The sequence below is a fragment of the Saccopteryx leptura genome, chromosome 1, assembly GCF_036850995.1.
Source record: "Saccopteryx leptura isolate mSacLep1 chromosome 1, mSacLep1_pri_phased_curated, whole genome shotgun sequence".
Lineage (NCBI taxonomy): Eukaryota > Metazoa > Chordata > Mammalia > Chiroptera > Emballonuridae > Saccopteryx > Saccopteryx leptura.
This window is the reverse complement of record NC_089503.1, coordinates 316565133-316685557: the sequence shown is the minus strand read 5'-3', so window position 1 is coordinate 316685557 and position 120425 is coordinate 316565133. Positions and strand designations below refer to the sequence as shown.

The 120425-nt window shown below is 50.7% G+C and overlaps 1 protein-coding gene and 1 pseudogene across 2 annotated transcripts; both read right to left on the bottom strand.

Moving 5' to 3' along the window:
* Window positions 1-26361: 26361 nt before the first annotated feature.
* On the bottom strand, window positions 26362-106946 carry FBLN1 (fibulin 1). Of its 2 annotated transcripts, XM_066358658.1 has the most exons (17): window positions 106508-106946; window positions 90371-90476; window positions 87343-87475; window positions 85012-85183; window positions 81042-81101; window positions 79591-79692; window positions 78842-78979; window positions 77579-77716; window positions 72743-72886; window positions 71961-72089; window positions 71096-71221; window positions 68140-68259; window positions 66855-66986; window positions 64931-65054; window positions 50175-50317; window positions 46704-46835; window positions 26362-27181 (listed from the first exon to the last, which is right to left on the bottom strand). In XM_066358658.1, exons 1-17 carry the CDS (start codon window positions 106587-106589, stop codon window positions 27042-27044), a joined length of 2121 nt encoding a protein of 706 aa, XP_066214755.1. In that variant the 5' UTR covers window positions 106590-106946; the 3' UTR covers window positions 26362-27041. The 2 variants fall into 2 exon arrangements, with proteins under 2 accessions (XP_066214755.1, XP_066214756.1); XM_066358659.1 differs by lacking the exons at window positions 26362-27181; window positions 46704-46835; window positions 50175-50317 and adding an exon at window positions 58281-58733 and having other exon boundaries at window positions 106508-106935.
* LOC136389469 (ragulator complex protein LAMTOR3-like) lies at window positions 53706-54076 on the bottom strand (annotated as a pseudogene).
* Window positions 106947-120425: the final 13479 nt, after the last annotated feature.

Genomic DNA, 120425 nt, shown 5'->3' with positions numbered 1-120425 from the left:
AACTTGGGATAAAGAAGGAAAATGTAAGTCTCTCCAGATCCCATCACTAATAATATTAATGAATTAATGATTTACTCGAGCAGTATATATCTGTTTGCTTTGCTGTTCATAAGCATACAGCGTTTCCTTAGTAACCCTGACTTCAGACCAAACTGCGTCTCTCTGAGGACGAAGGGGCACCTCTCAAGGAAAGGCCCACAGCTTCTCTGGCTTTTTTCAATGTTTGAGAAAGGGAAAATGATGAATTGATATATTCTAAAGGAGCCATTTTTCTTCTTCCCTTTTCCTTCCCATTACCATTGAAATCTGACATTTGGAACACCTACTGTATCAACACCTAATTCCACCACCTTCCTTCCCAACAATGCCTTTAGTCTTAACCAAATAACATCGCTTTCACCAATGCGTGTCATTTATTTATGGTTGTGTGTGTATGTGCGCACACGCGTGCATACAGATGCCATCACATTCTTATGGACAAACAAAAATGTTGATTTATTTTCTTAGTTGACTTTAAAAACCTTAGTAATCTCCTTGCCTGTGTACAAGACTGTGCCGTAGACTCAATAAGCGCTCACAAAGGGTCTGTCAATGAGGGTGGAAGTTTCTGGATTTGCCGAGTAAAGAGCCCATTTATCCACAATAGCTCAAGTGGCAGCGACTCAGATTTCCTTGGTGCAAATACTTATAAAGGAATCTTGTCAGACAGACGAATGTAGACGGCTAAGAACAGAATTAATATATATTAAGAGTCACGCCTGACTCAATATTTTCTCTGATCTGCCCCTGCTGCTGAGAATGTTCTTGTAAGAGGATTTATAATTTTCCTTTTTGAGGACAGGTTATAAATAGAGGAGAGGGGAAGAACACTGAAAGGGATGGTCAGTGTTTTCTAACAAGCACGGACCTACTCAGTCAGAGCAGTGTCCCCCACATCACTGAATGTCTCGTATGTTTCATTTTCCCTTTTCTGGGGTAGCTGCTCCTTCTGGGGTCTGAGTGGCACTGGTCACAGTCAAGGTGAGGCTGAGTGGAAAGGGCGCGAAGGAGTCATTTGCCTGCACCCAGATGAGGGTGTCATTGGCAGAAAGACACAGCACTTGGCCTTGGGAAGCCCCTGGTCTAGTTGGCTGTCTGTCTAGGCAGCAACGAAACAGGGTGCTGTCATTGAGATGGGAGTGCAAAGGAGTGGGTTCACATGGCCGGAAGAGGTTTGAGGAGGCATTACCTGGACAGAGACTGAGCAAGGCCCTGGCAAGAGCACAGGTGAGGGGAGAAGACACTGTTCTATAGAAAACTAAGGATTCCAAAACTATCATGTCCCTTCCCATGTCAGCAAAATTCACCAGAGCAAACAACGCGCCAGTGTTCATAGCTGCTCACACCGTGCGCTCCTTCCCATCCACAAAGCCGGTGAGGACTTGGCTCTTTATGCGTCGGCCAGCCAGTCGTCAGTATTCGGAGTATAAATAAATACCAGGGAGACAGCACAGGCTTTCACTGCTCAGAAGTCACAGTGGGGAAAAAAAACACAGAACTTGGAAATGGCCCATTTCACAGACTACCAGGGTCCCGGGTTTTCTTAAACTAACTGGTGATCGAAGTTGCAGGTTGCAAATGTTTGAGCTCCCAAGTGGAATCCAGTTGGCCTGGGAAAAACTATGAGAAACCTCAAATATTTTTCAAATATTTTGCACTGTTTTTGCTTTGTTTTACCAAAGTTTGGCTTCCCCTTATCTACAATCTGACCCAGGTTCTGAAGAAGGGAGCCCAGCTTGCTTGCATATCTATAGGGGAAGGTGAGACCGACTTGTCTTGTCACCTGCCCGCTCAGGTTTTCCAGTGAAAATGTGACCCACAATTTTTATAAACGGTTCCTACAACCTGGTCGCCCACCTGCAGCCAGGCTCTGGCAAATGAGCAGGGGATCAGAGTCAGCTAGAGGCAGGGAAGAGCTGTAATACCCTGTGCCTTTACCAATCCTTCCCCAACTTGTCCCCATCAGACCTGCAGGAACTGCAAAGTCTGGGGAAGTCCAGGGGTCACCTACAATCCCAGCTTCTAACCTGACTGAGGCTGTGCAGGACTCTGAAGCACTTATAAAGAACAGTCAGGCACCACCTAAAGTCACTTAGTAAATGAAATATTCCTCGCCTTGCTGCTGTTCATCTGATTGGGTTAAATTCACGTGAAGAGGCGAGCTTAGACATTTCTATATAGCTATAATGACACATGCATGGAGGGGGGGGGTTCCTGCTCCTCTGCCAGGAGCAGGGGCTGTTGCAGCTCACAACTGTGGCTTGTGCCGTCCTCAGAGCCTGCTCGAGACCTACCCTCAGAGTGGTCTTGACAGCCCAGTGGGCATCTGACTGGGGATGTCTGCGTAGCCCCCTGCCAGTCATGTACCTGTGGTTTTCCTTGGGAAACCTTTTTTTCTTACAGACCCAGTTATACAAACTACAACTGGCCTTTTAAAAATGGAAGGGCCCCATGAACCAAAGCTGATGGCTTACCATGTAGTGTCTTAAAGAGAACATATACCTTTAAGTCTCGACAGGCCTTAGAGCACAGGCAGAGTCTGGCCCTGGTCCCACCCCCAGCCCCATGCCCCACCCCGCCCAGGGCAAATTCTAGTGCTGCTGCTACTGGTGTTTGACCTCAGCTCCAATATGCAGCACCTCTGTGCCTCAGTTTCCTCATCAGTGGTGTAGGACTTTGGCTTTCTGCCTAGCTCTTTCTATCTGCACGCCAGTGACCTGGTGTCTACATGTCGGGCCAGGCTGGTGTGACTGTCAGCATTTGTCCGTTGTAGCCTAACTCGGTGGGAGTCAGTGTCCTTGCTCCAGGGAAGCAGTGATAAGCAGGCATTTATCAGCCATCTCCTCAGCCGAGTCTTAGTTTCCATGACTAGTATTTTCTAGGGTCGACCCTGAACTACACACTAAGGTCGCTTCTTGAGACAGAACAATAGAAGTGCATTCCTGCTTGGGTGGTTTGAAGTTGCGTCATCCTCCCAGGCTATCTATCAGTTAGGAAAATAAACACTGGCGCTCCCACCCACCCACCCCCGTTCTACCCCCACAGAGGGGAAGGCAGGCTGTGAACCTGAACACCATGCTTTGCTTTTTCTGTCCTGTTCTGGGGAATAAAGAATCACCTGCAGGGTGGGGTTAGCCAGAAGAAAATTAGACAACTTGCCTCCTAACTCACGGAGAAAGGACAGATGAGGCACTTGTTGGCTAGGGGTGGGGATGAGGCCTGTGAGCTGTTGCTGCATGGTCCTGTTTGGTGGGTGGCCTTGGTCTCCAAGGACCTATAGGCAGCACCCAGAAATACAGGCCTCTGTGCCTGTCTCTGCTTGGAATGTCCTTCTCCTCCTCTTAGCAATATACTTGTTCCTTCATTTCTTGCTGTTGATCACGAACACAGAACCTCCCTCTGCAAGGACAGGACCTCCTTCCTGACCTCGGAGCCCTTTCTCAGTGGATTCCGTTCTTGTTTTGTGCACAATTACCTCCTCCATCACTCTTGATCTTTTGCATGATTTACTCGAGCAGTATATATCTGTTTGCTTTGCTGTTCATAAGCATACAGCGTTTCCTTAGTAACCCTGACTTCAGACCAAACTGCGTCTCTCTGAGGACGCAGTTTGTTTTAGCTCTCCTTCATTACCTCAAATTCCTAGCCAGCTGGCTCAGTGGATAGAGCAACAGCTGGCCTATGGATGTCCCAGGTTTGATTCCCAGTCAGGGCACACAAGAGAAGCAACCGTCTGCTTCTCTCCCCTTCTCTCTTCCCCTTCTCTTCTCTTTCTCTTCCCCTCCCACAGCCGGTGGTTTGATTGGTTGGGGCATCATCCCTGGGTGCTGAGAATGGCTCAGTTGATCTGAGCACATCAGCTTTAGGCGCTAAAAATAGCTCAGTTGATTTGAGCATTGGCCCCAGATGGGGGTTGCTGGGTGGATCCCAGTTGGGGCACTTGTGGGAATCTGTCTATCTCCCTTTCTCTAATTAAAAAAAAAGGGCCCTGGCTGGTTTGCTCAGTGGTAGAGCATCGGCCTGGCGTGCAGGAGTCCCAGGTTCAATTCCCGGCCAGGGCACACAGGAGAAGCACCCATCTGCTTCTCCGCCCCTCCCCCTCTCCTTCCTCTCTGTCTCTCTCTTCCCCTCCCGCAGCCGAGGCTCCATTGGAGCAAAGATGGCCCGGGAGCTGGGGATGGCTCTGTGGCCTCTGCCTTAGGCGCTAGAATGGCTCTGGATGCAGCAGAGCAACGCCCCAGATGGGCAGAGCATCGCTCCCTGGTGGGCATGCCAGGTGGATTCCGGTCGGGCACATATGAGAGTCTGTCTGACTGCCTCCCCATTTCCAGCTTCGGAAAAATGAAAAAAAATAAATAAAAAAAATAAAAATTAAATAAAAATTAAAAGATTTAAAAAAAGATTTTATTGATTGATTTTATAGAGAGGAGAGAGGGAAAGGATGAGAGGTGGAGCAGGAAGCACCAACTTGTAGTAGTTGCTTCTCATATGTGCCTGACCAGGGAAGGCTGGGGTTTTGAACTGGCAACCTCAGAATTTCAGGTAGACACTCTATTCACTGTGCCACCATAGATCAAACTGTTACTTCAGGATTCTTTTTTTCCTGTTTGTTTGCTTTGGTCTTCGACATCAGGTGCTTTTCTCAAAGTCCTTGCTCTTCAGCTGTCCCTCACATTTTCTAGTGTGGCGCACACCAGCTGAATAGGGCCCTGTGCAGGTGGACACAGCTTGGGGTAACCAGGTGGGTAGCGGCTCCTGACATGTCAGGATATGGGAGATAGGTCGTTAGAGAGGAATTTGAGTGGGGGGGGCAGATGCTTCACCACCTGTGGTTCTCAGGAGTGGGTAGATGGCTGTTCTAGAAACCACCTTTTGAGTTTACCTCGAGGGACCGCCTCCAGAAGGACAGAATTCTAGTTGCTGCATTGCTGACCTTGTTCCCTGTGCAGACTAGCAATGACATTGCAGGGGCTGGTGGTCACATGGCCCCACACTGTGATGTGCACTCTTCATCTGACCACCGCCAACAATCAGGGGAGTTGTACCAGGTCTGCAGGACCCAAGGGACCCACGTGCACCCCAGGTTAGGTGTGCCCTTTACCCACAATGCCAAGTTCTTCCTTTGTGGGTTTCATTTTTTGTCTGCTGCACAGATCCCACCCACACCTCCCCCGCCTTCCAGACCAGGAAAGACCAGGTGCATTCCCACTAATTGCAATTTACCTCGTTTGCATGTGGCTTTTTCATTATAATTCCATGAACCTCTGTGGCTGTGTTGCCAGGCAACCAAGAGCCAACTTGCTGGCTCCCCCACTGGCTGGCTGGCTGGGAGACCCTGGCATTTCCTGGTCCAGCTGCCTCTGTGCTGTGAGCCCCCTAAGGAGGTACCTTCTGCCATGTCCTTCTGCGTAGTGTGTCTGCTTCTCCACAGGTGTGGGCAACTTATACTCACATGTGCCCCAGACTCACTGTGTCCGACTAACTTGGGGACTGTAGTCTTTCTCTGACAGTGGTCCCTGTTCCTATTATCCCTGTACCCCCAACCCCTGCGCATGGGGCCCACCTCTGGGGTTCTTGTGATGCTTAATGAGGCTATGCACGAAGCAGAGAGTACTGTGTAGTCCTCAGATGGTTCCAGAATCCTCAGTTGTTACATTCTGCCCATCCCGCACCATCCAGGAACTCAGTGCACATTTGTTGAATCGCTGAGCTCCGTGGGTCCCACCTCCTGTGTCAGCAGTTTCAGCAGGTGCTTCTCCCTCCTGCTCTCCCTCCATTGTGTGCCTGGGGCAGCTGGTGCTTCCTCTCCCTCATGCCTTCCATTTTTAAATTGGAACCTCAGGTGAATTTAATTGAATGTGGCTTGACTACAGTTCTTGGTTCAGGACACTCTCTGCTGAATGAATCAGTGAATTGCACGACCCTGCACCATCTTCACACCCCCACAATGTTTTAGAGGTGTGGATTTTTAAGCTACGTCAGGCTTAACTAGGATAATCAGTGACAAGGACCCAGCACAGCTAACAAACTCATAACTGAACATTGGGCCACTCCAAGCCTCGAATTCCATGCCTTTCCCTACAATGATTAAGAAGCCCAAATGGCTTAACTTTCCCCAGAGACTCCTGACAGGAGGTGTGACTAGGTTATGAAATTAACAGAGTGTGGACAGGGAGGCCATCTCTGAGGATGTAATTCAAGATCAAGTGTATAAACTTTAGCTAACCTGGTGTGGGTGGAAAAGGGGCCAAACTAACCCGATAAGCTCGGGGAAGGCCAGCATGGAGGGATCTACAGAGACAGAAAGTGACCACATACAATTCCTAACTAAAAGAAAGTCATGGCAGGTAGTCACGCCCTAGGCCTACAGCTTCCTTGACAAAAGCCAATCTTTACCTTAAATGAGCCTGTCCACTGTCTTTTTGCATCTAAGATAACACACCTTTGAAATGTCAGAGTTATCCCCTTTTCCAAATCCTCAGGGTACAACCTCCCACCAGAGCAGAGGACCACAGAGCCCCTCGTTATTATCTTGTTCCCACACTGCATCTCTGTGCTGTTAATGTTCATTGTTAACTACCCTGTACCCACCAATAAAAGATATCTCTCTCTGTTTTACTCTTTATCCAATCTCAGAGATTTCCTCTCTTTGCTTTCTCCTGCCCCCTTATAATCTACCTCCAATGAATTTTATGGAACCCCCTTACATCTCCTCCTCTGATTCTAATGTATAAAATAAGCCGTGAAACCGCCATTCTCCGGAGCCTTTTCTCAATCCATTGAGATTTTGCTTACTGGCAATTGTCATCAGTTTGGCTCAAATAAACTACAAGATTTTTTTCTTAGGCTGATGTACTTTCATCAACACTGGCTAGGCCTGACCTGTGGTGGCGCAGTGGATAAAACGTCGACCTGGAAATGCTGAGGTCACCGGTTCGAAACCCTGGGCTTGCCCGGTCAAGGCACATATGGGAGTTGATGCTTCCAGCTCCTCCCCACTTCTCTCTCTTGTCTCTCCTCTCTAAAAATGAATAAATAGCCTGACCTGTGGTGGCGCAGTGGAATAAAGCATCGACCTGGAACACTGAGGTCGCTGGTTCGAAACCTTGGGCTTGCCTGGTCAAGGCACATATGGGAGTTGATGCTTCCTGCTCCTCCCCCTTCTCTCTCTGTCTCTCTCTCTCACTCCTCTCTCTCTAAAAAAATCAATAAATAAAATGTTTAAAAAATAAATAAATAAAAATAAAAATGAATAAATAAATAAAAATTAAAAAAAAAACAAAACAAAAACCAAAAACACTGGCTAGACTAGTTAGATGTGGCCTGTCTGACCACGGTGTAGACATCCCCAGAATTTCTGCACCATCCTGACTGCTGATAGAGAAGGAATGAGAAGGGGGGAAGCAGGAAAGCCCTTATAATCAGTATTCATACAACAAATCGAGGATAAAATGTCCCATCTCAAAAAGCTGAACTCAAACACTGTGTGTGTATGTGTGTGTGGGGGGGAGGTAGGATTTAAACAACAAAGAAAAACTCTGCCTTTTAATTCCAGCTCAGCTTCTCACCAGTTTTGTGACCCTGGTCAAGTCACTTAACCAATCTAAGATGTATTGTCTCACCTCTTGTTCAGACTCCAGTAGATTCTCAGCAAAAATTATGGTTCAGCATCTGCTTCCGTTCACCCTCCCTCCCTTCTCTCTCTCTTCCCTTCCCGAAGCCAGTGGCTCGATTGGTTCAAACATCAGCCCTGGGCACTGAGGACAGCTCCGCTGATTTGATTGTCAGCCTCAGACTGGTTGCCAGGTAGATCCTGGGTGGGGCGCATGTGGGAGTCTGTCTCACTATCTCCCATCTCTCACTTGAAAATAAATAAATAAATAAAATGATTTTTAAAAATTATGGTTGCAATCCATTCCATATCCATGATTTAAATGGAGAGAGCTTATAATAAATGGTGACAATGGTCATGCCTGTACACAAAGATCGCTGGCAAACAGGGAGCCCTGACTGGGTGCCAGGCGAGGCACTCTCACATAACTGCCGCAGTGCATGCCGCGTTATTCCCTCTTTCCTGGGAAGTAGGCTCAGAGAGTTGAGTGGCTTGTCCAGACCCACACAGCTGTTAAGCTAGTAGCTGCCTGAACTCAGGTTCGCCTCACCCCCCGCGTCTCTGTGTTTTCACTCTGGTAGGGTTATCTGCTTGGAGCCATTTTTAAACAACATATGCTGTTATCTCCCTAAAGAAGTGTTGTGATTTTATCCAATATGCACCGAACAGTTATACAAGCATCACAAAATAATAATAATAATAATAATAAAAGGAAAAAGACAGGAAGGGAGGGAAGAAAAGACTCTTTCAAGGATGCAGAAAGATCCACATCATTCAGGGTGTGTCAGGAGTGGAGCTCAGACCAAGCAATGCTGCTGCTGTAACTCATATTATTTCTGTTTTTAATTTCTGCTAAATGCATTACTCTGCCATAAAGTGTGATTACTGAACTTGAAGCAACCACAACACGACGGCCACACATCTGTTTGGCCAAAATGAGTTCATTCACCTGGGACTCTTTCCCGAGTGTTTCTGGAGTCATCTTCAGGTCTGGTGAGGAGAAAATCATAGTAACTGCCGCGAGGACAGTGCGCCCGTCAAGGGGCTCAGGAACCACCCGAGTTTCTGGAGGCATTTCACAGACGTAAACAGGCCTCTCTGCAGTGTTGTTAACGCTTTGGGGTTTGTTCTCCCTCTGTTTATACCTCCACCCTATGCCAGACCTGGGGAAGCAGCTGGAATCCTCTTTTCACTAATGGTGTGTGTGCGGCAAGACCCTGGGCATCAATTTCCTCATCTGTCAAACAGAAAAAATTTTAAAGAGTCCCTTTGTTGTGTGGATGAGGGATTACGTGTGACGTCTGCGATGCCCACTGTTACTCCTCCGAGCATCCTAACAGGTGCTGTGCATGGGATAAAGGCCTGTTCTACTGAGCACTTACTAGGCCCTGTATTGTGTGAGGCAAAGAAAAAAAAGAAAAAAAAAAAAAAAGAAAAAGACACAGAATCCTTACTCTAGAGAAGCCAAAACCAGAGGCAAAGACATGGCTTAACATGAATAAAATAGGACAAATGTTGACAAAAGTCTCCTAATCTCCTAACCTGAGCAGGGTTTGCTCCTTGGCTTCCTGAAAATGAAACCCACTCTACATGAGGCACATCCACTCTTCAACTCTAGTAACCTGCAGACTATTCTCCCAGTGACCACGCCCACCCTCCTGCCAATCTGCCCTGCCCTTGTCTCGCTCAGAGGAGTGGGCATGCCATCCAGGAGGCACTGCTCACACGCATGTTCCATCCTGGGGTCTGACAACCTTTGCCAAAGATGACTCAGGTAAACATGTTATCAGGCCGAGCTGCCAGCCGCCCTGCTGAGATCCAGCCAGTACAGTCACGCCAGGTATCCGCTCTGCTCACCTGCGCGGCTCCCGGAAAATTCCCTGGCTTGTCTCCACTAGAACCACGATGGGCAAGAAGGACAACAGGCTTACTGCCCACCCTCCCCCAGGGAGAACAAAGAGGAGAGTTGGAAAAGAGACAGAGGAGACTCAATCCTGTGAACAAATACCGAGTGCCAAGTACCAGGCTGGGGCTGGGAAGATGCCAGGGACAAATAAGGGATGCCCATTCCATCGAGAGGCTTATGGGCTAAAGGCAGCAATGTCTCCAAATTACAAGAAGACTCATTATAGATCATACAAAGTATGGTAGGTTCTAGAAGGAAAAAAAAAAAAGACAGGGTATGATAAAATGTTATAACGGGGACTTGATTTAAATTGGGAGAGGGGCCAAGATGGACACCTGAAAAGGACCCTTTAAGTGAAGAGTTACAGGAGAGAGAGTTAGCCAGGTACAAAGGGCCAGGACAGGCATATTAACTGAGGAAACAACATGAAGGACTCCCAAGGTGGGAGAGTCTGGATGTCTGAGGACCAACGAGAGTGATATAGCTGGAGTATTGTGAGTAAGTGGAGGTGGGGATGGGCTCAATGTTGTTGCTTGATCCACACAAATTTATAATGTATTCTACTCCATTTAACAAGCCCACCATGGCCCTGGCCAGTTCGCTCAGTGGATACAGCATTGTCCCGGCATGCAGACACCCTGGGTTCAACTCCCGGTCAGGGCACACAAGAGAAGCGACTATCTGCTTCCCTCCCCCACCCTCTTCTCCTTCTCTCCCTCTTCTCCTCCTGCAGCCAGTGGCTCAGTTGGTTCAAGCATCAGCCTCAGGCACTAAAAATAGCTTGGTTGATTTTAGCACTGGTCACAGGTGGGGTTTTTCAGGTGGATTCTAGAAGGAGCGCATGTGAGAGTCTGCTTCACTATCTTCCCTCCTTTTGCTTAAAAAGAAAAAAACAACAACGCCATGCAAGCAGTACAATGTGGGGAACTGAGAACCTATTTCACTTTGAGAAACTTGTTCAGAGTGGCCAGGATTTGAATCTAGGCTTAGCTACTTACAAACCTGGTAGCAACTTGGTTTAATTCTAAGAATTTTGGTCTCCTGTCTGTCAAGTGGAGCTAAGAGCATGCCTCTGAGGATGGGGCTCTGAACAGGTTAAGAAATGTGGGGGACATGCCCAGTGTGGTGTTGGGCTCACAGTGAACTAGTGTCTTTATTTCAAATAGCCCCCTCCACTCTTGACTTGGGAGCCATGGGTCCCAAATAAAAGTAGCTGACCCAGTTTGCTTTGTTTCTTAGCTTCCTCTGAACCTGGGTGAGGGGAAGAGGGTATTAATTAGGGGAGCCCTTTAGGAATCCCCAAAACAACACCCAGGGGATGTGGGGGACTCTATCTGCCCCTCATTCAGAGGAGGGACCTAACAGGGAAGCTGGGAAGAAAGCCTGTTTTTAAAGGGACAGTCGAAATGTTGACAGGCTCATTTTGGTGACACCCCCATAGCAGTTAGAATGATACGTGGAAAATGGTGTGGCCCCCAGGAATGACATGCCAATTATGAAGTATTTCACATTTTTGGAATCCAAGAGATGATGGAATAGCATCTTCAAATGCTGAAAGAACAACAGGAACAAAAAATCCTGCCAAGGTTTTTTTGCAGAAGCTATCCTTTAGAAATAGAGGCTGAACGAAACTGTCTCAAGCAAAACCTACAAGAACTACTCACTAGTAAATTGAGTAGTTTGGTCTACTCATGGGAAGGTCTTTGGGAAAGGGACCCTGGACGGAAGCACTGAATTCTGGAAAGGGTTGAAGAACACTAAAAAGGGTAAATATTGGGCCATATCAACTATTTAAAGCAATAATAAATGACTAAATGCTAAAACGCATACTATCAATGGCACCAGGGCAGGAAAGGGCTATATGGAGCCCTGGAACCTTTCTCAAAACAGACCAGATGCCGGAGCAGGTCTCAACAAAGCGCTGAAATCACAGAGTGTGCTCCCTGACCACAGCTGCAATTAAACAAGAAAATAACAGAAGGATAATTGTTTGGAAATTAAGCAACACATTTCTGAATAACCCATGGGCCAGAGAGGAAAACACAATGGATATTAGAAAATACTTTGAACTGAATGCTAATGAAAATAAACATATTGAAACTTGGGCCAAGTAGCTAACATGCTTCAGTGGAAATTTTTAGTTTTATATGCATAAATTAGAAAATAAGGGTGAAAATCAATAATCTAAGCTCCCGTCTCAAACCAACCTGCCCCCTGGAAAAAAACCCCCAGTAAATTAAACTTAAAGAAAGTGGAAGGAGGAATTGATCAAGAGTATAAATCAATGACCTAGAGAATAGATATACAATGGAAAAACATTACAAAGCCAAGAAATAAAAGGGGGCTATTAACTGCAGGTCCCAATAATATTTTAAGTGTAAAAACAAGATATCAGAAACAACCTTATGTCAATAAGAGTAACAACCTGGATAAAATGGAGCATGTCCTTTAAAAACTTCAATTTAGTAAAACTAATACAAGAAGAAATGGAAAAATCCCAAGAATCCTATAGCGTTAAAAACAATTAACGTTCTCACAAAGAACACTTGAGACTCAGATGGCTTCATGGGTAATTCTGCAAACTTTTAAGGGAGAACTAATACCAATTTTAGACAAACTCCTATAGAGAACAGAGGAAAAGAACACCTCCCAACTTATGAGGCCAGCAAAACCATGGTATTAACATTTGACAAGGACATTACAGTTATCAAGAAATTTACAGGTTTATAGCTTTTGTAAATAGGGGTGACAAACCTTAAACCAAAACATTAGTAAATCCAATGCAGAGATATAGTAAAAGGATAATACTTCATCACCAAGTAGAGTTTATTCCAGAAATGCAAGCTTGGTATAACATTTGAAAATCAATCAGTATAACTTGACACAGTAACCAAATAAAGAAGAAGAAAAAGAAAACATTTGATTATGCCCATTGATGCACAAAACACTTGACACTTGTTGAAAAATTCAGCACTTGTTCATGATAAAAAGAAAACAACTGTCCACCAATTAAGGATAAAAAGTTTCCATAATCTGATAAAGGGTATATATTTAAAACTCTACTGTTGTTAAATGAGACAATGAAGTACTTACCTATTATTGTCCATGATCACCATATCTGTTCAGCATGGTACTAGAAGCCTTAGCCACTGCAATAAGGCAAGAAAAAAAGGATATGAAGATTGGGAGAAAGTAAAACTGTTTCCATTGTCAGATGACATAATTATCTACAAAGAAAACCCCTAAGAATCTATAAACTATTATAATTAATAAATGAATTTACCAAGATGGCTGGATAAACTAATATATAAAATTAAGTTTATTTCTACATACTAACAAAAAATGAGTAGAAAGTGAAATTTAAAACAATTTACAATAACAAACAAATAAAACACTTAGGGATTAATCTTTTGAAAGATGTGCAAGGCCTATACTGAATGCTAGGAAACATTTCTAAGAGAGACTGAAGAAGACCTAAGTAAATGAAGAGATACACCACATTCAGGATTAGAAAATTCAATATTGTTATGATGTCAAGCCTCCCAAATTGGTCTATAAATTCAATGTAATCCAAATAGGAAAATCCCAGCAGTGTTTTTGTAATAGATGTTGACAAGCTGACTTATATGGAATTGTAGAAAACCTAGAACAACAGGACAATGCTGGAGAAGGAGCACAAAGTTAGAAGACTTAATCTAGTAGCTCTTAAGACCTGTTATAGCCCTGGGCTGATAGCTCAGTTGGTTGGAGCATCATCTAGAAGCATAGAGGTTGCAGGTTTGATCCCAGATCAGGGCACATATGAGAACAGATTGATGTTTCTGTCTCTCTAGCTCTCCCTTCTTCTTTCACTGACATCAATAAAAATTTTTTTTTAAAGCCTGTTATAAAGCAACTGTAATTAAGCAACAGTAATTAAGCAGGGTGACATTGCCATTAGAACATAGACCAAAGGAATAAAATACAGAAACAGACCTAGACATACTTGGCCACTTAACTTACAATTAAGCAAGACAGCAGAGGAAAAGATGATTTTTGTCCATAAATGATGCTGAATTGAATATCCATGAGGAAAAAAAAAATCAATCTTGATCCCTACCTTGTAGCCTCCACAAATATGAACTCACGATGAACTATATTCTTAATAAGAAAGGTAAAACAGCTGGCCCTGGCCGGTTGGCTCAGCGGTAGAGCGTCAGCCTGGCGTGCGGGGGACCCGGGTTCGATTCCCGGCCAGGGCACATAGGAGAAGCGCCCATTTGCTTCTCCACCCCCACCCCCTCCTTCCTCTCTGTCTCTCTCTTCCCCTCCCGCAGCCAAGGCTCCATTAGAGCAAGGATGGCCCGGGCACTGGGGATGGCTCCTTGGCCTCTGCCCCAGGCGCTAGAGTGACTCTGGTTGCCGCAGAGCGACGCCCTGGAGGGGCAGAGCATCGCCCCCTGGTGGGCAGAGCGTCGCCCCTGGTAGGCGTGCCGGGTGGATCCTGGTCGGGCGCATGCGGGAGTCTGTCTGACTGTCTCTCCCCATTTCCAGCTTCAGAAAAATACAAAACAAAACAAAACAAAACAAAACAAAAAAAAGGTAAAACAGGCCCTGGCTGGTTGGTTCAGTGGTAGAGCGTTGGCCTGGTGTGCAGGAGTACCGGGTTCGATTCCCGGCCAGGGCACACAGGAGAAGCACCCATCTGCTTCTCCACCACTCCCCCTCTCCTTCCTCTCTGTCTCTCTTCCCCTCCCGCAGCGAGGCTCCATTGGAGCAAAGATGGCCCGGGCACTGAGGATGGCTCCATGGCCTCTGCCTCAGGCGCTAAAATGGCTCTGGATGCAGCAGAGCGACGCCCCAGAGGGGCACAGCATCGCCCCCTGGTGGGCATGCCGGGTGGATCCCGGTCGGGTGCATGCGGGAGTCTGTCTGACTGCCTCCCCATTTCCAGCTTCGGAAAAATGGAAAAAAAAAAAAAAGGTAAACCAATAAAGCTTCCAGGAAAAAAACCACAACAACGTAGGAGAATATCTTTATGACTTTCAGATAAGCACAGATTTCTTAAATGGGACATAAAAGCCATCAGTGTAGAAAAATTAAAAGATTGATAAATTGCACTTCATCAAAATTAAGAACTTCTGTTCATCAAGAGAAACCGGTCAAATGAATAACAATATGGACTTCAGACTGGCTGAAGATGTTTACATTATATCTGTCCAGTAAAGGACCCATCACCAGATAATTAAAAGGACCTTTACAAATCAATAAGAAAAAATGGGTACAAGACTTGAAGAGGCACCTTAGAACACAGGATATCCAAATGACCAGAAAGTATAAATAAAAGGACATCAGCATTATTAGTCATCGAATAAAAAAAAAAAAAGAAATGCAAGTTAAAACCATCATGAGATACAACTCAAAGAGGTTAGGTACTCAAAGTCATGTGGCCAATTAAAACAGCTAAAATGGAAAGGATGGACCATACCAGTGTTGGTGAGATAGGGAAATTTGCATACAGTACTGTATATTCGTACAACTATCTATGCCTACACTAAGAACCAGCAATTCCACTCCTCAATGCACATCCGACAGAAATGGGTACATGTGTCTGTCCAGATAGGTAAACAAGGATGTGCATAGCAGCTTCGAGACAGATTGTAGTTTATTCATTCATGCAATGGAATATTATACAGCAGTAAAAAAGAAAGAAGTTTTGATATACCTGGAAATATGACAAGTTTCACAGACATACTATTGAATAGAGAGGAAGCCAGATACAGAAGAGTACCTACAACATAAATTCTATTTGTATGAAGTTTAAGAACAAGCAAGATCATGACAGGAGTGCCTCTGGGAGGCTTGGCATAGACAAAAGAGGGTCAAGGGGGAGCATTCTGGGTACTGGAAACGTTCTCTATCTGGGTAGTGATTACATGGGTGCAAACAAATATGAACATCCTCTCAGCTGTACACTTACAACTTATGTACTTCACTGTAGGTCCATTATACCTCACCTGAAACAACAACTAAAACCCAAGTGTAGAATCACCTTTTAAAAATATTGTATTTGAAAAAAAAAAACAACATTTCTATGAGACCGATAAAGTATTTTATTAGTAATATTGCTTATATTCTTATAGGAGAATGGCTCCATTCTTGCCCCCGCATGTACCCAACGCAGGTTACATGGTCAAGGCTTTGAACACAGCTCATCTGAGTACTGGGCCCATGGTCCTTCAGGACCGTGGGAGCAAGGAAGACTCGTGAGGAGCTGCTACGATACTGTTCCTCATTCTCTTCTCTGTCTCCCAGGAGGCTGCCCATTGCTGAAGCAATTGGACATCCAGGTTCTCACGTTGTCTGGGTTCTAATGAGGTCTGAGACTTTCTGCCTCACCCCCTCAGGGGATAGCTGCAGACCAGGAAGCCTCTATGCGCAGTCTAGGGTGGGCTCCTCACAGCAGGTGGTCTGTCAATCGTGTTACAGTGACCGGGCCCCCTTTGTTTTGTTGTCACAGGCATCTGTGGCTACTCTTCCTTTTGCTGTCTAATCCAGAAAGGGCTCACCGTGTCTACCACCAACTCTGTCCGGCTGTGGCCCTGCCTGGCCTGGTGCCTGGCAGTTCTTATATACAGAAAGTGGCTCAGTCATGTTCCAGAAGGAAAGATGGGGCTGAGGGAGGGAGCTGGTCCTGCACTGAGCGTTCCGCTCACATATAACTAAACAGAAGTCCTCAGTTATTGTGGCCTACGGTCCTTTCCCCAGTTAACACCAGGCTCATGATGCTATCTCCTGTTGTTTGGGTTGCAGCCTGTCATCGGCTGAGCAGTGAAGGGCAGGGCAGAACAGCCAAGTTCAACCCTTAGGAATTAGCCCTCAGGACTGCAGGATGACGGCCAGAGCAGTGCAGAGAAGGGGCCGGTCATCACTGTCCCTTACTGGCTGCCTTCTCCGTGGGTGAAGTGTGGGAAGGAGCTGAGCACATAGGAGGTGTCTGCAGTCTTGTTACCAGAATAGTTTTCCATGCGTGCTGATGGGAGTGGGGAGGTGGGAAAGGAGACTAGGTATCAGGCACCGTGCTAGCAGCTTTCACGAATAGTATCACACTCCCCATATCAGTCTCAGAGAGGTTTAGGAACTTGTCTATATCTCAGCATGTTGGTGGCAGAGCCAGGATTCAAATCCACGCCATCTGGCTCCACAGTCTGAGCTCTTCACCATCGCACTTTGGCTGTTATTGGTGCCAGTTGCCAAAGAAACTGTGTCCCTAACCAGCCTCAGGGTGGCCATGGTCACCTCCGGCTCAGGAGACAGTCCCTAAGACCACCGAGGCAGGTACAAGAACCGCCAGGCCTCTGAGGGCTCCAGTCAACAGGGTGGCCCTGCCTCTGTCCACCTTTACTAAAAGTGGCTTTGGGGGTCCCTGGAGATGTGTACCCAAGGTCCTGACTAGAGGAAGCCTTTCTCTGCCCCTTCCTCATCTGTCACCAGCCCCAGTTACAGCCCCAGGCATGCATGGTCACCCCCCCATCCTCCTCCTCTCCCGGGAGAGCTCGTTTCTTTTTCTTTCCTCAGCACCCCTCCCCCAACCAGCTGACAAGCAAAATTGTGGATGATGATATAATATGACTAATAACGGGGAAGCAGTGTGAATACCCAGAGGCCAGAGATAAAATAAAACGGTGATGACAGTCCCTGCGGCCGTTGAAAGATCCATTGATGGTATTTCTTTCCAACGTGGCCTGTGGGCTGGAGGCAGGGGGAGGGGCCCCGGTGCTCCAGGGATGGCCTATATGCCCTGCCACTCAACCAACGCTGGCCAGCCCTGGCCAGCCCAGCCCAGCCCGCCTGCTGGGACAGCTCTGCACACTCATCAAATTATGGTAGGCCATGGCGACCGAGGCGGGGAGTTGACATTTGCAGGACAGATGCCTTCATGGAAAGGTCTGAAACACAATTCACTTTGGTAGGAGGGTGAGCAAATCAAATTGGGGAAGCCACTGGGTGACCCCTCTCAGCGGAGCCCAGTACACAACCTCTAACACAAAGTGTCCCAGAGTTCATTTTCAGGCGACTTCTTTTTCTTTTTGACAAACATTTTTTGTGTGTGTGTGGTAAAATATACATAATATAAAATTTAACTGTTGACCATCTTTAAGAGTCCTGATCAATAGCGTTAAGTACACTCATATTGTCATGCAACCACTACCCCTGCTTCCAGAACTTTCTCATCTTCCCAAGTGGAAACTCTGTCCCCATGAAACACTCCTCACTTCCCATTCCCCTCCCTCAGGTCTCCAGTAACCACCACTCTACTTTCTGTCCCTATGAATGTGTCTCCTCTGAGTACTATAGCAAAGGGAAATCACACAGTATTTGTCCTTTTGTGACTGGCTGACTGCTCTGAGCATGATATCTTCAAGGTTCACCCATGTTGTAGCAGGTGTCAGAATTTCCTTCCTTATTAAGGCGGAATCACATTCCATGATATGTACAGACCACATTTTTTTTTCTTTTTGCATTTTTCTGAAGCTGGAAACAGGGAGAGACAGTCAGACAGACTCCCGCATGCGCCCGACCGGGATCCACCCGGCACGCCCACCAGGGGCCACGCTCTGCCCACCAGGGGGCGATGCTCTGCCCCTCCTGGGCATCGCCATGTTGTGACCAGAGCCACTCTAGCGCCTGAGGCAGAGGCCACAGAGCCATCCTCAGCGCCCGGGCCATCTTTGCTCCAATGGAGCCTTGGCTGTGGGAGGGGAAGAGAGAGACAGAGAGGAAGGTGCGGCGGAGGGGTGGAGAAGCAAATGGGCGCTTCTCCTGTGTGCCCTGGCCGGGAATCGAACCCGGGTCCTCCGCACGCTAGGCCGACGCTCTACTACAGACCACATTTTGTTTAATCATCCATTCACCAGTGGACACCTGGGTTGCCTCCACATTGTGGGTATAGTGTCTGGTGATTTCTATTATAATGCTCTCTCCATTTTTCACAAAATTGTTTATAAATATGCCTCATTTTAAACAAAGATATAAGATTACTTTCCTTAAAACAAACAAACAAGCAAACATGTTTTAGAATGGCACAGACTTTAAAAATGGAGATCAAGAATAAGGTGCAAAATAAAATTAAATTTAGATGTCAGCTAGGATATTATTCAATTGAATGTTAAATTTAGAATTGAGCTTCCCAGCAACCAAAGGAAAAAGGGAAACATTGGTTCTTAGGCTTCTAAACATGTGTGGTATTTTTTCTTTCCTTTTTTAGCAGAGTTAGTAAAGTTAAATTGCAACCAATTCATCTGATCTTTGAGAACTTATTTCTCTAAATAGTTGTGAAATTGAAATGAGTTTGATCTTCAACATCTTGGTGCAGAGAGAGAAAACTAACAAAAGTGACAAAAACAAAACTTGTCCAGCAAGCTTGCAACAGATAATTAAAGAAACTGGTTTTTTCTGGGCCCAAAAGACCCCCCCCCCCCAACACACACACACTGTTCTTCATACCGTCCTGCTGGCTACTGTGTCTTATTCACCGTATCCTGGGCGGCCTGGCTCATATCTGTGTTATAGATGACGTGCAGTCAGTCTCTGTTTACAATTTTAAAAGGATGGGGAATAAAGTAACATTTACTGAGCACCCACAAAAGCAGGTCCCCTGGGAAGAAAGAGGAGAGCCAGAACAGATACTTCCTCAGCCCTCCTCCAGCCGGGCACTGAGCCCTCTGCTCTGCGTGCTCTGTCTCGCTTCCTTCTCGCAAGAGCCCTGCAGGGTAATAATTATTAGGCCCATTCTTCCCGATGAGAAAACTGAGACAGATGAGGAAAACCTTTGGAGGGTCTCATAAAGAGTTGGATAAAAGCACCAGAAATTGGGTTGGGTCCTATGGGGCGAAGAGAGGGAAGAATTCTTTCTGAGCCATGAAACACCAGACCTGGTCCCTCTGCTGGCCTGGGTCCTGTGCCCCTGCCTGGGACTTCATTATTCCTGTGCTATTGTTTGTATTTCAGGCATATCTGGATACTGTGATTTGCACGAAATAAATGTTCAATTGATATTTACCAAACTGAACTGAATGTCATTTGCAAGGAGGAGAGATGGGTTTCCCGACACCAAAGTTTATCAAGAACTTAGAGGGAAATCAGGCTGTCCTTCCTGTTTGTGGTGGGAAGAGCTGGGGTGAGGGACGAGGGAGAAGCAGCTCCGGGGTACCCTACCTTGGGCCAGTCCCTTCAATTCTAAGGCTCAGGGTGTACTCTGCAAAATGGTAACCATGACAACACCTCCCAGCGTTGGTGGGAGGTGGCATGTGCCACGTTGGTGATATTTCTCTAAAGAAAGTCCTCTTGTTCCAGTTGGAAGTGTCTTTCTTCTCCCATCTTTATGAAGCGTGGAGACGAACGGTTCTATCTGTGACTCTCCAACCTTTCTCCTGTCACAAGCCACCCTGTCACTCCCTAAACACACAAGGCCCTGAGGCCCCAGGGCGCTGTCCCACCAAGTAGGGCCTTACCTCCAGCAAAGATCCCGAAACCCTGCGTCCGGAGGAGCTGGCATGGGTCTCCCATTGTATGATACACAGGAAGGTTGTCAGGAGAGCCACAGACTGACCTCAAGAACTTTCTCATGTTACCTTAGGTTGGTATTCTCTGCAAATTTTTGTGGCATAAAAGAAAAAAAAAGAGCTCCCCCCTCTTTTTTTCTCTTATGGAACCGAAGAAGTCTGGAATGTGCAAAATGCCCTGCCCCTCCAAAGTCGCTATTGGATTAATTACTTTGGAACAGATTCCTTCTTGTTTACCCAAAACACTGGCATTATCAACAGTAAGTCCCCACTGGCACAGGCCAGAGTGGGTTCACCTATGACCTTCATGCTGTGATCTGGGTTTGGGGCTGATGGGCTAGGTTTCCCAGGCAACGGTGATGCTGCTGGAAGGAAGGGCTCCATTGGTTCCTCAGGGCTGAGGCTCAGGAGAAACAACTGTAACCAGGGTCCTCTGCTCATTGACCCTGAGGGTTGACTCCTCTAGGGAGTCAACGTGGAAACAGTTCTGGTGTGTGAATCCAAACTCTTCATGCTGGAGCAGGCAGGCTCTGCCTCTCTAGAGCAAGAATTAAGCACCTGCTGTGCACACAGCAGCTTACAGATCAAGGAGAAAAGAATGTCCAGGGAGTGCCTTCTTGGGAATCTGAAAATTGCTTCTAGGATCTCTGATTGCCCACAAAAAGTGTGGAACAGGCTTTTGCTTCTTAGGAATGATCCTGGTATGCTGGCTACACAACAGACAGATGGGAATGATTCATCTGTAAATGTGCAGAAACTGGGGCAAGATGGCCAGAGCCTGGGACATGAGGCTGTGAGTGAGGGTCTCATGCAGGTAACACAATGTCAGAGTCAAAGCTGTGGTCAATGCTACCATTAGAGTTGGCTCTCCTAACTGCTTACATTTCCTATTATGAATGTTGGAACTTGGCCACCAGCCCTAAAAGGTCTGTAAGCAGGAGCGTTAGGTGGCCACCTTTGCCCTATGACATTTCAATAACTTCTAGGTCCCACTCTCCAAGTGACCCCACCCCCCTTCCTTGGCCCAATTCCATGCCTCCGTGACCCCTGCCATTTCCCTTTCACAGTGCCACAAGGGATGGCCACCTCTCTCCCTCTGTCCCCATCCCCACCTGTCCCTTTTCTTAACAGTCTTGCCCGAAGCCAGGGTTCCAGGGCACTCTAGGTTCATATAGGGATTTGTGGGGGTAGAGGGGAGCCAAAGAGGGGCCTCCAGCCTTCCCCACAGTGTGGGCTTCTGCACTGTATGCTAAGGTTATCAAAGCTCACAGACAAATGGTCACAAGCTGTCCATAAAGAGAGATCCTGTGTTTTAGCCCCAGATTTTCTATAGAGGGAGAGAGAAAGCAACAGGCAGGGAGATGGAAGTCTTCAGACCAGTGGTGCGATGTGGGAATTCCACTGCCCCTTTCACAAAAACTGGGACCCCCCCCCCCGTTTGTCCAGTATCAGTGGCTACATCTACTGGGACTTGGAGCAGCAGAATGGGGAGAAGTTTTGGGCACCAGAGGCCAAGAACAGTGGTTATGGTGGTGGGACCGGGATTAAAGAATCAAGTCTGGCTTAGGGATCATTTCCCTGTCCCTGGAACCCAAAGCACTTGGTATAGTGCAGTGGTCGGCAAACTCATTAGTCAGCAGAGCCAAATATTAACAGTACAACGATTGATATTTCTTTTCAGAGCCAAATTTTTTAAACTTAAACTATATAGGTAGGTACATTCCTTATACAGGCAGCGCCCGCTCATGGTATTTTGCAGAAAAGCCATACTCAAGGGGCCAAAGAGCCGCATGTGGCTCACGAGCCGCAGTTTGCTGACCAGGGGTATAGTGGATCCAGGGCCCCGCTCTAGACAATAGCTGACTGAGTGAAGGCCTGACCCTCCAAAGGCAGAGAGCTACCAGGGTAGGGCTGCAGTAGTCTCCCAGCACGGTGACTGTGGCTGGGGTTCAGTCTGGGCACGGGTGCATGAGACCCCGGAGAGAATGAACAGCCATGTGGACCACGTGGGGCTCGAGGGAAGGAAGTGGAAGCTGGCTTTCCAGGACTGCCTCCAAAACTCAAAGGGGGAATGGCCGAAGCCCCAAGGGAAGCCCCTGGCCCTCCAGCCTCAAGATGATGAGACGGCTTCACTTCAACCACACCGGCATGGCCTTGGTTCCAAGGAGCAGCCTCAGACTGGACCCAGTAAAGCAAACAGGCAGCAGCCAGGGCCAGGGGCTCTCAGGCCATGCTGCTCCTGTGCTCAGAAGGAGCACAGAAGACCCAGCGTGCTGGTGGCCCCCTCCAGGCCAAGACCTGGCACAGAGGCCATTCTGGCAATTTCCCAGGGGGGTGGGCGTCAGGCTCCCTGCTCCTAATAACCACCTTCTCTGGGCGAGTTACCTGCATGCAATTAATTAAGCAATTATCTAGGCTAGGTGGGGAACAGCAACCATCAAGTTGTCAAGGTAGGCCGCAGGATAAGAGCAGTTCCACTCAGCAGATGGAAAACATTCCTTTCTAATGTCTAAGCCCCACCTGGCCAGAACAGTTAAAGCAACACCCAGAACCGTGGGGCTTGCCCAGCTGAGGCATGGATTTGCCATTTTTAAAACCCAAAATCGTAGTTACAGGGGTATCTGTCCCACAAGCACATTTTATCATTATTACCGCTTCTCCCCCAAAAGTTGGTAGTGTTAACATTTGAAGGGGATATGGTGGTCTTTGGTTCAGGTGGAAGGTCAGAGGCCAGGGAGTGGGGCTCCTGGTGTTTGCCAACCCCAAACTGCTGAAGGGATTTTACTTGGGAGAGGACAATGGTCATGTGCACAGAGGATCCTGGGGTCAGGAACCAGAGCTTTAAGCCTAGTTTGGGGCAGAAGTCTGGGCAGTCCTGGTTTGGCTAAAGGTTTAGTATAAGAGCAAAGAGGAGGGTGAGAAGAGTGAATTTAGGCTTGATCAAAGAAAAAACTTCTCATGCCGCGAGACTCTAGAATATCTGAATTCTTGAGACATCAAGAAGAAGCCCTTTGACCTTCAGCTCCCACTGCCAGGGCTCACACCAGCTGCCTCACTGGTGCTACAGTCATCAGAGGAGCTCACCAGGTAGAGAAGGTAGGAAGGGTGTTCTTCCAGGTGGAGGGATCTGTGTGTGCAAAGGCTCAGAGGCCTGGGCTCTAAGTTCTGTGTCTGGCCCCAGGGTAAGAATGGGTAGGGGAGGGGTGGGAAGAAAGTCTGTGGCCCAGATGTGAAGGGTCCAATAGCCACATTGTGAGGTTGGTGTGGGAGCCCCCAAAGGACCAGGAGGAGCTCCAGCAGATCTGAGTTTTAGAAAGAGCAGCTGGTGGCTGTGGGGTGCCTGGGATCAAGAGGGGAGAACCCTCAGGTGAAATGATTTACCAGTGGGAGGGGTGGCCTGAGGTGATTAAAAGAAATAATGAATGAATGAATGAATGAATGAACAAGTGTAGCTTGAAGGAATGGGGCCCAGGGGTGCAGGGGCGCCTAAATGAGGCAGAGGAGTTGGGATCAAGCATGCTTTACTCTAAACAAGCAAATTACCAGGAAGAAGCAAGAGGTCAGGGTGGTTGGTGTGAGAGGATTTCAGAGAGCTTGTCGACTGGTTCCGACTAGCAAGAAACCTGTGTCTATTTTGTGTGGCACCAAACACACCAAGAAGAAGTTAGCTCACAGTTGCAGCACTGGACTCTTAAGTGCCTGCTCCCCAGGGAACGGGTCAGAGCCACATTCATCTGCAGGGAGACCCAAGTCCAGGAGGTCTGAATGATTCAAAGTCACCACCTTCTGACTTGTACCGCTAACTCCTCCCCGCAAACATCATCTCATGTGTGATGATGAGACCATTGCTTAATTAAGTGACACCGATGCACGCAGGAGTGGCCGTGATCATTAACAAGCAAGCTGTATTTAGCACAGATCGCTCATCATGTACTGAGGCACAGACTCAGGTGCAGCACCGGTCATTCTTGAGCTGTGCAGCCTTGGGCACGTTGCTTGATGTCTCAGAGCCTTATTTTCCTCTACCACAAAATAAAAGTAATTACAATACACATACTTCCTTGGGGGTTGTAAGGATGAAATGGGATGACTACATAAAACCCTCTGCACAGTTAATAGCACTATCACTACAGACACAGGGGTGGGCAAAAGTGCATTTGCAGTTGTGAGTTCCCAAAACACAGTTTATTCTTGTGTTGTTATTTATTCTTGTATTTCAGATATTTCCATAAGAACAACTGTAAACCTACTTTTGCCCACTTCTGTACAGCTGGCAAAGTTGTTTTTTTGTTGTTGTTTTTTTGCAAGAGACAAGACAGACAGACAGGAAGGTGACCTCATTCTTTATTCAAATGCAAACTGATCTTGCAAAATACAGTGGTAGAATCTAGATGTGGGTACCCTTTTTTCATTTATTGTAAAATACTTTCAACTTTGCTGTATGTTTGAAAGTTTTTATAATAAACTATTAAGAAAGAATTTAAAATGCAACATGATTTTCAGGTGTTTTTCCACCTGAACCAGCTTGAGAACCTTGGTGCAACTGAACAAAGCTGGCTTACCTCCTTAGGTCCTAGTTGGAGGGGTGTGCAGCGGTTACCGCTCCATTTTGCAGATGCATAAACCGAGGCTGGGCATACATATGGCAGTGACTCACGCTGCTACACCCGCCGAGGTGAGGTTCCTACTGGCCTCTCAGACTCGCTGAATCAGGCAGGCCTAGGACTCGGCTTCCACATTTTCCCTCTGCTTCTCCACCTTGCGGCTCCCTGTGCTCACACCTCCCCTCTCCAGCTCCCATGCCCTCCCTGGGGAAGGCTGATTGGCCAGCCCGGGTCACATGAACATGAGTGCCCTTCCACAGCAAGAAGCTTTGCTCTGCCCACCAATGGCGGCTCCCACCCTGACGCCTATTGAACATGGGAAGGGACTTTTCTGTGTTCCCACCTTAACCCACTGAGACCTCAGGAAGGAGGAGGCTTCTAGAACACTCACTCTCCAAGGGGCTAGGCCCCAGACCCCCCCTCCCCCCACCACCAAGCTGCAGGTGAGAAACTGGAACTCCATGTGCCCCCCTCCCTATTTCCTGCCCCTGGTCCTGAGGCTTCCATTCCTGTGATCAGACCCCAGGCTCCTGCCCCTTCCTTCCCAAGGCCCCAATCCACTGGCATCCAGAGCTACTCAGATGTCTCCTGCACTCTCCTGGTCCTTGGAACTGTCCAGTCTCACTGTTTTTTTCCCCTCTTCCCACCAGGTACCAGCAGGCCTTTGCCTGGCTAACCCAGGCCTGGCTTTGATGAGCCAGAGTCCCTAATGAGTGACCTCAAAAATGTTTGTGAGTTCCCAAAGGTGGTGAGAGACCATGTCCTACGGAGTTGGAGTGGTGCAGGCTTAAATGACCAGAACATCAGCCACACTGCAATCCCAACAAGGCCAAAATCCCATGTAGGGGCGGAGATGTCAGCCAGGACCATGGACCAAGGACCAGGGACCAGGACAAGGGACCAGGCTGCTGAGGTAAGCTGGGGCTCGAGAGGAGAAACACTGAGCTGTGAGTGGGGCACATAAGAAGGTGAGATAAGCCCAGGGCAGGATTCAGAGAAGCTTGTGCAGGACAAAGGGTGGGCCCAAGTGGGCCTCAGGGGTAGGGTGCTCTTGGTCCAACCCCCCCATGCTGAGGGTGGTGCTGGGACACCCCATAAATCCAGTCTGTCCACTTCTCATCTGACATAGGGTTTTAGAGAGGAATGGAATTTGGAGTCTGATAAACGGAATTTGAATTCCAACTTTGTCTCTAAAGAGTTGCATGACTTTGAGCATTTGAGTTCCCCTCTCCAAACCCAGTTTGCTCATCCTCAATTTTGACATGAATCACACCCTCCTCACTGGGTTGCCAGAAGGAATAAACAAAAGAACCATCTTCCAGGTGCAAGGGGACTCAGTGCACACTGGTCGTCTTTTCTTTCTACTGAAGAGAATCAGTATTGCTCCCCAGTGCTTTCTGGAGGAGATACTAGCAGAAGGTTCAGCTCTGTGACTTGCCAAGCAGAGCTGGATGTGGCATGGAATGTGTGCACGAGCCATGCTTCTCAGATGGTGACCAGATATGTTGTCAGTGGAAAGCTTTCCCTCTATATATACAGCAGGCCCCACCCCAGAACCTTCAAAGGCAGGAGGGTCTTTGAGAAGGCCTTGGGGGACATTCCCAGGCCTTTTGCTAGTGGGCACCCCCCTTTTTGAAAAACTCCCCTGTACAGATCATCAGGAGAATCAGAAAACTGTTTATTTTCCCACCTATAAGAAAAGACGGATACAGGGAGCAGAGAACACCTGGCCATTCCCCTGGTGAACATACTGGGGCCACACATAAACCTAACAGGCTGTGTCTTTACCAGTGGGGTTGTTCTGTTTCAGTAGAACAGCAATTTACTTTCCAAGTGTTCCTTGAGGCATTGTGTCATGCTGCTTCTGGGTAGAATTTATCATACCTGCTAGTCTACGGCAGCCAAGTCCTTAGAATTGGGCATACAAAATCTGATTGGCAAAAAGAAAGTACCAAATGTCAAATTTCATACAATCAGGGCAAAACTGGTCTTTTCTTGGCCTTATTAGTAGCTGCCCCCTGAAAAATATCTCTCTTTCCTTGGTCCTTAGCAATGCCCACCCGATAGGCAGAGTAAAGGCAGCAAAACGTAACCTTTGCATTAAAAAATAAGCAAGGTTTTCAGCCAAACAGTTGAGTCATTGGACTCATTATTTTGACACCAAATACATCAGATGGACTTATTCATCTGGTCCAGCGTAATACATGTCAGCCTAATTCTACAAATACATAAAATCAAGAAATGTCTGGGAGGTACAAACACGGATAGGGCACAGTTGTTGGCAGCAATGACTTGACCTGGAGGTACAGACTTGTTTGCACATGGATGACCACCCCTCAGAACCAGTACTCAGAGACAAAGATGTGGACGTTGACAACATTTCGGTGGGACACCACACCCCTGACCACATAGTTCATCTCTAGCTTCAGGATGGCATGAAATGGGCCCACGATGGGCCGCACTTGGCGTACAATACCTGGGGAGAGAGCAGAAGGTGTTTTGAAAGTTAGCAAGGGCTGTAGTAACATGGAGATCTAAGAAATAATTTTTTTTCTCAAGGAATTTCAGAACTAGAAGGGGCCTTAAACCTCACCTAATCCCACTCTGAGCCAGATGCTTGAGTCCCCTGCATAGCATCTCCAAGTGGTCACCCCTAGACTCGGCTTCCACCTCTGGGGATGAGTGACAGTGAGCTCCTGATGGTTGGGTGCAGCTCAGACTGTACGGGAATCTGTGTGGTGGGCTTTGGAGTCAGATGGCTCTGGAGTCAACAACAGCTCCTGCTCTAACAACTCAGGTTTCCTCCTCCACCATCCCTGACAGAAGATTTAAGAGCCTATAAAAGGGCCTGGCAGGGGGTAGGTACCCAGTAGATACCTATCCCCTCCCTCCTGCCCACTGTGCCCAGCCTGACCTTGGGAAGAAGCAAAGCAGGAATGATTCTCTTCCCTGTCACACTGAGGATTCCTGTGGGATCCTGGAATAGCCTTATCCAAGCACAGAAGTCCCAGTTACCTCTCTATCCATGCCTCTGAGAGGGTGACACCTGAGCTCATTATTCAGTGTTTGTGGTAACAGGTGAGCAAGAGGTGGGTGGCAGAGTTCAGAGTGGGTCCAGCCCAAGCAGCAGAGAGTGGCCAGAGCACTCAAGAGGACAGGTGAGAGAGCGGAGACCTGTATCTGTCCCAGGGAAACAGAAACCTGCTGTGTAAATCTGCCGGGTGGCAGGGAGTTCTGCCTGGACTAGAGTAGGGACCAGGCAAAGGCCATGATGGATGGCCTCCCCTGCTGGGGCTTGAAGTGCAGGGCAGAGACCAAGCCCAGCTGGGTCAAGGTGGGAGCAAGAGAATTCTGCAGATTCACAGGGAAGCAGGATTGGGTTGTTAGAGTGGATTTTATAACTCTCCCCAAACCTGCGCCTACCCAGCCAGCTCTATTATCTCCAGGTCTGGCCCTGCTGGCACCACCCCACCTATGCAGGGCACCCAAAGGCTCATGAAGAGAACTCTCCTGCAGTCTGGGGCAAGACAGATAGGCTAGGGTGATGGGGAGACTGTGCTCTTCCTGGGCCTCAGGTTCCTTAGCAAGCAGGTGACTCCTGGCTTCTGGACTGCATGATCCAGATGCCCTAGCAGCATCTGCCAATGAGGTGAGCCCCAGGTCTGAAGGGTATCTCTGCAGAAGACTCGTGCACGTGCACTCACACATCCCTCAACAGGCACCAGCAGCTTCTCAGAGATGCAGAGAAGACCACTGGTTTCAAAGCAGATGGAGGATCTAGGTGAGGGACATGCTCTCATAGAAATGTGCCCCTTGTCCAGCAGGGGTGAGAATGGAGGTAAGGGAGGCTGAGGGTAGCAGGAAAGGCTTTCTGGAGGAGGTGCTGCTCCCTGCAGAGGAAGCAACACAATGGAAGGCTGTAGGCAGGTGGATCCCCAGTGCCCGTGGTTCCTGCCAGGTGCACAACAAAGCCACAGAGGCCATTGGCACCAACAGCTGGTTCCCCATCAGGAGCACCAACCAAGTTCATGCTCAGAGGGGCATTTAGGTGCACTGTCCCCCCTTTCACTCTCTGGGCTTATGTTTCAAAATTGAAATGCTTAGCAGCCTGGGTGGAATTCCAGGCTATTCTAAGCAAACAAGGGCTTTAGCTCTGAGGGAGAGTGAAGCGCAGACTCCTGTGGGCTGTCAGCACCCTCTCTCTCTGCCCCTGCCCCTGCCCAGTGATGACATGGCAGCTTTGTTTTGTGTGAATGCCCATGACCATCTTCAGCTCCTGGCTGAGGACGTGGGCTTGTCACCACCCTCAGTATGCCAGTGGCCCCTGATGACTGGGCTACTCCTGACAACCCCTACCTGGGCACAGTCCGGGCCAAGGTTGGTGTGGGCTCCCCCGTGGCCTCTTGTGGGGTGTACAGGGGTGCTCCCCTGCCCGCCCATGTCTCTGTCAGCATCTCCTTCTCCTCTTTCCAGGTCTAAGGCTGACAGGGGTGCCCACCAGCCTCCATGGCCTCGGTTACCTGCTGACTTCACACATCTCAGGGACAGAAAAGTCATTACTGTGATTCCAGTGCTCAGATGGGCTGAGGGAACTTGCAGGAAAGACATGAGGTGGGTGAGCCCGAGAACTATGTTAGGACAGAGGAGCAACCCAGGTGGGGGAACACTTCTCTAAGCTATAGTTGAATATATTTATTTCTATACATTATCCTTATATTTAAATAGCATGTGATTATATTTAATATGTCATATGATCTATCATGTAAACAGCATAATTATCACAAATATAAAATATATATAACTATAAAGTATATATTTATAAGTAGAACATTTATATCTAAATATTAGAAATACTATATATATTTTAAATTTATACAAACTTTTATGTGTACCTTTATATTTTATGTATGTTTATATAAATTTATATTCATATGTAAAATATATAATTGATATCATATAGAAGACATAGGTTATAAATTTATATATAAAATATAAACATCATAAACTAGAAAATAATTATATTACATGCACACATTTAAATAAACATTCCTTGCTGCCTGTAGGAGGTTTAAGGGTATCAACAGTTCAAACCTACAGAAGTTTCTGGGCATGTCCATGTGCCAGGCACTGGGTGAGGGAAGAATGGAGAGAAAATGATGGCTGTCCCCACTGGGCTCAGTCCCGGGGACAGAGAGGACAGAGAGCGTGCTAATGCTGGAAGCCCGATTCAGGGACAGGGAATGGGATGACCCTGGAGGAGTTCCTTAACCTTTCTGAGTCTCAACTTCCTCTTTTGAGAAACAAGGACTCAAAATATAGCAACCTTTGAAATCAGAAACACCAGGCCACCCTCCCCCTCCCTTGGAAATGGCTACTGAGTATGCAAATGCTTCCCAGTGTTTAAATGGGACTGATTTTTAGTTAAAGAACGGCTGAATTCCCACATGGCAGAGAAAGAGCAAGACTGCTAGATTGATTTCCAGATGTTACAAGAAAGGGAAGCTCAGAATGTGTAGAAAATGTTCTTACTGAATCCCTCCTGTTGGGGCACTTCACAAGGTTTAGTTTCTACGATGGACAAGGACCAGACGCCATGCCGCAGAGGGAGCTGCTCAGACTTTAGAGAGCTAACTGGTGGGACAGAGGCAACTGAGAAGGAAGCAAAGGGCCGTGTGAGAGAAAGGGACTCTGAGAAGGGGCGGTGGAGGTGCGAGCTGAATTTCTGACACAGGTCAATCAGGGCCTGACTTCCTCAGGAGCTTTGCATTTAACATGAAAAACAACTCAGGCAGAACAAACAGGCGTGCTGCAAGGGTTCAACAGGGAATCCTACAAGAGCAAGGAGCAGGTGCCCAGGGAATGTGCCTCCCTGTCTGCCCCTCCACAACCAGCTTCCCCATCCCTCCTCTCTGACCTCAAGTTAACATCTCAAATTCTATCTGTAACCCTCCTCAACGCAGGGTGGCCTTTCCCAGGCCACGCCCATTCAGTAGCCCTGACCTAACTACTCCAGCTTAACCACACTTCCATGGAGCTCTGGCTTGGGGGGACATGTTCCCTCCATTCCTAGGTTAGTTCCAGCTTGTCATGACCTTGACTGAACCCAGGCTCTCTCCTGATACCACTTCTTTCTCCACAGCTTTCCAATTCATCCGTTCTTCCGTCCACCCATCCATCCATGTATCCAATAGAGGGAAGGTTTAAGGAGTATTCCACAAAGGAACGGACTTTAAATTGAGTTTTGGAGACTAAGTAGAAGCCTAGGAAGCAAGAAGGACCTGTGCAAACCCCAACTGTATGAGGGATCAGGCCAGTTCTGGGAACGGTGTTAATCCCGGGGAGTGACAGGCGGATGAGGCTAAGGAGGTGGTGAAGGACTGCTCAGAGGACTGCCCCCTCACAGAACCAGGAATCTGGGTTCCTCCCCACCACTGGTTCTAGACCAGGGTTCTTGAGAACCACCACCAACCCCCACCCCCACCACAGTGCAGGAAACAGACAGGAGGCAGAGGAGGAGTACGTGCTGCCTGTCTGCGGCGTCACAAACATTAGAAAGCTTCCACCGGGGTCTGATGACCTCCATCCACTTGACTCCAGAGACATGAAGTTGGTGTCTGCATGTGCCAGGCACTGGGGGCCAGCTGGACAGCCTATGTCCTCATTTGTGAAGCCTCCCCCATCCCCTCTGTGTCGCTTGGTACCTGGTCTCCCTCAGCTGTAACCCCACACCTGCCCATTGCAGATCTTCACAGTTGGCTCCCGCTGCAGGGGCAGGGGCTGCATTGCACTCATCTCTGCCCCCCCTACTCTGGTCCTGAACCTAGGACCTGGGGCAGGACACAGTAGGAGCTCTGTCATGATTGAGTGGGATGAAGACAGAGGAAGAAAGGAGGAGAGAGAAGGAAGCAGAGAGAAAGGGAAGGAAGCAGAGAGAAAGGGAGAGGAGGAGAGAGAAAGGGCAGGAAGGAGAGAGGAAAAAGGGGGCATCAGTTCTTGAGCCCCTCTCTCTAGGAAGGAAGATGAAACTTTGTCCTGAAGGACAGGGGAGCCACTGAAGGCTCTGAGTGAGAGCAGTTTTATCTGGAATGACCATTCTAGCAGCAACTTGCAGGATGACGGGAGAGAGACACTTCCATCATACCTGCCTCGTCCATCTACCTGCTGGGTGTTTACCTCCCCAGCTTTCCAGAGCCTCAGGGGAAAAAACAAAAAAAAAGGCTCTGGTGCTGAGTTCAACTGTGTTAATCTTCAAATCCTCATCCTTGGCATTTCTGCTTCAGGTCTCAGACACTGCTGGTATTCCTCGGCGTGTCTGTGCCTCTTAAGGATATAATTAAGCCTTTTTTTCCCCCTTTGAAAAATGTAGGCCCCCTCGGGCACTTTACCTTCATGTCTCGTCTCTGCTTGGTAAATTGCAGCTGATGTGCGGGGGACCCGGAAGCCTGCACAGGGAGCACAGGCCCACTTGGGTACCTCATTGCCCCTTGGTGTCTGTGACTTGAACTCTGGGCCCCAGAAGCCATCCCCAAGCTTCTGCTGCTGGAGGCTGCACCTAGTCTTCCATCAGTTATTTGAAAGGATGAAAATCAGCCATGGGACTCTCTGTGACATCAGACACTGATCACTAGAGAGACCTGGAGTCACAGCCTGGGGTTCCTCGGTTGGGTCCTCACTGACTACCTCTGTGACCTTGGGAAAGTTACCATCCATTCTGAAGTTAGCCTCCAACTCAAAAGTGATTCTGACCAACAAATGTGATGGCGTGATTGGAGCTGCTGGAGTTTTCTAACAAAGGTGACAATGCAAGGGGCTGCATGCCATCTCACGCCAGTGTAAATGCACTGTGCTCTCAAAGGCAGAGCTCTGAGTTAGAAAAGGTGAGATAAAGAAGCTAGGTGTGAACATCACAACAAGAACTAGATGCTACCACTACCCGAAACCAAGTTCCTGAGTTGTCTGTTTCCTTGGTTATCACCTGTCTCCCTGTGCAGCGTCAGGTCCAGAGGCCAATGGCACTGTCTCTCTCAGTCACTCTTGTATTTCTAGTTCTTGGAACACAGTAGGTCTTTGGTCCTATTATATACCTGACACATAGGAGTCACTCAACCAATAGTTGTTGAATGAATAAGTAAACTAAAGATCAAAGCATTAAGCACAATTTATAGATTGAAAATTATCACTTGGAAATGGAAGTGTTGGGGAAGAATGGACGAGAGCCAAAGGGTCACGGAGTTTTCAGGTATTGACCACCTGGAGGGAGAAAGGCCACAAACGAGAACCAGGCCTCACTGTCTGGCCTCCATGGCTGCCACACAGAGCCACGAGCAGGGAGGAAGGTGGGTTGTGGGCCTGTGTGGACAAGATGTTAGAATGGAGGACCCGAGAGCTCAGAGGAGACCCATGAGGTCTCGCCAACTCAAACATGATGGCCAACTGGGAACAAGCAAGCCACCACCCAATCTCAGTGAATTTTCCTTGATGGAAATAATGAACCCAGCAGGCTCGGGTTAATAGCGCAGACCAAAGGCAAAGAGGAACAGCAAGAACATGAAGAAATGATGTCAGAAGTTACAAAGCAAAATAACTCGAGTGTGGTCAGGTTTGGAAAGAGGGGCACAGCAGGGGATAGGACGAGGGTCAATGGGCCCCGTGTGCCCACTGCTGTATTCAGTCCCCACCACTGCCCTATAAGAAAGATGTCCCTTCTCCTCTCATCGGGTGAGGTGGCAGCTCTGGGAGCTGATGTCCAAACCACACAGCTCACAAGGGCATGGAGTCCTTCCAGAAGGGACTGACCCCCAAGGCCAGTTTTCTACCCCACGACATCTCCTCCCTCCTCTCAGTGGGACGTGATGTGGGGGAAACTTCCAGAACACTCTGCCCATGGCTGAGTCATAAATACAGGCTAACCATGGCAGAAAGGATTGATGGAGTAATCACGTCAGCAATATAGGCAGTGAGGGAATGGAGTTCCCGAAACCCTGTCTTCGCTTCTCGCCCTGAAAAACACCCAGGCAGGAGCTTGGAAAGAAGGGGGACAGGTGTCTGGGCTGCATATTTAAAATACCAACTGTCACTCAACATGTCCCAGCAAAACTCATCATCTGTATTTCTTGATGATTATAAATGCGTTCCCTGCATGGGTCTCCCGTGAGCGAAACCAGACAGTTTGGCCAGGGCTGCTGCAGGGAGCTGAGTAGGAGTCAACCCCGGAGTCCATGTGTCCCCTTGAGCAGAAATAAAGAAAAGTGTCAGCTTTGCATGAAACTTCCACCTTCTTCCCTGACCAGCAACAAACATCTCTATGATGCTTTTGTTACATGAAGCACGCTCCTGCCTGTGTCTCTTCCCCCCTCCCCACTGTCTCTCTCCACCTGTTGTCCATGGTTCACGGAGGAGGAACAAGGCTGTGTGTTGAAGTGAGTTCTGAACCCCAGGGAGCCAGCACACCAGCCCTTGAACCCGGCTCCTGCGCCTCTGCCCCCTCCACTAAGCCACAGGGCCTCGCAGAGGAAGAGGCCTGGGCCGTGTTCCGGTAGGGAGACGCTGTCTGACGCACGAACGTTTACTGAGTTGACCACAAATATGACTGTGCTGGGGGGAGGAGGAGCTCTTTCCTCTCCCTTTGTGCCTCCCTCCTCCTGGATCAGCCTCCACCCACCCACCTACCTTCTGGGTCCCACCCCAGACCTAAACTCAGCAGCTCACGCAAATCTCTCCAGATGCCCCCCTCCATGGTCAACTCACACACCGAGCCACCCTCTTCCCCCAAACCCATGCTCCTTCCCCACCCCTGAGAGCTTGGAGTTGCCCTCAGCAGGCCGCTGGCTTTTAGCCCTCAAACCCAATCTTACGGAGGCTGATGAATTCTATTTTTAATAGTTTCTAGAATCGCTTTTCTGCTCCACCCCCACCCCCCAACTCAGGTCAGGCCTCATCAACTCTACCTGAGGCTTACAACACCTTCCTCCTCACCAGCCATGAACTCTCTGAGTGGCCAGAGCCAGCCTAATAGAATGCAAATCTTCTCACCAGTCCCAGCCCCCTGGCTCACAGCAAGTGGGTTACACCTTCACTTGCCCTCTGTGCTGTCCTGCCTGGTCTCTCAGCACGCTCTGTGCTCCTGCTGCGGTACCCCTCACAACCACCCAAGGTGAGCAAAGGCCCTGGGAGGACAGGCTGGGCACCAGTCTTGCCAACTCGACTTGACTTAGAATCAAGGACCCGGGAACACCAGCGAGAGACAAGTCCTGCCCTCTGCTTCCCAGGCATTAGGGCTACACTACCTGCTTCTTCAGAGGCAATGCAGGCCCTGGGGGATCAAGAGGCGCCAGGCTGGTGGGTGCCAAGCATTAAGCATCCCAAACCCCATGCCTGCTGGTCGGAGCAAGTGTCCTCTCCTCTTTATTCACTTGGCAAGCACAGAGCACTTGCTCTGGGCATGTGCTGTGTGGGGCGCTGGGAGACAAATGTGGCCAGTGCTGGGCTGGGTCCTCATGGAGCTCTTGGCCCCTGGGAGAGGCCGACGCAGGCGACAGGGCCACTAAAGGTAAGCAGTGGTGCTTTAGGAGAGTCAGGGAGAACGCTCACCCAGATGGGGCACTGGGCACTCAGCAAAGCTTCACCCAGGAGCTGGTCTCCAGCTGACCTCCAAAGCGGCCTGCCAAGAACATTTCTCTGCCAAGAAATGCACAGAAATGAGATGCAGAGACATTGCCAAACTGGGTTGGACCTCCAAGAGGAGGACTCTGCCCTGCCCAAGGTCACACAGGAAGGTCATGGCAGCAGGAACCCCTACCTCTAGTCCTGACCTGCTGCATGCATTCCTAAGTCCTGTCACCAGAGTGTGGAACCCCGTTTATGTCACAGTTTCCTCACCTGGGGAACGGTGATAGTCACCCACAGGGTTGCCCCGAGGAATGCATATAACGTGCTGTTAGAGTAGCTGCCACACAGCACGGGACGCCCAACAGTTAGCTGTTAATCTGATGTCTGATCATTGGGACCCGATACTTGCAGTTCTCAGCCTGGGCCACAGATCGATCCTAGCAGAATCTATCTGGAAACACCTGACATCTAGGCCGTAGGAAACATGCTCCGTGATCGTGGATGACAGGGAGTGACAGTGGGTGTCTGGGTCCTCTCTGTATTTATAGTTGGCAGGTGAGGTCATCAGAAGATTCATATTAACATCAGACTTTATCTAATTTTGTACAACATGCCGCTTTACTCCTGTTTGACTAAAACACTTCAATTTTTAAAAGAGTAATTTATAAATGTGCCCATTGATATCAAAAGCTTTTCAAAATGTACATCACAGCAGCAGAGAGGGTTACAAATCATTCTGGCTGAACACAGACGACACCCAGAGAACCTCAGAGGGAGATGTGCAGAGGCTGCGCTGGGCTTGCTTTCCCCTCGGCGGCTCTGAAAGTCAGCAGTTGCGTGATCTTGCAGCCAACCGGTGCCAGGCCTGGGTGACCCCTCATGGGTGTGGTGTGGTGTGTGTGTGTGTGTGTGTGTGTGTGTGTGTGTGGTGTGTGTGTGCAAGAAAGACAGTGACAGAGGGAGGCATTGCACAAATGAACCCCTTGTAGGCTCTTGCCTCTAGAATTCACAACTTGTGGAAGAGGAATTCAAGCAAAAACTCTCATTGCCATTACTTAACACCGTTGACGGGCCAGAGCATCTCTCTGCTCTGTCCACAACAGATCTAGAGGGAGTTTCCCAGCACTGCCTCCAGCACTCCTAGTCCATGGCATCTCCACTGGGATGGCCTTGTCAAGGTCACCAACAGCTTGGGCATTGCTGCATCTGATGATGATCCCCTTGGTTGGCATCTGACTAGAATCTCAGCACCGCTGACATGGCTCACTGCCCCTTCTCCTGGAAACACCTTCTCTTCCAGGGTATAATGGCTCCCAAGCTCACCTCCTCTCCCTCCTGGGGCTCCTGCTCACCTCCTCACTTCTGAGTATCCCCAGAGCCATGCATCTGTCTCTGGCCTTCTCTCCTCTGTCTACACACTGTCCCTCGGTGAGATCTTCTAGTCTTATCCCAGCACCCAGAGGAAGCCTTTAAAACACTGGGTCATCTTATTCATCTTAAAACCCCCTCACATGGTCCCACCTCGCTCAGTAGAAAAGCCAGAGACACTACAACAGCCTCAAGACCCTGCCTCCTTGGCCCCCACCTCAGGCCTCTGCTCCAGCTGCACTGGCCTCCTTCCTGCAAGTCGAATACATCAGACTCATCTCTGCCCCAGGGCCTTTGCATGTGGCTCCACAGGGCTCATTTCTGCAGTGCCTCGGGGTTTAGACAATGTCTTTGACCACTAGACTTAAAGTTGCTCCTGTGCCCTACACGCTGCCTCCCCTACCACCACCCTCTGATAGCACTCACCACCACCAGGTTGTGTATATATTAGGCTTGTTTCTTGTCTGCTTCTGCCCTCTGGAATAAAATGTGTATGAGGTAGGGATCCATGTCTGTCTTGGTTGATGCCACAGCCCCTAGAACAGGGCCTCTCCCCGTAGGACTCACACACTGTTTGCTGGAAGAATGAGTACAAGAAGAGTGTGCAAGTAGCTCATGTAGGGTGCAAGGGAGCACACAGAAAGCAGCTGCACACTGCCTGTAGAGGGCGTGTGAAAGAGCAGACAGTTGACCTGGGCTTGGAGGGATGCATAGGAGTTTACCAAGAGGCAAAGGAGATGAATGTCATTGTTCAAGTCCAGAAGCTCTGAATGAATGCTGTTCACGCCACTGCGGGTTAGTTCGACTTGGGCCATGGGGGGCTTCCCAGGCAGGAGCAAGGAGGCTTCAGATCTGATCCCCGCGGCCTCCATGTGCCTCAACTGGGCTGTTCCCTACCAGGCCCTCTGAGAGTCCAGCCCAACCTGGAGAGGGGGGGGGGCGCTGCCTGGGGCATTACCAACTGTGTGACTGGGGTGACCTGTGAGAATTTCTGCATTTGTGAAATTGAGGTTTGAGAGCTGTCCTTACAGGGCTTTGGAGGAACAATAGCTGCCATTTTAGAGGGGTTATGTGTCAGGCATGGCGTGGAGCCTTCAACCCCATCCGTGTTCCACAGGACCCCAGCCCAGGGTGTGCAAAAAGTGTCCACCTCCCATCCCCTCTAAGAGACCCCTGCCTGCTCTCCACCTCCCACCACCCTCAGCAACACTGCCAGCCCCCAGATGAAGTCAGGCCACAGCCCATCCTGGGCCTGGAGGCAACTGGGCTGTCACCCTGGAAACCACTTGGCTGCTGGCCAGGGTGTGGCCCCAGGGTGACGAGGCTGTGCCTCCCAGAGAAGAAAAAGCACCTAATCCCTGGGATTTGCCATGAAAGCCGGGACATGGACAATCACTCATCGCCCGGCAGGGACGGCTGCGCTGTTGTTTTTAGGTGGAATTTCTGAATCTCGTTCGTAATGTGTACTGATCCCAGGCCAAGCTTTTCAAATCAGGCTGCAGGATGGGGTCAGCAGTGCCGGTTTAACCCCTTAAGAGGTAATAACTTTAAAGAGGTGATCTGAGCCCTTTTGGCTGCGCCTCGATGGTGACTTGAAACCAGATGGCTGGACCAGCAAGCTATTTGCTTTGATGGAGGCCTTGCCTGTCCAGGGGCAGAGGGACATCTAGGTTGGCATCTTCACACACAAGCTCTTGTACTGGTTTGCCATGCACAGTTGAGCAGGTTGCGTACCGCACATAGGCTAGGCTGTGAAGGATACCCCTGGGGTTTTGCGGTGCCCGGCATAGCAGCCCTCCACACGTCACTTTTCTCTCCCACTGAGACATGAACAGGGCTGGGATCTTCCCTGAAAAAACAGCCACGTTCTTCTGCAGGAACTCAGGGTCCTAGGGAAGCTAGGAAGCAACTTTATAAAAGCAGGATCTGTGCCTTGGGCATAAATGTGTTCCCCAGCACCCAGCACAGGGCTTGGCATGGAGGTTTTTGTTGACTGGGTGAAAGAATTCAAGGATGACAGGATCTGGGAGGCATGGCCCCCACAGTCCCGCTTCAGGCTGGGCCTGACCCACCAGCCCAGGTCGCAGGATGTGCCTATTAGATAGCTCTGCTTTGGGGCCAACGGTCCTGGCTCTGTCCCACGTGCTTTTTTCGTGCCTCTTGTCCCCTCAGGGGCTCCAAGCTCTCACCAGCTCTCCATCTCCCAATGGAGTCCTCACAGTGGCCTATTTATCCCCCTAACAACCGACCAGCTTTGTTGTAATATACACACTCCCTCTGCTGCTCAGAACCCAGAAAGTATTATTATGGCAGTGTTGCCGAGAAGAAAAACTGAGGCTCAGAGAGGTACGTGCTCTACCTGAGGCCACACAGCTAGAAAGAGAGAATCCAGATTCAAACCCAGAAGGTTTTACTCTAAGTTCAATGCTTGGGCTTCAGCCACAGAGACTCAGCTGTTTTGCCTCAAAAGGGGCACCCCAGCCATGGATATTTTTCAAACAGTAAACTTGAAATAGAGCAATAATCTTGATACGCTCACAGATAAAACCTGGAATGAAGAAGTTCAGTTACCTTTGAGAAGGGGGGAGGGAACTGTAAAGGGCATAGGAGCGCTGGTCAAACTCAGAGGCCCGCGTCCTGCTGCTGCACAGGCAGTGTGGGAACCGTCGGGTCCCTTTCCAGGGAGAAGGTTCAGGTTCCCATTAGTATCGACATCCTGCACATCTACTGCATGCCAGGCTGTGCTAGGAATGTCCACATAATCGGTTCATCTAATTACATTAATTGGCATCTGTGATTAGGGCATAGCCTCATGTAGATAGCTGTCTCTGAGGGGAGCTAGACAACCATGTGACCCTCCATTCATTCAGACCTTACTGAGTGCAGAGCTAGCTGCAATCATGCACAGCCAGCAGGGCCCATGCCAGAGCCGAGGATGGGGGCCTTCCAGTTTTTTAGGAAATCCAGGGGCCCTCGCAGCCACCTGGGGAGTGACGGAGAATGGACTTGGGCCTTGCGCACCTGCTTACCAACTGAAGCTTCGACACTCTGACTGCGGAACCCCAGGCTCGCCCCTCAGTTTTTTCTCCTAGTAACTGCGATGCCAGCCCAGGGGCGGCAGGGGGGCTATCCCATGAGGTCACTCAAGGATCTAACAGTGTAGAACCTATGCAGGGCTTTGTGCACAAGGACGAGTGAATGCACATGGGGACATAGGCACCTCCGTCCTCTCCCAGGTGAGCTGTGAACAAAATCTTCCAATCCTGTCCCTGGGCCCAGGATGGCCTTGGTCTGGGACCCAATGCCAGGCTTGATACTCTAGGGCCACCCTTTCTCCACGCCAATGACTAAGAAACATCTCAGAAATCAAACCCCATGTGCAGACACACTCGTCCCCACCCCCCACATCCATCCACACCACACAGCCACACCTACACCTCCCCACGTACACCTGCTCCCACACATACGCACCCCTTTCTAGGGACACTCACACTCACCCACACTCAGCCCCATGAACACACTGAGTCACACTTGGGGCTTTCCCAGAAACAAGTTCACAAAATAAAGTGGGGTCTGAATTTCCTTTCAGGTTTGCAGGTCATAAATTAAAGCACGTTTCCAGCCAGAGAGAGTCCTGCCCAGCCTAGGCCCTCACTCCACCAGCAGGTGTGGGAACAAGAAGGCATTGGCCCGGTCACAGGGGAATCAGAGGGATGGTCCAGGCCCTGCCCACTCTCCCAGCATGGTGGTGTTTAAACCACATAGACTTGAAGGGGTTCTTTACTCACAAGACTCCAGACACTGTGGCCCCTTCTAGCCTGCCCTCTCACCCTCCCTGGTACCTCCTGTATGCTCTCTGGCACCACATTGCTTGTGTGCCCTCCCACCTCACTGCCTCTGGTCCTGCTGCCCTGGGCCGCAGTGCCTCTGCCTGGCTCCCTCCTACTCAGCTGTCAAGACCCACTACTCGTACTACCTCTTCCAAGAAGCCTTCCTGGACTGCTCGGTAAGGCCAGCTGGGTTGCCTCTCCTCTGCACATCCAGCACGATCCACATGGGTTTAGAAGGGTTTGGGTGGGTGTCTGTCTCCACGCTGGGAGCTCCCGTGGGTGTGGGATGTGTGTCTTTCAATGACCTCCGTCTTCCCACAGCAAACCTGGGCAGGGGCCAAGGGGTCTCAGAGTATTTCCTGGACTGCAGGGAAGGGTGGGCAATGGGGCAAAGCACAAGACTCGGTGGGAACGATGGAGGACTGGGGCGTGTACGTGTATGTGTACGTGTACTCATGTGTGCACGCAGTCACTGGCGTGAAATGCCCAGCTTGCTTTTGGCAGCGGGGTGGGAGGTGCCTGGGTCAGTGAAGACAGTGACGACATTCCAAGTGTCTGGACTTTGGGGTATTAGCTGAGACCTGCTGACCTGCATTGGTACTTAAGTTGGAGAACTGAGCAAAACCAGGGTGGTCATGTCCATGACCCCTGAGGGTGTGGTCGTGTGGAAGCTTCAAGGTCACCCTTTTAGGAGTAGAGAGCCCCCTCCTTCACGTCTATGGTCAAGAAGTAAGGTTCAAAACACCCCATGCTGAAGAAGCGACAAGGTCCTAGAACATTCTGATCCTTTCTCTGACCAGTACCAGACCATCCCAGGTGCTGTCACCTCCCGGCAGCCTTCCCTGATTTGCCCGGGCAGAGGCAGCTCCAGGCTCTGCACCCACCGCCCCTCTCACCCTCCCCAGAAGCACAGACTGCATCCTCTTCACCCAGCACATAGTAGGTGCTTAAGAGGCATTGAGGAATGGATGAGCTGCAGGTCTGCCCGCCCCTTGACCACCTCGCCCTCCCCACGCCTGGCCAAAGGGCGCTAGCATGACCAATGGTTAGCTCCTCACAGACTTTCTCCACCAGCTGATCCTCATGCAGAGGGACAGGCAGCACTTGTAGAGATAGAGCGGCCCTCAGGATCAGCTGAGTCTGAGACTGTTACATCTGAATGAAATGTAGGTTTGTCCATTGCCAGGATCTCTGAAGCTGTAACTGGCACATCACAGTTTAAGGGGGAAAAAACAAAACAAAAAACTGGTGAAAAATCTCAGGAGGCCCAGAGCGAACCTCTCAGATCCCTGTAACACTGATTTGTTCTTTGGTGCTCATACTTGTTTCATAAAAGTGGCACCTTCCTGTGAATTATATGATAACTTAAACAACAAAAAAACAACAACAAAAAGACCAATTACCCATTCTTTCAGGAAAGAAAATTTAGCAAATCCCTGTCCATATTTCAGTTTACTTTCCAGCTGGTGGAACTAACCAACTGACGTCGTAATTGTTTATAAGGGACGTCCTCCAACACTGTTGAATTATATGAATCTCACCTCACACGCCAGCAGCCAGACACAGCTGCTTCCTCTCAAAAACAGGACAGCTGAGAGATACAACCTAAGGAGGGCTGTTTTTGCAAAGTCGCAGTCCCCTCGCACATCAATGGGCCTTGCTTGCTAGGGAGTTGCCAGGGCCTCCCGAGGGCTGTTTGCCCACTGAGCCCAAGCAAATAGGCCTTCGGGAAATACTCAATGGCGTACTAGGTCAGTGCCCGGTGGGGAAGAGTCCCTGCTCATACAGCACTCACGCTCCACATGGCTGATGTCGCAACACTCAACGTCCTCAATTTCATGTTCTGTCTAAGACTGTAGGGTCTGGCTTGCAAGAAGCTGAGTTGACCTTGTCAGGTACCATGCTGGCCCCAGGATCAGGAGGACCAGACACAAAATTAACCAGTGGGCCTAAAAAGCTGCTTAAGCCGAGCTACCCTCTCAGGTATCCCCAAACTATGGCCCGCAAGCCGCATGCAGCCCCCTGAGGCCATTTATCCGCCCCCCCCCCCCGCCACACTTCCAGAAGGGGCACCTCTTTCATTGGTGGTCAGTGAGAGGAGCACTGTATGTGGCAGCCCTCCAATGGTCTGAGGGACAGTGAACTGGCCCCCTGTGTAAAAAGTTTGGGGACCCCTGCCTAGTTCCTTCTTGGCTTTGGCAGGCTCTCACAAATTTTGGCAAAGCTGACTCTCAGTATAGACAGAGCTTTTTCCTCTCCTTAGAAAAAAAGAGAGTTAAAGAGCTACGATGAGCAGGCAGGGTGGTGGACGGCTAAGATTCAGTACCAGCCGCAGTGGCCCCTGTTGCTGGTGGCTGATCATACACAGCCTGTGCCTATCTGAGCCAGGGCTCCCCCATTAGTCACTCCTCCAAGCACATCCATCCCAGCCAGTACCATGCAGAGCAAAAGACGCAGGACCGGGTGAGGGAGGCTTTGTGGTGGCCCGAGACTACCTCGGGCAGTCATAGAGCATTTTTGCACAAGTTGAAAACGCATTCTTCATTTTTCACTGACAGCTGGTTAGAGAGGAATGCAACGGGACAGCCGTCCAGGGCTTCCCAGAGGCAGCAGGCCCAGCCCTGCTCCAGAGCTGCCCTGATCCCTGCTAAGACCTGGTTTTCAGAGGACACATTAGAGGAAGGCCTGGTGTTTTTAGGTTCTTAGTTGACTTGGGGCAGTTCCTTCTATTATTCAGAGGAGAATGAATGCAGCAGCCTCCGGGACCCGGAGGCTTATACCCTTGTTATTTTTTCTGTGCCACCCAAACTCTCAGCAACTTTGCCCTGCAGTGTCTGCAGGCTCCAGCTCTGGGTGTTTGAGGGAGGACCAGGCTCTGCACCCCAGCACCAAATAGCCTTGGGTGAGTCTCCTGCCTTCTCTGGCCCGTGATCCCTCACTGGTTAATGGGGATACCCCCACCCATGTCATAGAGTTGTAGTGGTGACAAGACACCTGCTTTTGGCACTTACTGTGTTAGTAGTCACTCCTTCATATACAGTGAGACTCAGACCTCACCTCTTCCAGGAAGCCTTCCTGACCGTGGTGCTATAGCCTAGAGCAAGTAGGTGTTCAGCCAACACTTGTGAGCAGGTAAGTGTCCCTTCCTGGGTGCCCTTCCTGGGTGCTTTAGGCTGTGTGGGGCTGCATGCTGGTTCTCAATGTGCTGGGATCCTCCCCACACACACCCTGAAAACACTCTCCTCTTCTCTACAGACAAAAAAGGTTTCTATTTTAAGACATTGCTTAAAATCAATTGCACCACTAAAACCAAGTTCCCAAACGTCCCAGGCCTGTGGTTTCTCAGTTGCTCAGTCTTGGGAAGTCATTAACTCAGCCCCCTCCTTTGCCCAAGGAGACAATGCCATCTGTCCCTGGAGGAGTTTGTGAGGACTGAGCAGGATGCAGGGTGAATGAGCTGGGCCATGGTTCCCAGGCTCTCACGCTGGGCTGGAGTCCAGGGCAGAACCCATCGATCGCAAGCAGACAAGGCCTGGAGCCGCAGCACCACACCCATGCCCAAGGCCAGCGCGTGCCAGACGCTCCCCCCAGTCAGCCGGAAGCTCCTGGGCACACAGAAGTTATTTGAGACAGAAGGGAAGAGGCAAGCAGGTGGAGATAGGAAACTGAGAGAAGAGACCCCAGGCAGAGAAATAAGGCAGCAGCCAGCGGTTGCTGAAACAAGAACCCATCCCAAAACATGGTGTCGGCCCCACCGCAGTGAGACCTTGCCCTTCTGGCCTTGGCCCTCCACCTGCGAGGTGACACTGGGAAACTCTAGGAGCCAAACCATATGGGACGTCCTGCAAACACACTGAGAAGTGAAAGGGCCGGGTCCTGGCAGGAGGCAGGGCTACAGGCATGACAAATTCCCCAGGGCCTACAGAGGCCCTCCTGCCCGCAGCACCAGCCAGAATTCCAAAGACCAGGGCACGCATGACCAAGCACAGTGAGGGACAACCGTTCTGCCTCTGTGGCCTTATCCACATTCCATTCCCAGAAAATGGGGGTGGCACCAGTGGTCGCCTCTCATACCCAGGGGTCTCTGTTCCATGCCCCTACCTGCTCCTGAGTCACCGTAAGATGACTGGCAAGCCCCTTTGCCTCTCTGAGCCTCAGTTTCCCCCCCCTCTACAAATGAAGGAATTGGCAGAGGTGGTCTCCAGGAGGCTCTGACGTGCCAGGATTTTCTGCCCCAGTAGATGGGAAGCCAAGAAACAGAGGTTCCTAGGTTGGTCTGTTGGGAGGATGGATGCTGTTAGAAAAATGTGTTGGTCTGCCCTGGAGCTGGGCCCAGCGGCTGCTGCCCAACCCCCTGGCTTGGGTCACCGCAGGGAGGATTAAACTGGGAGCTAAAGGCCCAAACACTGTGGGAGCCCACCCCTAGGAGAGCCCCCGCAGGCCATGGAGACTTGTCCTCTCTCCGTGTGCATGCCTGCTTCAGCGTGGTCTTCACAAGCTCTCCCTGGCTGGAATGCAAAGCCCTTAGGTACAGGGCTGCTGTGTGGCATTTGTCTATCTGTATCTATAATGTATTTGTCTATCTGTCTCTATAATGCCCCCTGTATATATAATACAGGGGGCTCAGGCAGGCTTTGGTTACAACTCCTAAGTTTCCAAGATGCTGTGAATCACCCCTGTCACAGCCATACCTGCACAGCCATACCTGCCCTGTCACAGCCATACCTGCAGGCCCAGCATCGAGCCCAGGGTTGGTACGGGGTGGGCTTCCATGTGTGTTGTCTGGATACTCACCAACCTCCTCCCACTCAAGGACACACAGGCGGCACAAACCCTGACCCTATTTCCTCCTGCCTGTCCTCATCCCCCGGTGTCTGAAGGTCCCTTTTCAGGGTCTCTTTATCTAACAATGGGGGAAACTGAGGCCAGAGTAGGCAGTGACTTCAGGAAAAGCAGCACGTGTTATGACTGCCAACAACCACAATGCATGCCCTCTCCTTGGGATCCCAGCAAGGGCTAATGTAGCATTAATTGTAATTAACTAATTATTCTTGCTGCCAACCAGTGGAGGAGGAGGAGGCTGGAGGTGGGAAGCCCCCAAATGACTCAGTCATGTTTACAACATGCAAACCCATTTAAGAGCTTGTAAAGTTGCTATAAATGGCCCTTTGGCAACAGGAATAACGATTTTGTCTCCAGCTGCCAGTTTAACAATGGGAGGGTTTGGGGCTTCCAGAACCTGAGTTCTAAAATCCAACAGCGCCACCTGGGGGCCATGTTTGAAAATCCTCTGTATGGACACTGGTTCTGGTCAACACCACTGAAGACAGGGCCTAGGAGACCACTAAGCGAACTCACTCTCCCTGCGTTCACAATGGGGAAACTGAGGTCCAGCTGAAGGCAGAGACTGGTTGCTCAGCCACTTTGAAAATGTTCAGAGTCTAAATCGAAGTCCAAAATGGCAGCTATGATTGTTATCAAGCCCCAGGAGCTTAAATTCTGGGAAACGTGACAATTTGGGAGAGACTCTGTGAACCAGTTTCCAGACCCCCATGGTTCCCTTTCCCTCCCTCTTTACCTGAGACCTCTGCCTTGCTGCCACCTCCCATAACTGGAGCCACCCTCCGAGCCCTCCTTCACACGCCCAAGGCGCTGACTCTCCAGGGGAAAGGCACCCACCCTCAGATGGGCTGTGTACATGCACGCTCCATGACACATATTTGGTTTTCTAATGGACTGACACATGGGCAGTGACAACTGGACTAAACAAGGCAAGCCATCTCTGGTGGGAGCAGAGTGTCCCAGGCCTGACTCCTCGTGTGACATCCCCGCTGTTGCACAAGAACGAAATCAGTGAATAGGGGACTGTGCCGAGCCTAGGACACAGCTGCCATCTCACCTGAAGTGCATGGCTGTGGGATGCAGAGGTCCAGTTAATGTACCTATTTGTAGGTGGGGAGACTGAGGCACATAGCCGAGGCAAGTCCCAGACAAGCTCTGCCACCCTGGGTGCTCTGTGCATGATGGGGGGGGGGGGCGGGGTTAGGGTTTCCAGCTGGCCCTGAAGGACAGGTAGGAATGAGTTTAGGAAGGGGACTCAGGTGGAAGCTGAGCTGGATCAGAGAGGTCTTCCTCCCTGGGAGGATGAGGGGCAGGGTGTCGGGACAGATCTGGACGTCTAGGGCCACTCACCTACAGTCATGCCGTCCATGTAGCGCTTGATGATATCGAAGGAGTCCCGCAGGTTTCCTTCCGTTATGTCGAAGATGATGTCAGCGTGGTTGGCGGGATACGCTGGCGTGATGGCGCGGAGAAAGATGATCTCTGTGAGGGGAAGCACAGCATGTGTGGAAAGGGCTGCGTGGCCTGGGTCCCTCTCTCCCTACAAACATGCCCTTGGGGACTGAGAGCCCGACATGAGGACCTGGAACCAAAAACTAGCACAAGCTGGTCCTGCCCTATTTATAAAAAACCCAGAAACACGGTTTACTATGCTCATGAGTAACATGTGAACCCTGCCACAAGCAACAGGTGAACACCACTCACAAGTAATACATGAACCCTACCACAAGCAACCCATGAACACCAGCAGGAGTAACATGTGAATACCTCCCATGAGTAACACATGAACACTGTTCATGCATAACACATAACCCCCTACTCATGAGTAACACGTGAACCCTACTCACGAGCAGTGCTTGGACTAGAATCTGAGTGCCAGAGCCCCTTCAAAAGCCAAGGGTCTGTTGTCCAGAACGATCTAATACCAAAATCCTTTAGGTCCCACCCTGAACCCTGGACCCAGGAGGCAGATTTGAGCCCTGCCGCTTGTCTCCTTGCTGGCCAAATTTGCAAATAAAAGCTCTTTTCTTGAAGCCGGTGCCATAGTATTGGCTTTGATGCCTGTCAGGCAGCTAGTCCTCAGTTGGTAAGAGGACCCTCTGCATGGAGAAGGTGCATAAGGTCAGTGGCCGAGGCCAGTTAGGTCCACATTGGATTCGGGCAGACAGTAGAGAAACTGCAGAGCCAGAAAGCTTTGGTCCATTCCCATTTAATAGCCTCACGTCTGACCTGTGCTGGCGCAGTGGATAAAGCGTAGACCTGGAATGCTGAGTTTGCTGGTTCAAAGCCCTGGGCTTGCCTGGTCAAGGCACATATGGGAGTTGATGCTTCCTGCTCCTCCCCCACTTCTCTCTCTCTCTCCTCTCTAAACTGAATAAATAAAATCTTTAAAAAAAATTTTTTTAATTAAAAAACATTTTTGGCCCTGGCCAGTTGGCTCAGTGGTAGAGCATCAGCCCACATGTGGATGTCCCAGGTTCAATTCCCAGTCAGGGCACACAGAAGCACCCATCTGCTTCTCTACCTCTCCTCCCTCTTGCTTCTTTCTCTCTCTCTCTCTCTCTCTCTCTCTCTCTCTCTCTTTCTCTCTCTCTCTCTCTCTCTCTCTCCCTCTCCTGCAGCCATGGCTTGATTGGAGTAAGTTGGCCCCAGGCACTGAGGATGGCTCCGTGCTGAGCAACCGAGCAATGGCCCCAGATGGGCAGAGCATCATCCCCTAGCAGGCTTGCCTGGTGGATCCTGGTCCAGGAGCATGCAGGAGTCTGTCTCTCCCTTCCCTAATATAAAAAGTCTCACAACAGCAGACAAGCAAACAGGCAGGGGAAAACCGACCCCCTTGCAGTGGTGGGCAGGCAATCTGCAATCTGTCCTGAGGGCCAGCACCCACAGGCTTACATAGACTATATGCAGGTGGCACTGCCACGTGCTCACACACTAATCAGGCAAAGTACAAGCGGGCAAGCCTAACACAGCTGTTTTTCCAACAAGGTGGAAGGGTCTTGAGGGGTCATAGGTCACAGCCAATCACCCCTACCTACCAATGGGTAAACTGAGGCCTGGAGAGTTTTTTGGGGTTTTTTTTTTGTTTTTTTCCTGAGGACAGGAACAAATCGGTAGCAGGGCCAGCACTGAGAAGTAGTTAGTAATTAGTCATGAATCTTCATGAAGCTGGGAAGACAGGGAAGGCAGGTGCACGAGGGGACAAAGGGAGAGAGGTGAGGAAGGGCAAGGGAGCAGGTTGGTCTCCTGCCCATGGTGACATGGTTGCTCAGCCACTTTTTGGGTGGGCCAGGCAGTTGGGTGGCTTTGTCTATCTCCTAGACCACCTGGCGTAAAGCAGGGCAGCTGCACTGGGCTGGACACAAGGCCCCAACTCTGCCCCAGCTCTAGGCCATCCTGAGGGCGACCTCTCTCTGAAACATGAAGGGGGCAGCTGGCCGGTGCCCACTAAGGGTCCTTTCACCACCAAAGGTCAAGGTCTGGATTTCCTGGGCCCGAATGCTAATAGGTGTCCCTAGCCACAGGCAACTCCCTGTAGAACCCACCTAGACCTGCACTGGGAGAGGCCAGAGTGGCTGATAGGGCCTTGGGAAGGACTTGCCTGTGGTTTGGTGAAACCTGTCATTTTTCTTGATGAAAACTCTAGTCAGTGACTTTCTCTGACCCAAGTCTGCCCACCCTGTGAAGGTTCTGTGCCTCCCCGGAACGAGTAAGTGGGTTGGAGGCCAGCCACCTGCTCCTCTAGGCCACCATGTCCTTGGGGAGCCGCTCCTGCCCTCTCTACCCACCACTACCAGGCTGCAAGTTCTAGCACGTGCCCCTGCATCACCTCCAGATGAAAACACAGGGTGTAATCACGCTGGCTGAACTATCTTCCCTGGGGGGGTCAGAGGGCTCGTTCTTATCCCTGGGTTCCAGAAGCTGGCCCTACGCCTGACACAGGGGAGAGAGGCTCAGTCTACATGTGCTGAAACTTGATCATTGCTCACTCCTCCAAAGGCCAAGGATGAAGGCTGCAGAGAGGAACTGGGTGGCTGGACACCACACCAGTGCTGACACGTGGGTTGTACCCGGAAAAGCAAGGTGTACTGAACAGGACCACATTCATTGCCTCTACTGGGCACTGTGAGCGGGCCACTCCTGGCCTCAGCCAGGGGAGGGGTGCTGAGAGCCAGGACTGCAGGGCCGTCTCAGAGCTCCTTTCAGGGTGGTGGAGGGTGGGCATGGGAGCACGGACCTCTTTACTCCTGGGCTCCCTAGACCAAGTCTAGCCCCTCCATCCACCTATCCCTTGGTGTTCAGGGAGATTGGATTTCTATTAGGTTCTCACTCATCCCTCAGCATGTGTCTTGCCAAACCTCCACTGCTCTAGCCAGAAAAACCAGGCCTAGTTCCTCAAATCCCCACACTCCACTTGCCTCCATATCTTTCCAGATATGTTCTGCTCAGCTTGGCACCTTCCTCTCCACTTTCACTAGATTACTTCCTACTGACCACTCAGGTCCCAGAGTAAAAGTCACTACCTCCTGGAGGCCCTCCCAGATTCCCCAATGCTTGACACAGTACCAACACTTAATTGCTATTTGCTGAATGACTATTACCCATAAGGGACCCTGAACTGGAAGCCAAGAGTGTGTAGGGAGTGGGCCACATAGTACCCTATAATCTGAAGGCATGGAGGAGATGGGGGTAGGGGGCAGCAGGCTATATTTCAAACCCGTATCTTACCCAGGGTGGCTGCCTTGCAGGGATTTTCCCTAGGCAATGGCCTCCCCTGGAATGCCTCACAAGCCATTTCCAGGCTGTGGGGTCACCACTCACCTTCTGGGCGGGTGAACTCGCGGAAGGTGGGCAGCGAGACGACGGTGTGGGAGATGGTGTGCACCGGGTCCAGCATGCAGGTGATGTCGTTGGGGCGACAGGATTTGATGCAGCGGATGGTGTCCGTCTTCTCCTGCTGGACCCTGAGGGGAATCAGAGCACAAGGGGAGGATGGGAAAGTCAGACCTAGAACTCCCACAGAGATGGGGCTCAGGGAAGAACAGTAGGTGGCCAGGTGAGAGTGGCTGGCCCACAGATGGCTCCGTCCATCAGAGAACCAGTGGCCTCCACAGCCCAGCTGTTTTATGGGGATGCCTCAGGGGCCCCTTCCTACAAACTGAATCAGGATCCAAAGGCCAGAGACAGGCCCCCGTTTCCATCTGACTGGCTGTGGATAAGCAAGGCCTTGCTATTTGTACAAAGTGAGCCCGTTTCTACAACAGCAAACACATGCATTCATTCACCCGCTCAGCACGTCTGTTCTGAGTGCCTGTTGGGTGCCAGGTACCAGGGACACACCAAGGCCTTCACGGAGCCCTCAGCCGGGTGGGTCACACAGGTCATAAATGAGGGAGAGTGTGCAAAGTGCCTGGCTTGTGTTCAGCACAAAGAAGTCAAGTCGCCCATGTTACGTGATGGATGGCGAGGAGGGAGAAGAGGTACAGTTTATTACAGGTCTGTGTTCTGAGCCTTGTGCTCGACATACTTTTAAAACCTTTTTACTGTTAAATAAAACACAAATGCAAATGCTACACAAAACAAAGCTATAGTTTAATGAGTATTATAAGGCAAATGCCTTTATAATCACCACTCAGGTCATGAAAGAGAGCTTCAGTGGCCACCCGAAGCCCCTTCATGTGCCACATACTAACCCCCCTGCACCCCACAGTAACCCCTGCCCTGACTCTCCTAGCAATTGACTACCTGGGCTTCCTTATAGTTTATATCACACAAGTGTGCATCTTGAGACACAATCATTTAGACCTGTCCAGTATTTTTTTTTAAGTGAGAGGAGGGGAGATAGTGAGACAGACTCCTGCATGCACCCCCACTGGGATACACCTGGCGACCCCATCTGTGGCCAATGCTCAAATCAATTGAGCTATCCTCAGCGCCTGGGGCCAATGGTCAAACCAGTTGAGCCACTGGCTGCCGGAGTGAAAGAGGGAGAGAAGGGGAAGAGGTGGAGCAAGAAGCAGATGGTCACTTCTCCTATGTGCCCTGACCGGGAATTGAACCCAGAATGTCCATATGCAGGGCCAGTGCTCTATCTACTGAGCCACTGGCCAGGACCAAACATTTTTTTGTTATGTCTTTTAAGTCCTTTTTAATCTACAGATTTCCTCTCCACCCTCTTCATTTCCCACAATTTGTCTGCTAAGGAATGGGCACATCTGAGCTGCAGAGCGTCCTACATCTGGACTTGCTGCCTGCATCCTCATGATGCAGCTTGGCGTGTCCCTCTGTCCTCTGCATTTCCTACACGTAGGCAGCTGATCCAGACCCTGATCAGAAGCAGGCCCTGTCCCTTTGGCCAGACGATAGCTTCCGTCAATGGGCACATAGTGTCTGGTCGTCTTTCTTTCTGTGATGTCAGCAGCTATGTACGCTTGGGGCCGAGACCCACCAATTTCATCAGGGATTGCAAAACGCCGATAGGCTGATTCAGTTGTTTCTTTTTTGTTTTACTGGTTGGAAGACTTCTATGACAAGATGCCTCCCCTCATATTCGGTCTGATTACCAGGGAGTGTATAGTTCACAGAGGAAAAGCAAGATCAATACTTGATTCTTCCCTGCCGTGTACCAGTTTTCAGGGTTATGAACTAGCTCTCTACCATCATCAAGAAGTTACCAATAGATGGTTTAAATATTCTGTATGAACTCAAGGACTTAAACTATCTCATGTACTTCAACTCATTGCAATTATTATCCTTTGCTGAATCTCAAGTGTTCCTGTCTTTGGCCAGAGGGAAAATCAGATTGGCTCCTGAGTCCTTTTAGACCTAGCCCCAAGACTCTGAGGGCTTCCTTGCTGTCTGCGATGACAAGGTGGTCCAGCCTCATCCTATACCTTTAGAGTCCCAGCTTTCTCCAAGAAGTCTTGGGATATGTTTTGTTGTTTGTTTGTTTAGTGGAAATGGTATTTTAAAATCACAATTTGGATACCAGCGGTACTCAGTGCCACTGAGCTGGTCACTGTTTCCAGGCCTTTGCAATTGACATTTTTAAAGATAAAATACATCATGATTTCATACTGATATTTCCAATTCAAAACGAGGACCATAGTTGTTTTTTTCCCCCTGAATCTCTTCTCTATTACAAAGGACTCTCCTCTCATATCAGAATCCTGGTTCTTAAGAACACAGGAGGTGATAGAATGTACTATAATTATTTACTTAGTTTATTCTATACAGTAGTCTCAGAATAACAAAACCAAAACCACCACTACTAATTTCTTAAAGTAATGTGGTGGGGTTTGTTTGTTTTTTTAATATGTTCTTTCCATTATAACTACAATTTTTTTTATTAATTTTACTAGGGTGACATCAATAAATCAGGGTACATATGTTCAAAGAAAACATGTCCAGGTTATCTTGTCAATCAATTATGTTGCTTACCCATCACCCAAAGTCAGATTGTCCTCTGTCACCTTCATAACTACAAATTTTAAATAGACGTGCTATATCTACATTGAGCATATAGCAATTCAGGCTATTTATTTTTTTCTTATAACACTCATTTAGTTAGAGTTCTGTAAGTAACTGTGTTTAATGGTTGCATGTTGATAATAGTTTGTATTCTTTATACATGAGACAGTTTTGATAGGTATAAAATCCTTGTCTTACATTTTCTTGAGCATCCTAATCATTCATTTTCTTCTGGCATAGGATAGGTCTTACTGTGAAAAAAGTCTGATGATAATACAATTTTTCCCCCTTAGAAGTCATTTGCTGTTTTTGGCTAGATGCCCATAGTTTGTTTTCTCTTTTCTTTACTGTCCAATCATTTTATTAGACAAAGTTGGGTTTTTTTAGTGATTGTACTGATTTTATTACTTTTCCTAAGCCATTTCATCTTTCTTACACTCAATGCAAAGAAAAACAATGCAAAAAAGCGTGTCCTCCTTATTTTTCATAATAAAAAGGGGCTGCTTCATTCCGCAGGACTGACCGTATTGTGCAAGAGGGAGCACTTCATAGCTCAAGTGCATGAAAGTACCATGTTGATCCTGACCCACCAAAGAGAATCTCAAATCTCATGTAGATTTGGTGATTTGACTAACTCCATGGGAGCTGGTATAGATCAAAGCATTTCTGTGGCATCCCGGGAACTCAGTAACTAAGAACTATGTAAGAAAAGATAACAAGCAACCTATCCATAACTATATCTAGAGACTCTTTCTTCACTGTAAGGTAAAGAAGGGCCCCTTTCTTGAGTACAGGTATACAAGTATTGTTGTGGTCTCAAGATTTCTAGATTGATATTGTGTCTGTTTTGATGGAGGCAAACATCAAAACACCACTGTCAGATTAAGAAACTTCTACAACATGTCACAATTTTTCAAATAAGGGAGACCAGTTCCTTTTCTAGGCTGACAATGAGTCCTGTATTGGCATTGCTGCTGGCTACAAAGCTTACCACTGAAGGCAAATGATTAAATTGAACCACCTGGTAGGTATTATAATAACAGATGGTACTTTTATTTTTTGAAAGTTCAAATTTGCTCTCTTGGTCTGCTGCAAGGGCAAAAATAGATAAGAGACCTGGTCTCTAAGCATGCTCTGGAGTGTTATCATTGGTCACTTTGATAATAGATACCCGTCTCTGACAAAACAACATCAAGGAGCCCTTCAACACTTGGGGACTTTTTATACAGGAATTACTATAGGTCATCCATCATAATGAACTTCTCCCTGAGGTTCAATATCTGTGCCTGGCTTTCTGGGCTGCCCAGTTCTTTGGGCAGCAGGGTTCGTGGGTATCTGCTGCCACTCCAGGGATAGCTTCCAAGACCTAGACTACATCTTGATACTGGTTGCTCTGATTAGATACATTCTGGTATGTTGTATATTCTTTCAATATAAAATTTATTTTAATTTTATTATTATTTTTTCTTCTTTTCCAAGTAAGAGAAGGGATGAAAGATAGACTCCCTTATGCACCCTGACTAGGATCCACCCAGCAACCCCTGTCTGGGGCCAATGCTCTGCCCATCTTGGGCCATGCTCACAACAGAGCTATTTTTAGTGCCTGAGGCGGAGGCTCTATGGAGCCATCCTCAATGCCCAGGGCCAATGCACTCGAATCAATAGAGCCATAGCTGCAGGAGGGGAAGAGAGAGACAGAGAAAGGGGAGGGGAAAGGTGGAGAAGCAGATGGTTGCTTCTCCTGTGTGCCCTGACTGAGAATAGAACCTGGGATATCCACATGCCAAGCCAACACTCTACCACTGTGCCAACCGGCCAGGGTCTTAAATTTAAAAGTTTCAAAAATTTTCTGTAATGATTCTTGAGTTATCATTTTTTTAAAGTATTTATTTTCCTCCTTGTTTTGAGTTAGCTCTTCAGAGATTTCTATCTACTATTGGAATGTTGGCTCTTCTTGGCCCATCTTCAATATCTGTTGCCTTCTCTTTGAGACTTTTCATTTCTTTTGTTATTTGTTGTTTTGATTTATAAAATTTTTCTTTTCAGCTTTTCTTTCTCTAGAAAGAAAAGAATTTCAGAATTTGTTTCTGAAATTGCTTTTTGCTTTAATATTATATTAAATTATTCCTGAGTTTCATCACTTTGTCTCTCAGTGTTTCCTAATTCTGACTTATATTTTTCTTCCATTTTTGATCATTTTCTTAGTGCTTTCATTTTGACATAGGTTATAGTTTTTATCTAGTCTGGGAGCATATCTTTCTGGTATTCTTTCATTACCCAGAGTGATGTCAATCTATTCTGTATTCTACTTTTTTTCTTACAATAACTTTGTATAAGATTTAACCTTGCCAGTTTTCCACTGAATATTTTTAAGTGAAACTAGTTTTCCTAAAATTTTAGTAAGAGGCATGGTTTACAGTGGTGTTTTTTGGTTTTTTGTTTTATTTTGTCTTACTTCACAGAGCTCTCTTGTCATCTTGGGCAGCTTCTTGTCTGGTATTCCTCTACGTACCTGGACCTCCTTTCTCCATAGTCCCTGTTGTCCCTTTCCCACTCAATTTTCTACTTCATTTTCAGAAGTTTTTGCACAGTATGAGGTCCTGAGCTTCAGGGAAGCCCTGGTGGCTTGGTTTCAAACATTCCTAGGCCCTGGCTGATTGGCTCAGTGGTAGAGTATTGGCCTGAGGTGTGGAAGTCCTGGGTTCAATTCCTGGTCAGGGCACACAGGAGAAGCAATCATCTGCTTCTGCTTCTCCACCCCTCCCCCTCTTGCTTCTCTCTCTCTCTCTCTTTCTCTCTCTACCCCTCCTGCAGCCATGGCTCAATTGGAGTGAGTTGGCCCTGAGCACTGAGGATGGCTCCATAGCCTCTGCCTCAGGCACTAAAAAAAGCTTGGTTGGAGCAATGGAGCAATAGCCCCAGATGGGCAAAGCAATGCCTCCTAGTGGGCTTGCTGGGTGGATCCCATCAGAGCGCATACGGGAGTCTGTCTCTGCCTCCCCTCCTCTCACTGAATTAAAGAACAAAAACAAAAAACAAAAAAACATTCCTAGGGGCTAGATCACTCCACCCCTTCGATCCCCACCTGATCCCCTGCACACACTGGCCACTGGGGTGAGCAGGATGCCTCCGTCTCAGCTGCTGTCCCCAGCTTAGTTTTCTGGACTTTGCTGGGAACTATTCTGGGGTCCCCCACAGCTTTCTCCTGCAATGATGCCAATACCAGGCAGGTGGACATGAACTGGGGGATACCTTGTCACCTTGTTTAGTTGTCAATGCTTTCCATGAATTAAAAAAAATAATCCTTATCTAGTTTGTTCTGTGTGTTTTCCATAGGGACCCAGTTTCAAACACTGCGTGCTGTATCTTCCGTCTCCCTCAGATCTCTAGGCTAGACGTTGTGCACACATGATCTCACTGAATCTTCACAGCTCTTTCCTCTACAGCACATTGCCTCATTCCTTAGCTAATAAAGTATCTTGCTTTGTACTTGGGAATAACAGATGGGGCTCATATGCAGGGCTTTCTGAGACAAGGCTAGAGTAACAGCCTGCCCGGCACTGACAGATCCCCACGATCCCGCCTTCTCCACAGCGCTGAGGCAGCACGGGGCAGGCTTCGGAGCATGGGCTCCAGAGCCTGGCCTTGAACCCCAACCCCACCTGACAACAGCCAGGAGACTTTGGGCAAGTTACTTAACTGCCCTGTGCTTCCATGTCGTCACTGTGAAATGGGAATCCTAACTACTTCTTTCGCAAGGCTAGTGTAAGGATTAGTTAGGTGCTTGGAGCAGTACCTGACCTGCGGTAAGCAATATATTTATATAAGTGTTTGCTGTCATCGTTTTATATTATCATTATAATGATTATAATCATGATTATCATTTTCCCCTCGGGAGCTTGGTTTAGTATAGTGACCCAGTCAGAAGTACACAGGTCTGGGAGTCAGCAATGACAGCAGCTCTACATATCAATGGCCTTGGAGATGTACAAACCCTCTGACCCTTTATTCCCCCTCTGAATCAAGAGTAAACGAACACTCAAGCACCTTCCAATGAGTGAGGAAACCTACACGTACTGACTGCCGACCACGTACCAGACACGGCCTGGGGTGGTTTCATTAATCTCCAAAGCTTTCCATGGACAGAGCTCCTACTATGTGCTAGGCATCTTGCAAGGGGCTGGGGACATGACACTGAATGAGACAGACTTGACCCTTGCCTTCATTTAGCTTTCTGTATGGTGGTGGGGAAGACAATTGAGAAACACAGGTAAATGGCAATTGCAAACTGAGATAATCATCATGAAGGAAGTATTATGAGAAAGAATGACAGGAGAAACATAAGCCCAGAGTGTCAAGGAAGGCCTCTCTGAGAAAAAGAACACTTAAACTGAAGTTTAACCAACATTCAGGCCAAGAGTGCAAAGCATGTGCAAAGGGCTTGAGGCAACAAAGAGCTTGTCAGTGTGGCCCGAGGGAAGTGAGCAAGTGGAGAACAATATGAGGTAAGACTAGAGATGCACACAAGAACTAAATTATGCAGGGCCCTGGAGGGCACGCTGAGGACTTGTGACCATGGTTTGGCTGGAATCACGGTGAAGATGGAGATAGGCAGGTGGCCAAAGTCCACATTGGAGGTATTGTGACAGAACAAAATAATCGGAACTCGAGTCATTAAACCGAGGTGCAAATATCAGCTGTGTGATCTTGGACAAATCACTTGCCCTCTCTGAGTCTCTATGAGGACGATGTACCTGCCTCACAGGATGGGAGGCAATGCCTGTGCAGGACCTGATAGACACCCAGTGGTTCGTGTGAGCAGTGCAGCCATCACCTCTTCCCGGCTCGGGGCCGCATCCTTGGTGGATGCACTGAGCTCACTTAGGCAACAGCTGCATCCAAGATGCTGCGACTGTGCTCAGGGTTTTTCCACCACAAGGTCGGTTTCTCATCAGGACAAACAGGATGGCAAACTTGAATTGAACAAAAACAAAACCCTCTTTTTTGCCTCCATAAATTCTTAGCTCTAGGCGCTACAGCGAAGAAACCAAGCTGGAGCCTGAAGCCAGCTCTGCCACTAACAGCCCTCTCCTTCCCCTTCTCTGGGCCTCAGTTTCCACATTTGTAAAATGAGAGGGGATGGAGATCACTAATTTCCGAAGGCCCTTCTCAATCATCACTTCATCCTCTGGGCTCAAGACAGAGAAGAGCGAGAGTTCATTTGAAATAGTATACAGAGCCTCATTCTCCCCTCGCCTGAGCTCCCAGGAGGCATGTACAGTGACCTCCATAGACAGACACTCCCAGGTGCATATCCCCTTATGGAAAACACACCTCAGCCCCCGCCCCCCACCCCCAGGCAGCACCAGGCAATGGCCAGTGTGCTCAGCTCACCCTGATGATGACAAGCAACAGAGACTCCCAACCGCACCAAATAAAACCAAAGCACGCCAGGCATGCGGGGTGGGATTGCCTGCTAAACTTTATTAAAATCCCGGCAAGGAGGGTTAGGAAAGCGACAAGAGGGAGGAGCCCCCATGACCCAAAGCAAGTGCTCAGAGCTCTGCAGAAACAAAGATGAAAAGCTTGGCCACAAAGGAGCTGACGGTGCCGTGGCGATAGAGGTCCATCTTGACGGTCAGGAGCAAGTCCCTGGGCTCAGGGACGGGCTTGGTGAGGGCCACCACCCCACTGTGGTGGTTCACCTTCTGGGTGGTGAAAAAGCCCTCCTCATTGCCGCTGGTGATGGCCAGCTGCATGCTGTCCCCAGGGACGGAACTGGAGGGGCCCATGCGGAAAACCACTGCGGGCACTTGGATGTTGGTGGGGAAAGAGAGGTGGTAGTAGGTTATTCTCAGAGGCAGCTTGTGGCACTCCTGATTCTCATGGCAAGGCAAGCGCTCACAGCGGCTGCAAGAAAAGTGGACAGAGAGACAAGAAGAGGGTTAGGGCCGATTCAGCAAGCGGAGAAACAACAGAGCGCGGGGAAGCTGGGCTCACTGTGCAGGGCCTCCCGCTGCCCCTCTGGCCAGTGCAGTCTCTGGGAAGAGCACCCCTCACTCACCTGTGGGAGGTGCCATGGACCTCAGAGCTGCTGACTCAGGCACTACCCTCTTCCAACACCCTCAGGGAGTGCTGGGGGGCTGGAGTCAAAAGTGCCCTGAGTGAGGTGTGTCCCCTTCTCACTGGCAGAGCCTCACCCCAGCCTACACTTGCCAGGCACACCCTGCCTTCTGAGTGTCACCCAGGTTCCTGGCCCATCAGTGGTCAGGGCTGCACAGGGCACCTAGGTGGACTGCAGAAATGACCCTGGAAGTGATCATCTACACCAACAGCAGTCATGGCTGCTGCCCTTTATCAAGTGCCTGGCTAGGCACCGTCATGCGTTACCTAGTGTGATCACCGCAACTGCACTGTGGGAGGTGGGGGGGAAGGAGTGCCATTCTGCAAATGAGGAAACAGGCGAAAAAGCTAGTGCCTTTCCCAGATCACAGAGTAAGGAAGCCAGATTTATGCTTAGGTGTGGGGTCTGCTCCCCATTTCCCTCACTGGGCCTTGTGCTCCAGGCCCAGTTCCTTGTCTGTGTCCTCAGGGCCAGCCAAGGGCTTGGGATGGAGATGGAGACAGGTTCTAAGTTCCTGTGACAGGGTGGGGACAGGCTCTGTCTGTGATGGGGTGGGGACAGGCTCTACATCCCTGTGATGGAATGGGGACAGGCTCTCTCTTCCAGTGATAGAATGGGGACAGGCTTTAACTTACTGTGATGGGGTGGGGACAGGTTCTAACTTCCTGTGACGGGATGGAGACAGGTTCTAACTTCTGCCACCTGAGCTGTGAGGCCCATCCTACTGTGAAGACAGCTGCCTCAGGAAGCAGAGTGAGGGCAGGGCCCCTCAGACTTGGCGGGGCACACCCCAGGAAGTCCCGCCATCAGGACTGTGCTTGGATTCTCCATCAGAAGCATTTGCAGTCCTAACCTTCCATCACATCTCCCTACCAGCTTTTTAAGTTTCCACGCCTTGTGTTGGGTAACTTGGACTTATTTCACACTTTGCATTTATTGTAGGTGTAATCTCTTTTTACATCCTATTTCCAGGCTCTTTATCAGGGCTGACAGCAGCCCTTTCATTTACTTGACCTTTCTGAGTTTTAGAAAGGCCAGCCCTGGACATGAGCTTCAAGGCTCATGAGGATCAGGAACACTAGAGAGTAATGCTTGGGAAGGAACCCAAAGGCAGAAGAGAGAAAGTAGAAAGGTAGACCTGGGTGCTGCGGCAGCCCAGCCCCATAGACATCTACCGCATTTTTCACTCCATAAGACACCCCCCCCCCCCAAAGTGGAGGGGAAAATGCCCGTGAGTCTTATGGAGTGAAAAATACAGTATTTTATTAAATAATTTAACACATCACTTGAATCAGAGTATTTTTTTCCTTATTTTCCTCCTTAAAACCCTAGGTGTGTCTTATGGTCAGGTGTGTCTTATGGAGCAAAAAATATGGTAAGTCCTGGCCAATGAGAGCACTCCAGGTGACCTGGGAGGCCCTGAGGGATGGCGCCAGGCATCCTGGGGGTCCAGCAGGTTCCTCTGTCTACTAGCTCACTTTACGGTCCCACATCATTCTCATTTTTCTACTGATGGGAAAACTGAAGCTCAGTGAGTTCATGATTCCACATTCTGTAGTCAGTGGCAGAGGCAAAGTACACACACACACACACACACACAGCTGTTTCAGATAGGGCCTGGCCAGCAGGTGGCGCCAGAGTCTCCCTAATGTGAGAAGCTTTCCCACTTCTGTGTGGCCTGTACTTTGTCCAAGGACAGGGTTTTGATGTGGAAACACTAACCTAGCATATGTGGAAGGGGGGGGGGGGGTGGAGAGGGGACATGAGGTGTGTGTGATATTCTGGTGTAGCTCCTGCAGCTATCACACACCAGAGAGCCCGACACTCCTTCCTCCTCGATGGTCTTCACACTCACAGACCCACAGAGTACCCCAAGCCCTCCACACATCAGGCATTTCTGGGCCTGAGTCCTAAAGTACTCGCTTCCCAAGGGCATGGCTGTGGCTCTCTGGCTTTATCCCCAGTGCCCAGCACGGGATCGACACCTGCTATGTGTTTAGTAAATGTGCACAGGTCGGTATGGCCCTGATTTTCCTGATCGAGTCCAACATCAGGTGCCCTAATCTGCTCTCCCCCAAACTTACAGAAGAAAGCATCCCAGAAACCCTAGCCACTATTTCTGGCAAACCTCCGGTCAGACTGGGAATGACACAGAAGTTTTTGTGTGTCTAGATTGAGGAAGGTCTGTTCGTCACCATCTCTATGACAGCGCAGAGGAGAGCTAGGCCCCAGGGACGCCGTGCCTTGGTTTCCATTTTCTCATGCACATGAGAACAATGTATCCCCAATTTTCACTTAAACAAATTCAATCACAACACCCCAAGTTCCGTGAAAACGTCATCTTGAAAACCACTACATACAACATAAGAAAGATCCTCAAGGCCCAGTCCCTTTTCCTGGGACACAGCCATTCTGGCCACTCCCGGGCTGTCAGATGCTTGCAGCTGTCCCTGACCTTCACACTGAGACAAGCCCCAGGAACCAGCCAGGACAGGGCTTCACCCACCCCCCTCCACCAGCAATTACAACCTCAGGCCAAGAGCTTTGCCAACAAAGGCTGACCAGCCCTGCTCCAGCTTCTCAGACCACAAGTCCCAGGGTCGGCCCCACTGAGGAGATAAAGAAAATGTTTTCAGTCCCACCGCAGGCTCCAGGACACTTTGAACATCCCCCCTGAAGGGAAGTGTGTGGTCAGGATCTTAGCCTTCTTGGTCTGTGAGGGCCAGCGCTGTGGTTTGTGGCCCAGCCTGCTGGGTCATGCTCCAGTTACTGTCCCTTGGTCACCAGGGACACTGCCCAGGAGGAGACTGTGTGGACAGAAAGGGAAGGCTGAGGCCCAGAGAAAGCAAGAGAGAATCTTCACTCAGGGCCCCCTGTCAGGGGCACCTGAACAAGCTGTTCTCGTTGAACGTTAACCGCAGATGTGCTGGCCACTGGGTCTTTCCTAACACAGCTCTTTTAGATTTTACAAACTGCTTTCTCAAGTTTATGTAATGAATTATTGAAGAGGGTTTTTGAGGAGGAAGCAAACGGGCTGTAAAATATGAAAATTCCACCAACGTGACTTGTCAGTGACTTATCACTACACTCACACTTATCACTACACTCACTACTTAGGAGTACTGGTGCTCCTAAGGTCCCAGAGAAAGTCACTCCACCTGGGATGGGGCAGCCAGGATAAGACCCCCATGGACCCTCAACTTGGGATTCCAGGCCTGGTCCATGATTCCTCAAGAGTGGTCAAAAAAGGGAAAACTGTAACCAGACAGATCCCTGTGAGCAGCAATGATGGCCCCGTGACCATGCAGCCTGCAGAAGCCACACCGCGTCCTCCTATCGAGGCCTAGGAATTCAGTGGCCACACAGCTCACAGAGCGACAGCTGCAGAATCACCCTAAGGGACCTGTGCGTTCTGACTTGTGTCCTGAGGGAGACCACAGGGTGGCTTATCGCCCTTCTCACCCCCACTGTTTTCTAAGCACTAATGCTGGCACTGGGCTGGGTGCCCGTAGCTCATTACTCCCGGTCCTCACTAGTCCTCAAGGCCTTGCCAAGCAGGTATGATAGATGCAGAAAGGCCCCTAACTGGTCAAGAGTCTGACCCATGGCCATGGCATCAAGGACCAGAAGAGCTGTAGTATTGGCAGTAAAATAGGCCTTGGGGTGCCAACCCATACCCCATAAGAGGTGATCCCAAAGCAATCTTTATGGAGCAGGCTCTGCCCCACAATCACAGGAATCCAGGAGGGCGACATCCCCACACCCTGTACAACTGAGGACATGGAGGCTGAGAGGCTCCTGGAACTTGCTTCCAGCCAAGGTCAAGGAACCTAGAATGAACTGAGTTAGGGGGCAAATCCAAGCGAGCCAGACTCCAAAGCTGCTACCTTTCCAGAATGTCGCAGTATCCCCACGAGGTGAGAACAGTCATGGGGGCCTAGCCTGGCCTGGCCCATCCTTGGATCAGAACCCTCCCTCAGCTCTGTTCCCCACCCGGCCTCTACTCAGGCCACTGCTGGATTGGGCATTAGTGTGGCAAATACCTTCCCTGGAGGGACCACCTGGAGCCTCATGCAGCCCCTCTTGCCTTTACTGTGGGCAGGGGCCCACTTCTGCCCCTGCTAATGAATGACGAACCCCCTCTTTATCAGCCCAGGGAACAGGCTTATGAATCCATGAAACGGGGACAGACTCGGCCTCAACCCCTCAGGGAGCGCTATGCCATTCCTTGCTGAACACCCATTTCATTGCTGGGAACTCCTTCCTTCTCCATTTAGTACACATCTGCCCCGGCTGTGGTCTCACTCTCTGTTTCCTTCCTACCTGCCTAACTCAGTCCCTCCTTCACATAAGCATCCCCTAACTCCAGGCACCCCCTGCCTCCACCCAGTCTCAGCACCCCTACACTCTGTGCCCACTGCTGGTTTTTTGCGGTGCTCCTAGTGGTCAGGGGCTGGGGGCTTTTGCAGGCCCACCCTGCCCAGGTGCCTGCACACAGTAGGCCCGTGGCAAACAAGTCTATGAGTTTCTTTGCCAGCAGTGAGGATAGCAAAGGCTTCCAGGGCATGCAACCACACAAGGGGGAGGAGGTGGTCTGCAAATTTTAGCACAACTTCCATGTGCAGTGCAAACCTGCCACAGCGGCTCAGACTTAGAAGGTAAGAAGGCCCCGCACAAGGCAGCCTCCTCCCTTCCGCTTTCAAGGCTGACTTGTTGCATGAGTTAGCGGTTGGTGGCAAACAGCAGAGGTGAACAGAGCTGTGGGAGACAGAGAACTTACAATGACCAACACAGCAGCACTCTCCTCACCGCTCAGAGGAGCGCCCACATTGCCCGCTGGGCTGTTGCTGTGTAAGCCACCACAACCTTGTTGGAATTTGGTGCACATGCAAACCGAGTTCTGGAGTGGCTTTTTCCTGATGGGGCCCAGGAAGGAAGCAAGGTGATGGGTTTCCAGGCATACAAAACACACTCTGGGGACACAAGCCGGACGGGGGAGGTGACGAGGCTGCCATAGCCAGGCGAGCAAGCGCCCCTGCTGCTAGAAAGAATGCAGAGGGCTGCTGGGACGCTGGGCTGTCTGAGCATCTAGCTGAAACCTGCTCCAGGTTTCAACAAGCTGAAGGCCAGGCCAGAACTGGGAGCCAGGGCCCTGGGCTGAGCAAATGGACGCAGGGCCTGTGTACCATCCAAAAAGGCATCCCGGGGGGAGGAGCAGGCTCAAGGTTAAAGGGCCAAGTCACACAGTCAGCCTGGCTACATACTGGCTTTGAGCCATTTCCAGGGGCTAGAGGGAGAGATCATGCATCCACGTTCCTGACATTGTCTTTTCCTGAAACAACTCATCACAGTACTAACTGAGATTCGCCAAATAAAATCAGGGGTGGGATGGTGTGCGGCGAGACCAGGGGTCCTCACTGCTCCCTGAGGAAGGGGAGTCCCTGCCTCCCCAGCAGACATCCCAGTGGGTTGGGAGTGAGCTCGCTTACAATGATGAATGGACACACAGCTTCAAATTAAGGACAGAGAATCTCCTATGTGATTCCCACAGTGACTGGGCTGAACAGAACCTGGCTTTCCCATGGGTTCACCTAATACTGATGCCCCAACATGTCACGTGGGCCTCCCTGGAGTCATCGCTACCTTCATCTGACTCAGAGCATTCTGACATTTGCACCTCCTGGATGAAGAAACAGAAGCCTGGAGAGCTGTCCCTCGCACAGTTTTCACACTGGGATTCTGCCCGGCTACACACACAGGCTGCTTGGAGAGCAGGCCCGCCGACCTGCGGCTCATTGGAGTCACTACCTTGGCTTCTGCCACCAGTTTCGCTGGCATCTAGGGGCCCAAGAACCAGGATCCTTGAGTCTCCCAAGACCTCCCATGGGAGGTCACAGCTCACAAACCGCCTGCCCAGGTTGAAAGCTGAACGAACCCCCAGGAAAGCTGAGGCAGACAGACAGTCGCAGGCCGAGGGACTTACGTGTCTGCGGAGCGACGGTAATTCTCTGGACACTCAAAAGCCAGGCAGCGGAAGCCACCCTGGATGTTGAAGCAGGTCTCATTGATGGAGCAGTTGTGTATGCCGGTCACACACTCATCAATGTCTGCAAGAGACCCCAAGGCAACACAGTGAATGCTGAGTCCCCCCTCCAAGCAGTCCCCACCCACAGACAGGGGTGCTCGGACCTCCCACCAACCAGGACCCTGGGGGGTGGGGATTGGCTCATCCTTGCCCTCCCTTGGCTGCTCTCTGGGGGATAAGGGAGCAGGGGGGGGGCGGACACGGAGGACACTATGCCAGCTCTTTTGTTTATAGGTCATTTATTTTTAGAGTACCATACTTATTATTCACTTATTATTCACAATCCCTGGAATTAACAATGATCACAGCAAACACTCTCCTGACCCCCCGAAATGCTTCCCAGGGTTCTCTTCATTCTCTAACAGCTTACTGAGGCAAGTACTGTTGTTCTTATTTTAGGGAGATACGGCCTAAGGTCAAGCATTTTGCGGAGCCAGGCTTTGAACACCGGCAGGCTGGTGTCAGGGTCTGTGTCTAGCCAGCTAGCACCCCTCCACAGCCCTCCAGGCTCAGCACCCTCGCCTCACGTGCCTTATTACATCCTAGTGAGGAAAGAACAGGAACGAGGAGCCCCATGTTACAAATGAGGAAACTGAGGCCTAATGGGATTCTTGTTGTGCCTGGTGTCTGGGATTGATGATGTCTGGGCTGGACTCTAACATGGAGAGCTATCCCCCTTCCCACAACTCTCTGGAGCAGCCAAATGGTGGGATCCAGTGGACATCACCAAGCCAGGAGGCATCTCACAAGAGGGGCCGAATGCCTGACCTTGGTGGTAAAAATATCATTCCTAATCTCTAATGCCAGGCTCAGGAATGTGTTTTCCCTGCATCTGGCAGGACCCCGGGCTGCGGTAAGGGAGCCTGGCCAGGAGCCGGGAGTCATCTGCTCCGTCAGAAATGTGAAAACAGAGCATCTCACAGCCCAAGCCCTAGACCAGCTGAGCAGGATCCTCCCAGGAAACACAGAGCTGCTGCCTTGGATCAAAGTCACCTTCTTCAAGACCAGAAGTGACACCTGCAGGATCCGGAGCCTCTGGGTCACCAGCCCCGTGTAGGGGCTCATAAGGAAGGGGCTGGACAGACCCGACCTCTATGATTCAGCTTCTGGAGCTATTCCCGGAGGTGAGGCAATGTTTCCATTCCAGATCATTCATTCACAAATACGTAATTGGCACCACCTCCTCCGTGACCAAAAGGACGGTCACAGGACACAGGATGACTCCTAGAGTATATTAGATATGGGAGCCAAGAGGTCCCTCTCATTTAGCCCATGCTGGAGCCAACCCCCAGCCCCAGTGGGACTGTCAAGGCCCTAGAGACCCTGGAGTTGTCACACACCCAGACCACACCCATCCCTCACTAGGGCAGAGATCAGCACCTTGGCCTCCACCATCTGCTCACTGCCCCAGAATGCCTGGCAAGGTCTGGCCCAGGGCAAGGGTTTGTTGAATGAAAACTGAACAAACAGCATTATGCTGTAGAAGGGGGTCCTTGGGCACGGACTTCCCATTTCCTCCCTGGCGGACATCTTTCTAAAAGCTGTCAGCCCATTCCAGCCCCTTGTGGCTGCTGAAGGCAGGGTGGGAAGGCTAAGGACTGTTGTGCGGGGGCGGGGGCAGGTGTGGGAGACCAGGGTACATGCGGACTCTGGGACACACCTTGGATGTGGAGGCCTCCCCTCCCCTTCTCGAATGTACCCTGCCTGTGGGGTGGCCAAGTCAGGGAAGCACGGCCTCCAGCTGGGGGCTGCCTGGCTTCAGCCTCCCAAACCTCAGAGCCCCAGGTGTAGCCCAGTGCCCCTGGGAGTCCAGCATGCTCACCTTGGCAGTTGCGACCATTGGGGGCCAGCCTGTATCCAGACGAGGGACAGCTGCACTGGAAGCTTCCAGGGATGTTGATGCAGCGGTAGGAGCAGATGTGGCCCCCGGTAGGCAGGGCGCACTCGTCGATGTCTATGACAGCAAAGCCCACCCTTAGTGTCTCATGTGGCTTCGGGCCGGGCCATGTTTTCTAGGCTGGGGTCTGGGAGGGCAGTGTACAAGGCCAGCTGGACACAGGAGCCTTCAAAGTGCTGGGACTGGTGCAGCCTCAGAGATCATCACGTCAGAAGGGGACTAATGTGACCCAGAGAGGGGAAGGACCTATCCTTGGGCCACTCAGTAAGTTCATGGTATGAGTGTACATGTGTGGGGAAGGAGGAAGAATGGGGAGCTGAGCCAATGGGGACAGGCCAAGGACTTCAGAAAGACGCCAGGACAAGTGCCCTGCAGGCGGCCAGTGTGTCCTAATGCTAATTATGATAAGTATTCTAATAAAAAATACCCCTCCCGGCCCTGGCCGGTTGGCTCAGTGGTAGAGTGTCAGCCTGGAAGTCCCGGGTTCGATTCCCGGCCAGGGCACACAGGAGAAGCACCCATCTGCTTCTCCACCCCTCCCCCTCTCCTTCCTCTCTGTTTCTCTCTTCCCCTCCTGCAACCGAGGCTCCATTGGAGCAAAGATGGCCCGGGCGCTGGGGATGGCTCTGTGGCCTCTGCCTCAGGCACTAGACTGGCTCTGGTCGCAACAGAGCGACGCCCCGGATGGGCAGAGCATCGCCCCCTGGTGGGCGTGCCGGGTGGATCCCGGTCAGGCGCATGCAGGAGTCTGTCTGACTGCCTCCCCATTTCCAGCTTCAGAAAAATACAAAAAAGAAGAAAAAAAAATACCCCTCCCTGCTGCATTAAGCACCTCTCTATACCAGGTACTACATGAAGCACTCTGACTCATCACTGGGTTTCATCCTTGGACTACCTGTAGAATCTGGGTGAACTCCCTATGCTACAGATCAGGGCCCAGGCCGGGGAGGGGCTTCCAAAAGTCAGGGATGTGGGTGGCCCCTGAGCCCCCTCTTCATCCCTGGGTCACACATGACTGCAGGTTCCAGCACACACAGTCATTTCCACCATTACGTGTTTATTAAAGGAAAAGGTGGTGAGAGGCTTTGCAAACCTCACTCTCAAAGCTGGGTAAAGGATACCCCAGTAAATCTCAGAGGGAAAAAGCAAACCACCTGCCAGCTTGAATTGCTGTCACGTAGAAAGGGCCGAAGGAAGCAGGCACCCTCACCTTCGCAGGTGATACCGTCCACATCACTGAGCTGGTAGCCTCGGCGGCAGTAACACTGATAGGAGCCGTAGACGTTGGCACACTCCTGGCTACAGGGGTTGCTGTTGCACTCATTCACATCTGAAAGAAAGAGTCCCCGGGTGTCACCGCTCAGAGCCATGACCCACTTCTCCAGTGGGGTCGTGAGCACAGCACCTCCCTCAAGGTAACACCTATGCAGAAGCAGAGGGCCCAGAGGGCGGAGCTCTCAAAGGAAAAAGGCACTGCCCCCCCCCCCCCCCCCCCGCAGCTGACAGACCAGGATTCTTTGTTCCCACCATTGCCTACTCTAACTTGCACTATCTTCCATCACAATGACAATAGCAGCCACTACCCTCAGCTCCTTCCAATGCGGCAGCCACCTGGGTACCAGAGTCTTGCTAGTCCTCAAATGGAAATCATCATGTCTTCCCTGCTTCATCCCCCACACAACATTCTCTGCACTGAGTGAGGACTGCGTGACCCTGTTGACAGGCCAATAACTAAATACTCCAATGCTCAGAACTTAGCAGGCTACTCAGCAACTCTGGGCTCTCACTCATCTATTCCCTTTGCTTAGAGCAGGGATCAGCATTACCTCCCATTCCTCACTTGTTTTTGTAAATAAAGTTTTATTGGCACACAGCCACACTCATTCATTTGCCACATCCTACAGCTACTTTTACCCTACAATGGCAGTTGGGTTGTTCCAACAGAGACTGTGGCTGGCAAAACCTAAAATATTTATTATGTGGCTTTTAGGAAGAAACCTTAGCCAACCTCTGCCTAGAACCGTGATGGTGAACCTTTTTTATAAAAACCACCCACTTTTGCAGTGTTGGTCAACCTGGTCCCTCTACCCACTAGTGGGCGGTCCAGCTTTCATGGTGGGCCAATCGCGGCACTGTTTGGTTGCTCCTACCACCCACCATGAAAGCTGGAATGCCCACTAGTGGGTAGAGAGACCAGGTTGACCAACACTGCAAAAGTGGGTGGTTTTTATAAAAAGGTTCGCCATCACGAGCCTAGAACTTTCCTCTCACATTGATTTTCTGCTCATTCTTAGCCAGGTGGGAGAGGTAAGCAGCTGAGAACGCCCATTAGCCTCTCTCCCTGTGCCACCCCTGTGGCCCCCACACCCCTGGCCTGGCTGCACCTGGTCACATGTTCACCAGCTCACCTCTGCCCAGTATCCTCATCCCGTCCTAGAGATACTCTCTGAAGGCAGGAACATGTGCTTACTACACACCTGGGTGGGGAAGCTTTGTAAATGCTTAGCAGAATCTATGGCAAGGCAGGCGGGCCCTGGTTTTGTGTCCACAATATTGCTCACTAACACAGACATGAATGTCTACTTCAGGGTGACGAGGGACAGCACAAGCCAGGAACAATAACAACAACGATGCTCGCTGTCTCCATGTGGTCAGCATTTCACCTCACTCTGGGCGTGGGATAGCTTTTGAGCTGCTTCACCTTGTCTCATCCTCATGACCCCTATAAGGTGGGTCCTAATGTACCCGTTGTATAGATGAGAACACAGAGATTTGGAAATGCCGAGTTACTTCTTCAAGACCATATATGTGGCAGAGCTGGGATTTAGACCCAGGCCCAAAGACGCCCAGGTGTGAATCTGGTTCCTAGCCAATACACGAGTTGGGTCTGGTTTTGGGAGACAGATCCCAGAATCTCGGGGAAGCCCCGGCCCTGGGAGCCCATCACACTGTCTCTCCTCCAGTCTGAGAGTTACATACGCTGGGGCACATTCTGGCAGAGCAGACCTTTGTGATCACATTCTTATTTTCAGACCTGCCATGTCTGAGTCCAGCTCCACCAGCTGCCCCTGGGCACTGCACTGCACAGAATAGGGCTTGATGGCCAATGTGGGGGGTCGCCAGGGGCTGGCAAAGGTCTTAATTTCTGCTGACCTCAGACCTGATCCCCACAGAAGACATGACATTGGCTGAGCACCTGATATGTGCTGAGCCCTGTGTTTAATACACTGATCATCACCTCATCTCTATCCACCCATTGGGGAGAACAGTGTTATCTGAGAACCCAAGATTCTTGGCACCAATGAGTCTATCCAACCCCACCCCACACACTAAGAGAGCTGAGCAGTTAGCATGGTTTCTATTGGCCTAAGACCACGTCCCTAAAATGACACCCCCTTAGGCTCCTTAAAAGGCCTGCCTGAGTGAGAACACTCAACAATACCAAAGGAACCTTGTGTGTTCCTGACTACAGGCCCTCACTTCCCCCTTTTTCTTAACAGCATTACCTTTTAGAAACTTGCGAATGTGAGTCTTTTCTCTGTACTGTGAGATGTACCTTCTCATGGATGGGAACCATGTCTTTGAAATGTGCTCCTCCCATCTCAGAGGCAGGAAGGAGCCAGTGAGCAGACACAGTCAGCCTAACTGCATGGACTAACCCCCTTAACATCCTTCAGTGCTTTTCCTGAACCCGCCCCAGCATTTAAAAAGCACCCCCTCACACACACACACACACATACCTTCAGTTTTGGTGGAGCTGGGACCAATGTACACTAGGTCTCTCCCCAGCTGCACTAGTCTAAATAAAATCTGTCCAGCTTTGGTTTCTCTTTGACATATTAACCCTCTTTCCCCCCGGAGGCCACCAAGGCCGGTGAAGTTAGCCACTCCCCAAGGTCACGTGAATAGGTGGTGGCTCTGAGGCCTCTAGACCCCACTCTCTCAGCCATGTCCTAGCTGGCCTGTTGACCCCCAGGCGCAGCCTTGGCAAGCAGGTGTGATCAGGGTGCAGGAGAACTCAGGCAGCCAGTTGCCTCTGACAACAAACATTTATATTGCTTTTAATAGGCATTTCCTCCGCTAATGTGCCATTTAATATGTGCTCAGAAAACAAATGTGGGCCAGCCCCACATGGCCTACCCTAGCCCCGGCCCCAGCCCCCTCACCTTCACAGGACCGGCCATCGGCTGCGAGCCGGAAGCCCACGGAGCAGCTGCAGTGGTAGGAGCCCAGCGTGTTCTCACATTTGTGGCCACACAGGCGCCCGGGGTAGCGCCGGCACTCATTGATGTCTGAAACAGAGAGGGCGGGCAGTTCAGGGGCCACGATCTCCCTTGCCAGTGCCACCTCTAACTCTCTCCACCAAGTCCTTCAGCCTCATTTTTCAGAGGATAGAGGAAAAATGACTTGTCTTCAAAAGAGGGCAAGTCAGCAGCAAGCTAGGGCCATAGGGGGGCCTGCCCACCCACTGGGCCCAGCCCCTGCTCCTTCCATGACAGCATTTCTGGGCGTGTGCCCACCCAAGTTCTCCACCCCAGGACCCCAAGGGAGGGTCCATGAGCTCTAAGGTGACCTGAAGGTGGGTGGGGCAGGTGCCAGCCTCCCCTGAGCACCCTGGTTTGGTGATGGCAGGTTCTAGCCAGTAGGGCCTGTCCCTGCTTCTGGTGGCCAGGTCACCATACCATCTTGCTGTCCTGGGCTACGTACACAGTGCAGGGCCCTGTGGCCTGCAGGTCAGCAGCAAATCTCTGGGAAATCACTAATCTTTGGGCACTTTGTAGAGTGGGCTAGAGCCTCACAAACACTCGGAGGTCTGAAGTGACACATGGGGGACGTTGGCTCAGGCCCAGGAGGGCGGCCGCAGAACTGGAATTGGAATGGGCCCCTTGACTCAGGGTCTTTAGAGGCTGCTTGCTCTTGAAGTTTTCTGAGGTGAGAAGCAGACCATGGTCACTTCAGGAAACAAAGGGCTGGTTCTCTTTGGTGCTACCTGGCCGGGCCCCCCCAAAGTTTATGGGGACACCCACGTACCCACACATGTCCTGCTGATGCCATCGAAATAGTAACCAGCTTTGCACTCGCAGCGGAAGCTTCCAGGGGAGTTCACACAGAGGTGCCCTGGCCCACAGGGCTCAGAGGGTGGCGAACACTCATCCATATCTTGCAAAAGAGAAAGATATGTTGAAAAATCTTTAGCGTGTGTATGTGTATGAGTGTGCATGTGCGTATTTTCCCAAGATGATCAGGAAGGAAGGTGCAAACTGAAATGTATAAAGTAGCATCATTTACACTTCAACACAATTTCACAGAATACCTAATACGTGTGGGGCCCATACTGGGGAGACAGCTGACCCTTACCCTCAGGGGACTCCTACTCTGGCCAACCAGCAATGACCTTAGTTAAGGTAGAAAGTGCCCAGAGACCAGGGGAAGATGCTGAGGAAGTGCTCTGGGAGTGACAGGGAAAAAGATCGGCTGGCAGGGACCTGGGTCCCAGACCCAAGGGCATGTAGGAACAGGTGGGCAGAGGGGATAGTCAAGAGGAAAGAGTAGCAAGACCTATTTCATCTGAAGTATACAGTTTGTGAAGCTGGGACCAGCTCAGGGTGACTGAATTGTAAGCAGGGGCCATCTGTCCTTTCTCTGTCACCAACAGGGGCTGTGGACACACTCTGTCACCAGGCGGACAGGTGGACAGGCGGACACTGTTTCCCTTTGGGCAATCTACTCTCCACTTCCCAGGGGAGAAAGGGTTGTGCTGGGAGCAGAGAGGAAAGTCCATCTCAGATATAGTTTTCTTCTATAATACCAACCGACACAGCGGGTGCCCTCCTCATTGAGATGGTAGCCACGGCCACAGTTGGGCACATTCTTCTGGCATGTATAGGAGCCCTCCGTGTTGATGCATGTGTGCCCGACAGGGCACGTAGGACTGATACTCAAACACTCATTGATATCTACAGCGGGAGAAACAGAGACATAGTGGTCAAACATAGAGTGCTTCCAAACCCAACAACTGGATTGTCAAAGAAACACCATTTTCATTCTCTTCATTAAAAAAAAATATTTTTTAATGTATTGATTTGAGAAAGAGAGAGTGAGAACGATTTGTTGTTCCACTTATTTAAGCATTCATTGGTTGATTCATGTATGTGCCTTTAACTGGGAATTGAACCAGCAACTTTGGTGTATCAGGACAATGCTTGAACCAACTAAGCTACCCTGGCCAGGGCTCCCTCCTTTTTGCCAAACCACAAAGAGAGGTACAGCCTGAAGCACACAGCAGCCCCCACTGGCTCCCAGATTTCACCAGCACACGCCATCTTAAACACCAACCACCTTCCTAGTCCGTCTTCCAGCCCCTAAACTTTCAACACCTTCACTTTCCACAGCACCGAACCCGAAGCTGCTTTTGGCCCTTCCACAATGAAGTCCCCTCTGAATCCCACATGGTGGGCTTGGCCACTTGGGTGCCATCCTGTATTCACACACTCTACCCAGGAAACCGAGCATCTTCCCTGAGTGGGGTGCAGGGCTAAGGGAGACAGAGGTGTTGTCCCCATGATGCCAGCATTCTTGCCTCAGCGAGGCTCTGGGATCCTCTGGGGACGAGCCTGGCCCCTGCACCTCCCAGTCGCTCTGGCCAGCCTCTCCCACAGCCTAGGCTCCAGCCCCAACAGCACACCTCTAGCGCCTGGATAGGGCACTCAGGTACCACTTCCGTGCCTTTATGCACATGGTCCTCGCCTAGGAAGCCATCTCCCTCATCTGCCTGGTAAACAGCCTCTTTTAATGCCCAGCTTAGTGCCACCTCCTCAGAGACATCTCCTGCTTGCCCCAACCTGGGCTCCTTGGGGCCTGTGCTGACTTGGCCCTGGCAGGAACGGGTCTATTTCCCTGACTGGACATGCCGCGGACACAGGGACTGTGGGAACTCACCTATAATGAACACACACCTAACAAGTGTGCATCAGTAAACCAACAAGGAGCCCTGGGTTACACGTCTGCTCACTCCTCACATGCAAATCAGAGCAAGATTGTACAAACTGGACTTTCTACTGATTTGTCTTCTAAAAGGACCTAAGTTTGTAAGAGTCACCCATTCAGACAGATACTTGGTGGCAAAGAGAAGAAAGTGATGGCGGAAGACCCCTGAGACAAAGAATAAGGGATCAGCTGTACTTCCCGCCCCCAGCCATGCCCACCCTCCTCAGAGAAATCAGCCCAGCCCCACCCTCCACTGGAATCGACCTGCTTACAGCGGCCTAGCACTTCACAGTTTACAGAAGCCTTTACATCCATTACTGCCCTCAACCAGCACAGCTAGTCTGCAAAGAGGCAGGGCCGGAATTGTTATCTGCATTGTATAAACAGGGAACTTCCTGGCTCAAGGTTGGAGTCAGGGGTCCAAGCAGGTCTGGGACCAGAGTCTCCTGCCTCCCACCCTGTATTGTAAACAGTTTATTAGAGCTCAGCCCCCTCTTTTATGTATTGTGTAAGGCGGCTTTCAGAGCTGCAGCCAGAGATCCCACAGCAAGCGAAGCTGACATTTACTATCTAGCCCTTCACAGAAAAAGCTTGCGGGCCTCTGTCCAGTGTCAAGGATAAATGCAGGCTTACCAATATCACTCCCTCCCCTCTATGCCTTGAGCTCTCTATTAAGATCTACAGTTCCCAAACTCTGTGCCATGGAATGCTGGTGCCTGGAGGGACGGCACGTGCCCTGGAGAGGGGGTCCCCCAGCCTGTGAGCTTCATGAGATAAGGACCAGGCAGGTGATCAACAAGCGAAGGAATGAATGAATGAACAGGAGAGTGAACAAATAAAGAACAAATAAATAGAAAAGGTCTGAAGCGCTTGGGAATACATCACACAGATTCTCTCTCAGGGGCTCCCATGGGAAAGCCCTGAAAATCCCAGCCGTAATGGGCCTGTTCACTTTGTTTAACACAATGACCATGGGGCCATTTACTGCCCCGGGATCCATGTGGAGCAGCGCATGGGAAGCCTGCACTGGCCCATTTCCTCACCCTTGCTCGCTAAACAGAAAGGAAGACGGTGAGCATGTGGAGGGGACTGGAAGGAAAAAGAAACCTGAGTCTCAAGGCCCTCAGCAACCGAGCCTCCAGGTCCTAGAACCTTATGTGTTTAATAACTGGATCGAGGCCTCTGCTTTCTAGGAGCCTGATCTACCCTTCACACCGGCCCCTCTACCTCCAGGCAGAGCTCTGCAGCTACAGGGCTGTCTACAGCTCTGTGTGGCCAGAGGAGCATCCAGTGGGCTGGTGGGGCCCCAGGGATGCTTCCGGGGGCTCTGGAAAGATGCATTCTGATCTATACATGATCTATATGTGCCCACCATTGATCACGCTGAACTGGGGGAGTGAGCGTGCCATCTGCAGAGGTGTGCAAGCAGAAGACCCACACAGAGGGCTCGTGCAGAGGAGGGGAGCTGCCCTCTCCTGAAACAGTCATTCTGTCTTGCTGCACTTCCTCCTTGTAAAGAATTATTTTGGATAATGCAGTCATTTTTTTTTAAAGATGACATAAAGGTCCTGACATAAAATGATATCCAAATACATTGTTAAGTGGGGAGAGCAAATTCAGCCCATTTTCATAAAAATCTCAAGGAAGTAGGAGCCCAGAGAACACACAGATGCCACTGAGCAGGGAAGAAGCTTTTTCCTTTCTGCACTTGGGTTTTATTTGCTTTTTGCTACATAGAAATGCATGTAACTTTTGAAATAAAAATAATAATTTTAAAAAGAGCCCTGAACTTGGCAAGGGTTATGTGCCCACAAAAAGAGTACCCTTCCCTTGCCCAGGGCTGAGATGAGGCTGCCCTGGAAAGCTAACATTTGGCTTTGAAGCCCCCACATTATATATAACCAGGTACTGGTGGGCTAGATCCTGCCCATGTCCAGGGCCTGGACTCCTGCGAGGTTTTACCCCGCTCGCCCAGGCTCTCCCACATTCAGGGGAGGACACTGAGGGGACTGTCCCTTCCTGCTGCTCTTGTGCCTCCCCCTGGACAGTGCTGAAACCTGTAGAGAAAACCAGGGCTAAGCTGAGACTTGGAAATATCCCTGCTTTGTGAAAATTGGGCTGGCTTTGCCATGAGTCAAGGTTTCCATCCCCAGCAGATGTCAGACTTCTCTAGAGTCCCCTGGAAGCCCATAGCAAGTCTGGGCAGGAGCCTCCTCCCTGCTGGCCCTGGGAGAGGGGGAGCCCCCTGCTCACTGGCCTCTCACTCAGTGATGACAGTTGGGCTGGCTTGGGGCCAATGCAGCTGGAGTGAGGCCCCCACAGGACAGAAGGGTGCTTTAGGAACGAAGACTGGAGCTTGGTTCAGGTAAGGCTCCTTTCCTAAGGGATTGCTATTCTATTTGTCTTTAAATACCCTGGGTTGGTTAAACAAGAAGGGTTTTCAATGCAAATTACCATCTCAAAATCAAAACCAATATAGGTTTATCTGCGAGAGGGTGAGATAGATGTCAGACAAAAACTGCGCCTCCTTGCTCAGGGGCTACTGGGGCAGCCCTGGGGAGGATAGGTTGTGACTAGCAGCATCTGTAACTCCGACCAGGGGAGAAGTCATTCTTACTCAAAAGCAGGACCCAGAAGCTTCTGCGGAGCAGAAGGCAAGAGCAGGCCAGCAGACCTGGACTCAAATGCCAACAGTGACTAAGCCACGTGGCTGACCTGGGTGACTGCAGGAGAAAGGACAGTCATCTCTTGTTTCCAGAACCAGAGGCTCCTGCCTCCTCCCCCAACCCCCATGGCTTCTCCAGCTTGACCATTTGCCCTCACACCTCCTATGTGCACTAAATTCACATGGGATCGTCTTTCATTTTCCACTGGTTTTTCTCTAACAGCAACACAGTATCTTTCTATTGTGAAATATAGCAACAAAACATTTGCCATTTTAACTGTTTACAAGCATACAGAGGAGTGGCGTGAAGGACATCAACACTTGTACAACCGTCACCACCATCCATCCTCAGAACTTTTCCATCTTCTCCAACTGAAACTCTGTGCCCTTGAATATAAAATCCCCATCTCCCACCAGCTCTCCCTGGAAACCACCATTCTACTCTGTGTCTATAAATTTGACTAGTAATACAGATTATTTTTTAAAATATATCAGACCCTCCGCAATCACCTCGATCAAGCCTTGCTTCAAGCCCACAATCCCGATACTATGATTAGTCCCATTTCACAGAGAAGGAAATTGAGGGTCAGAGGAAGTACACAAATCACCTTAGGTCCCTTAGTTCAAACCAAGTGTCCGACTCCAAAACCCAAACTCTTTGGTCTCAACCAGGGCGTTGCTACACTACAATAGAGCCCTGGGGCCAAATCCAGCAAGCCTACGGTTTGTGTAAATAAAGTTTTACGGAGACACAGCCCTGCCCATTTGTTGACATATCTGTGGCTGCTTTCAATCCTGCAACAGCAGAGCAGAACGGTTACAACAGAGACCATCCAGGTCACAATGCCTAAAACATGTTTATGATCCAGCCCTTTATAAGAAAAAGCTGGGTTAGACCCCTCTGTTCTACACGACGAGCCCTCACATTCCAGAGGGGCCCATCGCCAAGCGTTCACCCGGTCTGGTGGACCCCGGGAGCCTGGCGGCGGTGTCTTACCAATACAGTTGCCTAGAGCATCTTGTATAAAGCCGCTCTTGCATTGTAGCTTGGGTCTGCAGCGGAAGGATCCCAGAGTATTCTGACAGATAAAATCGGGGAGGCAGTTATGAATACCACTGTCACACTCGTCAATATCTGGTACATCATAAAAAAAGGAAATGGTTAGCAAGAGTCCTGCCAGAAGCATCTTACAACACTTTAAAATCACAAGAAAGTTTTTTTTTAATGCCCATTACTCAGACTATAACCCAAAACATTTCAATAGGGCAATAGGGAGGTCACATACAAAAAAGGGTCTGAGTTAGCCAAGCTGTGCTTGCATGACTGAAGACTTAAAATGCTTCTCCCCCCAAGCCTCTTATGAGACAAACTTTCTGTTATATAATAAATAACCCAGGCATTTTTCTGGCAATATGTGTTTTTTTGGGGGTCTTTTTTTTTTTTCATTTCAGGCTATACACATGTTCTGATTAGACCATAAAGCAATGATCTTAGCAGCAATAAACACTGTCTCTATAAACTCATTCATTCCGAAGTTGTCACAATATTACTAATATGAACAACCAGTGATTGTCATGATCTGAGTGTTGGCTGCCCTTCCCCTGAAGTTCATGGCTGTCAAATGTTCAAAAGTGTGTACTCAAAGCTGGCCAGGCCCCTGGGTTCTCAGGGTCCAAACCACCCAACGCGTCCACAGAGGTGGAGTGGGCTGAACTTGCCTAAAGCCCTCAGACGTCAGGAGGGTGTGCCTTGCTTTTGAGCTATGCTCATAATTCAACCAACGTTTTTACACAAGCGGTTTGTTGTCTGAAGGGCTGGAATCCCTCAGCACAAAACTATGTTCTAATAGAGCCTCATCAAAGCCTTATCTGCCAAATAACATCTATGGCTTGGCGAGGGAAGGCCGGCAGCCAGAAATGTCATGTTTTTACTCAGTGGAAGGATGCTTTGAACTTCAAGGAAGCCTGGAATCAGATGGAAGGCAGCTGTTGTGCAATATATATATATATATAACTTTTTTTTGGAACAAGCACACGTATGTGAGCACCTGAAATTCACCCCCGGCCTTGTTTTTAAATGATCATACTCTGAGCCTTTTCAGAACACCAAACATGGCATTGCCATTAAATAAGGTAAGCCCACAAGGGGGTACCGCAGCACCACAGAGCCCAGCCCAGACCCAGGGACCCCAAGGCTGCCTTTCCCATCATATATCTACTCCTGGGGAGGTGAGGGTTTCTGACTTGGACCATGTTATACCTTTGCAGTCATTGTGCTCCGTGAGCTCATAGCCAGTCCCGCAGCTGCTGTCTCTCTGGCAGCGGAAAGAGCCCACAGTATTGATGCAGGACTCTCCAAGCCGGCAGTTGTGGCTGCCCGTGATGCATTCATTGACATCTAGGAGAGACGGACCGACGCAAAAGTCACCAGCAGAAACGATGCTTTATCAGCAGGAATGTCCCAGAGGGCAGAGCGGATCGGTTCCCTGCACCCAGCACGTCCCCGTGCACGGCATTACAGATTCAGGCTGTGTGCTGGACTGGAGTTCTGGGCACTCGCCAAGGAATCAAAGCAATGGTTTTTCTCCCCCAATTAGTTTCAGATCAACTGCTCCTTCGAGCTCCTGCTAAGCAAAGAGTCAGGCCAGACTGGAGTCCTGTGATCTTGAAGAATCCTCTAAAGGGTTATCACTTCCTCCATCTCCCCATCTCATGAGAAGGGCGGAGGAGGCTGCAGACATGCCCAGGGCCTCTCAGCAGGTCCTGATTCACAGCCCAGTCAGACCCCCAGCCCCCACCCTCATTCCTAACATGATGTTCATATTCTCCTGGATGAAACCGCATGGTACAAACTCCAAGGAATGTTCAAAAGCCAGTCCTAGGTTGTTGACCTATGCACAGGGGGCCCTGAGTTGTGCAAGTGAGACCTGCCCAGATGTCAGGTAGAGGCAGAGGCTCCTGAGTGCAGTGACCTGCTGTCCCGCTGTCCCTGGAGCACAGTAACTTTACCTTCACAGGAGACGCCGTCAGGCAGCAGCTGGTAGCCCACAAAGCAGGAGCAGATGACCTCCTCACCAGTGTCTCTGCACTGCTGTTTGCAGGGTCCGCCACCTGCAGATGCAGCACATGTGAGCCGGGGCCCAGACGCACAGCAGACCTTGTGCTTTTCCAGCTCTGCCTGGACTAGGCCCAAGAGAATGCCCGCAGGGATGACCGACACAGAAGGGCAGGCTGCGCAGGCTGGAGCCCACCACGCCCCTCCCTTCCTGGAAGACCCAAACAACTGCAGCTCCAGGTCCCAGCCCTGGTCTGACAAATTGGGCAGCATGCAGGGTGGGCTCTGTCACTGTAGTGGAGCTGGAAGGGGCAAAGCAGATGAGTGTGACTACCACTGGGCACAGACATCAAGGGACCAGGCCACATAAGAAGGCAGGGCTCTGGAGAAACCCCTTCTGTCCCCTACATCTCTCTCAGCTCCAGTGGGCCACCCACTCACCCAGCTCCCTGAGCAGCCCTGACCATCCCTCCTGCACAGCAGCCAGCATGATGCTCAAAGAGCAAATCTCACAGGGACAAACCTCTACCAGGTAAAGATCCTACTAGATACAGTTTGATTGCTCTCCAGCACCTGTCGGACCCCGCCTACTTCTCCAGCCTCTTCCCCCACCTGTCTCCACTCTGGGTGCCCCAAGTTCCCACGCAATGTTAACTTCCCAGCTAACCGATCCTTTCCCACTGCAAACCAGCGGTCCCCTCACCCAGGAAGACGGTCTCATACCCTGCCCCCCAGAGCAAATTATGAGGCTTTCTGGTGCTGGGTCCTCCTCACACCTGCGCCTCTATGCTGACTGTTACTGTGCACTGACCACATCATTTGCTCTCTAATTAACACCCCAACTACAGAGCAAGCTGCTGAATGAATCTGTAGAGTAGACATGCCAGAATGTTTCATGAAAGGGAGAGAAACCTTTATCATATGGAGAAACAATCCTGCAACTACTAACTCGAAATTTGCAAATGTCTACGCTGGGAGTCAAATGAAAGGAGTGGATGATGGCACAGTGGGGAGGCTCCAGGGAGCAAGGTCAAATAGCACTCGCCCCTCCCTTGACAGGCTCCCAGGCTTGGGGGAAGCTGTGTTCATTATTCACAGGCTGGGAGCTGGGTCAGGTTCAAGTGGACATGGGGGGGGGGGGACATCATTTAACATCAGCTTCCAATGCGCTCCTTCTCTAAGCCCACCCTCCGCCTCCCTCGCCCACTTTGCCCCAGTGAAGAGGAGTGGGAAGGGAAGGAGCCCAGGAGTGCAGAGAGCACAGACAGTGACTTACAGTAGACTCCCAGCTAAAGGGCAGTTCCCAGGTGAACCGGAGCACTGCCTAAGGTCAAGCTCCGAAGGAGATTAGCACTGACTTTTCTTTGTTAACTACCAAACAGCCCTGGAGGAACCAGAGGCTCACCTCGGCAGCGGTCATTCAGGTAGGGGTCCTCCTGCTCCTCCTCCATCTTGGAAATCTTAGCTAAGGGGCAAGACAGGCAAAGACACATTTATCCACATGCAGCATCCCATCTTCTCTGAGAAGACACCAAATAGTCTGTTGTCCATTTGTATAACTTTCCTACAGTATTCATTATATCCTTTTGAAAAAGAGAATGACACTCATAAATGTAGTTAAATCTCCAAAAGATCTGTTATCACGGAAGCAGCATTGGCCCAGGGGCCTGGAATCATCCACATAATGTGGAGTGCTGTTACATTGTCCAAATGACTTGAATATTTCAGCAAAGGGAGTCACAGCCCCACTATAAATCAAGTCACACCCTCCAAACCTGCAGCAATGCACCGGATGAAAGCTTGTTGTTATGGGTTGAATTGTATCCCCCTGGTCCCCAGGAGATGCTGAAACCCTATAACCCAGCACCTGTGAATGGACCTTACTGGAGAAGGGTCTTTGCAGAGGATAAAGTGCCTCTTATCCTGAGATCATCCCAAATTTAATGACTGTGGCCTTATAAATATGGGCAATTTGGATACAACAACAGACACACAGACTATGAGATAATAAATGTCTTAAGCCCCCAGTCTGTGGTATTTTAGTACAGCAGTCCCAGAAAAGAAATACACTTAATTTAGTAGGGTGATACTCCCCTAGTAGGTCTGGTGTAAGAGAAACAGCTTAGTCCTTGTAACTTGGGTGGACATAGGTAAGGGTGGAAGACTCTCAAGTACTTGAAAATCAAGTCATCTGATGTTGAGGACCCTTCCATCAGACAAAATGACAGTAATCGAAAATCATTCATGATTCAGTAGCAATTAACAACTATGCTGGGTGGCAAAGTGTAGATCAAAAGAGACATAGAAAAAAGACTGCAAGGAAATGTGGCCTCCACAGAAACAGTATCTATCTATCTCCACAGTGGGTTTCCTCTTCCTTCTACCTTTCTATATCTTCTAAACGCCCACAGTGAGCATATGTGAGCATACATACATGCACACCGGAACAGTAACCACCGTTAAGAAGAAACATGTAATTCTGCTATAAAATTCAATGTAACAGAACTTACACATTCTAACTATGCACAAGGCATTCTTTCTCAGGGGCTATTACAACGTACTAAGGATCTCTACATAATTCAAAGAACTTTTCACATGTGGAAGAACCAAGCAAAATACCTATAAGGTGTAATCATTTCTTCTAGGTTAGAAAGCTAAGGCACCTTCACTCAGGGTATTAATTTAGGGACATTTTGTTCACTTGATGCCTTTAATCCCAACAAAGACCAAGTCCCGCCCATGTGCCAGGCACAGGCCAGGGTGTCCAGACCCCATCCTCCAAAGGGCTCTTTTGGATGTGAGGGCAATCTGGCTGCGACATCTGTCACCCCATTGATCGCCAGGGTTGATTCGGCTGATCTGGCTGACTAGGCGGGTGTCCCCTTCCTCCCTCACCGCTCCATGTGTGTCCCTCCCGAAGCTGTGCACTCAGTCGAAGAGGACGACCTTCCCCGCTAGAGGAGAGGACCGTTCTTCGGTCAAGGGCATACGAGTAGCTGCGCTCCCCTGCTAGAACCTTCAAACAAGTCTCAAAGGGCTCTTTTGACAAGTCCAGTAGGACTTGTGAGGAACTGTTTATCAGACAGATGATAAGGTCATCAAGATTTCCGAGGCATTTAGTGGGAGCCAGCAAGCCCGCAGTGGAAAGACTGCAAGACTGCTATCTCTGCCAGAAAATAAATCGCAAACCTGCACTTCCCCAGCCTTGGTCTCCTAATCTATAGAATGGGAATAACCAGGATATGCCCCAGTGTGGTTCTTCCAAACGACCCACGGTAAAGGAACAGGGTTCTTTTCCCAGTCTTAGACCAACACCTTGATAACATACAATAAAAACAAATGACTAGAAAAAGGAAGTTAAGAAAACTGACCTACGAGGCCTGATTCTTTAATTGATCAGACAAATTAACTCTATCAAATGCTTATAGAAGTTTCCAAAAGCTTATTCTCAATTCTGTACTGCTTTTGTCACAGGGCAGCATGGGTATGTGACCCCTCTGTGTGGCCTCACAGCAGCACACAATAGGCCAGCAATAAACATCAGTGAAGGGAGGAAGGCAGGCTGTGATGAGTGGGGGGGGGGGGGGGCAGGGGAAGTCCCCACAGGGACTCTGAGGAAGCCTGGGGCAGGGACTGAAGCTGATGAAAGACAGGGAGAAATAAGACATCTGGAGCAGCAGAAAAGCCCAGGATCATTCTTGAACCAGGACATAAATCAACAAAAGTCCTCCCCGGAGACGCAGGAGGAATTCTCCACCAGCATGAAGAGCTTGGGTTTGTTTAAAGTAAAAATGTCATCTCTGATTTCAAAAGTCCAGGAGGGACTCAGAATGTGGTTCCAATCCCTCTTTACGATTGAGATGTCAGAGAGCAGCCCCAGGCATCTGTGGAGCTCTGGAAATGAGAAATCAAAAACAAAGAACAAAAGACTGGTCCATTTGACCCCAAAGCCTGAAGCCACCGGGGGCCAAAAAGATACAGCAATGAATGACCTGACTGGGGGACATTTGTCAGGGTCTGTGAGCTCTTCCTTCCTAAGCCTTCCTGCCCCTAATCTATTTTTAATGGGGGTTGGGGGGGTGCGACTCAGAGTGAAAAGGAGTGAGAAGGGGCCCAGCGTCATGCAGCAAGCCAGGAGCAGAGCAGACTCCTGATGCTTTCCAGGGTCATTTCCACTCACAGGAAATCACTGCACAAGGGGAAGCGGTTATTAGACAACCGAGAAGTTTTCTGAACCCTGTAACTGTACCGTGCCTGAAGGCTGCGGGATTTATCTGGCTTCAGACAAATGGATGGTGGAGAGACAGAATCGGTAGACACTACAGCAGGGAGTTCCTCTCGAAGCTGCTCTTGGGGTCACTTGACCCTGTGTTGAATAAGTGTCTACTGTTTGAGAGAGCACAGCCTGCTGTTAGCAAGTGGCACCTCCGCCTCTTGTCTGCACATCGTCAGCTCCAGACGGAGAGAGAAGGCACCAGCCAGGGGACAGAAGGCAGGCAGGCATTCTCTCGCCTCTGTGTGTCGACCACGTGACCTTGAGCATCAGATCCTCACCCGTGAAACAAGAGCAAGGCCAGCCACCCACACTACCCAGGACTGTTGGAGGGACAGGGAAGAACTGCGTCAGTAAATGTTTATCGAGCCAGGCACTGTGCCACTTTGTACAAATTCTCCCATTTAACACTCCCAGTGACCTTATAAAGTAGGACTGCAATTATCCCCATTTCACAGATGAGAAAGCTGAGGCCTGGGTAAATCAGTTTGCCAAAAATACAATTTGCTTAGGACTGGGACATGAACCTGATTTGTTAGAACCCAGATCCCAAGCTCCCAGTCTCACTCTAGGACAGCAGGTCTCAGATGAGGTGACAAACATGAAACTTCCTCTGACAACTAGAATCTGCCTGCACCCAGTTAATGCAATGGTAGATGTGTGTTCCAACCCTGCCTAAAATGGTTAATTTTATGGATCTACTCAGTTGAGCCAGTGTACCCAGATATTTGATCAAATACTTGTCTGGGTTTTGTTATAATCATATTTTTCAGATGAAATTAACATTCAAATAAGCACAGCAGATTGCCCTTTGTAATGTGAGTGGGCCTTGTCTAATCAGGTAATAAATGTAAGAGGAAGACTGACCTTGCCCAAGTCAGAAGGAACTGTGATAGCAAATAGCCTTCATACTTGAGCTGTAATATCAGCTTTCAACTGAGTCTCTGGCCTGCTGGCCCACCCTGCAGTTGGGACTACCAGTGACCACAATCATGTGAGCCAGTTCCTTAACACACACACACACACACACCCTGTAGGTTCCATTTCTCTGGAAAACCCTGACTAATGCACTGCCCAAGAAGGAAGGCAGGAGAAGAATTACCTGTTTCCTGGAGGTCCCCATTGTCCGCAGGGGCAAAGTCTGTGGTCTCCTGGCCCTTGACACAGCAGGCCCGGAAGACCAGCCCACACTGGTAGCCGACCATGAGGTTGTACTCGCAGCTCTGGCCCTGGGCCTGGGCCGCCCTCCCCAGCAGGCAGCAGTGGCAGCACCTCTGCAGACAAAGGTGGGGACCCCAGATGGAGAAGTCAGACAACAACCCAGCGTGGCCCATGGGCCTTTCTGCCCCCACCATGTCCACTCTCCCTGGACAACAATGACACATGCCTTACTTAACTACTTTTTTAAATGGGGGTAGTAAATAGCAATGTAAGCTGAGCCCCCAAATCTCACAGGTCCTGGTTTTGAAAGGAGCCTTAAAAGGAGTTGCACCCAGCGCGTGTTCCCTGGCCCCCTCAACACCCCTCCTCCGCTCAGTTCCACACCTCCAGGAAGAGGGAGCTGTAAGAGGGGCCCTTTCAGGGTCACACAGGAGCCCCGTGGGGTTCCATTCCACATGTGTAGTCTAAGGTTTCTCTACTGTGCCTGGAGAATGAATATGCACCTAGCTCTTCCTCCCACATTAGGGCGAATCAGGCGGCAGGAACCAAATCGTGCATATGAAAAGCACAGGAACCTCAAGACAGGACATCAGGCAAGGGACAGGGTTGCTACCTGTCACTTGGACACCAGCCTTCCCAAAAGTCACACCTGAATACTGGGGACAACATTCACCCTGACATATGAAAAGCCCTTTCAGTCTCTATTATTATCTTAAGAGCCCAAACTTTCCAAAAGGCCCACAGCGGGAGCCGGGAGGTGCAACTGGGCTTCGGTTTCTGCGGAGATGATGGGGCTCCCATCCAGCTCATTCCACAACCCCTGCTGCCAGAAAGGAGGTGCCTTGGCCACCTCTCCCACCTTGTGCAACATGACTCACCCTTCCCGGAAACACAAATCACTCCATCTGCCAGAGCGACCTGTTCCCACTCCTGTTAGAATGTTCCATGCTTCTCTGCATCTCTCTTTCTCTCAAGTCTGGTGACATGGGCAGAGCTCTCTGCCAGGCAGACAGTGTCTGCAGAGCCCCAGCCCCGCCCAGGGAGGCGGTCACTGAACATCCAAGGTCCTGGCTCCTAGGCCCCCACTGACCAGACTGCCCCCACCCTCACCCCACCCGACTCCCTCATGCCAAAAGCCTCCTCCCATGAAAGTGCATAAAGGCTGGCAGAGGAGCACTGGACCCTCAATTCTCCATGGGAAGTCTCCCCATCCAAATCTGTGCGGAGAGAGAACGCCCAGAGAAGAACCCACGCAGCCCCTCTTGGGATCCAGATTTTAGTTCCAATTCTGGCTCCTTGAAATGACTCCATCACCTCCCTAACTGGGAATAGGAAATGTCTTTTCCAGGGAATTCACTGTCGTCACTGGGCACCTCCAAAAGAAACCCAGCTGACCAGGCTAACTTTCCACACTTGAGCTCCTCCGGCCAGCCGTTTTCTACCCTCTGTAGGAGGGAAGGGAGTGACAGCCTGGATATCACATCAGTTTATTTGCAGTTTTCAGACCTGGGAATGCTCCTTGGAACCCTGTACATCCCTGCAGAGAGGCAGACGCTCCACCCCAGTGGAGGACCTGAGTGATCTGACCCGGACCCAGAGTCCCAGATGGTTTGTGTCACAGATTCACAGCTCACGTTCGGTGTATGAGTCCCAGATGGTTTGTGTCACAGATTCACAGCTCACGTTCGGTGTATGGCTCTTTCTGGACCTGATGGACCCCACTTCCACTCTGCCTTACCAGACATCCCCACCCCCCTTGGTCCTCGGAGGCCACGTTGAAATGTGGGCCTCTCTGAACCTCCTTTTTCTCTTCTAGGGTAGTTATGAAGGTCATGTTATTGGAGGCCTTCATGGGGGCCTGTTCTGAGCTCTGGGCTCTGACTGGCCATGGAATGCAGAGAAGCCTAAGGGCCTCCTGAGGGGGGTGGGGGTGCCTCCCTTGAACTGAGAAGAAGGCTCTGAAGACCCTGAGCCCAGGTGACCCTGCTCCGACCTCTACCTTCCTGCTTGAAACCCTGGGACTTGAGACGCTCAGGGCAAGGCTGGGTCACCCCATCCCCGCTTCCCCAGTGTTGAAGTGGGCCATCGGTGTTGTTCAAGGTTTTCTGATTAAGCTGGAGGAGGCAGGGGGACTCAAATGGGCCTTCCTCCCTCCTGGGCTGGGCACCGCCTGCTGCTCAAAAGGAAAGGCGAACTGGAGCTGGGAAGGTGGGGAGAGTACCTGGGCTTCCTACTGATGGGCATGGACACAGCTGGGATGGGAGGGGCTCACCTTTACAAACATGGCCTCGAGGCTGGCATTGCCCTGGGGCGTGGTGCAGCTGTCCTGCTCATTGGCCAGGTTGATGCCGGTGGCACAGTGGAGCTCCTCCAGCTGGTTGTGGCAGCATTGCTCCTGGACCATCCTGCGAGCGGGGGTGGAGCTAGAGCCAAGGCTCTGTAGGCGGGGGCTCCCAAACACCCCTCCCACCCACAAACATGCAGAAATGACGCCTGGCATTCAGAAGGGGCTCAATAAATGTTTAGAATGACTAAATGTGTGGTAGTGTCTGGGGCGGAGGCAGGAGACCCAGTCGTGCTACCTGAACCCCAACTCACCTCTCTGTGCTCTGAGCCTCACCCACCAAATGTTCCTACTTGTTTGAAACATAAAAGCAGCTGATTGCTGACCCTAGGCCAGACCCTGTCATCCTTAACCAAGTTGAATTCATCCCAACATTCATCCCCATTTTTCATATTTCAGAGGAAATAGCTCCAGAGAGGTGGAGTAGCTTGCCCAAGGCAATGGAGTGAGGGACGATGGCCCTACTGGCGGGCAGGGGAGCAGGTGGTGTGCGTAAGTCACAGGTGTGGCTGCCACCTGACCCTGAATAACCCAGGAAGGACAGAAGAAGACACTCAAGCTACACCTGTCCAGAAAGGGTGGGTTCCACCCAGCCTTCCTGTGTTGCCAGCCAGGCCACCTCTGCCCCTGGGCAGCAGCTCCCCACCCGCCCTTCCCCCCGCCTCCACCCTGTGGGGCTCTGCACCCCACTTCCCATATGTTTCCAGAACTGCCCTCAAGCTCTGGAATGAGCTTATTTGCTCCTGTGTTGGGTGGATTTGCATCCATCCATCCATCCATCGATTGATCGATCCATCCATCCATCCATCCATTCAAAAATACTGGCTGAATAAAAAACAAGTGCTGGCGAGGGCCCTTGTGTCCTTGGTGCAAATACAAAATGGTGCAGCCGCTGTGGGAAACAGCATGGCAGGTCCTCAAAAAAATTAAAACATACACCCCAGCAACTCCACTTCTGGGTGTATACCTTAAAGAATTGAAAACAGTGACTCAGACAGATATTGGTACACCTGCATTCACAGCAGCCCACAAGCAAAATGTGGTCTATACACACAGTGGAATATTTGCTAAGCCTTAAAAAGGAAACTCTGACACCTGCTACAACATGGATGATCCTTGAGGACACTGTGCTCAGTAAAAGAAGCCAGTAACAAAAGGACAGAGAGTATGTGATTCACTTATATGAGGAGCTTTGGAGAAGAAATTCAGACAGAGAGCAGGATGGTGGGGGCCAGGGGTCGGGGGCCGGGTGGGGAATGGGAGTTGTTTAATGGGTATGGAGTTTCAGTTTGGGAGGATGAGAGAGTTCTGGGGATGATAGTGGTGATGGTTGCACAATGGGAAGGTATGGAATTGCACACTTGCAAATTGTTAAGATGTTAAAATTTGTTATATGTATGTTACTACAACTGAAACAAAATTTGGCTGTCGCCCTACTGTGTGCTGGGCCAGTACAGAGGCTTCAGGGACGGGAACAGGAACGGCGTGGTGGGAAGAACAGCCTTCCGCACCCAGGGGGCTTCTGGGCAGCAGTTACTAAGCTCTGTCCCGTGGGGCTGGAAGGAACCCGAGCTGGGCTTTGTGGTGCTGGTGTCTTCCCTCACCTCTGATCAGCATCACAGCCCTGAAAGGAAGGTATCACAGTCCTCCTTTTATACTTGGGAAAACTGAGGCTCGGAGCTGGCTCAGGTTTCACAGCTAGAAACCTAGCCTGGGAGGGCTCGGAGGCCAGGCTGCCGCTGTCAGCAGGGTCAGCAAACAGACCACCTCAGGCTGAGCTCCCAGCTTGGCTCCAGAACTTCCAGCAGCCCCTGTGACCTTTCCAGCACTGGGCCACACGTGGGAGCCAGCATCCAGCAAACATTCAATCAGACGCTCCGGCTGTCCCAACCCTGGGTCCCAATCAATTTGGACCTGCATATGACCGTGCGGTTCCTTTGTTTGGTCTATAAGGCTTTTGACTTTTCAAGAATATACAAAATTGAGGTTTACATCCTCTGTCTCCTCTGGCAGGCAGCACGCAACGCTCCATGCCAGCACAGATGAGGACCCCAGAACGAGGCGGGCGAGCCATTCCTGCACGTTCTGTCCTGAGCAGCACTCCACTCACTGCCCTCAGCACCCAGCAGCAACGCCACTTGGACTCAGATCCAAGGCAGAGAAATGAACAATGTCAACTGATGGAACAGTTGCATGTCCTTGTCTCCCCGACACCTGCTCCCTGGGCAAGCCAATCTGGAGTCAAACCCCAAGACCAGCAATAACCAGCTGTGGGTACTGGAAAGCTCAGTTTCCCTGTCTGCAAAATGGGTTAATAACAGGGTTAAATGAGATAACGAATACCACATGCTCAGCACAGAGCAGATGCTTCCTAATGGCTTGCTATTATTTTTATAATTACTTTTATGGTGACAATCAATATTTCTTATCTGTGTCATTTAGTTTAAACTTATCTGCTCCCAAAACTCTGAAGAAGCTGGAATCAATTGTGGGGGAAAGAACAAACATAGCTGATCTAGATGTTGGCCACTGCATAAGGTGGGCACTGTCCAGGGCACTTTGCTCTGGTTTCAGGGTCTGAAGGTAGGTGGTCCATTCATACTTTTAATTGGAAAGCACTTGATGTGCTTGTGTAATCCCATCACCCCCAACCCCCTAAAATGACTTCCTTTCTGTGAGGAAGGAAGTGGCTTGGTCATACTGTCGAGCTGCAGCAGAAGGGCTGCACACCCTGGCCTTTGTGTATGCAGTCCTGCAAAGGGAACGGTGCCCTGCCAGTCACAGGGCAGCACAGGAAGGCGAGCCAAGTCCCATTCAGGGACTGTGGGGAGGCTGGGGTCGCCTGCCCACTGCACCTCTCACAGCCCGGGGGTTCTGGAAACACACTGACCCTTCCTCCTCACTTCTCTCTAAAGGAAAACCATCCCGGTACCACGACGGCCCCTGGCAAACACACCTGCACTCCTTTGAGTCCGAGGCATAGGGCAGCGAGCAGTCCCTGTGCTGAGTGGCCATTTGATGTCCATCTGCACAGCAAATCTCCATGAGGACGTCTGCACCTACTGTGGAGGAAAGAGAATAGGGTGGCTGGTGATGAACGATGCCCCACTCACCCCACATGAGAATAGGGTGGCTGGTGATGAACGATGCCCCACTCACCCTACACGAGGTCACCTCTGACATGCCGTGTCCCTTGGGGGACCAAGGGCTTCCCTCCCGCCGCACCATCTGGAGGCCCCCTCCCTTAGATCTCCACTTGAGCATCAGGATGGTCTGAAAGGGCCATGCATGCCCATTTTTTTAGTCACTCGACAACTTGTCCTGAAAACTCACTGGGCCCTGGGCCAGAAGCACACACCCTGCTCTCTCCTAGAAAGACCTGAAACCTCAGCTCTTATTTCCCAAATCCAGTTCTGACGGGGCTGCAGCTCAGTACCCGGGGTCCATGCTCAGCACTTGGGATCCATGCTCACCCAGCTGAGTCCTGTTCCAGGCACATGCTAGACACTCAAACAGGGACTCTGCCCAGAAGAGAACCCTGGCTTCATGGTCCAGAGGGCAAGAAAGACAGGTGCTGCTGACAGATGCATGACTGAGCTGTCCAGACATGCGGTCGGGGTATCCAGGACACGACCGGCCCAACTCCTTCAGGGTCAAGGATGGCTTGTGCCACTAACAATGAACTGTGCAGAATGGGGGAGGCCTGGACGTTCTTAGCAGGGCTGGTGCCAAAAAGTGGGACAACCTAGTATAGTTTCTCTTGAATGGGAACCTGGCCTGGTGGGGGTAGATGCACGCCTGGGAGGGGGTGCAGCATAAGCCAAGTGTGGAGGAGAAAAGGGAAAGGGGTCCTCCCATGCTGCATGCAGATTCCACAGGAGGGAAAGAGCCGACATTTCTAGACAGGCTTCTGAGGTCTGCTTCCTGCTCCCTCACTCAGCCTGTGCAGCCGCTCATCAAACAGATGAGGAAACTGAGGCAGGTGATGGTTTTTGCTCTTGCTTTGCCACAAGACTCGTGTCTTTGCTTACAGAAAAGGGGGGACAGTAAGCTCCCGAAGGTCAAGCAGCTGGCCCACTCACACCCTCATGGCTGGATAATGACGTGGCAGAGATGGGAACCCAGGCTCTTCAGTGCCCAGCCTGGCTCTGGGCCCACCTCAGGATGCTGCCCCACCGGGCCCCTCAGCTCACAGGGAGAAGAGGACCCCTCCCCCCGTGCCCCCAGGAAGGAGCAGCAGGTAGCAGCGGGTGGCCGGCAGTATTAGCACTGACAGCCTCTGCAGTCAGGGCAGGAGGGTACCTTGAGGCAGGAAATTTCTAAATTGGGCTTTGAGAAACACCATATCCTCCCACTGACAGCTGTCCAGCACTCCACAGGGAAAATCCCACCAGGTCTGGCAGTGTTTCCTGGCACTGATGGCCATGGGTGCTCTGAGCTTTTCCTTCCAAGGCTGGGCCCCTGGGTGGCCCTAGACAGGGGTCCCCAAACTGTTTACACAAGGGGCCAGTTCACTGTCCCTCAGACCGTTGGAGGGCCGCCACATACAGTGCTCCTCTCACTGACCACCAATGAAAGAGGTGGCCCTTCTGGAAGTGCGGCGGGGGGGCCGGGTAAATGGCCTCAGGGGGCCACATGCGACCCGTGGGCCGTAGTTTGGGGATGCCTGCAGAAGGAGGTTCCCTCTTGGGCTCAGCATGAGGCTGAGACTTCCTAGAACGCAGGCATTGACCACTTGCCATGCGAGTGTTCCTGTGCAAGCTGAGTCTGGCCCACATTCTGTGGGCAGGAGGAGAAACCACCACTTCCCACAGAGACCCCAGGTGGTCAGTGCCTGGGTGAGGAATAAGCCAGGCTGGCCACTTCACATGGCCAAGAGGAGACACACCTCCTCCCAAACCAAATCCTCTAAATCCCGTCAAAACAGCTTCAGGCTTCCCTTCCCAGGGCATCTAGGGAACTCAGAGCTGCTTTCCACGGTAGAAGATGGACCCTGCCCCATCCTCACTCTCGTGAGGTCCCCCAGGCTGGCGGAGGAGATCTGAGGTGGTTTGGCTGAGGATGGCAGTCAACCTTGCAAAGCCTGCCTGTCCTCTGGTCCCTGGCCACTTGGCCAGACCCTACCTCAGCTGTCCCCTCTCCATATTTCCGGATGATGCCATTTGGTGAATGTGGGATAGTCACCCTGGGCTAAGGTTCAGTTAAAATTGTCTGGCATCCTGGGCCTCCCAGCACCAAAGCAGGAGAGCATGATGAGAGCCAGCACTCACAGAGACCTCCATCGCCCCCCTTCCTTCACTCTTGCTCCAAATCATTAAAAGAGGAGCATTTACAGAACATAGGACCTTACCTGTCACAGACCAAACGTGGCTGTGGTTCATCCCGGGATGACTGGGACCCAGACTGACACTGAGGCCATCTCCCCTACCGAGCCAACCCCGTCTTCCCCTTAACCCCAACTCAGGGCCCACTCAGCTCTCTTGCCTGTGGGTTCACCCCTCGTGGCTCCTCCCAGCCTCGCTCCAGCCCTGGCTCTCCCTGCATCTAGGACCAGCCCTCCGGCAGTCTGCCTGCCACCAGCCCAGCATGGTTGGCCCTCTGCTTCCACAGCACCCCTATGCATGGGGCACAGCACACTACCTTCCAACCTTCCATCTGCCTTGCCTTTCCAACCACAAACATCTTAAGAGCTGGCCTGTCCTGTCTTTTCTACTTGGGCACAAAGCTGGCTGGCACGCAGCAGTCACAGAGTTGAGTAGTAAGCTTTGGAGTCAGACAGACTTGGGCTCCAATCCTAGCTCTAGCACCCTTCTTGCTCTGCAACCCTGGCAGGCTAGTCCACCTCTCTGAGCCACAGCCTTCTCGGCAGTGAAGTGGGGCTCGAAATAACTTTACAGTTGCTGAGAAAGTGGATAAAGCTTAAAACATCCTGAGCACACCATGTGTTCATCCACGGTAGCTTGATTATGTGCTTAAGGGACAAAGGGCACTCTCTTGCCGTTGCTACAGCCCTGTCTTGGGGTACAGAACCCCTGAGGAATGAGCAGCAGCCCCGAAGCCTCCCTCGGACCCTGAGAAATGCAAGCACCAGAGAGGCTCAGACACATGTGGTCAGCTCAGCGGGGCGAGGACTTTGTGCCCTGAGCTGCAGAGACATGTGGAAATTATTTTGCCTGGGAGCCTGGAGCACTTTGAACCTTATTCTCAGCAGGACAGTAAAATGCTAAATGCTAAAATGCCCCTGGAATGCAAGTGGCCACAGAGCTAGAACCCAAGCAGAGCAAGAGCAGCGCCTTCCAGGGGACTGGGGGGGGAGGGGGACTCTACCCGGCCAGCTGCTCGGGGGCGGCACCATCCTCCTTGAGCATGAGGCACCCCGTCTGCCAGAAGGTTCCTGAAAGGCCTTGACCACAGAGAGACCATGGAGAGCCCACTGGCCACAGCCAGGCTGGACAATGACAGGGCAGAAGTGTGGGAGCAGATGTGGGCAGGGCACCACGCCCGTGTCATAATAAACAGCTCAGCACATGATGGGCCTGCAGGGAAGGCCACACACATCCACCATCTCTCAGCCCCTCGACCCCTCAAGTTCATGTTTATGCCACGGGGCCAGGCACGTGGGGTCACACAGTCAGGCAGAAGTGGCATCATTTCCAACCCATGTCCCCTCTCCCGGGACCTATGTCCTCTCAAGTTGTTCACACTGGGGACAAATAGCTCTAACTGAACATCTTTATTCATGAATCCTTATTGTTAAAGTCACCGTGATTTCCTAAGGCCAGTGCTGCCAAAAACGAGGAGCTGAATCGAAGGGAGAACCTTCTCAGCCCTTGATACACACAGCAGACTGCTATTCGAGGGGCGTCCCTGCTCCCCAGCCCCGCCGATGCTACAACCGGAGTGGATGACCAGTGATTGGTGCAGCGCCAGGACTAGGACCTGTGGCTAACTGGCAAGGGCTTGTGGGCTCCTGGTCAAGGCTGAGGTATTAACCTGGGGAAAGGCTGACAGCTGCAGTTTCAAGTCAGAGGGGAGCTGAGGGTGAGTGCTGGCCTGTGTTGTCATCACGCCCCTCCAGAGTGCTTGGGGACATGGCAGTGCAGAATGTAGGACAGTTTCAGTGGTCAGGTAGACCTGGGTCTGAACCCCTGACCCTGCTGAGCAGCTCACCACCCTGGGCAAATTCCTGAAGCTGCCTGCGCCTCAGGGTCCTACTGTGTTCCTCCCCCATCTCCAGTCACCATTCTCTTCCAAGCTGCGTGTCTCAAGTGACCCACCACCGAACTGACATCAGGGACTGTTATAATAAATTCAAAACGTAATTAAGAACAGAAGAAGCCGAAGGCAGGTAAGTCACTGAAGAGTGATGTGGACATCAACATGAAGGTGCCCCTGTCCCCAACAGGACAATGCCTTGCCCACCCCAAATCAGTGCCTGGTCAGCTCTGCACAGAGCTCGGCTGTCACTCAAAGCCTCAGACACCCTCCTGCCTGGGCTCTGGTCCCTCTAGACTTTGTCCTTCTCTGTCCAGCCCTGTCACCTCCAGACATGACCCAGTTCTATTGGGGTGTCCCTGCCATCACCGCAATTGATTGCTCTGACACTTCACTGTCACTGAGAGTTCACTGTGTGGTGGGTACCACACTCGCACTCACAAGAACCCAGTGAGGACAGCTCATTTCCCATTTTGCAGATAAGAAAACTCCAGGTCAGAGAGGTTAAGTGACTAACTGGAGGTCACACAGCCAGAGGAACTAGTGAGAGGCAAAGCCAGGCCTTGGGTTTGGTTCTGACAGTCTCCACAGCTGTTTTAGTCTGCCTTCCCCTAAATTAAAAACTCCTGCCCTGGCCGGTTGGCTCAGCGGTGGAGCGTCGGCCTGGCGTGCGGAGGACCCGGGTTCGATTCCCGGCCAGGGCACACAGGAGAAGCGCCCATTTGCTTCTCCACCCCTCCGCCGCGCTTTCCTCTCTGTCTCTCTCTTCCCCTCCCGCAGCCAAGGCTCCATTGGAGCAAAGATGGCCCGAGCGCTGGGGATGGCTCTGTGGCCTCTGCCTCAGGCGCTAGAGTGGCTCTGGTCGCAACATGGCGACACCCAGGATGGGCAGAGCATCGCCCCCTGGTGGGCAGAGCATCGCCCCTGGTGGGCGTGCCGGGTGGATCCCGGTCGGGCGCATGCGGGAGTCTGTCTGACTGTCTCTCCCTGTTTCCGGCTTCAGAAAAATGAAAAACAAAACAAAACAAAAACTCCTTCAGGGCCAGGGTGGCATTCTTCTCCTTTCTGTGTTGCCAAAGCATCTTCCTGTGCCCAGAGCAAACAATGAGGCTCCATAGGATTAAACAGGACAGACTGGAGGCCCTGGCCGGTTGGCTCAGCGGTAGAGCGTCGGCCTGGCGTGCGGGGGACCCGGGTTCGATTCCCGGCCAGGGCACACAGGAGAAGCGCCCATTTGCTTCTCCACCCCCCCCTCCTTCCTCTCTGTCTCTCTCTTCCCCTCCCGCAGCCAAGGCTCCATTGGAGCAAGGATGGCCCAGGTGCTGGGGATGGCTCCTTGGCCTCTGCCCCAGGCGCTAGAGTGGCTCTGGTTGCGGCAGAGCGACGCCCCGGAGGGGCAGAGCATCGCCCCCTGGTGGGCGTGCCGGGTGGATCCCGGTCAGGCGCATGTGGGAGTCTGTCTGACTGTCTCTCCCTGTTTCCAGCTTCAGAAGAAAAAAAAAGAAAAAAGAAAAACAGGACAGACTGGACAAAGGCCTTCGACCAGAGGCCTGGTCCCAAGACTATCCTTGAAATGCAAAGGCTGCTTGCAAAAGGGCCTCCTCCGCAGTCAGGGGGTTGATGGAGTGACCCTGAGGGACAGTCCTTGGCTGGAGTCCCACAAAATGCAGGGTTGGTTAGAATGTCAGCAAGAGCCAGAGACATGCTGGGAGTGTGAGTCTGAAACTGCAGACTTGTCCCTTTCTAGGCCTTAAAGATAGTGGGTCCCCACCCATGAGAGGAAAACTCAGCTGCGGGACAGGAAGGGTTTGGTAGAGAGGGGAATGCCCGGCAGAGCTCTCTGGTGTCACCACGTAAGGTGGCAACCAAGGTACCGTTGGCGGCTGGTTGGTCTTTAAAAGACGGTGGGTCCCGTCCAAAAAAAGATCTGCTAGTAACATGTGTTCCCAAACAAACGGAGCCGCCTGCCTCTCTCCAAGCACTCCCTTTAGATGACACAGGTCTGGGCTCTTTGACAAGAAAGAGACAGTGTGGGTCCCACCCTGTACATGTCTCCTCCAAGACATGTCCCAATTCAAAAGGAACATAGAAAAATGGCTTTTGCTTGCTTTCTTGTCCCCTTTGTCATAAACAAGTTTTACTCTGGTGATGAAAATCACATAAAGTCAGAAGGGAGGTGTGGTGGCCCAGGGAAAGAGTGTCAGGACAGGGAGCCCTCTCTAGTTGGTGTCCCTGCAGTTGTACCCACTTTGTCCCTGATATTCACTCTGTTTGAGTGGGCGTGAGCAACCTGGGCAAACGAGGCCATCCCCTGACCCCTGGGAGCGATGCCAATATCTGTGAAATTACTTCAGGTGACCTCATGCTGGCTGGCCATCTCCACCCACCGGGTGTTCACTGGTCACTCAACGCCTGTTGCTGGGCTGTCAGTGCTCTTATGAAAAAGTGGGGTCTTGAGCGGGTCTGGAACCTTCTCTCTCAGATCAATTCCCTGTTTTCAGGGAAGCAGCTTCAACTGAACACTTTCAGTCTCTGGTTCTGTCATCTGACTGTGCACTAGATCCATAAAGTGTAATGCCAAATATAAACAGACAAACCAACTCTCTTGCAAAATCTTGTTAGCTTTGACTCAAACATCGCAAAGGAAGTCAACACTGTGAGTTAAAACTGCCCAGCCCGTTGAGCGCAGGCTCATCTGGCTTGAGCAAGGGATCACTCGGTCTGCTGTAGCCCCCCAGTCATGGTACATATAAGAAAGCAGTCAATGAACAACTAAGGTGCCACAACGAAGAATTGATGCTTCTCATCTCTCTCCCTTCCTGTATGTCTGTCCCTATCTATCCCTCTCTCTGTCTCTCTGTCTCTGTCACACACACAAAAAAACAAACCAAAAAACTGCCCAGCCTGGAACCAGACCAGCTGCCCCTCTTCCCAGACCTCAGTGCCTCCTTTGTCCTATCACAGGGCTGGGAAGATCAATGCGGCAACTCAGGAGCTAAGAGCTTCAGCTTGAACCTGACCACAGCAAAAAGACCAGAATCTCCAAAATGAAATCAAGGCATGAGTTACAGCACTCGAGAGGGGAGAATATTCCATTTTGTCAAATCACACATGACCCCAGGTTGACATAAAATCAGATGGCTGACAACCTGCCATGTCACTCCTCTTCAGGAAAGAGATAGGCCTGCCCAACGTCATCAGTGAGCAGGTAGCTAGAGTCAGCCTGGTTCATAGGTGTCAGGCACCATCTGCCACCTGAGACAGAAGCTAAAACAAAATTTAATTTTGTCCAGGTGAATGAAGCCTTCATCAATATTATGGTGCAGACTATGAGTCATGGTGATTTAGACAGACACCAAGAGCAGGTTATGTGTTCTGATGCTCAAGGTTTAAGGAGCTCACAGCCCTGGTGAGTGGTAAAGACATGGACACATGTTCTCTCCAAGACTGTAGGTTCCAACTGGCTTGCAGTCGGAGGGGCTCTGAGCCACTGCTCAAGCGGGAGCTTCCAGGATGTCAGCCTACTAGCTGTAAGCATCACAGGGGCTTTGGGCAACACCTGAATAGCTCATGAGTCACTGAGAAGTAATAGCCAGCAATGGTCACTGGGTGTGTCTCTGTGGCTCTGTATCCCTTGCAGGCCTAGCATGAGGACAGACCCATCTCCCCCATTAAGGCCACCTGATCTCCCCAGGAGGAGGCAGGATGTGCCCAAGCACCAGAGGTGGTGGTACCCGCATACCCCCACGTGCCAGCACCTGTCACAGAGAGGCAGGGGTCTTGAACAGAGAACTGGCTAGAAGGAGGTAGCAAGAGAGAAGCAGAGAAGGCCCATCTCTGGGAAGGGAGGGAGAAAGAAGCATCTTCCACATTGCTCTCTCCAGGCAGCTCTGGCCCAAGTGGTGACCTCCTGTGACCAAGGCCAGCAGACATGTGGACTGTCCACACATACACACACACACACACACACACCACTCCTGACATCTCCACAGCACCCCACCAGCAGCAGCCACCTTCTCTGTGTTTCCTCTTGCCTCTCTGGCCCTGTACTCACACCTGTCACGTGTCCCCTGCACCTGGCTTTTGGAAGCTGGAATCCCAGGGGCTGCATGGTCCTGGTTCCACCCCCTCCTCAGGCTAGCTCATTCACACCCACTCCAGCTCAAAGGTCCCTTCCTCTGGGAAGTCCTCCCTAACAGCCCCCTTAACACACACATGCTTGCATGCGCACACGCAAGCACACGCGCGCACACACACACACACACACACACACAGAGGGGCAGATGTTTCCTTTCTTGTCCAGTCTCTGCACCCCGCATATCCCAGCACATTCACAGCACAAATAATCCACTGTGTGTGCACCCAGTACTAGCAGGGCTGGGACAGGCTCTGTCTCCTTCTGCACGCTGCCCCATGCCTGTTCTGAGCAGGCACTGGACAAATGTCTGTGAAGGAAGGAATGCACAAATGACCTCACACAATCCTGGCAACTCTTATGAAATGGGAGCAGGGAGAGCAAACTGCCCAAAGCCACAGAGCAAACTGAGAGGTGGCATTAGAACCCCCTAAAAAACGCCAGAGGAAACAGTGGCTTCCCCTGAAGTGGGACTTTGAAAAATTGAGACGTTTCTGTAGGAAAGACATGTGAAGTGGTCCAGTGTCCTTCTTAAGAATACCACACAAGAGGCCCTGGCCGGTTGGCTCAGCGGCGGAGCGTTGGCCTGGCGTGCGGGGGACCCGGGTTCGATTCCCGGCCAGGGCACATGGGAGAGGTGCCCATTTGCCTCTCCACCCCCGCCCCCTCCTTCCTCTCTGTCTCTCTCTTCCCCTCCCGCAGCCAGGGCTCCATTGGAGCAAGGATGGCCTGGGCGCTGGGGATGGCTCCTTGGCCTCTGCCCCAGGCGCTAGAGTGGCTCTGGTCATGGCAGAGCGTCGCCCCCTGGTGGGCAGAGCATCACCCCTGGTGGGCGTGCCGGGTGGATCCCAGTCGGGCGCATGTGGGAGTCTGTCTGACTGTCTCTCCCCGTTTCCAGCTTCAGAAAAATACACACACACACACACACACACAAAAAAAAAAAAAAGAAAAAAAAAGAAAAGAATACCACACAAGAGCCAAGCTGCCCGGGGGTTCGAATTCTGATGCTGCCAGCTAGCAGCTCCTAAACCTCTCTGTGTCCAGGTCTTCTCACCTGCACGATGGGGAGGATGACAAGAGCCGTGAAGAGTGGAATGTGGAGAGAAGTCTTAGGTCAAAACAAGAAGTGAATGTAGGTAGCCAAACTCACAGGATGTTTTACTCCAGCAGGAATAGTCAGAAGAAAGCGTAGTCAAGAAAGATACTGGACCACCCTGCATAAGATACTCTCATAGCGTCCATCTAAAAACCGGTCCCGGCAACGTCCCAGCTTCCACCCAGGGCACTGGGAACACCTGAAGATGTGAGCTATCTGGTGGCATCTCCCCTCTCAAATTGCCTGCCCCACAGGGCTCCGTGCCCTGGTTCCCTCTCTGGCTGCCTCCCCGGGTGGCCTCATGCAGCCTCTCCATGGGCCTGGACTCCCACACTTATGTCTGCAGCCTGAGCTCACCCCTAGCCCAGGTTCTACCTAGATGTCTAACAGGATGCTATGGTGTCCCACCCTATCCAGCCCTCCTCACTTAGAAATTAGTGATCACTATCCCCCCCAGTACTTATGGTCAAAATAATGGGGTTAGCCTGAATTACTTCTCCTGCACCCTCTACACCTGATCCCTTGGCCAGTTCTGTTCACACTCCCTCCCAAAGGCCCTAGATCTGTGCACTTGTTACAGGGCCCCTGGCTACCACCCTGTCCAGGGCACCTGTAGCCCAGAACCCTGCAGGAGCCTCTCTCTGACTTATTCTACCTTCAATTTCATCTCCCTGGAATCCAACCACCATGCAGCAGCCTAGAGTGACTTCCAGAGATGTAAGTCAGATAACGTCACTCCCCTGCTTAAGATCATCAGTGGCTTCCCAGTGCACTTAGAATAAAACCCATCATCTGCACCCTACTTTTGAAGGCCCTGCCCAACTGTGCTGGCTCCTCCCACCTTGACCACCCCCTCTGGCACCCTCCACTTCTCCCCTACAGCACACCTGCCCTGATAGATAAATCATTCCTTTCCAAATCCTCCTCCGGTGTTGGTCATAAAACCTGGGCCCCATGGGACCCTAAGCCTGGGTCTTTGGTTCTTTGCCACTAACCAGGACTGGGTTCCTAGGCGACCCAGCCCCTGTCAATGTGGCAGCCCCTCTGAGTGGCCTGGAGCTGGCAGTCCAGATAACAGCACATACCACAAATTCTTCTCTTAGGAAAAAGGAGGCTCTGGGCCCCTGGTGCTCAGGAAGGAGTGACTGATGCCCTAGCCCATTTGGTACTCCAGGAAGTCTCCCAAATCCAGACACTGGCCATAGCAGCACCAGCCCTCTGGCAGGGTCACTTGGCCAGGTTGGGGATGCATCCCAACATATTAAGCAGGAGTAAAACCTAAACAAGTCACAGGGCTATCCTCTTCAGATGCTGAGCCTGCCATGCTGTGTCTGGGACCCAGGACAGCCAAGAGCACTTTCCTTTAGAGAGATGCCAGAAAGAGGTGACTCTCTTTACCCCATGGACAGCTCCAGACCTCTTCCAGCATCCTGTGGCCAGAGCCAGTCATCTCGAACTGGTGACCTCTGGTTCGGGGAAGGGGGTGGCTCCTGTATTCCACCCAGATGGCAGCTAGGAGGGCCTGACTCAGGCCACACCCAAGAGAGAGGCAGGACTGAGCCAGACCCCAGGCTGAACACCCAGCAGGCAGCCCTCTCGTCAGCACAGGACAGGCCCATCTGCTGAGCTCAACAAGACAGGTGCTATCACCTTGGGGGTCACCTCCTGTTAAGCCAGTTGCAAGCCTCTTAAAGGCCCAGCGTCTGGGGCCTCCCCCATGTGTGGAATTGCCTCATCTTCCAAAGGACACCCTCATTTGTGGGATAAAGTGCTGTCCAGCCAAAGGGTTAGGAGCGTGGAATCCCGTGTCCTGGTCCCCTATGTACTACCCATGTTGTCCCAGGCAAGTTCCTTAACTGCTCTGGGCCTTGGTTTACATACCAGTAAGATAGAAATAATAGTTTCTACATCACAGCATTGTTGAGAGGATTAAATTAGTGACCAAGTTTAAGATGTTTCAGTTACCATTATTTCCTAGGGCAAACCATGTTTTCATTCCACATTTAAGGAAAGAGAAGCAGAGAGGGTGTGGGAGTTGAGCAAGTCACTTTGAGAATTGGGACCAGTCTCCTAACCCCCTTCGAGTGTAGGAGCATCCTGACAACCTGTGGGCAGCTGGGTGACAGGCACCTGGCTCCTGCAGGCCCCGCCTCTGGTGAGGCCCAGTCAAGGTTAACGGGGGCAGGCCAGTGGAAAGAGAGCTGGCCAGAGGAGCCCAGTCCTGGTCCCCGTGCCTGCTGCAGCTGGATGACTTGGGACAGATGGCTTAGCCTCCAGGTCAACCCTCCCTTCTCTGAACTCCCCTCCAGGGTCTCTGATCTTAGGAAAATAGACATAATGGGTACCCTCCCCCCATTTTATGAAGCCACATTTGAGAGCATTGCAAGGAACCATACAGAGCCTTCACAAGCATTTATTAGTGAAATTGTTATAATTCACTGTTCTGCAAAAGGAAAATCTTTTATTGTGTAAAACAGTGGTCCCCAACCCCCAGGCCGCAGACAGGTACCAGTCCCCAGAGAAAGAATAAATAACTTACACTATTTCCATTTTATTTATATTTAAGTCTGAACAATGTTTTATTTTTAAAAAATGACCAGATTCCCTCTGTTACATCCGTCTAAGACTCACTCTTGACGCTTGTCTCGGTTATGTGATACATTTATCCATCCCACCCTAAAGGCTGGTCTGTGAAAATATTTTCTGACATTAAACTGGTCCGTGGCCCAAAAAAGGTTGGGGACCGCTGGTGTAAAACATACTGGCAAAATAATGTGTGCCCCATTAGAATTGTTTTCATAAAACTTTATCTGTAAAGCTGCACTGCACCCATTGCTTAGAACTCTACCTGGAAAGGAAGTGGGACTGCCCGGGCCATCCTAGGCACTGCAGTCCTCCCGAATCTCAAGGAGGGGGCAGAACTCCAGTAAGCTTCCTGGAAGTCTCATGTTCTCTCTCGCCTCTGGGCCTTTGCCTATTCCCTCTGCCTGGAACACCCTCCTCCCAGCTCTACCCACAAACCTAGCCAACACCTTCTTGTTTTCACACTCCAGTTGGCATGCTGCTTCCTCCAGGAAGTCTTCCTTGACTCTCTGCCAGTTAATGTCAGTTTGTAATTGTTCACCTTTTCTGGATCTCCCAGGGGATGATCCCCACAGGCGGAAGGTCTGTCTCCTTCCCTGCTGTATCCCCAAGGCCCAGAAGGGTATGTGGCACAGAGCCGGTCCTCAGCAGATATTAAGTGACAAAATGCCTAAGGAGGCCAGCTGAGGCCACTTTGCACGACCTTTACCAATACGGCTTTGGCATTTGACAGCTGCCAGCTCAGTGGCCCTGTTGGGCCTCTTTTTATGGCTGGGGAAATTCAGTATTAGAACGTTCAGAGCAATCTTGGGGAAAAGGCTACTCTCTGACCCCAGGAAAGGGAAGAACACAAGTAACAGACTGATAATGCAGCCCTATGTTCTCTCCCTCAGTATTCACGGCACCCTAAGTACTTGGTTTCCTCTATATCCATACTACCAATGAGAAAACCACTGGACCATCCTGTGGGCTTTTTCTGAGGGGTGATAGGCAGACTTGTTTTCAGCCTCACAAACACTTGTGGTACCTGCTAGGACCCAAAGATGAGTGATCCATGCCCCCGCCCCCCGCCGCCACCTACCACAGTCCAGTACAGGTGGCAAATGCAGGTCCGAGTTTGGGGTACCTCGGGCAGTGCCAGGAGGGGGCCATGACTCAGAGCTGTGGGCTCACAGAAGCAATGCTGAGTCTGCTCTCCTTGAGGTCCCCACCAAGTCTCATCCTCATGCATTCGGTGCCCCCATAGCCCCCCATAGCCCATCTGTCCCCCCGCCACCCTCCTGGGAAGCTTCCAGGACCAGCAGTGGAGCGGCCCACATGTTCGCAAGCCAAGTCCTCTCTCCTTTGTTCTCTGTCCCAGCGACTTTCTCTGTAATCTGTGGGAGCCAAAGGCCAAGAAAGTCTTGGAGAAAACACCCCCCCTCCTCCTCTCCACTCCCTGGGGGCTCTCGGTATAAATCCCAACACGACTGATCAGTGGCTCAGCTCTGTCCTGAGGCATGAGACTTTTGTGGCCATCAAATGAGTTTCAGCAGATTATCAAAAAGGCTCACCACTTGCTGGCTTTTTCCATCACTGATTGCTTTTAAGTTGATCTGGGGAAGGGAGGAGAGGTCCAGTGTCACCTGCCCCCTTACAGGACTTCAGGGAGCCTTATAGCTTCTGAGCTTGCTGACACAGAAAGGAACCTGGAACTAGGCAGTGCTCTAACTCCCTGTCCCCAAACCATACCAAACCTTTTTTTTTCTTTTCTTTTCTTTTTTTTGTATTTTTCTGAAGCTGGAAATGGGGAGGCAGTCAGACAGACTCCCGCATGCGCCCGACCGGGATCCACCCGGCACGCCCACCAGGGGGCGATGCTCTGTCCATCCGGGTCACCGCTCTGCTGCGACCAGAGCCACTCTAGCGCCTGGGGCAGAGGCCAAGGAGCCATCCCCAGCGCCTGGGCCATCTTTTGCTCCAATGGAGCCTTGGCTGCGGGAGGGGAAGAGAGAGACAGAGAGGAAGGAGAGGGGGAGGGGTGGAGAAGCAGATGGGCGCTTCTCCTGTGTGCCCTGGCCGGGAATCGAACCCGGGACTTCTGCACGCCAGGCTGACGCTCTACCACTGAGCCAACCGGCTAGGGCCTAACCATACCAAACCTTTTAAGCTCAGAAGAGAAACCTCCCCAAAAGAAACAAACGCTACAGGATAATCCAAGTGTTCTCATCAAAGTGTGCAATTGAGAGGTTTCTCTTATACACTTCAAGTTAGGAGCTTCTCTGTGAAGACGGTGCTTGTAAACCAGGAGTCAGGGCCACCATGCCACTCCAGCCTGACTCGCCCTGGGAGTTCCCCACGGGCTGGATATTGCCAGGCTGTGGGGCAACAGCAGGCAGGAAAGAACAGCGATGGGAGATCTGGGAGCTCAGGCTCAAGAGAGACCAACCATGCTTTGTCCCTGGTCCTCAGCGTCCTCATCTGTAAAATACAGGGACTCTCTGGGACCCCTTCCATTTTCAGCATGAGTTTTGTGTGGATCCCATCCGAGACTCCCTCTGGGCTTTCACTCCAGACAGTGGTCACCTGCATGCCCTTCCTCCCCTGCCCACCTGACCAGTGCCTGTGCAAACATCATCTCCTCCAAGAAGCCTCCCATGAGCCCTGGGAGCCCGGAGTGGCTCTTGCTGTCAACACTGAGCCCTGCACCTCCCTGTGCCATCTATCCCACAAAAGTATCCTGCAGGACATGCTCAGGGTGGAGCTGGTGCCCAGAACAGCCAGAAGGTCTGCTGCAGCAAGTGAGCCAGGAAGCTTCTGCAGAGACCTCCCCCCCATCCCCGCCCAGCCTCTCCTTGAATCCCCAGGCCAGTATAGCTGGGACAAGTGACCTTTCAACCAAGGATGAGGGTGGGCACCTGAGAGTTAAAAGAATCTCAGCTAACTCAGAGATAAAGAATCCAGGATTCCAAGGGTAGTCAAGTGACCTTTTGACCATGTTGGAGGGTGGTCACCAGAGAGTTAAAGTAACTCAGCTAACCCAGAGAGAGAGACTCTGGACTCCTGAAGGTGGTGGGGGCAACTGTCTGGGCCTGCCTCCAGGAGGGACAAAGCCTCCAGGAAGGCAGGCCTAGATAATAACTGATAAGCTGAGGATTAGCAGAGAGGTCAGAGGTCATGGTTCTGATTGGAAGGGCCTTGTGGTCACCACCCAGGAGGTAGGCCTTGAGGATTAAAGGGTGCAGCTAGGTGCTCCTCATTCCTTGGGTGTCAGTCCTTGGGAGGGGGGGGGGAGTTCTTGGCCACAGATCAGCTGGTAGAGACTCCATCCCCTTTGACTTGGGGTGAGTTTGGAAGTGGCCTGTCCCCAGCCCAGCTGAGTCTGTAGCCTGGCAGAACCCCTATCTGTCTCTGGGCCTATGTCCCCAGAGGGCAAGCAGCGCCCCCCCCCCCAGCTATCACCCTGACACCTCAGATTGCTCCCCTCCTTTCTGTCTTCTTCAGCTCTACCTCCTGCCCAATGACAGGCTTTGTCTGCAGCACAAATTACTCTTTCCCATCTCCCAGTCTGTTTTCTCACCAGCAAACTGTGTACAACAGCCCTTACCTAGGGTGGAGGTTGGCACAGTGCATAAAGATATGCCACAGGCATTCCTGGTGCAAAGAGCTTGGCACCCAGGGGGCTAGGCAGGCAACTAGGCCTGCCTCCCCCTCCCCCTCCCCCCCACCTCACACCTCACACCCTGCACCTTGGCCCTGGCGGTGGGTGAGCACTACTCAGATGAGCATCACGGATGTGAGTTGGCCTGTAGGGGGAGGTGTTTGATGGGGGTCCGTCTTTAAAACAAGCCCCTCAAACCAGCGGGGTGATTAAGACTGGAGCTAGGTGAAGGGTGTGGGGCAAGGAACGTGGCCAGGGCCAGGGCGGCAGTGGGGCCCAGCGCTGACCGCTCACCTGCTCAGAGTCACAGGCAGCTCCAGAACTTCCCAGGAGCGCGGGGCTGGTTGGTCGCGAGGTACGCTAAAGTGGGGCCTTCGAACCTGGGGCGCCCCTCCCTCCTCCTACCCGCTCCCTCATCGCCTACCTGGAGCTGCCAGCAGCGAGAAGGCGGCGAGCAGCGGCAGCAGCCTCAGCGGTGCGAGGCGCGAGGGTGCGGCGTGCTCCATGGGGCCAGCAGTGGGCGGTGGAGCGGACAAAGACGTGGTTCCTCGTTTGGTGCGCGGCGCGGGGACAGCGCGGGTTCCACGCTCCTGCAGAGCCTCCGCAGCCAACACTGGGCCCCGCGGCGCCGTTCAATTATCCCGCCCCGGAGGAGGGCGTGGGGAGGGCGCGACGGAGGCGGGGCCGCGGGCGCCTGGTTCCCCGCCCTCCCAGGCCGGCTCCTTGGACGTCTGGGGTCCTTCCTCCCGGTACCTGGACCCGAGGGGCGCGCAGACACACGGCTGGGGGTGGGAGCGAGGACCCCAAACTTCTCCCTCGTGGGGCCAGAGAGGGGGATGCATTCGGGCAGGAGGCAACCCTCTCCACCGTGCGCGCCAGTGAAACCCGATCCCCCTCCCACCCTCCGGCCCGAGTGCCGGCTCGGTATCAAAGGTTAGCTCCGTCCGACACCGCAGAAAAGGCGGGGTCCCCGAGGTCGGAGTCGCCTTTTCGGGGGAGGGAATCCCGGTGGTGTTCACGAAGGGCTCCCTGCAGGACTTGGCCCGCGCGCAAAGCCCGCACACTGCCCATTTCCCGCCCTCAGCCTCCCTGAGCGTGGGGAGCACGGGATGGGTCTGGAGGTCCGTGGCTGACCCCAGGTGTATCCCAGGCTGGGACTGTCAATCAGGTGAGAAAGAGAGACTCAATCAGCATCCCCACATAGGTGGACCATAATGAACCCGGGACAATGAAGGAGAAGGGATTGGATTTGCAGGAGAGGAAGCAGCCTTTCCAGCTGGGACTGCAGGAGCCACTTTGTGTAGGAATTCATGACTGCAACCAGCAGTGGTTGGGAGTCTGTTGGAACCATAATTAGATTTATTTTAAACAAACAAACAAACACGCAGGAAAATAAAGCCATGAAGATGTGGAGTGATGGGGTGAGACCCATAAGAACATGACTTAGCCAAATGTGTGGATACCCTGACCCAGCAGAAAGGCACAGCCATGTACATGTGCACAGAAAGACATGTCCCAGAGAGTTCATAGCAGCACGATTCATAACAGCATCCAGTGGGACAATGCCCAATGTCACAGTCAGCAGGATGAGAACAATGGGGTAGTTGCACTGTACAGAGCAAGAGCTGAATGGGCTTTTTGGATGCCTTCGACAATCCAATATGGAGTCACTGTCAGCCATGACAGTTATGTCAAGTGCTATGTAAAGGCTGAGGTAATGGGGTGCAAAGGGAGGTTCCCTTAGGGGTTCCCTTAGGATAGGGGTCCCCAAACTACAGCCCGTGGGCCACATGCGGCCCCCTGAGGCCATTTATCCGGCCCCTGCTGCACTTCTGGAAGGGGCACCTCTTTCATTGGTGGTCAGTGAGAGGAGCATAGTTCCCATTGAAATACTGGTCAGTTTGTTGATTTAAATTTACTTGTTCTTTATTTTAAATATTGTATTTGTTCCCATTTTGTTTTTTTACTTTAAAATAAGATATGTGCAGTGTGCATAGGGATTTGCTCATAGTTTTTTTTATAGTACGGCCCTCCAACAGTCTGAGGGACAGTAAACTGACCCCCTGTGTAAAAAGTTTGGGGACCCCTGCCTTAGGAGGAACCCTGACCACCTGAAACCACAAGTCTGAAAACTCAGATAAGGACTCCATCTGGATACCGATACAAATGGGACCTCCACTCCTGGTGGGCTATGAGAACTCTGAGCTTCGACCACCCAGCACTTGAGCTTGGCGGTACCATATACCACAGGTCACTGTCGGAGCCCGAGGGGAATTCCACTCCACTGGATGTATGCTGCCACTGCAGCCGCCTGGCTTGAGACTGATGCCAGCCTCTCTGCCTGTGGGTGCCACCCGTGACCGAGACTTTACACCAGATGCTCACTCTGCTCCCCTCTATCTAGTAAGCTGCCCTTCTCTGTGTGTAACCTGCACGTGACTCTATTGGCTGATTGGGAAAGTCTCCCCTAATAAACTTGGCATTGTGAAAAGACACAAACACGTACGTGTGAGTGACTCCTTTTGGAGATGCTCCCGTGCTCACCACACGTCCCTTGGAGCACTACACAGCTCTGAACGTGGCAGCTCTACAGTTTGTGCAGGGATCATAGGACCACAGAGCCAGACATAAAAGAACGCTTGCTGCATGATCCCACCTTTATGAAGAACAAGTACAAGTCACAAGTCAGGAGAGTGGTGACTGTTGAGATGAGTTAGTGACTGGCACAAGGAAGCAATCTGAGGGACTGGTTATGATGTTTTTGTTTTAAATTCTGGATATTGGCCCTGGCCAGTTGGCTCAGTGGTAGAGCGTCGGCCTGGCGTGTAGAAGTCCCGGGTTCGATTCCCGGCCAGGGCACACAGAAGAAGCGCCCATTTGCTTCTCCACCCCTCCCCCTCTCCTTCCTCTCTGTCTCTCTCTTCCCCTCCTGCAGCCGAGGCTCCATTGAAGCAAAGATGGCCCAGGCGCTGGGGATGGCTCCTTGGCCTCTGCCCCAGGTGCTAGAGTGGCTCTGGTTGCGGCAGAGTGACCCCCCCCCCCAGAGGCAGAGCGTCGCCCCCTGGTGGGCGTGCCGGGTGGATCCCGGTTGGGCGCATGCGGGAGTCTGTCTGACTATCTCTCCCGGTTTCTAGCTTCAGAAAAATACAAAAAAAAAATAAAATTCTGGATATTGGTTACCAGCTGGCTCCATTTGTGAAAATTTATCAAGCTGTTCACGTGACATGTGCCCTTTTCTGAATGAACATTAGATTATATATATATATATATACACAAACAATTCACCCTGGCTGGTTAGCTCAGTTGGTTGGAGTGTCATCCCAAAATGCCTAGGTTGCAGGCTCAATCCCCAGTCAGGACACATATAGAAAGCAACCAGTGAATGCACAACTAAGTGGAACAACAAATGAATGCTTCTCTCTCTCTGAAATCAATCAATAACTAAAAAAAAGAAAAAACTCATCTCCCTACAGGATGCTTGATAAATTTCAGGTTTCAGAGGCTTCTAGAAAGTTCATGAAGGGAACCCGCTCACTAACTGCCTCCTAGCTTAAGGAATCTTCCCAGAAGAGGTGACATTGACTGACCCCTGAAAGGTGAGCAGAAGATTGGGAAGGGTTTCCTGGGCAGAGGGAACAGCATTAGCAAGGGCAATGTGGCACCAGAAACCCTGGGCAGCTCCAGAAGATTATCTGGTCCATTTTGACTGGATGGGTGGGTGCCTCAGGCACACCCAGGTAATGAGGTTCGGCAGGCACTTGGGTATAGGATGGGTGGGGAGCTCTGAGCTAGAGACAGAGACTCATTAGTACTTTGGCATTAAGTTTGATTTTTTTTTTTAAAACCATGGGAGAATAAGTGTGCTCCCGAAAGAGGCTGGAATGGAGTGCCAGAGGAGGTGTAGCACATGCCCAGATGTTATTGCCTGAACACCGACACAGTTCTAGGAGGCTTCAGTGAGCCCTCGTCTGCAGGTGAGAAAATCATGGCCCAGAGAGGTGAGATCCTGGGTCAAATTCTCATGACTAGTGATTGTCCGCACTGGGATTTGAATCCAGGACATGGAACTTCTCCACCCCAGGCTCATGAGAGAGAGACTCTGTACGGAGGTTTCTGTTCCTCACTGGACACAAACGCATAAATATTTCCCCCTCTTTTTTTTTTTTTTTTTTTTTTTTAATGCAAGAAGAGGCAGTGACAGACTCTGCATGCTCCAGGACTGGGATCTACCTGGCAAGTCCACTAGGGGGCCATGCTTTCTGCCCATCTGGGGCCAAGGCTCCATTGCAACTGGAGCGATTTTTTTTAGTGCCTGAGGTGGGAGCCATGGAGCCATCCTGGGGCCAACTCGCTACAATTGAGGCATGGTTGCAGGATGGAGGGGGGCAGGGGGGAAAAGGGGAGGGATGGAGAAGCAGATGGGCATGTCTCCTGTGTGCCCTGACTGGAAATCAAACCCAGGACATCCAGACACAGGGACGACACTCTACCACTGAGCCAAACAGCCAAGACCAACATTTCCCTATCTTATTAGAGCTCTACATTACACATCCTGTGAGTGAATGGTATGAAAAGTGCACACATTTTCACTTAACCACTGTCCTCTTCTTGACCGCTTAGGTCCGTGACATCTGGGGGGTTATCAATCACGCAGCGTTGAAACCTGTGTGCATCAGAAGAGCAATGGCTGCCCAGAAACAGACGGGTTCACAGCCCCAGGAGAGGCGTGAGCTGAGCTATGGCGCTCCCCCCCCCCCCCCCTCTGCAGCTTTGAGCAACATCTTGGTTTAATCTGGGCTATTTCCACAGGCAGAAGAAATAGGCGCCTTGTTGTTCCAACGTGTGTCTTTAATCATCATGGGAGACTGAACGTTTTTCTATGTGCTTATTAGCCATTTGCATTTCTTTTTCTTTCTTCTTCCTTTTTTTTTTTTGGTGACTTCTTTCATAACCTGTGCTCAGTTATTTTTTATAATAGCAGGATTGTTTATTACAGTGAAAATATAGGGAAAAAACACCATGTCCAACAATGGCCTATTTATGATATGTACAGTTGGATTCAACGATAGCAAATATTCAGTGATTCAGTGAAACTGGTGCCTTTGTTGAAAAGGCTGACAAGGAGGCCTAAGTAGAAATATGATCTCTGTGCACTAATACTATGTGAAAAAAGACAAAATAGAAAACAAAATTACACGTGAATGTACGGCTCCACACAGCAATTACTGAGAGAGCTGCATTCATGCAACTAAAGATCAAAGATCAAAAGGAAATCAATGAAAATGGATGTTGTGTTTGGTGAAAGTTTTATTTATATATATATATTTTTTTGTTTGTTTTTAGGAAATAGTTGAGATGGGGAGGAACAAGCGTACTAGAAACCTGGAGTTGATATAATTCCCACACCTAAATTTGACCCTGAGTTTCTTGGCAACCAAAGTAAAACTCAAATCATGATCCCTTACCCACTTCCTGTTTTCTGACTGTTTAATCAGGAGAGACAAGATTCTTTCTGGCACTGAGTTCTAACCACTTCCCTTCTGCATCTTTATGTAAAACAGCCAAGAAATGATGACAGCACATTTGCTTATAGTTTGCAGAAGATGGGACTGGTGTTCAGAGAGGCCCCCCACCCTCTGATCTCCAGGTCCAGAGCAAGATGACACACACATTCCTTGGATTCTGCTCCAAGCAGGAAGTCATTCGTTACGTCCCATGGTGACAGTCCAGCTTTCTCTCATCTTAAAGCTGCCGCACAACTGGTTGCTCTCCCCCCTGCAACCCCGATAACAAATAGCTCTCTGTTTGAAAGATCATTGTTGGCACCCGTGGACTGTTTTTCTTCAGAAAAACAAATGGCTTTGATGCAGCCCAGCCTGTGGAGGACAGGCACCCTGTGGTTCTCCATGTGGTACTGCTATGCAACCTGGGTGGTTCTCAGAGGGCAGCAGCTGCCCTGGCCCCTACCCACCCCTCCAGAAGCATCTTGGCCCCGTCTAACTGCTGGCAGCCCCTGGGCCTTTGCACAGTTCCTAGGACACCCAAAGCACTTCCTCGCCTTTACTGCCTCTTTGCTCTGCTGGCTCCTTTATGACAGTTATCCCTTTTTATACTCCTTTATTTCTTTATTAAATGGTTGATATCCTCTCTGCCCCCTAGGCTGTCAGCTCCCACAGTGCAAAGACTGTGTCTGCTCATCTTTGGTGTGCAATAAATCACGCCAGGTGTGGGAGTGGAGGAAGGTGCACTCCTGGCAGTTGGCAATGCAGCATAGTGAAGAGAGCATGACTTGGAGCTAGACTCATACATAACATCACAACCACCACAGAGGTGACTGCGGCTTAGGGAGGTTGCAGAGCCCAGTGAGTCCCTGACACCCAGGTTGGCTCTCCAGGAGCTGCCCTTTGCCAGCCCCAGAGCTGGCCCGGTGCTGAGAGCCAACTACTCCACTCATGACCCAACTCAGCATCCCTTCTGGGTCTCTTCTTCCTCCCACCCCAGGGTCTTTTTCTTACTAGAAAGGCCCTGGGGAAGGAGGGTGGGGCAATGGTGTGATTAGAGAGACAAATGCAAAAAGAATTCTGTTCCTTCAAGTGAGCTGTTGAGATTTAGAGATGTCCAATTATGCTACATACACAGACTATGGAGACCATCAGATTCTCCCAATCCTCCAGAAGACTTCTGTCTCCCCAAACTCCCACGCTCTTCAATCTGTGTCTCTCATGCAGCCCGGCACCAAGTCAAGCCTCCCTGTGTGCCAAGTCCATTCTCACAGGCAGTGGGCCTGAAGTGAGCCCTGCTGGGTGGGCACCTCTTGCCCTCATTAAGCTCCTTCAGAGAACTCCATGCCATCAGGGCAGGTGGTAACTGAGGAAGTCCCAGACTGGGAGCTATCTGATTATTCTATCTTGCCGTGACAGCTAAGGATGTTCATGGCCATGTGTCCAGCACCTTAGCATGCTCCGGCCTTTATCTGATTCCACTGACACAGCCCCTCGTGCGGTAGGGTGCTCTCTCCTCTGTCTGACCTCTGTTTCACAGAAGGGAAATAGAGGGACCTGCCAGCCTCACCTAGACTAGCAACAGGGCCAGGATGCAACCCAGGCATGCCTGGATTTTGAGCCCATGGGTCTCTTACCACCTCACAGTGCCCATCAGCACAGTGTCAGGTGGCAGGTTCATGTTGTGCCCTGAATTGTGTCCCCCAGAATTCATATGTTCAAGTCCTAACCCCCCCCCCCCAGGACTTCAGAACGTGACTGTATTTAGAGTTGAGCCTTTAAAGGGGTGATGAAGGTAAAATGAGGTCACATGGGAGGGCCCTCAACCAATGGACCAGCATCCTTATAGGAAGAACTTAGGATACAGACATACACGGAAGGATGACCATGTGAGGACGCAAGGAAAAGATTGCCATCAACATGACAACCAAGAGAAGAGGCTTCAGGAGAAACCAGCCCTGCTGATCTTGGACTTCCAGCTTCCAGAATTGTGGAGAAATAAATGTCTGCTGTTTAAGCCCCAGTTGGTGGTGTTTGTCATGGCAGCCTGCACTGACTTATACAGTTAGAAAGGAAGGTGAGGAAGAAGAGATGCTGTATGTCTGTGGTCTGGTCATTATAAAAATAGATGTTGGCACCAAGGATGGAGGGGGAGAGGGAGCACATGCACTTCAGAACATTCTAGAACCTCATGTGTCCTGGGACTCTATGGATCAGAATAATAGTGAAGGCAAAGTCAATTAAAACCACTATCACTTATTTGTACGTAAAAACATAGTTCTTGAGGTGCTTGTAAGACTGAAGCCCCAGTGCCACCTGAACAAAAAGCCGAGGAAACAGAAGAGCCGCCAGGTAAGAGCCTGACATTGGGGTTGTGGGGTGGGCAGGCATCTGGGCTTTCCTAGGGGAGTTCCATGGGAATGGGAAACATGATTGGCAGAAAGATCAAAAGCACTGGAGCTCCTGTAGTTGGAAAGAAAAAGAAACTGTTCCATGGCTACAGAAAATGTCATTTTTTGTTTTGGCAAAATGAGAGAACTCTGATCAGGATCTGGAAAAACTGCCCCCCCCCCCCGGACTCCTGGAGGCAGCAATGGAGACTGGGACAGCCTTATGTTTGGAGGGTTTTTTTGTTGTTGTTGTTCCACTTCTTCTGTCGTTAACATAGATACAAGAATGAGGTTGCAGAATAGCCAACAGGATTCCAGTGAGCACCGATCCTTTCCCCACCATTGTTTGAAGGATTCCCCACTTAGGAACACCACAGAAAGTACACTCTCACTTCCCCCACACCACGGTACTGCCAGTGACCAGGTGAGCCAATCCCACATGGGCACCCCGATTGTGTGGAGCGGGCTGGTGATGGAAAGCAGAGTTGGTGGTGGGTTCATTTTGTTGGCAGCAGCAGCAAATGTGAGGAATCTCTGGGGTTGGCACTGGCAGCTGAGCGAGCTGTAGCGTCCAGTGTTGAGTGGTATGTGGCAGGTGACTGTGACATCATCTGACTATCTTTGCGGCATGAACTTGGGTGTGGCCCTGGCTTTCTTCCACACACCCTGTTCTCAGCCCAGCTTCTAGGCTTGGTCTGCAGTGCTCCTATACCATTCCAATACATTTTTTGCTGATTACATCCTCTAGAGATGGTTTCCCATGCTTGCCACTCTGAGTCCTGATCAATACAGAGACTATTACAGAATTAAAGGAGGAATGGACGTTTCCCTAAAGATGGTGGACATTGAGGCAGGGGCCCGAGTTTCACTGTGTCTGGGTGTAACGTCTGAACATGGCTTTCATTGCCTCTGGTGGGAGGTAAGTTAATAACTTTATAGTTGTTCAAAACCCCAAGGTCACACTGGCTTGAGCACAGGCTCATCCGGCTTGAATGTGGGTTTACCAGTTTGAGCACAGGGTTGCTGGCTTGAAGCACAAGGTCACTGGCTTGATCCCAAGGAGTCTGGCTTGAGCAAGGAGTTTACTGGTTCAGCTTGAGCCCTCCTCCCTCACCCCAGTCAAGGCACATATAAAAAGAATTAAAGAACAACTAAAATGATTCAACTATGAGTTAATATTTCTCACTTCTCTCCCTTCCTGTCTCTCCCCCCCCTTTATCTCTCTCTCTTGCTAAAAAAAAAAGTGTATATATACCAGTCTTTGTAAAATATATATATATATGAAGAAATATTGAGAGATAGTTTCATTAGGATAATAGAAGTCATAGATCTTTCTGACTGAATATGTTTTACTCTCTATATACATTTCTTTTTCATTAAAGAAGAGAATCTAAAATAGGCCATACCAGTGGTTCTGCAGAATTTGTTCATACAAAGTCAGAAGTTCTTTCTCTACCCTAGGAAAACCAGCCCTTGTTTCTTTGCTTTGATCTGTTTAGGCATATGACATACTTTTAACTAAAACCACATTGCAGAAAATTGGGAAGAAAGAGAAAAAAATATATCCATCATCCCATCCTCTTGACATAACTGGAGTTGTGGTGTGTTGACTTTAAGTTTTTATATGCATAGTTTCCATAGCTCATCTCAGGGTACAGAGCTTTGACATCTCATTTTTTTTTCATGAGTATCCCATCATAAACATGCTCTGAGTTGCTACAAAGCCTCCCTTCCCCCTGGGTGGGCAATAAAACACCAGCGAGTTGGGGAAATGTCATTAACTCATGGCCCTCTTAGATAATTGAGTTAATTCAGTTTCTTTGCTGTTATAAGAAATATTGCAAAGACCGTTTATTTGTTCTTGAGCCTTTCCACATTTGGGATTATTTCTTTAGGACAGAATCCCAGAAGTCAGATGAATGGGTTAAAGGGCACATACGGCTCTAATGAGCACCTCTCTCTGAGTTGGCTCAGCCACCTGCTATTCTGAAAGGACAAACGGTTCTAATTAGAGGCCCAAAGTTTCCTTGGGTTCCAGATGTGTGGATGGGGGAGCGATTGGGGTCTTGGCAAGGCGTGCAAAGTTGCTAAGCTAAATGGTCGGTGCAAGAAGTCTCCATAGGTAGTGTTATTTTTTGAAAGGAACTCAGCAATCTTTTGAATTGAATCATGTTTTAGGAACATCCATGTAGCTGGAGCCTTATGAAGTGGCTGCTTGCTTAGCAAGGAGCAGAGTCCACCAGGCTGTCCCTGGAGCTGAGTTTGGGGACCACTTTACAGCTGGGTGGCAACTCAAATTTATGAAGTACCTTCATTGCTCTTTTCCTCAAATGATCCCCATTCTACAGATGAAGAAACCAAGTCTGGAGTGGCTAAAGGAACTTGCCTGAGTTTACAGTAACTAAAATAGCAAAACCCTCAAGGAGCTCATGGTCTGGGGGAGACCTACACTGGCCATTCAGTACTGGGGAGTGTAATGCAAGAGGAGATCCAGACCTGGAAAGTGAATCTAGTGTTGTTGTGAGATCCAAAAAAACCACAAGGAGGACCAGATGGAGCAGATATAGCCTTTATTACTTACATACAGGAGCAGCACTGATCAGTGGCAGTGGCTGGTCAGTGAAAGTTCTATGTCCTGCTAGGTGGGGTTGCAGTATAAAAAGCTAAACCCTGGGCAGTTACTCAAGTAAAACTTTTTGTCTATGTGCAACTAAGTGAGCAGGTGAGCAGCAGGTAGAGGGGAGGGTGCATGCCTGTTCTGTGTTGTCCTTCTTTGAGGTGTATCTGGTGACTCAGTTCCATCGTTCTTAGTAAAACCTTAGTTACAGTTTTACTCCCCTTTATCTCATGGTCCAACGTCAGGATCAGTGACCACAGCACCATGCAGCTGGGGAGGGGGAGGGCCATGTCCAGCATCAACCCTACAGGGAGGACTGTGGGAGCCCTGAGAGGTGGGCTGCAAGAAGCAGAAGGCTCAGTGTTTCCCCACACAGAAGTGTGCCAGGTGGGCAAGGAAAGAAGGAACAACCATGAGAGAACAGTGTGCTGCATTCAGGCAAGTGGGCCCTGGGCCTGGCTCTTGGGACACTCAGCTCCCCATCTCCTGGGTAAAGACAGATGTGTAAAGAAAACCCCAAAGGAAATGATCAGGACTCCCCTGTGCGCAAAGAGCACCGAGGAACAATGTTAGAGACCACAGCCACCTGTCTCACACCTGGCACTGTCTCTTGATGGCTAAGCTTTGTCCTCACAGACCTTTGTTTAAATGTTGCCACTCCTCATCATTGGCTGGAAGACCTTAGCAAGTTGCTCACCTGCTCTAGGCTTCAGTGTCTTCTTTATAAAAAAAGAATCATCGCCTGACCAGGCGGTGGCGCAGTGGATAGAGCATCGGACTGAAATGTGAAGGACCCAGGTTCGAGACCAGGAGGTCGCCAGCTTGAGCGCAGGCTTATCTGGTTTGAGCAAAGCTCACGAGCTTGGACCCAAGGTCGCTGGCTCGAGCAAGGGGTTACTCGGCCTACTATAGCCCCATGGTCAAGGCACATATGAGAAAACAATCAATGAACAACTAAGGTGTTGCAACAAAAAACTGATGATTGATGCTTCTCATCTCTCTCCATTCCTGTCTGTCTGTCCCTATCTATCCCTCTCTCTGACTCTGACTCTCTCTCTGTCTCTGTTTAAAAAAAAAAAAGAATTATCAACATGGCCCTCACACTGGTGTCGGAAGGATTCAACTGGATAATGAATGTGAAGTTTCTAGACCTGTGCTCAGCACACAGAAACTGTATGGCAAGCGTTAGCCATGATGAAGGAGGAGAAATGGGGGTGAGAGACAGCTGAGCTCAGAAGACTTCATGAAGATCCTGACCTTCAGCTGGGAAAGCAAGTGAAGAGTTCTGAGGGTAGAGGTGGGGGGAAGAGGTGCTGAGGCCAAAAGAACAGCAGAGGTTTGGAGAGAGGCCTTGGCCCCTCCAGGTGGGCCTGGTGTTTCCATTGTTGTGTTTAACCATATCCCTGAATGTCTCTATGGAGCCCTGAGCCAGGGCCAGGCACCATGCCAGCGCTGGGACATAGTTCACTTGGTTCTACTAGAATCCCGTGGGCTGGGAAACTGCTATTTTATAGGAGACACTGGGAGTTCAATGCCCCCATGAGCCCGGGTGCACATTCTGCACTCTGTCCAGGGCACCAGATAGCTTCCCCCTCATGTCTCACGCTTGTCTGCTGGGCCCTTTGCCTTTTTTCTGGCCACTTGGCTTTGCTACTGTTTGTGTTGCCGTGGGGTGGGTGTGGCCAGAAGGAGCTGCGCCAACACCACAAACTTTATAACAATACAACGGGCCAAGGCCTGCGCTGTCCTGGAGGACTGTAATGTTTGTGGCTATGACTGTGGCCATACCCCGGGTCTAGCCAGCCTTGTGCCTGCCCCTCCTCCTAGGCTCCTGAAACAGCTGGGCAACATCAGGGGAACCATATTGTATCTCTCCTGGCTCCCAGCTGTGGGCTAGGCTGCATCCAAGGCCTCAGACTGCCACATGAGACCCCCTTGGGACACTTCCGTTTCATCTTCAGCCTCTTCTCTCAGTGTACCTGGTAAATTACTCATTCATCCATTCATGCAACAAGTATTTTATTGAGCACCTGCTATGTGCCGGGCACTGTCCCAAGTGCAGAAGTGACCCTAACAGACAAAATCCTGCCTCCATGGGGCTGACAGCGGGCCCTCTCGTTCCCAACAGGCCCATCGTCAGGTGTTCCTGATTCTCTGGAGCACTGTTGTGACAGGGGTGACACCTCAGCATTGCCTTTCCCAACCTGCCTTGATACGGGGTGCTGCATCGCACCTCAGACAGGGTTTCTACTTTATCTTCAGGGTTTGTTTCAGTGTTAACATAAAGCGTGTGAGATTTTCTCCGACCCAGGAACAAATCAGCCTGTGTCTTAGATTTCAGAATTTATGAGGCTGACTTCCTTATGCGTCTATTTTATGTGCTCTCATGTTTCAGACCACCAAGCACCTTTAACTCCCTAGGGGGGTTGGGGGTGATGCGGGACACAGGTTGGGTGGTCTGTAGGAGCACCTTGGGCTGCTGGCTTCCTCTCCCAGTAGCCCCCCCTCTGGGTCTCTGTGGTCCTTCTTCCCTGGCTCTTGCACCGCCAGCCAGTCCTGGCATTGACTGTTCACCCATCTCTCTCACCACTGGGTGGGCTGCCCCTTGTTCATCTCAGGGATCCCAGCTCGGGGCTTGCCTGGAGAAAGTGCACATTTGTCCTGAATTCAACCACATATAGTGTCTCTTGTAAGTGTGGGGAATGAATGGAGAAGCCTGACGTGTGAATGTGTCTAATCAGATCAGCCCAGCCTGCCCTGGGCCATGCGTTTTTCCCTTCACCAGTGGCCTGAGCCTCCGCAGCCACTACCTGATCATGCCGGTGGACCTCATGCTCAAGTGCAGACTCAGTCAAGCTCTGGCAAGCTGCATGCTGCATGACCCTGAGTCCTCAAACAGCCCTGTGAGGCAGGAATGTTGTGCTTACTTTACAGATGGAGAAACGGACTCAGAAAAGCCAGGCATTTACCAAGGTCTTCTGCAGCCAGAGAGGCCATGCCTGGTGTTCCCCTTTCCCCAGCTCTCTGGTTCCCAGTCTGGAGCTCAACCCATGAAAGCACCAGAGAATGGACAAGAGGCTGAACTGAGTCGGTGTGGTTATTCCTCCCAACCTTTTAAAGAATATCAATGAGGAGGAAGACAGGGGCCAGACGAGGTACAAAGAGTCTTCAAAAGAGCAGGGTACCACCTGGGGTGACTCAGAATGGGCAGTGTGGAGTGAGGTGCAGTCACCCCTTTACAACCACCTGGGATTGAAGCTTGCAAGCAGACCTGTAGTGGAGCTGCACAACCAAGCCTGAATTTCCAAAATAATATATTCTGTAAAGCACATTTTAATCATATTAAAGGAAATCAAACCTGCATCCCAACACATCAGTCCTGCATCCCAACACATCAGGCTTGGTTTTGTGTGTTGCCCTCCAGTTCTTGTTCGCTCACGTGGAAGACTTTTACAGTGGTGATCATGGTGTGGATACAACTGTGTATTCAGTTTTTGTTATTGTTTTTGTTGTTTTCACTTAAGCATAATTTTATGAAAAGCAAAGATATGGGTAAACCACGTAGGAGACATTCTCTTTCTGACTTTTAAACTGGAGTTAAGTAGTAGATCATCACAAGTCAATGTTCCCATAATATCAATTAGAAAAATCTGAATAAATTGAAAAAAGCATATTTTTGTTGTTGTTTTTTTTTATTCATTTTAGAAAGAAGAGAGAGAGAGAGAGAGAAGGGGGGAGGAGCAGGAAGCATCAACTCCCATATGTGCCTTGACCAGGCAAGCCCAGGGTTTCGAACCGGCAACCTCAGCATTTCCAGGTCGACGCTTTATCCAC

Coding starts and splice junctions, on each gene's coding strand:
- FBLN1 (XM_066358658.1), bottom strand. CDS start 106,589: ATGGAGCACGCCGCACCCTCGCGCCTCGCACCGCTGAGGCTGCTGCCG. Junction 72,887..77,578: donor TGCTCTAGGCAACTGTATTG/GTAAGACACCGC, acceptor CTCCCGCTGTAG/ATATCAATGAGTGTTTGAGT. Junction 46,836..50,174: donor CGAGTTCACCCGCCCAGAAG/GTGAGTGGTGAC, acceptor TTCCCCTCACAG/AGATCATCTTTCTCCGCGCC.